This window comes from Vipera berus (genome assembly GCF_964194415.1).
Source record: "Vipera berus genome assembly, chromosome: 1".
NCBI lineage: Eukaryota > Metazoa > Chordata > Lepidosauria > Squamata > Viperidae > Vipera > Vipera berus.
Genome location: NC_138202.1, coordinates 355,739,888 through 355,884,066, shown reverse-complemented (window position 1 = coordinate 355,884,066; position 144,179 = coordinate 355,739,888). Strand labels below are relative to the sequence as shown.

At 44.7% G+C, this 144,179-nt stretch overlaps 1 protein-coding gene across 1 annotated transcript; it reads right to left on the bottom strand.

Annotated features, from left to right (window-relative positions):
* Positions 1–24,766: 24,766 nt before the first annotated feature.
* BRIP1 (BRCA1 interacting DNA helicase 1) lies at positions 24,767–143,125 on the bottom strand. Its single transcript, XM_081346670.1, has 23 exons — positions 143,062–143,125; positions 140,340–140,460; positions 137,953–138,064; positions 136,672–136,857; positions 135,471–135,607; positions 133,363–133,488; positions 104,535–104,828; positions 102,523–102,744; positions 98,824–99,023; positions 98,351–98,483; positions 96,127–96,272; positions 95,843–96,008; positions 93,643–93,783; positions 91,791–91,952; positions 60,829–60,988; positions 58,549–58,670; positions 42,573–42,685; positions 40,838–40,920; positions 32,594–32,881; positions 28,678–29,487; positions 26,711–26,782; positions 25,509–25,565; positions 24,767–25,399 (listed from the first exon to the last, which is right to left on the bottom strand). Exons 2-22 carry the CDS (start codon positions 140,430–140,432, stop codon positions 25,555–25,557), a joined length of 3,777 nt encoding a protein of 1,258 aa, XP_081202796.1. The 5' UTR covers positions 140,433–140,460; positions 143,062–143,125; the 3' UTR covers positions 24,767–25,399; positions 25,509–25,554.
* Positions 143,126–144,179: the final 1,054 nt, after the last annotated feature.

The following is a 144,179-nucleotide window of genomic DNA, read 5'->3' as shown; positions in this document are numbered from 1 at the left end:
AATACAAACACGCACAAAGGCGAGGGGTTCATCTTTCACCAAACGTTCCTGTTCTGATCCCAGCTGTAAAAAAAAAAGTCAATCATTAAAATAACAGGCTTTGGAACAAAGTGGGCATGTTTCACCACCTGAACCTCTCAAAATGGCGGCAGTGAGGAGCCGGTTTATTTTTGGGGAACAATGAAGCACCCACAATTTTGGATGCTGCCCTCCGGTCCATGCAGGAGGAGAGAAACGCGTCAGCAGTGCCCAATCTAAACATTTTCAACTGTTTATAGCAGGGGTCTTCAAACATGGCCCTTTTTATGACTTGTGGACTTCAACTCCCAGAATTCCTCAGGCCTGGCTGAGGAATTTTGGGAGTTGAAGTCCACAAGTCATAAAAAGGGCCAAGTTTGAAGACCCCTGCTATAAGGTCTCTTGCCCTTCTAGCCCAATGGTTACATGTTCTATGTCGGGAGGCTAAATCATATGATGAATGGCTAAGGGAACTAGGTATTCTAGCTTAACAAAAAAAAGGCTTGGGGTGACACGATAGCAGTCTTCCAATATTTGAGAGACTGTCCCAGAGAAGAGGGCCTTGATTTATTCTCCGAATCACCGAAGGGCAGGACAAGAAGCAATAGATGAAAGCTTGTTAAAGAGAGAGCCAACCTAATTGTAAGGAGAACTTTCCTGACAAGGAGACCAATTAATCCATGGAACGGCTTTGCTTCAGAAGTTGTGAGGGCTGGAGGTTTTCAATAAAAGACTGGACCAACGTTTGCCGAAGATGGAATAATGAGCCATTTCCAAGTGACGCATCAGCTCGTCTCCTTTGATCTTCTCTGCCCAGCTGTCCACGCTTATTCTCCCAGGCTTCCCGTTCAAGGCCCAGACACGCTTTGTGACTTTAGGGGGCGACACGTTTCCTTTGATTGGCTCCGGGGGTGACTCATCCTTGCAAGAAAGAAATCTGTCATCATCAGGTTTGGAGAAGCATTAACCCAGCTCTTTCATAGCCACCCTCTTCCCTTCTTTCCCATTCCCTGGCGTGCCTCTGTGTGGGGCTTTAATAAAAATAATTCCAACACGCCATTCATTCTGACCTTCCTCAAAAGGGGTCCGCACCTGTACCGAGCAATTGCTGGAGAAGTTTTTGATCTCTTCATTTGAACTTCGGATGCTCTTTTGACAAAGCAGCCGAGGTGTGCCAGGGTGGTGGATCTGCTCCGCTTTGGTTAACACTGAAGAGAGCTTAAGTCAGATATTGTGAAGCCTACCTGTAATCACACTTGGGTTTAAAACAACAACACGATTGTCCTCTGTTTGCTTTGGGCCTCTGAACTGCTATCGGCTCTAATCCTGCCTGCACACATGACATGCAAGCGTTAATGCAGGTAGATTTTATTAGCAGGTTTTTCCAGGTCTCAGCCCTTAAGGGGGCATAAGGAAGGGGTGGGAAGGGGCAGAGAACCGAAGGGAAGGGAAGAGACAAAGAGGAAAGAGGAAGGGAGGGAGGGATACTAGGGGAAGGAAAGATGAAGGAAGGAAGTTGTAGGTGCTTCATCACTGGAGGTTTTTAAGAAGAGACTGGACAGCTTCTTGTCTGAAATGGTGTAGGGCCTCCCGCTTGAGCAGGGGGTAGGACTAGAAGACCTCCAAGGTCCCTTACAGCTCTATTCTGATGGAAGGAAGGAAGGAAGGAAGGAAGGAAGGAAGGAAGGAAGGAAGGAAGGAAGGAAGGAAGGAAGGAAGGAAGGAAGGAAGGAAGGAAGGAAGGGGAAGGGAAGGGAAGGGAAGGGAAGGGAAGGGAAGGGAAGGGAAGGGAAGGGGAGGGAAGAGAGGAGGGAAGGGAAGGGACCCAACTACATAAACAACATCAGTGCTAGTAGGGAGTGAGGTTTTATAATAATAATAATAATAATAATAATGATAAGAAGAAGAAGAAGAAGAAGAAGAAGAAGAAGAAGAAGAAGAAGAAGAAGAAGAAGAAGAAGAAGAAGAAGAAGAAGAAGAAGAAGAAGAAGAAGAAGAAGAAGAAGAAGAAGAAGAAGAAGAAGAAGAAGAAGAAGAAGTTGGAAGGTACCTTGGAGGTCATCTAGTCCAACCCCCTGCTCAGGCAGGAAACCCTATACCATTTCAGACATTTCAGTTTTGCACTTATGAATTTACATAGTTGGGACATGAAACTTCTGCTAGAAAACCACCAAGCTCATTTCAACCCTGAGCTACAAATATTCTCCTTTATCGGTGTCCATTTTAAAATTTTTTAAAAAAGGGTCTTTGGTATCATAAAAACGCCTCCGACTTTCTTCTTTTACACTGTAATCTTTGGAAGGAAATGTGGGACCTTCAGCCTTGGCAAATGAAGTTGTTCGGTGTGTGCTATTCTATTTTAAAATCTGAGAAGGATCGAATTTTCATATTGATGATATAAAAACCGAAAGAAAACAAAAGGAAAAAAAAGCACGGGATTTTCAGCCAAACCAAGATGGGGGTGGTCTTGAACCACTGGGAAGAAAGGGTCAATATGCAGATATTTCAGTTTCAATCAGAATAGAGCTGGAAGGGTCCTTGGAGGTCAAGCAGGAGAACCTATACCAGGGGTAGGCAACCTCGGCTCTTTTATGACTCATGGACTTCAACTCCCAGAATTCCTGAGTCCCAGAATTCCTGAGTTATAGTGAGCATAGCTGACTCAGGAATTCTGGGAGTTGAAGTCCATGAGTCATAAAAGAGCCGAGGTTGCCTACCCCTGACCTATACCATCTCAGACAGATGGCTGTCCAGGCTCTTGTTAAAAACCTCCACCACAACCTCTGGTGGCAAGCTGTTCCACTGGTTAATTGTCCTCACTGTTGGGACGTTTCTCCTTAATTCCAGGTTGCTTCTCTCCTTGATTAGTTTCCATCCATTGTTTCTTGTCTTGCCTTCTGGTGCTTTGGAAAATAAGTTGAACCCCTCAAATGCTGGGATACTGCTATCATGTCCCCACAAGTCCTTCTTTTCTCTAGACTGGACATACCCAAATCCTGCAGCCGTTCTTCATATGTTGTAGTCTCCAGGCCTTTAATCATCTTAGTTGCTCTTCTCTGCACTTTTTCCAAAGTCTCAGCCTCTTTTTTGTAACGTGGTGACCAAAAAGCCTTGGTGGAGCAGTGGGCTAATGCCTCCTTAAGTAACACCAGCTGCCTGCAATTAGTGCAGGTTCGAGTCCCACCAGGCTCAAGGTTGACTCAGCCTTCCATCCTTCCCAGGTAGGTAAAATGAGGACCCAGATTGTTGGGGGCAATTAAGCTGACTTTGTAATAATGCCGCTTGGGGTGTGTGTGAAAGCCCTAATAAGCAGGCATATACATAGAATGAAGGCTAATGCTAAGCTTGTAAGCCGCCCTGAGTCTTCGGAGAAGGGCGGGATATAAATGGAATTTAAAAAAAAAACTGGATGCAGGACTCTAGGTGCGGCCTTACTAAGGCTTTATAAAGTGGTACTAATACTTTGGTTGATCTTGATTCTGTGCCTCTGTTTAAGCAACCATGGTAGTCCTCAACGTATGACTGTAATGGAGCCTAAACTGAGGCAGTTAAAGAATGCACAACATGCTTTCACCTGCCTGGGAGACGGTCATCTGGCTCTGGTGGTCAGTACCCCCTTGGTATTTATAACTTCGAACAACCACTAAGCCACTGGTCATAAGTCGGGGACTATCCGAACAGCTGCAAAGTGGCATCATATTAAATCAATCATTGAAAAATTCTCTCCTATTAGTCCTTTTATGGCAATGATGCACCAGATTTGGACAAGGTGAAAAAGTAAGGCTTGTGAAGAATATCGCCGTTAAGATCTTCAGCAGGAATGTGCCCACCAGGGGGTCAAAAAAGTCAAGATGGTGTGGCCACCACCATAGGTTCAAGACCTCGCCCCTTTGTAACATGCCTGTGGCCACAACTGACCCCAAAATCGATGTCACTAAGTGAGACATTTCTTAAAAACCCATTTTACCTTTCTTGCCACAGTTGTTAAGTGAATCACTGCGGTTGTTAAGTTAGTAACGTGGTTGTTAAGTGAAACTGGCTTCCCCCATTGACTTTGCTTGTCAGAAGGTTGGGAAAGGAGATCATGTCAGAGCATGCAGAGTCTTAAAGGGATACACACACCTGCTGAGTCATTCCTATTATTGCATCATCCACATTACATTACATCTTTACATAAACTGTTTAGCTGTTAAATCATTAAACCTTGACAGATCTTATGACTCGTCATAAATACAAGCCAGTTGCCAAGCGTCTGAATTTTGAATCACGTGACCTTGGGGGATGATGCTCCAATGGTCGTAAGTATGAAAAATGGTCATGAGCCACTTTTTCCAGTGCTGTTGTAACTTTGAACGGTCACTAAATGAAAGGCTGTAAGTCAAGGACCACCTGTATTTCTAGATAGCAGGATTAGGACCTCCTTTTTCCTGATGGCTGTCCCTCTAATGGTGCATCCTAGAATTATAGGGAAAATTTCATGAAAAGTTGCAAGAACTCCGTCGCATGGCACACGGACGAATTTTTCCTGTGAGGCTCAGTTGACGAACCCTGAGCAATTGTGTTCAGCGTGTCTCTAAATAAACTTTTCAGCTGAGTGATCCATCCATCAAACATGCAAGCCCGGGCACTGTTAATATTTACTGGATTACAGGGTGTCTTTCCAAAACCAAACACGTCGTTTCTTTATTAAGAAAATCCCCAGTGCATTTAAATATTTTCTAAAAAGCTTTTTAACAAAACAAACGGCTCGGTTTTAACACTTTTACATTACTCCAAGTAAGACCGTCACCGGTTGATCAAACAGCAAGCAGAAAAGAATGAAAGACAGCTAAGGGGATGCTTGCCAACTCCTCAAGGCATAAAATAAGAGGCCCAAAGGAACAGGAGAAGAAGGGTGCAAAAATAAGGGCATCCTTCACTATATTTACTGTATCCAAATTTTATGTTTTATCTATTAAGTTTATATCCCATCTTCATTATTTTTATAAATAACTGAAGATGGCAAACATACACAGCGCTCCTTCCTCCTCCCATTTTCCCCATAACAACAACCCTGTGAGGTGAGTTGGGCTGAGAGACTGGCCCAAGGTCACCCAGCTGGCTTTCAGGCCTAAGGTGGGACTAGAGATCTCCATCTCCTGGTGATTGGTCCAAGTCACCCAGCTGGCTTTCATGCCTAAGGCGGGACTAGAACTCACCGTCTCCTGGTGATTGGCCCAAAGTCACCCAGCCGTCTTTCATGCCTAAGGTAGGACTAGAACTCTCCATCTCCTGGTGACTGGCCCAAAGTCACCCAGATGGCTTTCATGCCTAAGGCGGGACTAGAACTCTCCGTCTCCTGGTGATTGGCCCAAAGTCACCCAGCCGGCTTTCCTGCCTAAGGCGGGACTAGAACTCACCGTCTCCTGGTGATTGGCCCAAAGTCATCCAGCCGGCTTTCATGCCTAAGGTGGGACTAGAACTCCCCATCTCCTGGTGACTGGCCCAAAGTCACCCAGCTGTCTTTCATGCCTAAGGCGGGACTAGAACTCACCGTCTCCTGGTGATTGGCCCAAAGTCACCTAGCCATCTTTCATGCCTAAGGCGGAACTGGTACTCTCTGTCTCCTGGTGATTGGCCCAAAGTCACCCAGCTGCTTTTCCTACCTAAGGTGGGACTAGAACTCTCAGCCTCCTGGTGATTATGCAACCTTAAATCCGTACAGTCGTAACTGGAAAGAGGAGGCTGGGTTACTTTGGGTCAGTCATTCTGTCTCAGCCCGACCTACCACACAGGGTTGTTATTGTGGAGAAAGGTGTGTTGTATACGTTCCCCGCTGTTTCTTTTTTCGCAATTCAACAATCCAAGCAGCCAGGATCAGCACTAAGAAAAGATATTTGGTGCCCCGCAGTGGTGAAAAGATGCTTCTGCATCTGCCCTTCAAACAAAGGACTGGAAAAAGGCATCAGGGACTGGAATAAAAGAAGTCAGCAAATATACCAGAGTTTTTGGAAAGCGTCATCAGTAAAAGAAAACTGTCATTCAGCAAAAATGTTTCCGTGTCCCGTACAAGAAAGCAAAGGGATTGATTTAAGAAGCAACGTAACTGCAACGGTGCAGCATTCTTTGCACATAGTAGGTCTGTGGGGTCCTTGCTGCTCTCTGAGCTTGCTTGTTTTCTTGCAGACCTTTCTTTATCCAACTAGGTAACATCATCAGTGCTAAAGGGGGAAGGAGTTTGCTCTGTATTGATATATTACTAGCTTGCCCTGCTGGGATGATGGGAGAGTCCTTGGTGGTTAGTTGATTAGATTGTGATTTACTGTTTGATTGTTTGTCCTAATTGGTAGTTCCTTGATTGGGGTATAGAATAGAAGAGAGCTGGAAGGGACCTTGGAGGTCTTCTAGTCCAGCCCGCTGCTCAAGCAGGAGACCTTATAGCATTCCAAACAAATGGTTGTCCAACATCTTCTTAAAAACCTCCAGTGTTGGAGCATCCACAAGTTCTGAAGGCAGGCTGTTCCACTGGTTAATTGTCCGCACTGTCAGGAAGTTTCTCCTTAATTCCAGGGTATTGCTTACTTCTTCACTGTTGGTCTGGTATTAATCTCTGCTTATCTGGGTGTTGGTCATGGACAAGGAGATGTTTTGTTCTGTTTGTTTCCTTTTCGATTGTCTCAATCAATCAGAATAGAGCTGTAAGGGACCTTGGAGGTCTTCTAGTCTCTTTTGAATGGTATGTAGTTGTTGTTTATCTCGGTGCGCCTGTTGATGGCTGATTTGTCTGAGTGCCGGACTTCCAGGAACACTCTAGCATTTTGAGGTTTGTCTTAGTCTAGGATTCCCACAGTTTCCCATTTGAAACTATGGTGAAGTCTACCCATGTGTTGTGCAATGTGACTCTTAGCAGTCCCTTCATGGCTGCCACTGATGACAAAAGGTTTGTGCGTTGGACGATAGAGAATAGCCTATAGAAGTGAACGCAGTAAGAAATCCATGAATTTATCCTTCTCCAACTGGGTGCCCTCCAGCCCATTATAGCTTGAAATTCTGCTTAGCAAGCACAGCTGGGGAAGTTCAAATTGGTCTAGAAAGCATTAAAGGTCATTTTAAGCCCTTCTGCTAAAATCAGGGGAATTTCAAAGTGAGATCAACCTGCCTGTTCCCTAATTTTCAGGGAAGGTACAAAAGGTAAACAACTCTCCTCTTTGGCCGAAGGAAACATTGGGTACCACTTTTTATCCATACTGGCAGTTTATATTCCCAATAAAAGAGAATATTTGTAGCTCAGGGGTGAACTGTGGGGACCTTGGTGTTTTCTGAACTTGGCTGTTTTCTTGCAGACATTTCATGACCCAGCTAGGTAACATAATCAGTGCTAGGAGTGTTTATATACAAGTGGCTTGCCCCGTAAGCCAAAGAACTACTAACTCAGACAGTCAAACAGTAAACAACAATATCCAAATCAAGGAACCACCAAGAACATTCCCACCAACACTGACAAGGCAAGCCACTTATAAATAAATGTTATAAATGTTTGATTGAGTTCCTTCTTCACAACAAAGGGTTGAGGAAAAAATATTTTGAGCTGATGTGTATGATCTATCCCTGGTAGGTTGATTTCCGCTATTTTTAAGTGTTGAATTATATGCTCAATACAGTTATAAAATTTCCCTGGATTAGCCTTATATAAACTAGTGATATTTGCAAATTTGGAAATTTTCTTTTTATTTAAAAAGTTTTACAATACATTTTGACTTTAATCCCCCCCTCCCCCACCCCCACCCAACCCTCCCTATCCCTCTCCCCCATTCCCTCCTCCCCCCCCCGACTTCCCAGAGCTAAATACAGGGTATAAAATCAAAAAACAAACATAAGCACCCCTATGTTATCAGCAATAAACTATTAATTCTATCTCCCTCTAGCTCATGTAAAATGAATACAAACAATATTAATATTACAAATAAAGTAAAAAAGAAAAAGAGGAAAACAGAAAAAGAGCTTTACTCAGAATAGATTTTCTTAATCCCAGTCCTTATTCATATTAATTTCAAAAAAAAAAGAAAAAGAAAAAAACTTTCACCTACTATTTACATTCTCCAACCTTTCTCTAATTTCTAAACAAATTCTCAGTTACGCACCAAAAGCGCCTATCTCTATTAACCTAATAATCTCCAACCAAACTAAACCATGATCAAGAATAATTCTTGCATGTATCACGCCAAATGTCTCGCAATTCCAAATCATCCTTAAGTTCAAATAAAAAGAGTAAAAAAAAAAGGTTTAAACAGTCTGTAAGACAACTTGTTGTTAATTAAGAGCTTGGATACCCATTCTTAGTTCAACACATACTTTTAGTCCATAACCCTAATATACTTTTCTAACAAGCAAATAACATCAATCTTAAATTATGTTAAATATTAAAAAAAAAACTTTCTTTCTCCTCTATGATAAATTTAATCCATTGACATTCTAATTTAAAAATTTAATCACCAATCTTAACGCCCCAAAGCTTTTGGAGCACGTCTGTCATGACCCCCAAAACTTCTTTGGACCGCGCCCCTCCCACAGCTTCACTGTAAGTACACTCTGGAGATTCCATAACTTTCTGCTGGTCTTGCTCTTGCTCTCGTCTCGCTCTTCTTAGGGCGGCACGCGTCTTCCTCTGGCCTCCTGCAACATCCAATGAAACTGTATCTTGATCCCCTCCAACACCATTGTCCTCTATCTGTCTGTCTGCAACATCTTGAAGCTTTCCCTCGCCGTATCCCTTTACAGCTTCCAAAAATGATAGGGGGGTTGCTTTTAACACATTGCTATAAAAATCACGTGCCTGGGCCACAGTAACCAGACGATGTCTTTTACCTTCATGCATCACCACCAGTCCAACTGGAATCTCCCATCTAAACTTAATATCACATTTCTTAAGTTCCTGTACAAGAAATGCAAAATCTTTCCTTCTCCTTAAAATCTTCGGAGGAATCTCTTTTAAAACCAAGACTTCTTGCTCAGCCACTACCAATTTAGTATCATAAGCAGCTTGAATAACTTCATCTCTAATTACTCTCTTTGTAAAATAGACCACCACATCTCTGGGTAACTTCCTCTGTCTTGCAATCCATGAATTTACATGAAAAATTTTGTCCATATTTCCCTCAATTTCAGATGCTGGCTGGCCCAATACCCCTTCCAGAGCCTCAGAAATCAGCTGCTTTAAATCTTCTTTACAATTCTCCTTTAAACCCCTGATTCTAATAGCATACTGCATCTGATGATACTGAACAAGGCTCAATTCTCCGTCCATTTTATCCCTTATATTTTCATTTTCTAATACCTTTGCTTCTAATATAGAGTTCTTTTGACTGAGATCCTTCACTTTTACATCCAGCTGTTGCACACATTCAGCTACAGATTCAATCATAGACAACATGTCCACCCTCATTGCTCTAAACTTCTCTTCCATCTTCTTCTCCAATTTCTCCATTTTCTCCTCCATTTTCTCCTCCAGCTTTTTCAACTTTTCATCCATCATGTCAGACATCAATTGTGAATGCTTTCCAAGAGCATCTTGTAAATCCTTAAGCGTCAATGCCGGAGGAGGTGCAGGAGGAAGCAAAGCTTGCAATGAGGTCTGTTGCACCAGGGAAGACCCCGCACTCCGAAGAGCTTTAGAAGTTTTAGCCGCCATCTTCCCCCACTTTCACTTATTGCGCACTTTCACTTTAAAGCTATAAAATCCATTGAGCTAGAGAGTAAAGATAAGAGTCCACATCACCTTGACCTCCTGTACCGCTCTGCCTGCATCTTAACAATCAAAAGTATTTCCTTTTGGCAGGGGTGGTTGCTAACGCCTGGCTCTGCTCCATAAATCCCGGAGCAGGGGCGCTGCGCAGCTCGGAGCAACCCAGGCTTCGGGGGGGCTCAATCCTTCAGCCGCCCAAACTCTCAGCTCAGGCGGCCCCGGAGAGCTCAACCCCTACCTGGGGCCTCACCCCCTCCTCTTCTCCCGAGGAGGGGGCTTCAAATCCATCTAAACAGCTGATCGGAAAAACACAGCTGCGGAGCGGGCAGCCCGAAAACGGCTGTCTTCGGCGTCGCGTCGCCACCGGAAGTCCTCCCCAAATTTGGAAATTTTAAGTTGGGTAAACTTCAACTCCCAGAATTCTCCAGCCAGCATGCTTAAGATGATGAACCAACTCCCAGAATTCCCCCGCCAGCATGCTTTAAGGCTGGAGGACTTCAACTCCCAGAATTCTTCAGCTAGTGTGCTTTAAAATGATGGACTTCAACTCCCAGAATTCCCCTGCCAGCATGCTTAAGATGTGTAGACTTCAATTCCCAGAATTCTTCAGCTGGTATGCTTTAAGTCTAGATGATGGATTTCAATTCCCAGAATTCCTCAGCCAACCTGCTTTAAGGTGGGAGGAGACTTCAACTCCCAGAATTCCCCAGCCAGCGTGCTTTAGGATGTGGATTGTGGACTAGAACAGAGCCCCCCCCAATCTTTTGGGCGCCAGGGACTGTTTCATGGAGGGACGTTTTTCCACAGACCGGCGGGGTGTGTGTGTGTGGTTTCATGTGCTGCCTGGATCCCACGCATGTGCGGATGGAGCCTCATTTGCTTATGCTGCCCGGTTCCTGTGCTGGTCTGCGGCCTTAGGGGTAGGGGACGTTTGGACTAGAAGACCTCCAAGGTCCCTCTCAAGCTTGTTATTCTATATTCTATGTCAGGGGGGTCTGCAAACCTGGCCACTTTTAAGACTTGTGGACTTCCACTGCCAGAATTCCCCAGTCAGCATGCATTTACCCCTCCCACCCACCCCATTGTGCACCGAAATAAATAGATTCATGCTTTTGTGCTGCAATTAACACGTGGAAGAGCATCTCCCAAAGAGACAACAGAGAAGCGTTTGTTAGTCAGGATGGGGGTGTGGGCAATGGCTGTTGCTGCCAGACTGCCCTTTTAATCAGCCTTAAAAAAAAAACAACCACAAGGGATGCTCATTAGAATGTAAAACAATGATTTCCGTGGCTAATCTCTGCATTGAACACTTGAGCCGAAATAGATTGGGGGGGGGGGGGGAAATGTAAACAATCACCACGAGTAGGATTGACACCAACCAATATGGCTCAAGATGGCATCAAAGACAACTTATATGGCAGGGAAGGACAACAGATTTGAGGGGCTTCCTCCCACCCACTGCCTCCCCCCCCAGCAAAACAGCCATCCATCATCACGGGCGGGGGGGGAAAAATACGCAGAGTAGTTTATCCTTCCAAAACAGCCTGCTTCGTGGAAATAATAATAATGATATTAAAAAAAACTTTATTAAAAAAATAAAAAGATGTCAGCACAGGCAATCCTCGACTTACAACGGTTCGTTTAGTGACCGTTCAAAGTTAAAATAGCACTGGAAAAAGCGACTTGACGACTGTGTTTCACATTTGTGACCCTTCCAGCATCCCCATGCGATCAAAATTCAGACGCTTGGAAACTGACTCATATTTATGACGGTTTCAAGTGTCCCGGGGGCATGTGTGTCACGTGATCCCCTTTTGTGACCTTCTGGCCATCCCAGTCAATGGGGCAAGTGGGATTCACTTAACCGGTTTACTAACTTATCAACTGCCATGATTCATTTAACAACTGGGGCAAGAAAAGTCATAAAATGGGGCAAAACTCACTTAACCATAGAAAGCTGGGGCTCCGTTGTGGTCGTAAGTTGAGGACTATCTGTAGCTACTATCTGTAGAGGTTGAAACATATTTAAATCTGAAATAAAAAGTGGCCCATGATAAAGACTGCTTTTTTGGTACATATTTATGGTGTTAGGTACAGGGGTAGGCAACCTTGGGTCTTTTATGACTCATGGACTTCAACTCCCAGAATTCCTGAGCCAGAATGGCTCAGCATGGAAACCTCTCCCTTTTTCCTCAGCATGGCTGGCTGAGGAATTCTGGGAGTTGAAGTCCACGAGTCATAAAAGAGCCAAGGTTTGCCTACTCCTGGCCTAGGCCGCTTTATGACTCATGGACTTCAACTCCCAGAATTCCTGAGCCAGCATGGCTCAGCATGGAAACCTCTCCCTTTCTCCTCAGCATGCCTGGCTGAGGAATTCTGGGAGTTGAAGTACACGAGTCATAAAAGAGCCAAGGTTGCCCTGTCTTAGGAGGAAGGCATAGAATTCATGGTTTGGCAAATTTAAATCCTCGAGTTTCCATTTTTATGAACTTAGCAAACTAACATTACTAATAGCTGTTAATAAGGGCCTTAGTTCTAGGTTGCTTCTCTCCTTGATGAGTTTCCATCCGTTGCTTCTTCTCCTGCCTTCAGGCGCTTTGGAAAATAGCTTGACTCCCTCTTCTCTGGGGCAGGCCCTCTGCTTTATCTACTTTTTATTTAAAGCCATCAATTCGGCTTTATTCCCACACACTTTCTAAGTATAGGTAGTCCTTCACGTACAGCAGTTCGTTTAGTGACGGTTCGAAGTTACAAAGGCACTGAAAAACGTGACTTACGACCGTTTTTCACATTTAGGACCATTGCAGCACCCCGTGGTCAGGTGATCAAAATTCAGACTCTTGGCAATTGACTTGATGCTTTACAACGGTTGCAGTATGTCGGGATTCCCTTTGGCGACCTTCTGACAAGGGGAATCAATGGCGGAAGCCCGATTCACTTAACAACAGTGTTACTAACATAACCACTGTGGTGATTCACTTAACAGCCATAGCAAGAAAGGTCGTAAAATGGGGCAAAACCCATTCAACAACTTTCTCAACAACAGACAACTGTGGTCTTTTAAGTCTCTGCGTTCTTCCTTGCTCTCTTTAATCTAAGTTCCACCTGAACCCACACATACATTTAAGCAGAACGCAACTGCAAGCTGGCCAACCTGGTTATTGCTGCCAACACTGCGCCTCTTGCCAACGTGAAAGAAAGACAACAGCGAAGAGGTGGAAATTGAGGTTATGGCTATCAACAAGCGTTTAGTCAGAAAGCCCCAATCCAATCTAATGTCTATTCAGAAAGGTTTAGTCCCCTCCTTTGATTCGCCTGCTTGTACAATTGGGTAAAACCAGATTATAAAGCTAAATCCTTAACGGATGGGGATTTCATTTCTGGGGCTGCAAAGACTGTGCTTTTAGCCAAGTCTTATCGGCTGTGCTGGCAGAGAGATTACTCAAGACGTCCTTGGATCAGAACGGAGCCTTACCTGGCTTAAATCAATTAGGCACTTAAGGGCGAAGCTGTCAAACCGCAAATGCCTGCCAAATCTGCACATCTTATTATTTCCTTGGCACGGCTGCCTTTCACGTGGCTTTAAAAAGAATGCTTTGGGAGGGACTGAGAAAGCCGCTGAAAACAGTACAAAAATCTTTATTCAGAAGCCACTTCAGGAAGGGACGGGATAGAAGACAAAAGGGGGGGAAAACAAAAGAGGTTTTAACGGAACAAAATTATCGCATGTATTAGGAACAAAAAATGAGTTTGCCATGAGATCAAGTTTCCGCCTTAGACACAATGCTTCAGCGTTGTACCGATAGTCCTTGACTTTCAACTATTTGTTTCATCATCGTCATCACCATCATCAAGTTGGAAGGGACCTTGGAGGTCATCTAGTCCAACCCCCTGCTCAGGCAGGAAACCTATACCATTTCAGACAAATGACTCTCCAGTCTCTTCTTAAAAACATCAAGTGTTGGAGCATTCACAGCTTCTGGAGACAGGTTGTTCCACTGGTTAATTGTTCTAACAGTCAAAAAATTTCTCCTTAGTTCTAGTAACCATTCAAAGTTCTAACGGCAAAGAAAAAAGTGACTTACAGCCGTTTTTCACACTCATGACCCCATGATCATGTGATCAACATTCAGACACTTGACAACTGGCTCATATTTATGACGGTTGCTGCATTCTGAGGGATTCCCCTTTTGCGACCTTCCGTCAATCAAAGTCAAGGGGGAAGCCAGGTTCAGTGAACAACCAAGTTCCTAACTTGACAACTGCAGTGATTCACTTAGCAATGATGGCCAGAAAGGTCGTAAAATGGGACAAAACTCACTTTACTGTCTCGCTTAGCAACAGAAATTTTGGGCACAACTGTAGTCGTAAGTCAAGGACTTTCACCTGTAAGTTGAAGTATACTTCTATTAAAAAATAGGGGAAACTGTGTTTGGGGCAAACGGATGTCAAATAATCACAATCTGTCCTCATTATGCTTTGTGGAAGATTGAAAAAAATGGGGGGGGGAAATGTACCCCAGTGTGTTTTAGTTATTCACTCAGTTAGCTGAACCATGAAATGGGCAGCAGATAAATTTGACAGATAGATAGATAGATAGATAGATAGATAGATAGATAGATAGATAGATAGATAGATAGATAGATAGATAGATAGACAGACAGACAGACAGACAGACAGACAGACAGACAGACAGACAGACAGACGATAAATAGAGATAGATTTGTAAGACAGGCAGACAGACAAATGATAAATAGAGATAGATTGGTAGACAGACAGACATAGACAGAGAGACAGACAGAGAGACAGATGATAAATAGAGATAGATTGGTAGATAGATAGATAGATAGATAGATAGATAGATAGATAGATAGATAGATAGATAGATAGATAGATAGATAGATAGATAGATATAGATATAGAGAGAGAGAGAAAGAGAGAGACAGACAGACAGACAAAGATAAATAAATTCTGTTGCTTCTTCTTTTCTATTAAAAGTTTTGTGATTTTCTGATTTGTCCTGAAATATAACTCAGAGCGTACAAAAAAAGAGGGGGGGGGGAAGGGCACATTGCACGATACAATTTAATTGTCAAATAATCCTGATCTATTCTCATTATACTTTGTGGAACCTTGAAAAAAATAGAAAGTAAAAATGTACCCCAGTATATTTTAGTTATTCGGTCAGAGCTGCCTAAACTGTGAGATGGTTTAAATAAATTACATAGATAGATAGATAGATAGATAGATAGATAGATAGATAGATAGATAGATAGATAGATAGATAGATCAGACAGATACATTCTGCTTCTGCTTCTTTCCTACTAAAAGTTTTGTGATATGGGGCTCTCATTTGCCCCCAAAACATAACTTAGACCATAACGAAAAGGGGAAAAAAAGACACATGGATGATACAATTTAACCTGCACGATTGTCAAGTAATTCCGATCTGTTCTCATTATACTTTGTGGGAGCTTGAAACAAAGATGCACTCAAGTGCATTTCAATTGTTCTGGGGTCTCATTCGCCCGTATTGTCCAAACATAATGCAAATCAACAAGGAAAAGAGAAGGGGGAAAAATAGGCACATGAACGATTCAATTTAACCGCCACGATTAGCACATCTCCTCGCAAAATCCCTATTGAAACATCCGTTGCAAATCAAAGGGGGGTGGAAAGAAAGCATTAATGAGACTTTGGCATTCTATTTTCCTCTCTGAAATGTGTTTGCATCATAAGGAGGACAAAGCTGCTGGAAACACACACACACACACACACACACACACACAGGCACAAAGAACAAATTAAAAACCACATCATTTTTTGTTTTGGCCGCTGCAAAGCTTCGTACAGTTTTCTACTTCACTTGCGCCAAAGGGAGGTTGCAAGGACGCCTCTGATTATGCAATGAAATCTTTTATTAAACCGAATCTCATTAATACACGATAATAAATAACGCCGCCTGGGATGGCTATGGCCACCTCCAGTGGACGTGCAAGGCTTTTCTCAGATTGAGGTCAGACTGGGATTCCCAAAAGACACATTAAGCTAAAAGTTGGCTCAATCTGGCGGCATAATGAAGAACACAATATCCTGTTACGGAAAACCCAACGCTGCTTAGCGGCTGAGGGGACTAAATCAGCAAGGGTGAGAAGCCCTTACTGTAAATAAATTGGGAGAGAGAGAGAGAGACGTTATTTTTTTCAAAATAAATAAATAAATAAAATAAACCATTGTTATAAAAAAAATAATTGCCTTTAAATGTAGGCCAGGCTTCAGCAGCTGTATTTTGTTGGTTTGTTTCGGAAACAGCCTTTGGATGAATGTTCATTTGTTCACTTCTATGGAAATATGGGTTTTGAGGGGATTCAAATAAAGGATGCAAGAATACCGTGCTCTAAGGCAGTGTTTTCTCACATCTGGCAATCTTTAATTCCCTTGGAGAATTCTGGAAGTCAAGGATCCACAGGACGTAAAGTTGCCTAATTTGAGAAAATGCTGTTCTGAGATGCCCTTGGAAGTAGCTCTCTCTCTCTCTCTCTCTCTCTCTATTTACTTACACACACACACACACACACACACACACACACACACACATATGCATATGCATATACACAGTGCTTTTTTTGTAAGAAAAAAGGTGCCGGAATTCAAATCTTGTTAATCTTTTATTTAAAAAATTATATTTTCAGTTCTTAGCATAAATTTAATTTATTGCATTGAAGGCAAATGTTCATAGTAAATTCCAAAATTTTGTCCAATTCTCGTCTGGCAAAACCTCTCAACTCCTCTCCTTGCTGTTAGTATCTATGGCTGAAGCAGCCCGCACACACCATTTTAATGATTTTGCCACCAACCTGCTACGCTTGATATTCAGGTCCACGTGGACCAAATGTCAAATTTTCAAAAGTGACTTTTAAAACTTGGAAAATCCGGCAAAAAACGGTGCCAGTGCGTTCCATGACAAAAAAAGCACTGCACATACATACATACATACATACATACATACATACATACATACATTCTATCATCTATCTCTGCCATTATCTATCAATCTGTCATCTTTTATCGATTATATTTTATTATCTATCATCTGTCATCTTTTATCGATTATATTTTATTATCTATCATCTATCATCTATCATCTCTCTCTCTCTCTCTCTCTCTCCTATCTGCTTCCCACCCATCTCACCTAGTTAAACAGTTCAAGAGGTGCAGAGGGAGCCATACCATTGTACATCAGCTTACTTAATTCTGATTTATCCTACTCAGCACCACTTTTCCCAAAAAACCCTACCCAGAAATCCTTCCAAATGAGAGGCCCCTGAAATTGGCACTTACTTGATCCCTGAGACAAAGCTGCTTGGGAACATTAGCAGCAGACTTGGGTTTCCTTCCAAACATTTTCAGGCAATTAAACCAGTTAAAACAAAATTTCCTGAATCTGTGTTGCCCTTGGTGCTCTTGGCTTTTTTTTTTTGCAAACATTTCATTACCCAACTGGGTAACATCATCAGTGCTAAGAGGCAGTGGAGTTTTCCCTGTTTATATACTAGTGGATCGCCTTGTCAGTGTTGGTAGAAGTGGTCTTCAAAACTTTTGGTGGACCAAAATACTTCTCCCCAGCAATCAATAAGTAGATGAGCAGAGAGTAACACAAAGATTAACACTAGATTAACAATCAAGGTGTACCCCAATCAAGGAACTACCAACTCAGATAAACATTCAAAGAGTAAACAAGAGCCTAATCAGGGAACGACCCAGAACTCTCCCACCAACACTGAAGGAACTAGTATAGCAACAGACAGCAATCCCCACTCCCTTCTGGCACTGATGATGTTGCCTAGTTGGGTCATGAAACGTCTGCAAGAAAACCACCAAGCTCAGAGAGCACCAAGGACCCCACAGTTGTCACGCTCCTCATCCTCCTTTTGCGATCTTCTGATGAGCAAAGTCAATGGCGAAGCCAGATTTGCTTAACAACCGGGCTACTAACTTAACAAGCGCAGTGATTCACTTAATAACGGTTGCAAGAAAGGTCGTAGAATGGGGACAAACCTGACTTAACAAATGTCTCACTGAGCAACAGAAATTTTGGGCTCAATTATGGTCCTACGTTGAGGACTACCGGAAAAAGCTGGCAAGGGTCAGCTTTGGTCTCTTTACATGGGACAGCTCCAAATTCAGTTCCCCAAATCTAGCCCCCCCCGCCCCCAACTACTTCCCAAATGCGTCTTGGACATTATTCCCAGTGTTCCTTTTCAACTTGCTAATCCATGGAACGATTTTGCCTCCAGAAGCAGTGAATGCTCCAACACGGGAAGTTTTTAAGAAGAGACTGGACAGCCATTTGTCTGAAATGGTATAGCGTTTCCTGCCTGAGCAGGGGGTTGGACTAGATGACCTCCAAGGTCCCTTCCAACTCTATATTCTATTCTAATGTGCCAAAATCACAAGGATCAGAGAGAAGAGGGTTACCTTTAAAACCTAATATAATTTTTAAGGAAAGCCTGAAGCCAATTTAGTATGCCCACAAGGTTGGAAATACCTGCTTGTAACCCTTCCTATTTCTTTTTACCACATCGTAAACCATATAATGTGGGTCGCAGTGGCTCTGACGTTGAGCTTGTCGATCAGAAGGTCGGCAGTTTGGCAGGTCGAATCCCGAGTGCCGCGTAGCAGAGTGAGCGCCTGTTACTCGTCCCAGCTTCTGCCAACCTAGCAGTTCGAAAGCACGTAAAAATGCAAGTAGAAAAATAGGGACCACTATGGTGGGAAGGTAACAGCGTTCCGTGCGCCTTTGGTCTCTAGTCATGCCGGCCACACGACCACGGAGACGTCCTCGGACAAGCGCTGGCTCTTCGGCTTTGAAACGGAGATGAGCACCGGCCCCTAGAGTTGGAAACGACTAGCACGCATGTGCAGGGGAACCTTTACCTTTACCTTTAAACCATATAATACCATAGAAATAAAGGGATCCCGGGTGCCACAGATTTGTTGGTTTTATTACAGATTACTGCAGGTGTCTGTCTAAATACAGTAAAGAGGTCCAATTTCATGTAGGCAGCCTAAAAAAAAAAAGAGACATTTTGTTTATTCCTAAAACATTTGACTGCCTGTTTGCTCAGTTCCTGCATTATAAGCAATATGTGGAAGACGTTTCCTAATTTACCTTTACGTGAAGAATGACAATAAGATGCCCCAAACATATTAAAATGGGACGGAGTTTAGGGATTTTTGCTAGGAATTTTTTTAAAAAAATGGTCTAGACGTTCTTGGAAGTGAGGGGACCACCTGGTTTTTTTTTTATTATTATTAAAATTTATGGATTTAAATAAAAGTGGCCAAAAACACTTGTAAACAGCACTTTGTGGATTCCTTTCTCAGCTGCAGCAGTCTCAAGTTCCCCGGCTTCCAAAATTCAGATTACGTGTTACACGTTAAAGTTTCTGCTGCAGGAAGAAAGGACAAAATTTGAGATAAGGGACAGCAGACTAACCCAGATCTGCTTTTAAATGACATATTTGGATGACTCAAACCTTCTCCCTCAGTAAATAGAAAAGGGCCGTAGAATCACACTCCACACTTAACAACCGTTGCAGCATCCCCACGGTCACGGGATCAAAATTCAGACGCTTGTCAACTGTCCCGTATTTATGACGGTGGCAGTGTCCTGGGATCATTTGATCACGTTTTTGCGACCTTTTGACAAGCAAAGTCGATGAGGCAGCCAGATTCACTTAACAACCGTGTTGCTCATTTAGCACCCGCAACGATTCACTTAACAACTGTGGCAAGAGAGTTCGTAAAATGGGGCAAAGCTGATTTAGCAACTGTCTCATTCAGCAACAGAAACTTTGGGCTCAATAGTGGTCGTGAAGTCGAGGACTCTCTGCGTGATGTGGGATTTACACTGGTCCAGCCATTCTCATCGTCAAAACAAGAGAACTTCAAACAGATTTATACTCTTCCAATTAATCAAACCTCATAAAGGGAGAATGCCGAATAACAGAGTTGGAAGGGACCTTGGAGGTCTTCTATTCTGGGGGGGGGGTGTGTCACCAAGCCCCCTCCTGGCTACAGCCTGTTTGGAACTGGGCCACGTGAGCGGCTGGCTGGTGCACAAATGCACACAGCTTGACCTGTGTCAGCAGAAGGCTGGTGGGCACACACATAGCTTGTCTTGCGCAAGTGGTTCCCCCATCCCCACTTGTCGGGCTGCCAAGCCATAAAGGTTGGGGACCATAGTTCTAGTCCAGCGCCCTGCTCAAGCAAGAGACCCTATACCAGGGGTAGGCAACCTTGGCTCTTTTATGACTCGTGGACTTCAACTCCCACAATTCCTGAGCCAGCACAGCTCAGTATGGAAACCTCTCCATTTCTCCTCAGCATGGCTGGCTCAGGAATTCTGGGAGTTGAAGTCCACAAGTCATAAAGCGGCCTAGGCCTAGGCCAGGGGTAGGCAACCTTGGCTCTCTTTATGACTCGTGGACTTCAACTCCCACAATTCCTGAGCCAGCACGGCTCAGTATGGAAACCTCTCCCTTTTTCCTCAGCATGGCTGGCTCAGGAATTCTGGGAGTTGGTCCACGAGCACAAAAAAGCCAAGGTTGCCTATCCTTGCCCTGTACCATGCCAGACAAGCGACTGTCCAGTCTCTTCTTGAAAACCCCCAGCAATGGAGCACCCACAACTTCTGAAGGCAAGCTGTTCTGCTATTTCATTGTTCTCACTGTCAGGGAATTTTTCCTTAGTTCCAGGTTCTTTCTCTCTTTAATGATCTTCCACCCCTTACCTCTTGTTCTGCCCTCAGGTTCTTTGGAGAACAGAATTAGAACAGAGTTGGAAGGGACCTTGTAGGTCATCTAGCCCAACCCATCGCCCAAGCAGGAGATCGTATACCATTTCTGACAGATGGGAGTCCAATCTCTTTCTTAAAAACCTCCAGTGATGGAGCGCCCACAACTTCTGGAGGCAAGCTGTTCCATTGGTTGATTGTACTCACTGTCAGGAAGTTTCTCCTTAGTTCCAGGTTGCTTCTCTCCTTGGTTAGTTTCCATCCGTTGCTTCTTGTCCTGCCTTCAGGCCCTTTGGAGGGGAGAATAGCTTGACTGCCTCTTCTTTGTGGCAACCCCTGAGATATTGGAAGGCTGCTATGATGTCTCTCCTGGTTCTTCTCTTCGTTAGACTAGTAAAGGTAAAGGTAAAGGTTCCCCCGCACATGCGTGCTAGTCGTTTCCGACTCTAGGGGCCGGTGCTCATCTCCGTTTCAAAGCCGAAGAGCCAGCGCTTGTCCGAGGACGTCTCCGTGGTCATGTGGCCGGCATGACTAAACGCCAAAGGCGCACGGAACGCTGTTACCTTCCCACCATAGTGGTCCCTATTTTTCTACTTGCATTTTTACGTGCTTTGGAACTGCTAGGTTGGCAGAAGCTGGGACGAGTAACAGGCGCTTGGGATTCGACCCGCCAAACTGCTGACCATCTGATAGACAAGCTCAGCATCCTAACCCACTGAGCCACCGCGTCCCTTGAGTATGTCTAGTCCCTTAGACTAGACATACTCAATGCCTGCAACCGTTCTTTATTTGTTTTAGCCTCCAGTCCCCTGATCCTCTTTGTTGCCCTTCTCTGCACTCTTTTTTTCTAGAGCCTCAACATCTTTTTTGCATCGCGACCTGCAGAACTGGATGCAGCGTGGCCATCAAATGTGTTTCTCGCAGAACGTACACTTTAACCAAACAATTGATCTATTTTTACAGGTGTAAGAATGCCAGCAAGAAAACACCGAACTAAATTGCCATTTTGCGCTCTGAGAAAAAATGCCCAGTTTATTTCTAATTCAGTCTGCGGTTTATCACAAAGCGTGATTGGGGAGGATGGAGCGATAAACGCTCTCTCTTAAAAATAACAGTTGCGTCTGCATTTAGACACGCGAGAGCATTTGGGAAGGTTACTCTGTTATTTGTTTACGGTCTAGATTTGGAAAATAGGATTGACTTGTATTCTCCATGGAGCTCAAAATCGCAGCTGGTAAGAACATAACCAGCCTAAAGTAGCTGGTAAGAGCTTCAGAATAATCCCTTTAATGTAATATTATAAACTGATTGGGGGCACCCATCATCCCCTTTCAGAAGTGGCTCACTATACAGGTGAGCTGCAATTTGAGAACAAGTTCAAGTCCGCTTACGCAAAAAATTGTTCTGCGGGGCATTGTGCAGTTCTGTTTTGAATTTGGAAGCTTGTCTGGAGAACTTCGCAGTGTTTGCAACTGCTACCAAATTTAATTTGTTTTTAGCCTAGAGCACAGGTAGTCCTCGACTTACAACCACACAACTGAGTTCAAAATTTCAGTTGCTAAGCAAGATGGCTGTTAAGTGGGTTTGGTCCCATTTTGCGACCTTTCATTCCACGGTAAGTGAATTGCTGCAGTGGTTGTTAAATAGCACAGTTGTTAAGTGAATCTGGCTTCCCCATTGATTTTGCTTGTCAGCTTTGTGCCAGCCATGTGCTGCAGCTGCATAAAAGGCCAACACAGTTCTAGGCTGCGTTAACCGAGGCATGGAGTCAAGATCACATGAAGTGTTAATACCACTTTATGTCTTGGTAAGGCCACACTTGGAATACGGCATCCAGTTTTGGTCACCACGATGTAAAAAAGATGTTGAGACTCTAGAAAAGGCTAGAAAAAATATAAAGAATGGTTGCTGGAAATGGGTATGTCTAGTTTAATGAAAAGAAAGAATGGGGTGACATGTTCCAATATCTCAGGGGCTGCCCCAGAGAAGTCAAGCTATTTCTCCAAAGCAACAGAAGGCAGAACAAGAAGCAATGGATGGAAACTAATCGAAAGAAGCAACCTAGGATTAAGGAGAGCTGGAACAATTAACCAGTGGAACAACCTGCCTCCAGAAGTGGTGAATGCTCCAACACTGGAGGTTTTTAAGAAGTGACTGGACAGCCATTTGTCTGAAATGGTATAGGGTTTCCTGCCTGAGCAGGGGGCTGGACTAGATGACCTCCAAGGTCCCTTCTAACTCTGCTATTCTATTCTATTCTATTCTATTCTATTCTATTCTATTCTATTCTATTCTATTCTATTCTATTCTATTCTATTATGTCGCAAAAGGTGATCACATGATCCTGGAACACTACAACCATCATAAATACATGCCGGTTACCGAGCAGCTGGATTTTGATCACGTGGTCATGCAGATGTTGTGATGGTTGTAAGAGCGAAGACCAATTGTTAGATAGATGAAATATAAATAGATAGCGATAATATAGTTGATAGATGATATAGATGGTACGTGATAGAGATAACTGACAGATGATAGATAGCTAGATATAGATGATAGATTGTGAGATGCTAGATGTTAAGATAACTGACAGGTGAAAGGTGGATAAATTTATATATATATGAGATAAATATTGATAAGATGATACATAACTGTCAGATGATAGATGATATAGATAATAGATAACATTGATGAGATAACTGACACATAGGTAAGATAGAGATATAGATTAGCAATAATACAGCTGATAGATGATATAGATCAGACATGTCAAACACACGACATCACGTGACATCGGGCAACATATCCGGAGAGATTCGCCATTGCCGGCAATGGGGTGGGCACAGCTTCTGGATAATTGTCCAGCCTGCGGGCCGGCAGTTTGACACCCCTGATATAGATAACTGACAGATGAAAGATAGCTAGATATAGATGACAAATTTATAATAGATGATATAGCTGATGGATAGATAGATAGATAGATAGATAGATAGATAGATAGATAGATAGATAGATAGATAGATAGATAGATAGATAGATGTGGCTAATAAATAGATGATAGACAGATAATCTAATGGAATTAGATGGGAAGAAGCTGAGGAGATAGTGGAAAAACTGATCAAATAAGGATAGGGCATCCTTATACAGAACCCAGCCTGCCAAATATTTGTTTTTAATTGAAAGCATTTCCCACAATGTTTAAGAGTAAAGCGCTGCAAAGTGATATGCAGAACAAGTGAAAAAAAGGATGAAAATACAGGTGATGGCATTAGAAATAGACATCTGGAAATGACAGGATGACTCTGCTTCTGTTCCGCCAGCACATGGAACCATCAAAGCTAACGCCAAAGAAAAACTCTTGGAAGCTAATTTAAGAGAAATAAAGTTGATTTGAGTCTACATTCCAGCTTGCCTGGTTTCTGTAGCCCGGCAACTGTTCATTTTAATGACCATAGTTCCAAAAAGAATCTAGAGATAATTCTTAAGACTGGGGGGATTACATCAAGCAATAAGTAGAACTGTTGAATTATATGCTCCAACACTGGAGGTTTTTAAGAAGAGACTGGACAGCCATTTGCCTGAAATGGTATAGGGTTTCCTGCCTGAGCAGGGGGCTGGACTAGGTGACCTCCAAGGTCCCTTCCAACATTATTATTATTATTGTTGTTGTTGTTATTATTATTATTATTATTAGGGACGCGGTGGCTCAGTGGGTTAGGACGCTGAGCCTGTTGATCAGAAGGTTGGCAGTTTGGCATGTTGAATCCCGAGTGCCGCGTAACAGTGAGCGCCTGTTACTCGTCCCAGCTTCTGCCAACCTAGCAGTTCGAAAGCACGTAAAAATGCAAGTAGAAAAATAGGGACCACTCCGGTGGGAAGGTAACAGCGTTCCGTGCGCCTTTGGCATCTAGTCATGCCGGCCACATGACCACGGAGACGTCCTCGGACAAGCGCTGGCTCTTCGGCTTTGAAACGGAGATGAGCACCGGCCCCTAGAGTTGGAAACGACTAGCACGCATGTGCCGGGGAACCTTTACCATTATTATTATTATTATTATTATTATTATTATTATTATTATTATTATTATTATTATTATTATTATTATTATTATTATTATTATTATTATTATTATTATATCCAGCAATAAGCAACATGTCAGGGCTGTATATTCTTTATGCTTAAGACTTCTGGGGAAAACCAACAAGATTTCTTTTTAAAAAAAATGCAGACTTTTTATTCCACCAACTTCCAAAGATCTTTACAGTAAAAGCATCAACCAAAGTAAAATACATAGGTGCATACGAATGTACAAAATTACCAGCAAATACAATCTTATTCAAACATCTGCTTGCTTTAAGGCTTTCACAAATGCTAAGAAGCTGGTAGTCTTCTCCACAAAGCAGGTGGTCCATGCTGAAGACTTGGGGTGAAGACAAGTATGACCACCGAAGGGTGAAAAAGTCAAGGTGGTGGCTGCAACTGTCTTGGTCTTGCTCCTTTTTAGGTGTGTTACACAAATGACATACGTTAAAAAAAACTTACTTGGTTCCATTTCCCATTCCTGATTTTTTAAGCCAGGGGGATCCCATCCTAGCAACTTTTAAGACTTGTGGACTTCAACTCCCAGAATTCCCCAGCCAGTATGGAATTCTGGGAGCTGAATTCCACAAGTCTTCAAGTGGCCGAGGTTGGACATCCCTGTGGATGCCCTTAGGAAGCTACAGAGACTGATCCCAGCTTGCTGCACAATGAATGTGGGTTGACTTTGGGAGCCACCTCAGTGCAATGGTAGTGAAGTCCAGGAAGAATCACAAAATTCCTACCTTTAATTACGTCCTCCAATGCCATTCTCTGCTTGCCTCTGTAATGTGAGAACCTCAATCCTTGCAGGAAAAGCCAGTGAGGAAATTCTTCCCTTCCCTGCCCTGCAAGGGCACCATTTTGAAACCAAGACTAGATGACTGTTTTACCTGACAGAATCCAGGGGGAAGTAGTCACCAGTGGGTGTAGCAACGGTTAGCCATATGCTGTTGTTGAAAGAGGAATTTGAAAATTGTCTCCAGCACTTAAATATTACTGGGACATTGTCACACGTTACACAACTCAGCATGACCTAAAGACTCGTTTCTTCTCAAGAGGTCTGGAAGTCAGTCACATGAGAAGATCTTGCATGATGGATCTACTAAGCTCACACCATCCCATCTCCGTGACTTCTTCTGTCTGGCCTTGAACGATGCAGAAGGAAGATGTTTCTAGCCAATGTTCAATCTTGAAACTCATGAACATCAGAAAGGGCCTTGTAATGGATGTCATCTTACATTATCTATTGAGATCTTTAATGGGACCTGAAGATTTCGTACAACATGGATCTCACTAGATCAGGGCTTTTCAACCTTTTCACCCACTGTACCACCTTTAGGATATGGCAACATCCGAGTACCACCAGTTGCCTAGCAAGGTGTCAAAAACTTGATGATACAAACAAACAAAAAAAAGGAAAAAAGTGATGAAGTACAGGTAGTCATCGACTTACAACAGTTAGCTTAGTGACTGTTTGAAGTTACAATGGCACTGAAAAAAGTGCCCCCCAAGCCACAGCCGAGCAAGACACCTGCCTGCCCGCACTCTTCCTCCTGTCCGAGGTTTTCATTGTTGTGAGCATTTCTGTTGAGGATTGGCAGCAGGGGTGGGGCAGGGGGGTGTCTGGTTTTTATTCCCCTCCGCCCACTGGGTGGTTGCAGCAGGTTGTGGTCACTTCACATGACCCTGGGAGACTGTGACCATCATAAATATGAATCAATTGCCAAGCATCTGAATCTAAATCACAAGACCCTGGAGATGCTGCAACGTTCCAGCTGATCGGCGCTTCTTCTGGGCTCAGCAGAAGCGCCAGGATCAGTGCCGAGCTCCAGCTGGAGCCTGGCGCTGAACCTGGCGCTTCCGCTGAGCCCTGACAGCCCTGCAGTTCCAGCCGTCTCTCGTTCAGGCTTGTCCGGTGCTGACACCAATTCAGCTCACTCCCCTCCCCCACTACTTTTCTAGGATGGTCGCGTACCACCTGCTAGGTGCCAACGTACCACAGGTGGTACCCGTACCACTGGTTGAAAAGCCCTGGGCTAGATAACCAATATGACCACTCATACTCTTCAATCTACACATTCTTTAAGGTTACCTGTTGTTGGTGTGCCTCTGTTATTAGATGGCCTCCTGGCTCTTCGTTTATACCTTCTCTGTACTTTCAGCCCTTCAATAGATTCAGGATTCAATTAATTTTTTCCCCTAATTATTACAACCCCCAAGCCCTCCCTTGCTTATATTCAAATGACAACATATTATTTAAGACAACTTTATTCTAATGCTTCAGAAGCTTTCCTTCAATTACTCCATCATTGTATTTTTTTCACAAAGAGGCAAATGAAAAATGATGAAGCTCGTGGGTCAATATCTAACACGCCATGATGATTTATTTGACAATGATTAAGAAAATGATTAATGATTAAGAAAAATGTTTGTCCCAGATTGAAAGAAAGGAAGATGAGTTTGGGAGAGAGAGAAAAAAAAAGGGAAGGAAAAAATTATACCACATAGTTAATAAGCTGTTCTAAAATTGCTACTAATGGGTTTATAAGTTCTTATGATATGTTCCTTACAAACTTGTTCTACTCAGAAGAAATGGACATTACAAGAGATCCAATGGATATGAATTGGCGTTCCCAATTATAAGATTAATTCCTAACAATCTCATCAGCCTTGATGTGACACAAATTTTGACCATCACTTATAAGGTCTCAGACTTACATCTTTAATTAAATGTACTCCGGTGCCTGAGACTTGATTTGATTCCCCAAAATATTTGAGGATGCATTTATATTTGACACAAATCAAGTCATTATGCAGAAAACTAAATAAAGTCCTGGTGAAGAAGCATAGCACTGATTCATTCTATATATTTTCCTAGCAAAATAATGCCTGCAGACCTCTTCATAATAAAAAAATATGTTGGTGATAGGCTCATGAAATATTTAATTCTTGCTACCCGCTTATGCCATAATATCTGTTTTGCCAGTTCTGATCGTGGATAATATTACATAAAAGTGCAGAATTGCTTATTTACTGTAAAAAAAGCTACTTGGTTTGGTCTAGCTTTCCCAGTTCATGGTAGGCACACTGTGATTGTTTAAAAAGGCCAAAGGATAGGGAATGGGAACACAGTCTCCAAAGTTTCAGCAAACCAACATGGTTTTGATCAATCTTCCTAAGCTGGTAGCCACTAATCTAATTCAATAATCAATCTTTTTGCAAGCGTTGCGTTTTGTTAATCAAATTACACTCATATAAACTCAACATCTCCTCCTTACCCCAAGGGAAAAAAGTAGTGAGTGAAGTAGGCCCTATTACATTTATCTGGAAATGATCTCATTGGCTTCTTCATATAAACCTGATTCTTTCCACAAACAGGCTGGTGAGACATAATAATAAAACGAAGATGGGACAATCAGTTTGCAGCAGAAGAACCCAAGACCCAAGTGGTTTCTCCTGCCTTTTTAACATCTCTAAAGTTTTCCCAAGATTACACTAATTGTTGTCCATCCTAGGTTGGATCTGTTCCTGAAAGGAATGGTTCAGCCTCTTTTAGGAGAAAGACAGGGAGTGGAGTCAAGAGAGGAATTAGCCTGGAGTCCTTACGTTCCCGCAAATGGCCTCCAGGCTAGTTCCTCTCTCGACTCTGCTTCTTCTCCTACATCTCCTCTGCTTTCTCTGCAATGTTCTGTAATAAGAAGGGGTCCAATCCGTGACTGGTTGGAAACGCCAGTCATCTTGATGGATGGATGCTCCCTTTCATTCCTCAACACTTGTAGAGACAGGGACGCGGATAAAGGTACCGCATCACATCTTCCTGTCTGTCATGTTGCAGAAGAGAACGGGAGGCGAGGCGGGACGTTTTTGGACATGGTTGCTGAATTTCCATTCCGAGTCAACTTTTTCCGTGAAGGCAGATGTCCCCGAAGTACGGATGTCCCTCCAGTTTCCCGAAAAACGGATTCTCTGAATCAGTTCCTGACCTTCACTAGAAACAGTTGACCCTGTTTTTCTCTAGCCTGATTTTTACCGCTTAAGTGAACCCAGGGCGAGACACACCTTTGATCTGTGATCCAGGAAGCTGGTTTTCCTTGTCCTTTGCCTCCTGCTGGCTTTCCTCAAGGCCAACAATATGCCCAGCTGCCTCAGTGGCCCTTCTGTTTTTCTGACTGTCCTCCAGGATCCCCCACCACTCTGCGTCCACTCCTGCTTCCCCTTTAAACCTGGAGGTGGCATCTCCCGGCTTCTGAGCGTTGGGCGGACAAAGTTCATCCACCAGAACGGTTTTTGCGGTTTCAAAAGAAGTGAAGGTACTGTTGTAATTGTGAATCGAGACTTCATCCTTCTCTTCCACCAACTCTTCGTCATCATACAGTTCGGGCGTAAAACAGAGCCTGTCTTCTCCGGCGTCAGTTTCGACACCTAGGCCTGACCTGGAAAGTTCGATGTTTGCTCTCCTTGGAGAAGACACGACTTCCTCCAAGTCTTCATGTCCAGTCTGCTGGCTTCCGTGGGGACATTTCTCAGTCATCAAGCTAATCTTTGTTCTCGGAGAACTGCCAATCATTTCCCCATCTGTCAATTGTCTTATTGGTTGGTCTTCTTCAACCCAGAATGCATTCCGCTGAGGTCCACGGGCAACGGATTGACTCTTTTCTTCTATTGCTCTTTCTATCCGTCCAGTAGCCTTGAAGACGTCATTCTTCTTTACCGCTGGTGTTGAATTTATCATTTTAGTGAAGTAACTTTTTATGCTGCCAGTAGAGAACTGACCGTTTGTTTTCCCCTTACTGTTTCCAACAGGTGAAGCCTTGGGGCTGGAGTCTGTAAATTTGTTTTGTTTTATGGTCTGGTAAGAGGATGGAGAATCTGGGGGAGGAAGAGCAGATAATAAGGAAGAGAGACAGAAGGAGAGTTGATTAATTCTTGTCATGAGCATACCCATCAGTGCTTGGGTTTCAGGATAATTGATTAAATAATAGATTTATATCCCATCCGTACTTATTTATTTTTCTAAACTTTCTATTTTATCAAAAAAAACAGTTGAAATACAAAAGTCCAACACATTTTTAAAAAACAACAAAAAAGTGAGTGCAACAGTTGTTATGTCAACGCAATCGTCGTTAAGCAAAGCCACTGTCTGCATGGGACGTCTTTTGCCAGAAACTGGAAGTAAACATCAGTTTCCAGCAAAAAAAAATGTAAATTGTGGTCACGTGTCCATGGAATACTGAAAGTAAGAGAAAAGGAGAAGGGAGGGAGGGAGGAAAGAAGAAGGAAGGAAAAAGGAAGGAGATGGAAGGGAGGGAAGAAGGAAGGAAGGAAAGAAAGAAGGAAGGAGGGACATGGAAGGGAGGGAGGAAGGAGGGAAGGAAAAAGGAGGGAGGTGGAAGGAAGGAAGGATGGAAGGAAGGAAGGAAGGAAGGAAAAAGGAGGGAGATGGAAGGAAGGGAGGGAGGAAGGAAAGAAGGAAGGAGGGCAGGAAAAAGGAGGGAGATGGAAGGGAAGGAAGGAAGGAAGGATGGAAAGGAAGGAAAGGAAGGAAGGAAGGAAGGAAGGAAGGAAGGAAGGAAGGAAGGAAGGAAGGAAGGAAGGAAGGAAGGAAGGAAGGAAGGAAACAACATTAAAAATGTTAATGTTGTAAAGGAATTCCACCCTGCGCCCGGCATTCCATCAACACTACACACAGCTTGTTCTTCTGTATTAGCAAAATCAACCAGCCCCGTCGATGGCTTTCCACCCTCCGGAACTGAACTCCGGTCTTTGTAGAGACTGTGACCAGTTTTCAAGCAAGCAGATTGACACGCCGTAAGGGAGCCTCCTGTCTTCGGTGTATATACAACTAAGTACGGGGAGGAACTGCCGTGGAACATTTTGTTAAGATGGGTTTAATCCTTCCTTTCCACTCGGGAACAAAGGGAGCCCTGTGTGTGGCCCAACACAGCCCTGCAGGCTTCGCGGGGGGGGGGGGGGGACTTTTTTTTTTTTTACAGCTGGCAGCTCTTGGCTCTCCACCCGCTCAAGACGATGCTTCAGAATCCAGCGGGCATTTCCCTGGAGTTGCAGGAAAAGCTACAGAAGGCGGCTGTACAATCCCAGGGAGAGACGCTGCTACTTTAAAGAGTTGCGGGGGGAGGGGGGGATGTGAATGCCTTCATAGGCTTCAGAACAAACACCTTCCTGCTCCTAAATCTGCCCAGCCAAGTTCAGGTGATGGAAGTCTCCTGAAAAACAAAAGAAACCCTTCCTTTCCTTATTTCCTTCCTTCCTTGTTTTCCTCCCTCCCTTCCTTTTTCTTCCTTCCACCCATATTTTCCTTTTCTTCTTTCTCCTTCCTTCCTTTCCTTCCTTATTTTCCTCCCTCCCTCCCTTTTTCTTCCTTCCATCTCTATTTTTTTCTTCCTTCCTTCCTTCTTCCTTCCGCCCACATTTCCCTTTTCTTCCTTCTCCTTCCTTCCTTCATTTCCTTTCCTTCCTTATTTTCCTCCCTCCCTCCCTTTTTCTTCCTTCCATCTCTATTTTTTTTCTTCCTTCCTTCCTTCCTTCCTTCTTCCTTCCGCCCATATTTTCCTTTTCTTCTTTCTCCTTCCTTCCTTTCCTTCCTTATTTTCCTCCCTCCCTTTCTTTTTCTTCCTTCCCTATTTTTTTTCTTGCTTCCTTCCTTCTTTCTTCCTTCCGCCCATATTTCCCTTTTCTTCTTTCTCCTTCCTTCCTTCATTTCCTTGCATCCTTATTTTCCTCCCTCCCTTCCTTTTTCTTCCTTCCATCTCTATTTTTTCCTCGCTTCCTTCCTTTTTCTTCCTTCCACCCATATTTCCCTTTTCTTCCTTCTCCTTCCTTCCTTCATTTCCTTTCCTTCCTTATTTTCCTCCCTCCCTCCCTTTTCCTTCCTTCCATCTCTATTTTTTTCCTTGCTTCCTTCCTTCCTTCTGCCCATATTTTCCTTTTCTTCTTTCTCCTTCCTTCCTTCATTTCCTTCCATCCTTATTTTCCTCCCTCCCTTCCTTTTTCTTCCTTCCATCTCTATTTTTTTCTTCCTTCCTTTTTCTTCCTTCCGCCCATATTTTCCTCTTCTTCCTTCTCCTTCCTTCCTTCCTTCCTTATTTTTCTTCCTTCCATCCTTCCTTTTTCTTCCTTCCATCCTCCTCCTCTCTAGTCTCCTGCCTTCCATTCTCATTTTTTCTTTCCTTCCCTCCTTCTTTCATTTTCCTTCTTTCCCTCTACCCATCCTTGGTTCGTTCGTTCCAACTTCCTCCCTCCCTGCCCCCCTTGAACTTACCAACTCACTCATCCACTCCTTCTTTCCTTCCTTCCCTTCCTTCCTTCTTTTCCTACCTACCTACCTACCATGTTGACAAAATCATCTCATGACATTTTCCGTTTTCTTGCAGGAGTCCTTAAATCACGGGTGTCAAACTCGCCGCGTCACATGACGCATCGCGACTTTTTTTGCATTGCCGGAGCTGGGGTGGGCGCGGCCCCCGCATGATGCAACTGGCTGGCGGACCAGCAGTTACGATAATCATCATCATCATCATCAAGTTGGAAGGGACCTTGGAGGTCATCTGGTCCAACCCTCTGCTCAGGCAGGAAACCCTAGACCGTTTCAGACAAAAGTTTGAGACACCTCTGCCTGAAATGATTTCTGACAAGGAGATTTCAGACAAAAAAAAGTTTCCAAAACCACCGTGCAAAAAGCACATGAGATGGCAAGCCTGCCCCAAGACCTCCGAGGTGAGACCACGGCAATCTGACAAGACTTGACCATCTCAAAACAGTTTTAGCCCCTTTTAAAAATTGGGTTTTCAGGTGCAAGGTTCCTGATGAAGGATGGCTTGGGATGAAAGCAAGCTCCTCGTATCATGCCCGTAAGGCCGTCCAGAAATAAGCAGAACTAAAGCATTTGTTGTTGTTGTTGTTTTAAAAAAATCTTAGCAAGATTAACTTTACTCTGACGAAAGGTCCCATGACTAACCGGATGTGATCGGGTGAGTTGTGGTGAGGCCTGCAGCACCTGTTTCTGGAGCTGAATCTCGTGCTTCCTTTTCACGAAGAGCTCCTGGGGACAAAGGAAGGGTTTCCTCTGGAGGAGAAAGGGGTGTCAGAGTCTTTGGACTTGTAGACTTGAGAAGCGAGCTGTTGTTATCCAGAAGTGCAGCTCCAGCGCCATTCTGGTTCATTTTAGCAAAGGCATCCAAAGAGCCGAGGGCGCAATCGAAGTCTTTGTAGTGCTGGATCTGCTGCCGAATCCATTTAGACAACCCTGGGGCAGTGATATAATGAATTAGAGATGAATCATTATTACATTACAATTACATTATAATTATACATTATAACAGGGGTCTTCAAAACTTGGCCCTTTTAGGACTCGTGGACTTCAACTCCCAGAATTCCTCAGCCAGGCCTGGCTGAGGAATTCTGGGAGTTGAAGTCCACGAGTCCTAAAAGGGTCACGTTTGAAGACCCACTGCATTATACACTAAAAGCCGCGGTGGCGCAGTGGTGAGAATGCAGTATTGCAGGCTAGCTCACTGCTCACTGCCAGGAGTTCGATGCTGACGGAGTCAAGCTTGATTCAGCCTTCCATCCTTCTGAAGTTGGTAAAATGAGGACTCAGATTGTTGGGGGGAGGAGAACAATTAGAACAATTAACCAGTGGAACAACCTGCCTCCAGAAGCGGTGAATGCTCCAACACTGGAGGTTTTTAAGAAAAGACTAGACAGCCATTTGTCCGAAATGGTATAGGGTTTCCTGCCTGAGCTAAATGACCTTCAAGGTCCCTTCCAACTTTATTATTATTATTACAAAGATGCTGACTCTGTAAACTGCTTAGACTGTAAAGCACTGTGAAGCAGTATATAAGTCTAAGTGCTATTGCTATTACATTCTTCCTTTCCTTCTTTCTCTCCCTCCATTTTTTCCTTCCTTCCTTTCCTTAATCCTTAGTAGAATAGAGCTGGAAGGGACCTTGGAGGTCTTCTAGTCCAACCCTCTGCTTAAGCAGGAGAACCTTTACCATCTCAGACAAGTGACTGTCCAGTCTCTTCTTAAAAATCTACAGTGAAGGAGTGCCCACGATTTCTGGAGGCAAGCTGTTCCACTGGTTAATTGTCTTCACTGTCAGGAAGTTTCTCCTTAATTCCAGGTTGCTTCCCTCTTTGATCAGTTTCGAACCGTAGTTTCTTGTCCTGCCTTCAGGCGCTTTGGAGAATAATGTGACCCCCCTCGTCTTTGTGGCAGCCCCTCAAATACCGGAATACTGCTATCATGTTACCCCTGTTTTTTCTTTTCTTTAGACTAGCCAAACCCAAGTCCAGCAGACGTTGCTTCATATGTTTTAGTCTGCAGGCCTTCCTTCCTTCTCACGGTGGCGCAATGGTTAGAATGCAGTATTGTAGGCTGACTCTGCCCACTGCCAGAAGTTCGATCCTGGACAGCTCAAGGTTGACTCAAGCCTTCTATCCTTCCGAGGTTGGTAAAATGAGGACCCAGATTGTTGGGGGCCATAGGCTGACTCTATAAACTGCTTAGAGAGGGCTGTAAAGCACTGGGAAGCGGTATATAAGTCTAAGTGCTATTGCTATCTCTTCTTGAACACCTCCAGTGTTGGAGCACTCAGAACTTCTGGAGACAAATCGTTCCACGGATTAAACTGTTCTCATTGTGTGTAAATTTCTCCTTAGTTCCAAGTTGCATCTCTCTTTGATTAGTTTCCATTCATTGCTTCTTGTTCTGCCTTCAGGTGCTTTGGAGAATAGCTTGCCTCCCCCTTCTTTGTGCCAGCTCCACAAAAAAAAGGGGGGGTTGCTGGTGTACTATAGTCCATGGGGTCACAAAGAGTCGGATGTGACTTAGCGACTGAACAGCAACAAATGAAACTGGAAACAGAAACCAGATCGGTTGGATCCAATTTGTGGTAACGATTATGCCTCTGAAACAAAACTTTTGCTGAATTTTCAATCCAAGTCGTACAATCTCAGAAAACAGAAGAAGGTTGAGAACTCCAGGATTCACGTTGTTGGTTTTTTTTTTAATGTATGATCTCGCAAAACAGCACAAGGCTGAAGATAACCCAAAGATTCAAGTTCTATTTTTTTTTAAAAAAAAGCACCATTATTATGTCCTCCTCGTGGCTCAAGGCTCAATTTTTTTTTTTAAATTTGCCACGTTCCCTTCCTTTCCCACTTCTCCAGGGTCAGGGAGAAGAGAAATTTTGGAAACGTTCCCGTGTCCTTAAGTCCTCAGCTGTTCACTCAAGGACACCTTGGGAAATTAAAGGACTCTGCTGATGCGCAACTGGGCTGCTTGTTTTCCTGCCAAGGCAAGACAGAGGCAGCTGGGAAGAAGTGTTTCAGAGATGTGACGGAAAAGAGCAGTCGTCCAAGGCTGCTTTTCGTAGATGTGGAGGGGAGACGACGTCTTTTGTCTGCTCAGCGAAGAGCAATGATAATCTTTCAGCCTTGGTTGAGTCCAAGAGCCGAACTTTAAGAGCAAATGTTTGAAGTAAGCGAAGAAGAAACCTCAACTGCTACGTAAGAGATTCACGATCTTTTTTTTTTTTTTTATTTTGCTGGTGTACAAGGAGTCCCCCGATGTACAGCCGCAACTGGGCCCCAAATTTTCACCGCTAAGCAAGAAGTGAACTTTGCCCCATTTTACCACCTTTTTTTTGGGGGGGGGGCACAATTGGTATGTGCAGGATCCTTGGCTATCCTCAGCCTTCCGCTGTTTTGTGAGATTCTACAACCTGGACTGAAAATTTGTTTTGGAGGAGGTATCATCATTACAATGAATTGGATCCAACTTGCTTGGGTTCTAATGGGTTTAGCTTTGCGATCCCAGTTTTGCTTGTTGTTGGTTGTTCAGACACGAAGTTGTTTCCGACTCTTGGTGACCCCATGGACTATAGCAGTGGTGGGGAACCTCTGGCACGCGTGCCAGAGGCGGCACTCAGAGCCCTCTTTGTGGGCACATGTGCCATGTCTCGGAGATGGCCACCATCCCTCTTCAACCAGTCACCCAAGGTCCCACATGGCCGGATGCATCCCGGCATGGCTGGTTTCCTCCCCCCCCGTCCCATCCCTCCTGGCCTTGCATGCTCTCCTTTTCCCGGGCACGACCCACTGCATCACCTCAGCTGTCATCCAGCTGTCCACCTCAGAGGCGGCTTCTCTGAACTGCTGGCGGTGGGCTGCGGAGCCCCAGAGTGCGCCGGTCAAGCAGCCAGCAGGCTGTGGCTGCTGATGGACACCGTCGGCCCCCATGACCTTGCTGGCCTCTGTGTGCGGGGGCTGATGGTGTCAGGCAGCAGCTGCCCCGGGCCCTGCCTCACCTTGCCCTGCGGCAATGGCACCCCCGCCCTGCCTCGCTTCACCCAAGACGAGCCTCCTGCCCACCGCCCCACCCGCCAGTGACCCCCTGGATCTCCCCCAACCTTGCCTGACCCCCACAGGCGTCCCTCCTCATGAGCAACATCAAGCTGACCATGCCCACTTTGGCCACACCCACCCAGTCTTCCATGACCACCCACCCAGCGGGTCACCTCCCACCTGGCGATAAATAGGAGGGTTTTGGGTTGCAGTTTGGGCACCCGGTCTCTAAAAGTTTCGCCATTTCTGGACTATAGCACACCAGCCCCCCCTCCCCCCGTGGGTTGCCACGGAAAAGAGAGGGTCAAGCTATTCTCCAAAGCGCCAGAGGGGAGGACAAGAAACAATGGATGGAAATTAATCAAGGAGAGAAGCAAGCTAGAATGAGGGAGAAATTTCCTGACAGTGAGAGCAATTAATCTATGGAAGGATTTGCCTCCAGATGTTGTGGTTGCAGTTGTTCAGCGAATCATGTAGTCATTAAACGAAGCTGGCTTCCCCCGTTGACTTGGCATGTCGGAAGCCAGCTGGGAAGTTTACACATGATGATCACATGAGCCCGGGACAGTGCAACTGTCACAAATACATGCCAATTGCCAAGTGCCCAAATTTTGATCATCTGACCACAAGGGTGCTGGTTGTAAGTGTGAAGTCACATTTTTCAGTGCTGTTGTAATTTCAAATGGTCCCTAAACGCTTGGTTTCTAAGTCAAGGACTACCTGTACGATGAGTCCTGCAGGTTTATTCTGGAAAACTAAAATTCCTCTTCTGACAACCTGCCAGGACAGCAGGGTAAAATACAAACAGAAATAATTACACAATAGAGAACGCTCCATCGGCCAAAAAAAATTCAGCGTGAAAATTACATGGGATCAATGTCCTTGTGTATATTACGTGTGTTGGTGTGTGTACAGACATGTAGGCACAAGGCAAAGGAGAGGGGAGGGGAACGCGAGACATTCCACATGTGGGATTATAATTCCCATCTTGTTTTTTTCCCCTGGCTGTTGGCCACACTGGATGAGTTAGTGGGAGTTGAAGATGAACAATACCGGAATGGCTACAGCTTCTCCACACCTGTGAAACCGGCGCCAGTAAGTGATACCTTTTAAAGCTTCTTAGATTTCCTTTTGAATATAATTAATTCATAAATATTTAGTGCCTTCTCTGATTTAATGGGTCTTGTTTCAACAAGAAAGAGGTTAAGGGGGGGAAAAACCATTATGGCAAATACTAAGTTGCAAAGGAAAAAACCAAAACAAAACGAAAAACCCCACCCACCACGGATTGCATCTAAAATTACTGTTGAAAGAGATTTTAATGAGAGTCACTGTCATCCTTTCATTTTACGCCCTTCGGTGACATGGCCCAAACGGTTCATGTCGTGGAAACGGAGCACCACCTACTGTCACGACGAGGGCAGTGTGGGCTTTTATCAAGTCTACAAAATTGCTGAGGGAGGCCAAATAAAGAATTAAGATTACAGAATAGAGAATAACAAAACTAGAAAGGTCTTCTAGTCCAGCCCCCTGTTCGAACAGGAGACCCTAGACCAGGGGTAGGCAACCTGGGCTCTTTTATGGCTCGTGGACTTCAACTCCCAGAATTCCTGAGCCAGCCATGCTGAGGAGAAATGGAGAGGTCTCCATAATGAGCCATGCTGGCTCAGGAATTCTGGGAGTTGAAGTCCACGAAGTCATAAAAGGGCCAAGGTTGCCTACCCCTGGCCTAGGCCTAGGCCGCTTTATGACTCGTGGACTTCAACTCCCAGAATTCCTGAGCCAGCCATGCTGAGGAGAAATGGAGAGGTTTCCATAATGAGCCATGCTGGCTCAGGAATTCTGGGAGTTGAAGTCCACGAGTCATAAAAGAGCTAAGGTGGCCTACCCCTGTCCTAGACCATTCCAGACAGATGGATGTCCAATCATTCCTTAAAAACCTCCACTGTTGGAGCATTCACCGCTTCTGGAGGCAAGTTGTTCCACTGGTTAATTGTCCTCACAGACAGGAAATTTCTCCTTAGTTCTAGGTTGCTTCTCTCCTTGATTAGTTTCCATCCGTTGCTTCCTGTCCTGCCTTTGGGTGCTTTGGAGAATAGCTTGACTCCCTCTTCTTTGGGGCAGCCCCTGAGAGATTGGAAGACTGCTATCCTGTCCCTCCCAGTCCTTCTCTTCATTAAACTAGACATGCCCAATTCCAGCAACCGATCCTTATATGTTTTAGCCTCCAGTCCCCTGATCCTCTTTGTCGCTCTTCTCTGCGCTCTTTCTAAAGTCTCAGCAGCTTTTTGATATCTTAGTGAGCAGAATTTGATGCAGCATTCCAAGTGTGGTCTCACCAGTTCAATACAGAGCAGTATACAGGTAGTCCTCGACTTACAGCCATTTGTTTAGTGACCGTTTGAAGTTACAACGGCACTGAAAGAAATAACTTTCAGTGAAAAAAAGATGTTGGGACCTTGGAAAAAGTTCAGAGAAGAGCAACTAAGATGATCCAAGGCCTGGAGACTAAAACATAGGAAGAATGGCTGTGGGACTTGGGTTTGGCTAAAGAAAAGAAGAAATAGGGGAGACATGATAGCAGTGTTCCAGTATCTGAGGGGCTGCCACAAAGAAGAGGGGGTCACGTTATTCACCAAAGCACCAGAGGGAAGGATGAGAAACAATGGTTGGAAACTGATCAAAGAGAGAAGCAACCTGGAATTAAGGAGAAACTTCCTGACAGTGAGGACAATTAACCAGTGGAACAGCTTGCCACCAGAAGTCCTGAGTGCTTCATTGTTGGAGGCTTTTAAGAAGAGATGGTATAGGTTCTCCTGCTTGAGCGGGGGGCTGGACTAGAAGACCTCCAAGGTCCCTTCCAACTATTCTATTCTATTCTATTCTATTCTATTCTATTCTATTCTATTCTATTCTATTCTATTCTATTCTATTCTATTCTATTCTATTCTATTCTATTCTATTCTATTCTATTCTATTCTATTCTATTCTAAACGTAGGACTGTTTTTCACACTTACAGCCATTCCAGGATCCCCACAGTCACCTGATCAAAATTTGGATGCTTGGCAACTGGCTCGTTTTTACGACTGTTGCAGTGTACCCGGGGGGTGGGGTGGGTGGGTGTCACGTGATCCCCTTTCGTGACCTGACAAGCAAAGTCAGTGGGCGAAGCTAGATTCACTGAACAACCATGTGACTAACTCAACAACTGCAGCGATTCACTTCACAATTGTGGCAAGAAAGGTCGTAAAATGGGGCAAAGCTCACTTAAGAGCTGTCTCACTCACCAGCGGAAATTTTGGGTTCAATTGTGGTCGTAAGCAGAGGACTACCTGTATAGTTTTCTTCACTTCCATATCTATTTTTTTTAAAAAAATAATTCTTTGAATAGCTAGTTGTGAGTGATTTATCAGCCAGGATTACCAAATGCATACAGGTAGTCCATGACGTACAACCGGTTGCTTAGCAAGTATGTTGTTGTTGTTGTTGTTGTTGTTGTTGTTGTTGTTAGCTGCGAAGTCGTGTCCGACCCATCGCGACCCTATGGACAACGTTCCTCCAGGCCTTCCTGTCCTCTGCCATCTTCTGGAGTCCATTTAAGCTCACGCCTCCTGCTTCAGTGACTCCATCCAGCCACCTCATTCTCTGTCGTCCCCTTCTTCTCTTGCCCTCAACCTTTCCCAGCATTAGGCTCTTCTCCAGTGAGTCCTTCCTTCTCATTAGGTGGCCAAAGGATTTGAGTTTTAGCTTCAGGATCTGGCCTTCTAAAGAGCAGTCAGGGTTGATCTCCTCTAGGACTGACCGGTTTGATCGCCTTGCAGTCCAAGGGACTCGCAGGAGTCTTCTCCAGCACCAGAGTTCAAAGGCCTCAATTCTTTGGCGCTCAGCCTTTCTTATGGTCCAGCTTTCACTGCCATACATTGCAACTGGGAAGACCATGGCCTTGACTATACGCACTTATGATGGACCCCCAAAATGGTACTTATGACCTAGATTTGAAGATCCAATGGCCGTCGCTCACCCCCCCGCCCCCCCATGGTCATCTGATCGCATTTTGGGCACTTGGCAACCAGCCTGCATTTACATCCATTTGCAGCATACAGTCACGTGACCGCAATATAATAATAATAATAATAATAATAATAATAATAATAATAATAATAATAATAATAATAATAATACAAAGACCTACAAATAGAAATAGAAAGACTGTGGCAAAGGCAAGCAAGGGTAATACCAATAGTAATAGGCGCCTTGGGTGCAATCCTAAAACAACTGCAGCACCACTTGAACACCATCATCGGCATTGACAAATTCGCCATGAGTCAATTGCAAAAGGCGGCCTTACTAGGAACTGCTTCCATCCTGCGACGAGATCTGTAATACCATCAAACATCCACATCTGCCTATCCCAGGTTCTTGGGAAGGACTCGATAGACAAAAATGCCAAATCCAGTCTGAACATCTGGCTGACTGTGCGATGATCAATAGTAATAATAATAAAAGTTGGAAGGGACCTTGGAGGTTATCTAGTCCAACCCCCTGCTCAGGCAGGAAACCCTATACCATTTCAGACAAATGGCTGTCCAGTCTCTTCTTAAAAACTTCCAGTGTTGGAGCATTCACAGGTGGATGGGAATGGGGATTAAACAAAAAGGCAAGACGGCCATGTAACTTAAAAAGGGGGGGGCAGGGTTTTTAATCACCTGGGTGTGATTGCCATCTTGACTTTTCTGACCCATTTTTGGGGAACATCCCTGCTGACACCCCTGAAAAATGAATTTGGGTGAGTGCATTTTACCCCGTGCCTTGCCGACATGTATCCCTCGAATAAGCATGATATCTTACCAGCTGTGTATTTACTGGGGTTCTTTCCAAAACGGTCATCAACTAAAATAAGTGCGCCCCAATCGTTTCGGTGACGGATGCATCTGGAACAGAAGACCACATCAGCAAAACAACAACAACAACAACAACAACAACAACTCCATGATCTGCTTTCTTAAAGTATTCAGGAAAGAGAGAGAATTGGAGACCAGTTTTAGGTCTGCTTTTAGATACAGATAGTCCTCAATTTACAACCTACAACTGAAGTTACAATGGCACTGAAAAACATGACTTAGGATTGTTTTTCACACAACCGTTGTAGCATCGCTGTGGTCGTCGGATCAAAATTTGGATGCTGAGCAACCGGCATGCATTTATGACGGTTGCAGTGCTCATGGGATCATTTGCAACTTTCTGACAAGCAAAGTCAACGTGGAAGCCAAATTTATTTAACAACGGTGTGACTAACTTGACAACTTTTGCCCTTTCTCAGCGTCCAACTTCCAAAGCCATACCTTAAAAAAAAATAAAGCCGCTTAGACTTTTTGGATCTTTATTGTCACAGAAATAGCCTCATTCTTTCTGAATTTTGGGGATAACTGAGAAACAGGTTGATCTAGTGGTTAGAGCACGAGGCTAGAAGGCAGGGCGGGGTGAGTTCTAGTCCTGACTTAGGCCTGGAAGCCAGATGGATGACTTTGGGCCAGTCAGTCTCTCTCAGCCCAACCCACCTCACAAGGCTGTTGTTGTGGGGAAAATAGGAGGAGGAAGGCGTATTGGACAGGTTCACTGCCTTGAGTTATTTGTTAAAAAAAATGAGTTATTTGTTAAAAAAAACCCAATAAAGGCAGGATACAAACAAATGAACAAATAAGCATCCAAGAGGCTTTGGATTTCAAACGTTAAAAGGGCCATGGTGGTGCAGTGGTTAGAATGCAGTATTGCAGGCTAACTCTGCCCACTGCCAGCAGTTTGATCCTGATTGGCTCAAGGTTGACTCAGCCTTCCATCCTTCCGAGGGCAGTAAAATGAGGACCCAGATTGTTGGGGGCAAGATGCTGACTCTGTAAATCGCTTAGAGAGTACTGTAAAAGCACTATGAAGCGGTATATAAGTCTTAAGTACTATTGCTATTACTATTGCAGGCTAATTCTGCCCACTGCCAGCAGTTCAATCCTGACTGGCTCAAGGTTGACGCAGCCTTCTATCCTTCCGAGGTCGGTAAAATGAGGACCCAGATTGTTGGGGGCAAATATGCTGACTCTGTAAACCACTTAGAGAGGGCTGTAAAAGCACTATGAAGCGGTATATAAGTCTAAGTGCTATTGCTATTCAGTTGTGGGCTCAGAAGAAGTCACCGATTCTTTGATTTCTGCTGAGAAACTTTTCACAAAGTGGAGTTTTCCATTTTAGTAGCAACTCCCCAATACCAAAAAAGAAAAAAAAAAGAAAAAAAGAGGAGGCTGGGGACAAGAGCGCAACAGATGGTTTCATCCTTCCAAGGTTGGTGCAATGGGGACCAAGATTGTTGGGGGCGATGCTGAGTCTGTAAAACACTATAGAGAGGGGCCGTAAAGCATCATGAAGCGGTATATAAGTCTACGCGCTATTGGTAAAATCCAAGTTGACAGCAGTGTTTGTTTTAAGGGTTGGTCAACAGCCCTCCCCCCAAAGACTTTGAGGACGGAGAGTTGAAGGAATAACCTTCACTCACCCATATCTGAAGGCCTAACCGTGACCAAATAGCTTCCCTCACCTGCCAAGGGCTTGGTTCAGGGCCCTGTAGGCCTGGATCTCGTACCACTGGCTTCCTGTCAGAAGACCCCTGGCTTTTGAGTGTTGATCGTTGTATTTCCTTTTCAGTTCCACCTGCAGAAATTACAACTACAGTAAAATTTTCTGCAAAAAGATCAATCGTAAGAGGATTCGATTTTTTTCAACAATACCAGGGGAGGGGGGGAAGGCACCTCCCCAATGAACATCCATCTTGGTTGGACTAAATCAGGGGTCCCCAACCCCCGGTCCATGGACTGGTACCGGGCTGTGGCATGCCAGCAACCGGGCCGCACAAACACGCAAAGCCCCATCCGCGGGATGTAGGCAGCACACAAAACCACGCACTGTCCGGTCCGCGGAAAAACCTCTCTCCGCGGAACCGGTCCCTGGTGCCCCAAAAGGTTGGGGAGCTCTGGACCAAATGACAGGTAGTCCTCGACTTACGACCATTTGTTTAACCACCATTCAAAGTTATGATGGCGCTGAAGAAAAAGGGACTCAAGACCAGTCCTGATGAGTATCGCGGCGTCGCCCGGTCACGTGATCAAAATTTGGCTGCTTAGCAACAGGCATGTATTTATTTTATTCATTAAAGAAATTGATCGAGGTGGTCCTCAACAGGCAACCACAAGCGAGCCCCAAATTTCGGTTGCTAAGCGAGACAGTTGTTAAGTGAACTTTGCTCCATTTTATGACCTTTCTTGCCTCAGTTGTATAGTGAATCACTGCAGTTGTTAAGGGAATCCAGCTTCCCTGTTGACTTTGCTTGTCAGAAGGTCGCAAAAGGGGATCACACATGTTCCTGGGACACTGTGACCGTCATAAATGTAAGTCAGTTGCCAAGCGTCTGTATTTCGATCATGTGACCGCTGTGATGGTTGTAAGTGTGAAAAATGGTCATAAGTCACTTTTTAAAAAGCTGTTGTAATTTTGAACAGTCACTAAGCGAACTATTGTAAGCTGAGGACTGTGTATTTTACTACAGATAGTCCTTGACTTGCAACCATTGGTTGCAGCGTCGCGGGGTCATGGGATCCCCTTTTGCAACCTTCTCACAAGCAAAGTCAATGGGGAAGCCAGATTCACTTAGCAACCGTGTGACTAACTTTAACACCTGCAGTGATTCACTTAACAACTGTGGCAAGAAAGGTCGTAAAACGGAGCAAATCTCACTTAACAGGTGTCCTGCTTAGCCACAGAAATTTTGGGTTCCATTGTGGCCATATATTGAGGAGTAACTGCACTACAAATGCCAGAAGGGATTGGAACATACCAAAATCTCTCCTCTTCGCTTAAATGAAAGTAACCCACTCTTTTACTATTGAGTTAGTTATTTGTTCTAAGCCCACAACTGAATACACCCTGTGTCCATTGTCCCGTGACCAATGACACGTGTGTATGTGTGTCAAGTGAGCAGGGCACATACAATTCAATAGCATTCTTCCTACCCTCATTTTGCATAGGGCAGGGGTAGGCAACCTTGGCTCTTTTATGACTCGTGGACTTCAACTCCCAGAATTCCTGAGCCAGCCACGCTGAAGAGAAAGGAAGAGGTTTCCATGCTGAGCCCTGCTGGTTCAGGAATTCTGGGAGTTGAAGTCCATGAGTCATAAAACAGCCAAGGTTGCCTACCCCTGGGTTAGTCGAAGTCAGTTTAATACTTCGGCATCCATTTCACTGAATCTGGCATAGGGCATTGAACTGTATGTGCAAGGGTGTATGCTGTGTTGGCGCAGTGTTCAGAATGCAGTATTGCAGGCTAACTCTGCCCACTGCCAGGAGTTCGATCCTGACTGGCTCAAAGTGGATTCAGCCTTCCATCCTTCTGAGGTTGGTAAAATGAGGACACAGATGGTTGGGGGACAAGATGCTGACTCTGTAAAACGCTTAGAGAGGGCTGTAAAAGCACTATGAAGCAGTATATAAGTCTTAAGTACTATTGCTATTACTATTGCAGGCAAACTCTGCCCACTGCCAGGAGTTCGATCTTGACAGGCTCAAGGTCGACTCAAGCCTTCCATCCTTCCAAAGTCACTAAAATGAGGACCTAGGTTGTTGGGGGGCAAGATGCTGACTCTGTAAACCCCTTAGAGAGGGCCGTAAACGCACTATGAAGCGGTACATAAGTCTAAGTGCTAGTGCTATTCAGTTGTGGGCTTAGAAGAAGTCACTTGTTCTTTGATTTCTGCCAAGAAATTTTTCACGAACTGGATTTTTCCATTTTAGTAGCAACTTTCCCAATAGCAAAAAAAAAAGAGGCTGGGGACAAGAGTGCAACAAACGGTAATTTAGAAAATCAGCTCTTTTATTCTGCAAACCTGTTGTTTTGAAAGGGAAGGCACACCAGCCACACAATGGAAGGTTAATTTCACTGATCTTTTATTCGGTATTAACCTTTTAAAACTGACAAGTGAAAGGACAAGCTTCAAGAGAGAACGCAGCCGACTCCTAACAGCTTCTGACAGGAAACCCTCAACTCTCGCTCAGGTAAAAGAATTCTATTCTTTTCATGTTATTTTATGTGCCCGTGCCCTTTAAAACAACCTGTCAAATTCACAAATTCAAACTTCACAGGCAGAAAATAAATTCAGTTTGATCTCATAGCTCTCGTATTTGCTTCTGTCACTCAGAATTTATGAACTTTGGGCCAAAGGTTTTTTCCCCAACGCTGTTTGAAGTTTGCGGAGGGAACCCTTTAATTTTATTTTATTTGATATTTATCAGGCTCTGCAATAGGCCCAGAATAGATGGTGAACAACTTCTAATTCGGAATCAAATACAATAATCTGCCAAACGCTCTTTTTGGCTACCAACAGTGCATTGTTGCCACAATATAGCTTGATATAGGCAGGTAAGTGAATCGCTTGAGTTACAGCCATTTGTTTAATGACCGTTGTAGCATGCCAGCAGTCTTGTGATCAACATTTGTGCATGTGGGGATAGGCATGTATTTACAATGGTTGCAGCCTCCTGAGGTCATGTGATCATTGCTTGCAACCTTCCGAGCTGGCTTCCGAGAAGCAAAGTCAATGGGGGAAGCCGGGTTTACTTGACCAAGTGATCCCCTTAACAACTATCAGGGGTAGGCAACCTTGGCTCTTTTTATGACTCGTGGACTTCAACTCCCAGAATTCCTGAGCCAGCATGGCTCAGTATGGAAGCCTCTCCATTTCTCCTCAGCTTGGCTGGCTCGGGAATTCTGGGAGTTGAAGTCCACGAGTCACAAAAGAGCCAAGGTTGCCTAGCCCTGTTAACTATACCAAAAAAGGCCATAAAATCGGTTGTACCTCATTTAACCTTGCTTAGCAATGGAAATTCTGTTCCCAGTTGTGGTTGTGTCAGGGACACAACATAGTCCTTGACTTACAACCACTCATGTAGTGACCGAAATGACAATGGCACTGAATAAAGTCACTTATGACTGTTTGCAGCATCCTCATGGTTTATAAAAAGAAATAATAATGATAATGATGATGATGATGATGATGATGATAATAATAATAATAATAATAATACAGTTGATTGATATTGCTGTACCAGGAGATGCCAGAGTCGAAGAAAAAGAACTGGGAAAAATTACGAAATACCACGACCTGGCCATGGAAACTGCGCGATTATGGATGAAACGCGTAACATTGATACCCATTGTCATCGGGGCACTGGGAACTAGGTCCAAAAACTTTGCAAAACACATCAAGAAATTGCAGCTTCCTGCAATAACTCCAGCAAAGCTACAAAAAACTGTGCTACTCGGAACATCTTACATTTTAAGGAGATACCTGGTTGATACCTAGGATGCTGGCAGCAACCTGTGTCAACCATTAGTGCCACCCTATCTGAGTGTTCAGTTGACTGAGTTTCATGTTTAATGAATTAGTTATATAGGTTGGAAGGGATCTTGGAGGTCATCTAGTCCAACCCCTTGCTCAGGCAGGAAACCCTAATGGGGAAGCCAGTTTCACTTAAAAAAAAAGTGTGACTAGCTTAACAACTGCGGTGATTCACTTAATCACCCGTGGCAAGAAAGGTCGTAAAATGGGGCAAAACTCACTTAACAACTGTCTCGCTTAGCAACGGAAATTTTGGGCTCAGTTGTGGTTATACGTTGAAGACTAGTAGCAATGAGAAAGATGACAGATAGTGAAAAGGGAAGATACTAACTAGAGGCAAGAAGATCTAATGAGACGAACAACAGCTCAAAGAGTTGTTAAAGTTTTCTCCAGCTTTGCTACTACAAAAAATGAGATGTCTTACTCAGAGACCTGTGTAACTTGCAAAATACGGTCTCACTTTGATTTGGGTTTACGTGTGTCTCCAAATAGCGAACCGAAATATATTTGTCTCTGGAGATTCTCAGTCCTCCAGATCATGGTTGTCCCAAAGGTGCTTTTTCAAAAGGCAACTGGACTTTCTTGGTTTTTTTCTTTGAAGACCTTTCGCTTCTCCTCCCAAGAAGCTTCTTCAGTTCATGGATGAGAAGTGAGGTGTCTTCAGGAGGAAAAAAAAACACAGGAAATCCAGTTGCCTTTTGAAAAACAACCTTCGGGACAAAATAGGTCCGCCTGTCTGCTTCTTGACAAGCGTTCGCCATTTCTTTAGGCTGCCATGTGTCAAACATGGCAGCTTTAAGATGGGTGGACTTCAACTCCCAGAATTCCCAAAGCCCAAAAATTAAAATGGAACAATTTTTTTCTGGGATGCTACAAGGTGAAAAGTGGAAGCCGTAATTTCCTTTTTTTCAAACATGTAGCTCTTCTGAACCAAGATATTATTCTTAAATTAACCAAAATGTAAGGTTTATGTATCCGTACAGCTTTGCAAGGGAGGACAGCGGGGATAAAACCAAAAGCGGCAGTCTCCTGCCAACCACCGGTATCTGCCTGCTTCTACCTACAGGTAGTCCTCAAGTTATGACTTTAGAAGTGGTGGCGAATGGTACGACTGTTAGGGAGCTGTGGTGGCGCAGTGCTTAGGATGTAGCATTGCAGGCTAACTCTGCCCACTGCCAGCAGTTTGATCCTGACTGGCCCAAGGTTGACTCAGCCTTCCGTTCTTTGGAGGTCGGCAAAATGAGGAACCAGATTGTTGGGGGCCATAGGCTGACTCTGTAAGCTGCTTAGAGAGGGCTGTATAGCACTGGGAAGCGGTATATAAGTTTAAAGTGCTATTGCTACTGTAATTGGGTCTGGCAATTACAGATGAAAGTCGTGATGGCCATTAAGTGGGCTCGGCAGTTGTAAACTGACTCGACTGCTCACTGTCAGCCAGTTTCAGGTGGAAAGCAGAAGTAAACACCAGTTTCCAGCAAAACCATAGTAAATCACAGTCACATGACTATGGTGTGCTGCAAATGGTTGTAAATGCAGGCCGGTTGTTGAGGACCCAAAATGCAGTCACATGACTGAGGGTGGAACAATGTCGAGCCATAAGTAACTTTTTTGGGGGGTGATCTGTTGTAACTTTGAACGATCACTAAGCAACTGGTCATAAGGCGAGAACTACCTTTATTAGAATCTCCCTCTGGCAAGATGAGTGGCATAAATAAATAAATAAATAAAATATAAGATGGATGGATGGATGGATGAATGAATGAATGAACGAACGGAAGAATGAATGACTGATCTTCACTACCTTCTGTCGCGTTGAGCATCTATAAACAGCCATGGTTGATGGTTTTAAGATTCAATAATAAAATAAGATTTTTCAGATACATATTATTAAGATGGTGCATCTGCGTGACAATTTCCCCACGGGCCTCAAAAGTAACCCTTAAGTTTTACCTTCTTATCTGATGGGGTGTCAAAAAAAAAGCCACATACATGTGACCAAAGCCCCTCCCCTTTTCTACCGGTGTGCAGCTTTGGCCTTTGGTCAAACGAATGCGACCAACATCCTGACATTTTCAATCGATCAGTCAAAACAGAGCTGGAAAGGGACCTTGGAGGTCTTCTAGTCCAGCCCCCTGCTCAAGCAGGAGACCCTGTATCGTTTTCAGACAAATGGTTGTCAAATCTCTTCTTGAAAACCTCCAGTTATGGAGCACCCACAACTTCTAGTGGCAAGTCGTTCCACTGGTTAATTGTTCTCACTGTCAGGAAATTTCTCCTTAATTCCAGGTTGCTCCTCTCCTGGATTAGTTTCCATCCATTGTTTCTTGTCCTGCCTTTAGGCGCTTTGGAGAATAAGCTGACTCCCTCTTCTTTGTGGCAGCCCCTTACATATTGGAATAGTGCTATCATGTCACCCCTAGTCCTTCTTTTCTGTAAACTAGCTATAACCAGTTCCATACCCGGTACCTAGTTTTCCGAGAGCCCATCCTGTAGACAGGCCTATCATGTAACCACGGTTCCTTCCATATGTGGGGGTTTTTTTGGTTTTCTCCGAGGGACGATCTATGTGGCTAGTGCTTTTAGTGTCTGCCCGCAGGCCACGTGAAGAGGAACGACTTTTGAGCCACTGATTCTGAGGGGGGAAAAAAGCCAACCTCCAAATCTCGGCCTGTTGTACAACAGGGACGGAGGTTTCCCTCAGCTCACTGGAGGGCGAGGCATTTCAATAGGTTAGTACCAGGGGTAGGCCACCTTGGCTCTTTTATGTCTGGTGGACTTCAACTCCCAGAATTCCTGAGCCAGCCATGCTGAGGAGAAAGGGAGAGGTTTCCATGCGGAGCCAGGAATTCTGGGAGTTGAAGTCCACGAGTCATAAAAGAGCCAAGGTTGCCTACCCCCTGGGTCAGTCGAAGTCAGTTTAATGCTTCGGCATCCATTTCACTGAACCTCGTTTCAAATTATCGGACGTCCTCTGGAACTGACAGGGTGCATATGTGGAGGAGGCAGGGTCTCTGCCGGCGAGCGCGCCCGGATCGCGCGGTTTAACCGCAGGCTTGACGGGATTAGCGAAAATGTCAAGAGACAGCCCTTTTCCTGGCTACCTGTTCAGCCTTGAAAATGTACTCGTCGCTATCGGGCGCAGTTGAAAGACAAAGAGGCTCAGTGGGAGCGGCAGAAAGCCTGTGGCAAGCCACGTCGTCGTCCTGTCCCTGTCAGAAAGATGAAGGCTTTGATCTATCTGGGAGGTCAGGGACGCCTCCAGATTAGATGGAGCCTCGCAGCGGAAGGCCCCGCTAACTGCCGCTTCCTGGAAGGCTGCTGCGCTGGGCAGACCTGGCCCGCTGCCTCACTCTCCTCCTCCTCTTCTTCCCGTCTCCATTCCCACAGAGCCCCTGCCTGCTCTTCTAGGCCTGGTGGCTTTTTTTGTTTTATGCAAAGGAAGGATAGGAGGAAGAGGAAGAAAGGGAAGATAAAAAGGAGGGACAAGAAGAAGAGGAAGAAAGGGAAGATAAAAAAATAGAACAGAGGGAGAAGAGGGGAAGGAAGGAAGGAAGGAAGGAAGGAAGGAAGGAAGGAAGGAAGGAAGGAAGGAAGGAAGGAAGGAAGGAAGGAAGGAAGGAAGGAAGGAAGGAAAGGAGGAAAGGAAGAGGAAGGAGGAAAGACCAAGGGAACACGAGAGGAAGGAAGGAAAAAATGAGAAAAGAGGGAGGGAGGGAGGGAGGGAGGGAGGAAGAAAGGAAGGGAAATGAAGGATGGAAGGAGGAAAGGCCAAGGAAGAAAAGAGAAAAGTGGGAGGGAGCAAAATAGGGAAGGAAAAAATGAGAAAAGGGGAGGGCGGAAGGAAGGCAGGAGGGAAAAAGAGGAAGGAAGGAAGAGGGGAAAGGAAGGATGGAAGGAGGAAAGGCCAAGGAAGGAAAGAAAAAAGTGGAAGGGAGGGAGGGAGGGAAAATGAGAAAAGGAAGAAAGGAAGGAGAAAAGAGGGTGGGAGGGTGGGAGAGAGGGGGAAGGAAGGAAAAAGAGGAAAGAAAAGGAGGAAAGACCAAGGAAGGAAAGAAAAAAGTGAAAGGGAGGGAGGGAGGGAGGAAGGAAGGAAGGGAAAAATGAGAAAAGGAAGAAAGCAAGGGGATACGAAAGGAAGTGGGGGATCAGGAAGTGATTGTCCCCCTTCTGAGGTCTTATAGCAAAACACGGGATTGACAACAAAGCATCAACCAGCAGATTTACTGGGCTAAAGACTGCATTCCCAACAAGAGACCACAAGTCGGGGAGGGTTGCCATGTGGCTTTATATAGCTAATGGGCATCAACTATGACTGAATACAATAGAATAACAGAGTTGGAAGGGACCTTGGAGTTCTTCTAGTCCAACCCCCTTGCTCAGGCAGGAAACCCTATACCATTTCAGACAAATGGCTGTCCAGTCTCTTCTTAAAAACTTCCAGTGTTGGAACATTCACAGCTTCTGGAGGGAGGTTGTTCCACTGGTTAATTGTTCTCACTGTCAGAAAATTCCTCCTTAGTTCTAGGTTGGTTCTCTCCTTGGTTAGTTTCCATCCGTTGCTTCTTGTCCTGCCTCCAGGGGCTTTGGAGAATAGCTTGACACCCTCTTCTTTGGGGCAGCCCCTGACCTACCCAATTCCAGCAACCATTCTTTATGTTTTACCCTCCAGGCCCCTTCTCTGCTCTTCTCTGCACTCTTTCTAGAGTCTCAACATCTTTTTTACATCGTGGTGACCAAAATTGCCCCCAAACCTGCAAGAATTTATTCAGGCTATACCCAAGAGTCAAGACTGACTCCAAGAAAACACACAAACACACACGCACATGCACACACACTAGATTTAATGGCTCAGTAATTGTGTGATTCCTTAGAGGCTGCCAGATAACAGCATTTATCAAATTGATCCAAAAGATCCTGGAATAATTCTCGGATTATAATCATTTATTTATTAGATATTTATCTCGCCTTTATTACTTGATAAGTAACTTGAGGCAGCAAACATACATACAAGCTCCTCCTATTTTCTGCACAACAACCCTGTGAGGTGGGTTGTGCTGAAAGAAAGGGATTGACCCTAAGTCACCCAGCCTGCTTTCATGCCTGAGGCAGGACTAGAACTCCCAGTTACCTGATGATTAGCCTAAAGCAGGGGTAGGCAACCTTGGCTCTTTTATGACTCGTGGATTTTAACTCCAATTGTCGTGAAAATGGTCATAAGTCTCTCTTTTTTTTTAACTGCCATTGTAACTTCAAATGGTCACTAAATGAATGATTGTAAGTTGAGAACTACTAGTTCAGATTGTAACAATGTAGTATGCTTTTGGTTTCAACTATGGGTAACAGTTCTGTGCATTCAGAAGGGAGATGTTTATTCATTCTCTTCCTACCACTTTCTCTGTCTATACTGGAAGATCTCCCAGGATTCTTCCAACTAGAATGGAATGGAACAGAATTACAGGATAGAATAGAATAGAATAGAATAGAATAGAATAGAATAGAATAGAATAGAATAGAATAGAATAGAATAGAATAGAATAGAATAGAATAGAATAGAATAGAATAGAATAGAATAGAATAGAATAGAATAGAATAGAATAGAACGGAACGGAACGGAACAGAATTACAGAATAGAATAGAATGTCAGAATAGTATATAACAGAACAGAAGAATAGAATAGAATAGAAAAAATAGAATAGAATAGAATAGAATAGAATAGAATAGAATAGAATAGAATAGAATAGAATAGAATAGAATAGAATGGAATGGAATGGAATGGAATGGAATGGAATGGAATGGAATGGAATGGAATGGAATGGAACGGAATAGAACAGAACAGAATTACAGAATAGAATAGAATGTCAGAATAGTATATAACAGAACAGAAGAATAGAATAGAATAGAAAAAATAGAATAGAATAGAATAGAATAGAATAGAATAGAATAGAATAGAATAGAATAGAATAGAATAGAATAGAATAGAATAGAATAGAATAGAATAGAATAGAATTGAATTGAATTACAGGATAGAATGGAATGGAATGGAATGGAATGGAATAGAATAAGAATTACAGAATAGAATAGAATTACAGAATTGTATATAACAGAACAGAATTACAGAATAGAATAGAATAGAATAGAATAGAATAGAATAGAATAGAATAGAATAGAATAGAATAGAATAGAATAGAATAGAATAGAATAGAATAGAATTGAATTGAATTGAATTACAGGATAGAATAGAATAGAATGAAACCTTGCAGATCTTCTAGTCTAACCTACTGCTCAGGCAGGAAACCCTATACCATTTCAGACAAATGGTTTTCCAGTCTCTTCTTGAAAAACCTCCAGTGATGGAGCACCCACAACCTCTGGAAGCAAGCAGTTCCATTGGTTAACTATTCTCACTGTCAGGAAATTTCTCCTTAGTTCTAGGTTGCTTCTCTCCTTAATTAGTTTCCATCCGTAGCTTCTTATCCTGGCTTCAGGTGCTTTGGAGAGTTACTCTTATATTAAGGTGTTACTCTTATTCTGTTATTATTTCAATACAGAAATGATGCACTTCTGAACGTCTATGATGCTGAGCACTCTAAAATGATTACAGTGCCCTCCTATAAACAAAATGTAAGATCAGCCTGGCACTGTTTCATTATCCAAGTGATAAGGCCTTTTAGGAGTAAAGGTTCAGTCCATTAAATAAATATCAGGGCTAAACCTGTTAAACAGCACAGATCCAAACCATTAAAAAAAAACCTTTGCCTCAGTAAAAATAAACACACCGTCTGCCAGACACTCGCGCATAAAAGTTTTATCTTTAGCCAAAGCAGCAAAGTTTCAACCCATTTAAAATAAAAACTGCAGAGGGGGTGGGGGGGAAATCATGCAAGAAACATTTTCCATCCAGTATTAACAGACTGTAAACCGAATTATCAGAACAAGATCATTTTTACTAGCAAAAGCCTAAGAGTGTACCTTTAAAATAAAAATTGTCCATTTTCACTGTTTAGAGGAGACTTTGCTTAATCTCAGTTAGCATACATATCTTTCTAAAAAAAATGAAAGAAAGAAAAGCATTCTAAAGTGGGCATTTGCAAGGGAAAACAATTCATCTTTCAGGAAAACTACCCCAAAAGCAAAATTGAGACAGAGGAATGCTAACAGGACACAGTTAAAAACAAACAACAACAACAAGAATAGTACAACAACGATAGGTGGTTTAAAAATGGCCCTAGATTTAACGGAATGGTAATTTAGGGATTCCTAGTGGAACCAAGGTATTTATCAAACTGGTCCAATAATGCGTGGATTATAATTCTTGCTATTGGTCATTTCAAAGAATTCAAGTCTCTTCCTTTGTTTTCAGCACCAGTTAAGGCTCTTAAGAGCTTTTTATTGAGCGCACCAAAGAATCTCATTCATCGCTGCACCACTTTATCAAAGTTTTTTTTTTTTTGGAGAGAACATCCATCCGTCCATTTGACAGGAATGGAACATCCTGCAGTTTGCAGGGGGTTGGATTTCATAACTGCTTCTGGTCTGCTGACTGGAGGTTGGGGATCTCTGCCCTACATATCCTATCCATCCATCCAGGCATCCATCCAGTGGTGGGATTCAAATACGTGAACAACCAGTTCTCTGCATGGATGCCGCTACCAGAAGCCTGTTCTGAGCCTGAGCATCCGAGGCCCAGAATGGACTTCCAGAAGCGGCATCCATGCACTTCCGGCGGGCCATTCTGGGCCTGGAAGGCCTCCTCCAGATCTTCAAGGCCCAAAGCGGACTTCTGGAAGCGGCGTCCAGACACTTCCGGAGGGCCGTTCTGGGCCTTGCGAAAAAGGGCTAGGGCTTCAATGGGCACCATCCGGTTCGCTGAACTCAACAAAAAATTAACTATTGGTTCTACCGAACCGGTGCGAACCGGCTAAACCCACCATGGCATCCATCCATCCATCCATTTGATAGGACTGATGTTTTAATGGCTGGCTATCTATCTATCTATCTATCTATCTGTCTGTCTGTCTGTCTGTCTATCCATCCATCCATCCGACAGTTGACATTTTACTGCCTGCCTGCCTGCCTGCCTACCTACCTACCTACCTATCTATCTACCTATCTATCTCTATCTCTCTATCACCTGTCCGTCCATCCATCCGACAGTTGACATTTTACTACCTGCCTGCCTGCCTGCCTGCCTATCTATCTATCTACCTACCTACCTACCTACCTACCTACCTACCTACCTATCTATTCTATCATCCATCCATCTATCCGACAGTTGACGTTTTACTGCCTGCCTGCCTGCCTGCCTGCCTGCCTATCTATCTATCTACCTACCTACCTACCTACCTATCTATTCTATCATCCATCCATCCATCCGACAGTTGACGTTTTACTGCCTGCCTGCCTACCTACCTACCTATCTATCACACCTTAAAGGCTCAATCCTTCCCATCCTGCACCCTTAATCCAAGTGGCAAGGGAAACAGACAGACTGTAACATTACAAGCAGGAGAGCACGTCAAGCCACCCTCCACAAGCAAAGCTCTAACACACAGCGCATCCCTGTATCTCTCATCAGTTCCCAACCACTCATCATCAGGGTTTGGGACACTTTGAAGGGCTGCAAACAAGCCACTTGATTAAAATCAGATGCAAGGCAAATTCTCCTTGGCAGAGCAAATCCTCTTCCACTGAACCAGAAGTGGAAGAGGAGGAGGAGGAGGAGGAGGAGAAGAGAAGAAAAATCAAGCCGCGTCCCCGGAGGAACAATGTGCACGCATCTGCACAGTCTCTGGAACAGCGTCTAAGTTGAAGTGGTAAGTGTCAGCCGTCCTTACAAGTCCCCCTGGTGATAGCTTTGCTTTTCAAGCCTTCAACCTACTTTGACAGTGAAGTATAAAAACGTGAAGGTCAGTGCTACTGGTTAAGGACAAGCTGAACAGGGGGGGGGGAGGAGGGAGAAACATCAATTTGGAGTTTCCTCCCCTTCCTCCGGAATCCAAAAAGTAATCTCCCTAAGGCAAAAGGAGAAGTTTGTTCCTGCACAAATAGTTTATCTAACGGTATCTTTGAAGGGCCTATGTAGGAGGAAGATCTTCACGAATCCAGGCAAAGGTCAGGAGATCAGATTCTTTAGTAAAACAATCTGGTGGCAGGCTTTTTTTTTGCCACAATGTAAAAAAGATGTTGAGACTCTGGAAAGAGTGCAGAGAAGAGCAACAGGGATGATTAGGGGATTGGAGGCTAAAACATATAAGGAACTATTGCAGGAATTGGGTATGTCTAAAGAAGAGAAGGAATAGGGGTGGCATGATAGCAGTCTTCCAATATTTGAGGGGCTGTCATAAAGAAGGGGGGGGGAGGGTTATCAACCTGTTCTCCAAAGCACCTGAAGGCAGAACAAGAAACAATGAACGGAAACTCAACAAGGAGAGAAGCAACCTGGAACTAAGGAGGAATTTCCTGACTGTGAGAACAATTCATCAGTGGAACAACCTGCCTCCAGAAGTTCTGGGTGCTGCATCACTGGAGGTTTTTAAGAAGAGACTAGACAACCATTTGTCTGAAATGCTATAGGGTTTCCTGCCTGAGCAGGGGGTTGGACTAGATGACCTCCAAGGTCCTGTCCAATTCTGTTATTCTACTTTCTTGCAAAGTAGTCTACATTGTGGCAGGCAGTTTTCAGCATCCCTGGCTGACAACATCCTTGAAAGATCTATGCACAAGTCCGGTTTTTACAAAATCAGCAGGGATGGAGTGGTTTTAGAGCCGGGTTCCCCCAACTCTGGGTCCGTGGACTGGTACCGGCCTGCAGCATGCCAGCAACCTTGGTGGAGCAGTGGGCTAATGCCTCCTTAAGTAACACCAGCTGCCTGCAATTAGTGCAGGTTCGCATCCCACCAGGCTCAAGGTTGACTCAGCCTTCCATCCTTCCGAGGTAGGTAAAATGAGGACCCAGATTGTTGGGGGCAATTAAGCTGACTTTGTAATAATGCCGCTTGGGGGGTGTATGAAAGCCCTAATAAGCAGGCATATACACAGAATGAAGGCTACTGCTAAGCTTGTAAGCCGCCCTGAGTCTTCGGAGAAGGGCAGGATATAAATGGAATTAAAATAAATAAAAAAAAACCAGTCCGCAGAAACAAGCAAAGCCCCATCCGTGCAATGCAGAGAGCACACAAAACCAGGCACTCTCCGGTCCGTGGAAAAACCTCTCTCCACGGAACCGGTCCCTGGTGCCGAAAAGGTTGGGGAGCTCTGTTCTAGAGCATAAAGACTATTTTAAGTGCAGGTCACATGATGAAAATGTGGGCGCTTGGCAACTGGCATGTATTTACGACGGTCGCGGTATCCCGAGCTCATGTGATTGCCATTTCAAAGACCACTCAACTTGTACTGTAAGTTGAGGACTTCAGGGAAGGAAGGAAAAATCATCTAGGATAATCTAGAACAGGGGTCTTCAAACTTGGCCCTTTTATGACTTGTGGACTTCAACTCCCAGAATTCCTCAGCCAGCTTTGCTGGCTGAGGAATTCTGGGAGTTGAAGTCCACAAGTCATAAAAGGGCCAAGTTTGAAGACCCCTGATCTAGAAACTCAGTTCTGAATCAAAGGCACAGGAAGAAATACTAAGATCCGTTAAACTCTACTTATTCTCAATAAGAAGACTATTCACAATAATCACAAGGATAACAATCGCAGAATCTTGGGTGGAATCATGTACAAGTATCCCTCTACTTATAACTATTCATTTACTGACCGTTCAAAGTTACAACAGCACTGAAAAAAGTGACTTATTTTTCACACTTCACAACCATTGCAACATCCCCATGGTCACTTGATCAAAATCCAGACTCGTGGCAAGTGACTCATATTTATGACGGTCGCAGTGTCCCGGGGTGATGTGATCCACTTTTTGTGACCTTCTGACAAGCAAAGTCAACAAGGAAGCCGGATTCACTTAACAACCGTGTTACTGCAGTGATTCACTTAACAACTGTGGCAAGAAAGGTCGCAAAATAGGTCAAAACTCACTTAAACAACTGTTAACAACAACAGCAATTTTGGGCTCTGTTGTGGGACCACCTGTACTTATTCTCACTAATAAGACTATTCACAATAATCACAGAGATAAACACGCACAGAACCTTGATGAATATCGGTTATTACAAATTGTTATTTTGCTCTCAAAAAAAAAAAAGAGCTTGGAAATCATAAATAACAAATGTTAATTTGAATATTGATGGGAAATTAAAGCTTGGGGAAAAAGCAATGACAGGACATTGATGGTATACAAGGATTGAATGGAAACACAATTAAGATATGTATAAGCTAAAAATTATTGATAAATGTAACAAGGGTGTTTTTACTTAGTTGAAGAGATAGCCTAGTATGAGATAGTAGATATTAAGGGGAAAAGAGAGGAAATATTTGATGCTGTAACTTGAGATTTATACTAAAGACTTATGTATGTTATTGAACTATTGATTAATCCAGTCAACATGTTGCTTTTTAAATAACTGTAAAATTAGAAATTAAATATTTTGTGGTGTTATTTTGTGCATATATATATATATATATATATATATATATATATATATATATATATGAATGAACTTCTGCCAACCTAGCAGTTCAAAAGCACGTAAAAATGCAAGTAGAAAAATAGGGACCACTACGGTGGGAAGGTAACAGCGTTCCGTGCGCCTTTGGTGTCTAGTAATGCCGGCCACATGACCACGGAGACGTCCTCGGACAAGCGCTGGCTCTTCGGCTTTGAAACGGAGATGAGCACCGGCCCCTAGAGTCGGAAACAACTAGCACGCATGTGCGGGGGAACCTTTACCTTTATATATGAATGAATGAATGAATGAATGAATGAATGAATGAACCTTTATTGTCAAAGTACAACCATGTATACATTGAGATTGGCTGAGCCTCCCTTCATGCCCCCACCCCCCAGCTTACAGTGACACAAACCCTCCATCTTTTGTGTGTGTGTGTGTGTGCGTGTGTGTGCGTGTGTGCGCGCAAAATAACACCACACTGCAAACATTTGACAATTTATCCATTCAGGACTTTACTCCCTTCTTGATAAAAGACGCCCCAAGTGATTTTAAGCATCCCCTACCTGAAGGTCCTTCAAGTTTGGAAATGGAATTCCAATGGTGAGAACCGCCCGGGCGTTGTCATCGGAAAAATCCAGGCCTTCGCTGACTTTGCCTCTGCACACAGCTATAAGCAGCGCTCCATCTGAAGCGATAGAACACAGCCCTCTAACATCATACAGGTAGCCCTTGATTTACAACCATTCATTTAGTGACCATTTGAAGTTACACCAACAGTGAAAAAGGTGACCTATGACCGTGGCAGCATCTCCGTGGTCACATGATCAAAATTCAGACGCTCAGCAACTGGCATGTACCGTGTTTTCCTGAAAATAAGAGCAGGTCTTAATTTTTTTTTTAATTTTGCCTCCAAAAGGTCTTATTTTTTGGGGGGTGTCTTTTATACTCACCTCCAGCACCGACAGCCCTGCCCACTTCTTCTGCAGCCAAAGGAGCAGCTTCATTCTGCAGCTGCATTAGGGCCTGCATTTCGCAGTCAGGCCTTTCCGGAAAGCCTCTGCAGCCGAGTACCGAGCTATGGATTCAATCCATAGCTCGGTTCTCAGCTGCAGTGGCCTTCCGGAAAGGCCTGTGACTGAGAAATGCAGGCCTCGCTGCAGAAGACGCCACAGAAGAAATGGGCCAGCAAACAGAGGCCTGGCTGTGAGGTAAGTGGGTGTGGGTCATGTGGGGCAGCTCCACCTCCCCACCCCTGCCCTAGCTTGATTTTTAGGTGTGTGCCTCACCCCAAAACTAGGTCTTATTTTCAGGGTATGCTTTACCTCACCTACGGCACTGACATCCCCACCCAGCCGGTCCACTTCTTCTGGGGCCAAAGTTCTGCAGCTGCATTCGGGCCTGCATTTTGCAGTCAGGCCTTTCCAGAAGGCCTCTGCAGCTGAATACCAAGCTTGTTTCTTGACTGCAATGGCCTTCTGGAAAGGCCTGTGACTGAGAAATGCAGGCCTCGCTGCAGAAGACGCCGCAGAAGAAATGGGCCAGCAAACAGAGGCCTGGCTGTGAGGTAAGTGGGTGTGGGTCATGTGGGGCAGCTCCACCTCCCCACCCCTGCCCTAGCTTGATTTTTAGGTGTGTGCCTCGCCCCAAAACTAGGTCTTATTTTCAGGGTATGCTTTACCTCACCTACGGCACTGACATCCCCACCCAGCCGGTCCACTTCTTCTGGGGCCAAAGTTCTGCAGCTGCATTCGGGCCTGCATTTTGCAGTCAGGCCTTTCCAGAAGGCCTCTGCAGCTGAATACCAAGCTTGTTTCTTGACTACAATGGCCTTCTGGAAAGGCCTGTGAATGAGAAATGCAGACCTGGCTGCAGAAAATGCCGCAGAAGAAGAAATGGGCTGGCAAGGAGAGGCCTAACTGCGAGGTAAGTGGGTGTAGGGCGTGTGGGGCAGCTCCACCTCCCAACCCCTGCTCTGGCTTGATTTTTAGGTGTGCCTCACCCCAAAACTAGGGCCTATTTTGGGGGTAGGGTTGGGGGTAGGGTTTATATTAGGCCCACTCTCCAAAATCAAGCTAGGGCTTATTTTCAGGGTAGTAGGCCTTATTTTTGGGGAAACAAGGTAAATAATAATAATAATAATAATAATAATAATAATAATAATAATAATAATAATAATAATAATAATAATAATAATAATAAGAAGAAGAAGAAGAAGAAGAAGAAGAAGAAGAAGAAGAAGAAGAAGAAGAAGGAGAAGGAGAAGGAGAAGGAGAAGGAGAAGGAGAAGGAGAAGGAGAAGGAGAAGGAGAAGGAGAAGAAGAAGAAGAAGAAGAAGAAGAAGAAGAAGAAGAAGAAGAAGAAGAAGAAGAAGAAGAAGAAGAAGAAGAAGAAGAAGAAGAAGAAGAAGAAGAAGCTGGAAGGGACCTTGGAGGTCATCTAGTCCAACCCCCTGCTCAGGCAGGAAACCCTATACCATTTCAGGCAAATGGCTGTCCAGTCTCCTCTTAAAAACTTCCAGTGTTTATGAAGGTTGCACTGTCCCAGGGTCATGTGGTCACATTTTGTGACTTTCCCATCAGTCTTCTGACAACAAAGTAAATGGGAAAAAGCGTAACAACCACATGATCTCCTTTACGACAGCAGTGACCCACTCAACAACAACCCTGGCAAAGAGGCTGTAAAATCGGGCGCAACTCACTTTCCAACCTTCTGGCTTAGCAATGGAACTTCCGGTTCCAATTGTGGTCATAAGGTGAGGATTACCTGTAATATGGTAGAATCTTGTTCCACTCAACCTAGGTTCCAGCTAGGTTTTTTCCCCCCCTTTCTGCATTTTTACTTACCTCTGCCATTCTGAGACTTGATGGCATCGGAGTATATTTGAAGCAGCTCATCAAAATCAGATTTGTCGCCTCCTTTGGGTTCCACAACGACCGTTTTAATCAGCTCCAGCTTCTCCCACAAGCCTGTGTGCAGCCAGCGGTCCTTCAATTTATCTAACATCTCCACAGAAGATCCAAAAAGAAAACGGGAGAATTATAAACCCAGCAAGCAAAGAAAACGGATACAGGCAGTTCTCCACTTACAGCCATTCATTTAGGGAACATTCAAACTTACGGCGGCACTGAAAAAGGTGAACTATGTCCGTTTTTCACACTTATGACCACAGCAGCACCCCTGTGGTCACGTGATCAAAATCCAGACGCTGGGCAATTGGTTCATATTTATGACAGTTGCAGTGTCTTGAGGTCAGGTGATCACCTTTTTGCCACCAAAATAAATAAATAAATAAATAAATAAATAAATAAATAAAAATAAATAAATAAATATGATGACATGATGTTGGAAGGGACCTTGGAGGTCATCTAGTCCAACCCCCTGCTCAGGTAGGAAACCCTGTATCATTTCGGACAAATGGCTGTCCAGTCTCTTCTTAAAAACTTCCAGTGTTGGAGCATTCACCACCTCTGGAGGCAGGTTGTTCCACTGGTTAGTTGTTCTAACTGTCAGGAAGTTTCTCCTTAGTTCTAGGTTGCTTCTCTCCTTGATCAGTTTCCATTCGTTGCTTCTTGTCCTGCCTTCGGGTGCTTTGGAGAATAGCTTGACTCCCTCTTCTTTGGGGCAGCCCCTGAGATATTGGAAGACTGCTATCCTGTCACCCCCAGTCCTTCTCTTCGTTAAACTACACATACCCAATTCCAGCAACCGTTCCTTATATGTTTTAGCCTCCAGTCCCCCAATCATCTTTGTTGCTCTTCCCTTCACTCTTCTGACAAAGTCAGTGGGGAAGCCAGATTCATTTAACAGCTGTGTTACTAACAGTGATTAACAGCTGTTGCAAGAAAAGTCATAAAGTGGGACAAAGCTCACTTAACAACTGTCTCCCTTAGAAACAGAAATTTTCGGCTCAGTTGTGTTCATAAGTTGAGGACTACCTCTAATAATTCCTGTATTCGCTGTAATAATTCACTGTAGCAAAAAAATCAACTAAAGCCCTCCGAAAGATTTCTAAGTAAACTGAAAGACCCAGAGGAGAAAAAACAAACTAACCAGGACTTATCTACAACAGTGTCCCCCAACCTTTTGAGTGCCAAGGATCAGTTACATGGCGAGCGGGTTTTTCATGGACCGGAGGGGTTGTGTGCGTGTGCTTTCGGAGTGGTTCGTGACCTGGGAGTTGGGGAGCCCTGATTTACAACGCACACCGTAAGTACTGCCACTATGTATGAAAAACAGGCAGAAGACTCAGCAGAGAGCAACTATGAACACCAACTAGCAGTCAGAAGACACGATGAAAACTTTAATTTCACAACATATGGACAGACTAAAACCATAGTTTCAACTGGGAAACTGTGAACGTCCTAGACCAAGCTAAATTTAAAAATATCTAAGAATTCCTGGATGCCCAGCACTCAGACAAATTGGTCATCGACAGGCACGTGGAGATAAACAACGTCTACGCATCGTTCAAAAGCAGACGATCGAAAGGGCTAAAAAGGAAAAAAAAGGATCACAATGTCTCAGCAGCAATCAACACTCAGATAAGCAGAGATTAAATACCAAGATTAACACTAGACCAACCATCAAGAAGTGTAAACAATACCCCAATCAAGGAAACCTACCCCCCAACTCAGACAAACTAAATCCTCCTATTTTCCCCACAACAATAATCCTGTCGGTGGGCTGGGCTGAGAGAAAGTGACTAGCCCAAGGTCACCCAGTCGGCTTTCATGCCTTTGGCGGAACTAGAACTCACCGTCTCCTGGTGACTGGCCAAAGGTCACCCAGCCAGCTTTCATGCCTTAGGCAGAACTAGAACTCGCCGTCTCCTGGTGACTGGCCAAAGATCACCCAGCCGGCTTTCATGTTTTAGGCGGAACTAGAACTCATTGTCTCCTGGTGACTGGCCAAAGGTCACCCATCTGGCTTTCATGCCTTAGGCAGAACTAGAACTCATTGTCTCTTGGTGACTGGCCAAAGGTCACCCATCTGGCTTTCATGCCTTAGGCGGAACTAGAACTCACCATCTCCTGGTGACTGGCCAAAGGTCACCCAGCCAGCTTTCATGCCTAAGGCAGAACTAGGACTCATGGTCTCCCACTTTGTAGCCTGGAGTCTTAACCACTAGACCAAGCTGGCTCTTAAACATAATACATAAAACAAGCAGGAGCATGATTGCTAAATTCTGATAAGTTCTACATGCCTAAATCCCATAGATTTTTTTTTTTTATTGAAAAGTTTTAAAATACAGTTTTCCTTTAAAAAAAAACCCCTTCCCCCTCCCTCCTCCCCTCCCTACCTCCCCCCTCTCCCCCCCTCCCCCTCTCCCTCCTCCCTCCCCTGCCTCCCCCCCTACTTCCCCTCCTCCCCCCCTCCCCCCCCACTTCCCAGAGCAAAATACAAGGTATATATCTAAAAAGCAATCATAAACAATCATATACTAACAATTATAAACTCTAAAATCCATCACTCTCTAGCTTATATAGAGTAAACCAATCCTTAATAATACTAAATATGTATAAAGAACTAAAATAAAAGAAAACTAGCGTCATTCCCATCTATGTTCTTCCACAATTCACTATTTCCTAAACATATTCTCATTTACACATCACAAACACCTATCCCTATTAACCTCTCTAGCCAAAATAGGCTATAATAGATAATTCTTACACAAATTAACCCACATTAACCCACAAAACTTTCTTCCTCTTCCTCTGTAGTAAATTGTCCATTAATTCCAAATTAAAGATTCTGTTACCATACATATCATCCCAAAACTCTTAAAAACACAACTACCCCTTGACTATCAGTATGTTGTGGAAGTTCCATAGATTTCTACTAGACCTATTTTCTTTTCTTTTTTGAGCGTTTTAAGGCAGCACGCGTCACCCTCTGTTCTCTAGGATCATCCAAAAGAGTTGCAGCTTGATCTCCTCCTGTACCATTCTCGTCTATCTGTCCATCTTCATCCTCTTGATGTTCTCCTTCTCCAGATCCCTCTGCAGCTTCCAAAAGTGTTGATGGGGTTGCTTTTAAGACATTGTTGTAAAAATCATGCGCTTGCTTCACAGTACCCAAACAGTACCTTTTGCCTTCATACATGAAGCTCAACCCAGCTGGGATCTCCCATCTGAACCTTATATCCCTTTGCTTGAGCTCTTGCACAAGAAATATAAAGTCCTTCCTTCTCTTTAAAATCTTTGGAGGAATTTCTTTTAGAACCAAAACTTCTTGACCAGCAATCACAACTTTAGTATCATAGGCAGCTTGTATAACTTCATCTCTAATTTCCCTTTTTACAAAATAAACCACCACATCTCTAGGCAACTTTCTCTGTTTAGCAATCCACGAGTTCACACGAAACACTTTGTCCATGCCTTGTTTTATTTCAGATGCTGGATGGTTCAATACCACCTCAAAAGCCTCAGAAACCAGCTGCTTTAAATCTTCCTTAATATTCTCTTTTAGGCCTCTAATTCTAACAGCAAACTGCATCTGATAAAATTGAGCCAAACTCAGTTCGCTATCCATTTTGTCTTTGAAATCTTCAATTTCCAATACTTTTGCTTCTAATATAGCATTCTTTTGAGTCAGTTCTTCCACTTTGTCATCCAGCACCTCCACACATTTAGCTATTTTATGCACTGAGGACAAAATGTCTACCTTCATCTCTCTAAGTTTCTGTTCCATCCTTTCTTCCATTCTCTGCTCCAATTTCTCCAATTTCTCCTCCATCTGTGCAAATTTAACACCCATTGACTCCAAAATTAACTGGGTATGTTTTTCAAGATCCTTCGATGTCACTACATCTGGAGAATGCAACGCCTGCAGTAATGATTGTTGTTGCACCGGAGAATTTCCAGCACTCCGAAAAGTTCTAGGGGGAGGTTTAGACGCCATCTTTTACTTACAATTGTGTCGCACTTTCACTTTAAGTTTTAAGCAAAGTCCATCAAGCTCGAGAGTAAAATAAAATAATCCTTTTCATCTCTTCATCTTTCCCTCTTGTACTGCTCTGCCTGCTCTTTTCCTTTCATAGTCTCTCCTTCAAGCAGGGATGGTCGCAGACGCCTGGCTCTGCTCCATGAAGTCCGGAGCAGAGACGCTAGCCAGCTGGGAGCAGCCCAGGCTGCGGGGGAGTTCGATCCTTCAGCCGCCCAAGCTCCAAGCTCAGGCGGCCCCGGAGAACTCAACCCCTACCTGGGGGCTCACCCCCTCCTCTTCTCCCGAGGAGGGGGCTTCAAATTCGCCCGAACAGCTGATCGGCGCTGTTTCGGGCGAAAAATCACACAGCTGGGCGGCGGGCAGCCTGGGAAGGCTGTCTCCGGCGCCGCGGAGCCACCGGAAGTCCTAAATCCCATAGATTTAATATATTTATAAATTTATAGACATAGCAATAGCTATAGCACTTAGACTTAAATACCACTTCACAGTGCTTTACAGCCCTCTCTAACCGGTTTACAGAGTCAGCACCTTGCCCAACAATCTGGGTCCTCATTTTACCGACCTCGGAAGATGGAAGTCTGAGTCGACCTTCAGCCGGTCAGTATCGAACTGCTGGCAGTCGGCAGAGTCAGCCTGCAATACTGCATTCTAACCACCACGGCAATATTTAGAATGACTGCCTATATCAGTATATCTATTTCTGTTGTGATGAAAGCTGGATCCAACCCACGTTTACCAGACACACATCTGAGCTAAAATCACTGTGTTAAGTCCACTTCCTGACTGGGCTGACTAAATTAATAGTTTTGGATGGACGATTTTGAGATCCTAGTGCGGGGTGTCCCAAAAAGACAGCTTGCTGCTCTTTTTCGATCAGGGCTTCCATGGAACACAAGCTGAGGTACCACAATCATTTTTCATTGGAAGGAATAAATAGCCTGCGTGAGCCAATATGCTGTTTATTCACAAGAAAGGAAGAAAAACAAGGAATCTTGATTTTTATCGTGAGTAAATGCAGTTCTTGGCAGTGTGACTATTTCCCCCCACATATTGCTCCATCGATATGTAAATGACGTGTTGCAACATAGCATAAGGAGAAAAGAAGAAATAGGGGAGACATGATAGCAGTGTTTCAGTATCTGAGCGGCTGCCACAAGGCAGAGGGGGTCACAAGGCACCAGAGGGAAGGACGAGAAACAACAGTTGGAAACTGATCAAAGAAAGAAGCAACCTGGAATTAAGGAGAAACTTCCTGACAGTGAGGACAATCAACCAGTGGAACAGCTTTCCTCCAGAAATCGTGGGTGCTCCATCACTGGAGGTTTTTAAGAAGAGACTAGACAGTCGCTTGTCTGAAATGGTATAGGTTCGCCTGCCGGAGCAGGGGGCTGGACTAGAAGACCTCTAAGGTCCCTTCCAGCTCCATTGTATATAAGCATGGTCCAATCTTATTTTCACTTACTACCTGGCATCCGTTAACAGTTGCCCACCCATCTACTGGAGGCCCTTGAAATGCAGGGGATATTGCCAATGAACCACTAAACTGATTTTGTACCTCCAAAAATGGTCATTTTCAAACATTTCCAAGAGCCTGCATCAGACCTTAGCTGATTTCTTGGCTTGCTCAATTTTGGATGTATGTTGAGGGGAAGAAACCTATTCCAGATCCAACCTGGGTTGGTCCCTGGGACCAAAGATATAATCTTCTGAGCTTCTGGGCTCGTGATGGGGCTCATATGGAGGGAACCTCTCTCTCACCTGGTATTGAACCCAAAGTCTGTGCTAGGCTTAATTTTGTAGTTTGCAATTGTACTTTACTTAATATGACTGGAAGCTAAAACATATAGGGAACGGTTGCTGGAATTGGGTATGTGTAGTTTAACGAAGAGAAGGGTGAGGGGGGACATGACAGCAGTGTTCCAATATCTCAGGGGCTGCCCCAAAGAAGAGGGAGTCAAGCTATTCTCCAAAGCGCCTGAAAGCAGGACAAGAAGCAATGGATGGAAACTCATCAAGGAGAGAAGCAACCTAGAACTAAGGAGAAACTTCCTGACAGTGAGAACAATTAACCAGTGGAACAACCTGTAGATAACACGCCACCTCCTCTCTGGGTATAATCTGCTCCCTCCCTCCCTCCCTTTCTATTCCGTTTAGTTTTATTTCAGTTGCATTGTAAATTTAAGATCTTTACTTACTGCTTTAATGTTTCACAAGGCATTTTAATCATCGTCTGTTAAGCCGTTGGCGAGATAGGTGGCATACCTAGTTGGGTAATAAAACGTCTGCAAGGAATCTACCAAGCTCAGAGAGCACCAAGGATCCCGCAATTGTCCTCCCCCCCCCCCCAATCTTTCTCCTCCTGCCCCATTCCCTTCTAGCACTGATGATGTTACCTAGTTAGGTAATGAAACATCTGGAAGAAAACCACCAAGCTCAGACAGTACCAACAACACTAGCAATAGCACTTAGACGTATATACGGCTTCGCAGTGCTTTACAGGCCCTCTCTAAGCAGTTTACAGAGTCAGCCTATTGCCCCACAACAATTTGGGTCCTCATTTTACTGACCTAGGAAGGACGGAAGGCTGAGTCAACCTTGAGCTGGTCAGGATCCAATTCTTGGCTTTGGGCAAAGTTAGCCTGCAATACTGCATTCTAACCACTGTGCCATCACGGATCCTAGACCAAAAACCCCATGGTCCTTCTCCTCTTCACATCCCATTCTCTACTAGCACTGATGATGTTACCTAGTTGGGTAGTGAAACATCTGCAAGAAAGCAACCAGGCTCAGAGAGCAACAAGAACCTCATAGTCCCCCCAACATCTCACATCCCATTCCCCAGTAGCACTGATGACGTTAAGGTAAGGTAAAGGTTCCCCCGCACATGCGTGCTAGTCGTTTCCGACTCTAGGGGCCGGTGCTCATCTCCTTTTCAAAGCCGAAGAGCCAGCGCTTGTCCGAGGATGTCTCCGTGGTCACGTGGCCGGCGTGACTAGACGCCAAAGGCGCACAGAACGCTGTTACCTTCCCACTGTAGTGGTCCCTATTTTTCTACTTGCATTTTTACGTGCTTTCGAACTGCTAGGTTGGCAGAAGCTGGGACGAGTAACAGGCGCTCACTCTGTCATGCGGCACTCGGGATTCAACCCGTCAAACTGCCGACCTTCTGATCAACAAGCTCAGCGCATCCCATTCTCTACTAGCACTGATGATGTTACCTAGTTGGGTAGTAAAACATCTGCAAGAAAGCAACCAGGCTCAGAGAGCAACAAGAACCTCATAGTCCCCCCAACATCTCACATCCCATTCCCCAGTAGCACTGATGACGTTACCTAGTTCAGTGTTTTTCAACCTTTTTTGGGCAAAGGCACACTTGTTTCATGAAAAAAATCACGAGGCACTCCACCATTAGAAAATGTTAAAAAATTTAACTCTGTGCCTATATTGACTATATATAAAGTAATTCTCTTGAATAGGAATCAAATAAACACAAAGAAAGTATTTTATAATTACTTTTCAATTTTTCCCACGGCACACCAGGGTGCCGCGGAACAGTGGTTGAAAAACACTGACCTAGTTTAATAATGAAACATCTGCAAGAAAGCAACCAAGCTCAGAGAGCAACAAGGACCCCTCATTTCAACCCTGAGCTACAAATATTCTCCTCCTTCTCTTCCCCCCTCCCTCCTCCCCCTCCCCTTCCTCCCTGCAAACTCCCCTCCCTTCTAGCACTGATGATGTTCCCTAGTTGGGTCATGAAATGTCTGCAGGAAAACCACCAAGCTCAGAGAGCACCAAGAACTCCACAATTCTCCTCCTCCTCCTCACACTCCACTCCCCACTAGCTCTGATCATATTACCTGGTTTGGTCATGAAACGTCTGAAAGAAAACCACCGTGCTCAGAAAGCACCAAGGACCCCACAGTTCAATCTTGAGCTACAAATATTCTCTTCTATCAAAAAACAAACCTCTTATATCTTTTTCTTTTTTAAAACATCACATGCCCCATTTGCATTCTATAATTAAACCAGGTCCGGGAACAGGGCGATAAAGCGCATATTGCAAGCAAGGTGATGATCAGCATTGTGCCCACACTTGCACCATCAATTGTGAATAATTCAGCGTCGGTTCTGAAGATCAGAGTATGCATGAGTCAACTTCGAAGGAACGCGAGGGATTTCATGGGAAGGGTTTTTCTTTAAGGATCACGATGAAGTGCCAGTTGCTAGCAGGACACAACATTGTGTGTCCCATGCACCGTAAACCCAACACAGCGAGCTACGAGATGTCTCAGGGTACCGAGACGGCATGAATTTTTCAATAAAGCTTTTAAATAATGGAAAACATGAACAGCGACATCGGTAATGAAAAATGAAATGTTTTTGCACACCAAAGGTTCCACAGCTAATATGCTGAACCTGCCAACATTGAGGTGGAAAAAGGTGATTTTTTAAAAAAAATGGAATTAAATCTTTGTTGTTAGCTGCGAAGTCGTGTCCGACCCATCGCGACCCCATGGACAACGTTCCTCCAGGCCTTCCTGTCCTCTACCATCTTCTGGAGTCCATTTAGGCTCACGCCTCCTGCTTCAGTGACTCCATCCAGCCACCTCATTCTCTGTCGTCCCCTTCTTCTCTTGCCCTCAACCTTTCCCAGCATTAGGCTCTTCTCCAGTGAGTCCTTCCTTCTCATTAGGTGGCCAAAGGATTTGAGTTTCAATTTCAGGATCTGGCCTTCTAAAAAGCGGTCAGGATTGATCTCCTCTAGGACTGACCAGTTTGTTCACCTTGCAGTCCAAGGGACTCGCAGGAGTCTTCTCCAGCACCAGAGTTCAAAGGCCTCAATTCTTTCTCGCTCGGCCTTTCTTATGGTCCAACTTTCACTGCCATACATTGCAACTGGGAAGACCATGGCCTTGACTATACGCACTATTGTTGACAGGGAGATGTCTCTGCTTTTTAGTGTGCTGTCTAGATTTGCCATGGTTTTCCTCCCCAGGAGCGTCTTTTAATTTCTTGGCTACAGTCCCCATCTGCAGTGATCTTGGAGCCCAGGAAAATAAAATCTGTCACTACCTCCATTTCTTCCCCATCTATTTGTCAGGAATTGAGAGGGCTGGATGCCATGATCTTGGTTTTCTTAATGTTAAGTTTCAACCCAACTTTTGCACTCTCCTTCTTCACCCACAACAATCTACCTCATGCATAATCGGACTTATCCCACGCTGGAAACCATTCCAACATTTAAGAATTACATTAAGGCCACACTTGGAATACTGCATCCAGTTTTGGTCACCACGATGTAAAAAAGATGTTGAGACTTTAGAAAGAGTGCAGAGAAGAGCAACAAAGATGATCAGGGGACTGGAAGCTAAAACATATAAAGAACGGTTGCTGGAATTGGGTAATGAAGAGAAGGACTAGGGGTGACACGATAGCAGCGTTCCAATACCTCAGGGGCTGCCCCAAAGAAGAGGGAGTCAAGCTATTCTCCAAAGTGCCTGAAGGCAGGACAAGAAGCAACGGATGGAAACTAATCAAGAAGAGAAGTAACCTAGAACTAAGGAGAAACTTCCTGACAGTGAGAACAATTAACCAGTGGAACAACCTGCCTCCAGGAGGTGTGAATGCTCCAACACTGGAGGTTTTGAAGAAGAGACTGGACAGCCATTTGTCTGAAATGGTATAGAGTTTCCTGCCTGAGCAGGGGGTTGGACTAGAAGACCTCCAAGGTCCCTTCCAACTTTATTATTATTATTATGGATTGGATTGGCTGAAATAATTTACAAGCCCTTTTGCGTATAGTATGGAGATTAAATACATTTAGCTCAAAGTACAAGTAGTCCTCGATTTACAACCATTTGTTTAGTGACCATCCAAAGTTACAGCAGCATTGAAAAAATGACTTATGACCATTTCTCATGCTTACGACCGTTGCAGCATTGCCCACAGTCACATGTTTGAAATTCAGACACTTGGCAACTGACTCATATTTATGACGGTTGCAGTGTCCCGGGGTCATGTGACCCTCTTTTGCCACCTTCTGACAAGCAAAGTCAATGGGGAAGCCAGATTCACTTAACAGCCGTGATACTAACTTAACAGTTGCAGTGCTCCACTTAACAACCATGGTAGGAAAGGTCGTAAAAGGAGGCAAACTCACTTAACAACTGTCTCGCTTATGAACAGAAATTTCGGGGTCAATCGTGGTCATAAGTCAAGGACTATCTGAAACCTGATTTCCCATCGCTAATTAAATTCCCCATCCAACCCTTTTGAGATAATTCATGTCAACCAAAACTGACAGTCCAGTTTTGCTTCCTGCTTGCCTATTTGTGATGGGAAAGAGCCCTCTGTAGCTGACTTGCTTAGCAACAGAAATTTGGGGCTCGGTTGTGGTCGTAAGTTGAGGACTGCCTATGCAGATAGCCCTGTTTGGTGACTGCGTGAAGTGGCAACTGCACTGAAAAAAAGAGACTTATGATCATTTTTCACACTTATGGCGGTCGCAGCCTCCCTGTGGTCACATGGTCAAAATTCGGATGCCTGGCAACTGACTCATACTGACAAGGATTTTTAACATCTCCTTGCAAACGGCCTGTGTACCATTGTGCTTGAAAGCAGCTACCATTGTCCCAGTCCCCAAGAAAACTGCAGTTGAGTGCCTGAATGACTACAGACCTATTGCATTAACGTCTGTAGTCATGAAATGCTTCGAAAGATTGGTTCTCCAACATCTTAGGACATGCCTCCCACCGGACTTTGATAAACATCAATTTGCCTACAGGGGAAATAGGTCGACAGACGATGCCATAGCTACTGCTTTACACTCTGTAGCAAGTCATCTCGAGAAGCCTGGAAGTTACGTCAGGATGCTTTTTGTTGACTACAGCTCGGCTTTCAACACCATTTTGCCAAGCATTCTCATCGAGAAGCTGACTGACTTGAAATTCTCCCCCGCCATCTGCGATTGGATTCAAGACTTTCTTAGGGACCGGTTACAAACAGTGAGGGTCGGCTCTGCTTTGTCCACCCCCCTGAAGCTTTGCACCGGCACGCCACAGGGCTGTGTGCTTAGCCCCTACCTGTACTCTTTATACACTTATGATTGTGTATCATCTGACCCATCCACTGCGATAATCAAGTTCGCAGATGATACAACTGTGGTGGGTCTTATTACAGGTGGGGATGAGACAGCATATAGGGCGGAGGTACAAAAACTATCCATATGGTGTAGTAACAACAACTTGCACCTAAACATCGGCAAGACGGAAGAGATGGTGTTAGACTTCCGGAGAAAAAAGGAGGAACCTGCCCCACTTTACATCGGAGAGAACTGTGTAGAGAGAGTTTCCTCCTTTAAATTTCTGGGAGTCTACCTCTGTGAAGATCTGACCTGGAAAGTTAACACAACTCAGGTGGCTAGAAAGGCCCAACAGAGGCTTCACTTTCTTAGGGTCTTGCGGAAGAACAGGGTAGAACTACGGCTAATGACCCTCTTTTACCAGTCTACTATAGAGAGCGTCCTCTCGTATGGTATTGTGGTTTGGTATGCTGGTCTGACAGCCGCGGATAGGAAAGTATTACAGAGGGTGGTGAGTACAGCACAAGACATTGTGGGCTGTTCCCTGACCCCACTGGATGACCTCGCCAGGGCTCGTTGCCTTGGAAGAGTGAGGAAGATTCTCAGGGATGACTCACACCCTGGACGGTATCTCTTTACTCTCCTACCATCCGGTAGGAGATATAGGAATATAGCCAGCCGTACCAACAGGCTGAAAAATAGCTTTTATCCGTGGGCTGTTAGGCTTTTAAATGGGACATAATCTTATGCAGAATTGACTTGGGAGGCCGGTTTGTGGTGTAGTTGGTTCACATAGTGTGGTGGGATGGAGGGTTTGTTGTCACTGTGTGTTGGGGGGAGAGAGCACGGGGGGAGGCTCAGCTAATCTCAATGTACACATGTTGTACTTTGACAATAAAGGTTTATTATTATTATTATTATAACGGTTGCAGTGTCCCGGGGTCACGCGATCCCCTTTTGCCACCTTCTGACAAGTAAAGTCAATGTTACTACTTAACAACTGCAATGATTCACTTAACAACTGTGGCAAGAAAAACCATAAAATGGGGCAAAATTTCTCACCTAGAGAGATAAATTGTGGTCGTTAAGTCGAGGAGTACCTATACATTTTAGTTTGCACATACTCTTTTCCCTTCCTGATCTAATGCAGGGCTTTTCAACCAGTGGTACGGGTACCACCTGTGGTACATTGGCACCTGGCAGGTGGTACGTGACCATCCTAGAAAAGTGGTAGTGGGGGAGGGGAATGAGCTGAACCGGTGGCAGCACCGCACAAGCCTGAGCAAGAGACGGCTGGAGCTGCAGGGCTGTCAGGGCTCAGCGGAAGCGCCACAATCAGCGCCAGGCTCCAGCTGGAGCTCGGCGCTGATCCTGACCCTTCTGAGCCCAGAAGAAGCACCGATCAGCTGGAACGTTGCAGCATCTCCAGGGTTTTGTGATTTACATTCAGATGCTTGGCAACTGATTCATATTTATGACGGTCACGGTGTCCCAGGGTCATGTGAAATGACCAAAACCTGATGCAACCACCCAACAGAGGGGGGGAAATAAAAACCAAACACCCCCCACCCCACCCCCGCTGCCAATCCTCAACAGAAATGCTCACAACAATGAAAACCTCGGACAGGAGGAAGAGCGCCACCGGGCGGGCAGGCAGGTGTCTTGCTCGGCTGTGTCTTGGGGGGCACTTTTTTCAGTGCCATGGTAACTTCGAACAGTCACTAAGCGAACTGTTGTAAGTCGAGGACTACCTGTACTTCTTCACTTTTTTCCTTTTTTTTTTTTGAGTCATCAAGTTTTTGACATCTTGCTAGGCGACTGGTAGTACTCGGATGTTGCCATATCCTAAAAGTGGCAGAATGGGTGAAAAAGTTGAAAAGCCCTGTTCTATATCTCTTTTATTGTTTTTCCCCTTTATTGCCCCATTTTGCGATTGCTACAAAATGCTCCAGAAGAGAAGAGAAAGTAAAAAAAATAAGATAAAACAAAATAAAACAGCAATGTTTGTGATGGAGGGCAGCAGTTATTTCACAGTTCTTGCTTAAATTGTGCGGCAAATCCGTACACCAAATGTAATAATTGAAGGGGGAAATTAGACTGCGTCTTCCAACGAGTTCTTTCCCACCATTTTACCAGGGTTCAAGAGAAAAGGAAACGGGGCGATTGCGAATTCTTCATTCGTCTTCCTGTTGCTATGCGTATGAGATAGTTAAACTAACGGCGCAATTAATTATTAAACGGAGCTGCCATGCCGGGTGGGAAACTGGACGGGGAAGAAAATCCCATCTGCCAGTTCAGCGTGTAATGTTTTTAGATATCGTGTCCGATCATCTGTCAGTGACTGCCACTAGGCGTGCTGATTTATGCGATGGGAAGTCACGGCTGGAAAATATCCTTCCGCGTGTAAAAAGCCAAGTGCCAGCGGTCATTCTAGACCAGACCTTTGTGGGTAAGCGGCTGAACACAGCTTTGGCTAAAGATGCAGTACATTTGGTCTCTGGAAATTCTAGCCACCATCGCCATAATACTTATTGACGGAATAACAAGAGTTGGAGGTCTTCTGCTCCAGGAGGTCCCCAACCTGTGGGCTGTGCGGACAGCCCCACTCACACGACCGTTGCGGACACTCAGCCCCCCCCCTCGCGCGAGCGTGGTGAGTGCTCACGGTCCCACTCGTGTGAGCATCAAAAAAGGCTCGCGGCCCCCACTTGCGCAAGCACCTGGAGCCTGACTCGTGCGAGTGTCACAGGCGCTAGCTGCCCCGCTCACGCGAGCGCTCGGGGTCTCACTCGTGCAGGCAAGGGGTGCTCGTGCGTGCACACGCGCACTTGCCTGCTCCTCCCACAAAATGGTCTCTCCTCCCCCTCACGAAAGCTTAGGGAACTCTGTTCAACCCCTTGCTCAGCCAGGGGACCCTTTACCAGTGGTGGCGAACCTATGGCACGCGTGCCAGAGGGGGGGGTATTCAGAGCCCTCTCTGTGGGCATGCGCGCCATCACCCCAGCGCCCCCCAAAGAGTTGCCCCTGGGTGCGGCCCACATGGAACAGCGCAGCTAAGGACATGGCAGCTGGGCAGTGGGGAAAAGACTCCGCCCTTGCTCTCTGTCGCGCGCAGATGATACGTGCGTGGAGGATGTGGCCGCCATGCCGCTGCTGCACCGCCTGGGCGATCTGCTGCGGCAGGCCGTGGAGGGGGTGGGTGGTCCTGCGGGCGGGCAGGGTGGGGTGTGGGTTTTTTTGGCACAGTCTCTAAAAGAGCTCTGGATGGCTCCCGACCTTTGCTCGTTTCACCACGACCTGAAGACTTGGCTATTTGAACTTGCCAGCCTGGACTGAGGGACCGGGATTTTAGATTTTTAAATTTTAAAAAATTTTAAATTTTAGAATGTGTTTATTGTTTAGGCCCCTTCATGGATTACTGCCTTGTTGTGGCGAAGGGGCTTGCGTAATTCAATGAAGCTATGAGCTATGCCGTGCAGGGCCACCCAAGACGGACAGGTCATAGCCGAGAGTTCTGACAAAACGTGATCCACTGGAGAAGGAAATGGCAACCCACTCCAGTATCTTTGCCATGAAAACCCTATGGACAGTACCAAAAGGCAAAACGATATGACGCTGGAAGATGAGCCCCTCAGGTCAGAAGGCGTCCAATATGCTACTGGGGAAGAGCAGAGGGCTAGTACTAGTAGCGCCAGAAAGAATGAAGCGACTGGGCCAAAGCCGAAAGGACGCTCAGCTGTGGATGTGTCTGGTGGTGAAAGGAAAGTCCGATGCTGTAAAGATTTTTTCGCCATAGGAACCTGGAATGTAAGATCCATGAATCAAGGAAAGCTGGACGTGGTCAAACAAGAGATGACAAGACTGAACATCGACATCTTAGGTATCAGCGAACTAAAATGGACAGGAATGGGTGAATTTAATTCAGATGACCATCAGGTATACTACTGCGGGCAAGAATCCCTCAGAAGAAATGGAGTAGCCTTCATAGTCAATAAAAGAGTAGGAAAAGCAATACTGGGATACAATCCTCAAAATGACAGAATGATCTCAGTTCGAATCCAAGGCAAACCATTCAATATCACAGTAGTCCAAGTCTATGCCCCAACCACCAGTGCTGAAGAGGATGAAATTGACCGGTTCTATGAAGCCCTACAGCACCTTATAGAACTAACACCAAAAAATGATGTCCTTATCATCATGGGGGATTGGAATGCTAAAGCAGGAAGCCAAAAGATAACCGGAATAACAGGCAAGTTTGGCCTTGGAGTACAAAATGAAGCAGGGCACAGGCTGATAGAATTTTGTCAAGAGAATACGATGGTCATAGCAAACACTCTTTTCCAACAACCCAAGAGACGGCTCTACACATGGACATCACCAGACGGTCAACACAGAAATCAGATTGACTATATGCTCTGCAGCCAAAGATGGAGAAGCTCTATACAGTCAGTAAAAACAAGACCAGGAGCTGACTGTGGCTCAGACCATGAGCTTCTCCTTGCAAAGTTTAAGCTTAAACTGAAGAAAGTAGGGAAAAGCACTAGGCCAGTCAGGTATGAATTAAATCATATCCCTGTTGAATATACAGTAGAGGTGACAAATAGATTTAAGGAATTAGATCTGATAGACAGAGTGCCTGAAGAACTATGGACAGAGGTTCGCGACATTGTACAAGAGGTAGCAACCAAAACCATCCCAAAGAAAAAGAAATGCAAGAAAGCAAAATGGCTGTCTGAGGAAGCTTTGCAAATAGCTGAGGAAAGGAGGGAAGCAAAAGGCAAGGGAGAAAAACATAGATATGCCCAATTGAATGCAGAATTCCAGAGAATAGCTAGAAGAGATAAGAATGCCTTCTTAAATGAACAATGCAAAGAAATAGAAGAAAACAATAGAATAGGGAGGACCAGAGATCTTTTCAAGAAAATTGGAGAGATGAAGGGAACGTTTAATGCAAAAATGGGCATGATAAAGGACCAAAATGGCAGGGACCTAACAGAGGCAGAAGAGATTAAGAAGAGGTGGCAAAATTACACAGAAGAACTATACAAGAATGAGCTTAATGTCCCAGATAATCACAATGAGTTGGTCACTGACCTCGAGCCAGACATCCTAGAATGTGAAGTGAAGTGGGCCTTAGAAAAGCTGAGCAACAACAAAGCTAGTGGAGGTGACAGTATTCCAGCTGAGCTATTCAAAATCTTAAAAGACAGTGCAGTAAATGTGCTACACTCAATTTGCCAGCAAATTTGGAAAACTCAACAGTGGCCACAGGATTGGAAAAGATCAGTTTACATTCCAATTCCAAAGAAAGGCAGTGCCAAAGAATGTTCAAACTATCGCACCATTGCACTCATTTCTCATGCTAGTAAAGTCATGCTTAAAATCCTACAAGCTAGACTTCAGCAGTATGTGGATCGAGAACTACCAGAAGTACAGGCAGGATTTCGAAGAGGCAGAGGAACTAGAGATCAAATTGCCAACATACGCTGGATCATGGAGAAAGCTAGGGAGTTCCAGAAAAACATCTACTTCTGCTTCATTGACTATGCTAAAGCCTTTGATTGTGTGGATCATAACAAACTGTGGCAAGTTCTTAAAGAGATGGGAGTACCAGACCATCTTATTTGTCTCTTGAGAAACCTATATGCGGGTCAAGAAGCAACAGTGAGAACTGGACACAGAACCACTGATTGGTTCAAAATTGGGAAAGGAGTCCGGCAAGGCTGTATACTGTCGCCCTGCCTATTTAACTTATATGCAGAGCACATCATGAGAAAGGCAGGGCTAGATGAATCAAAAGTTGGAATTAAGATTGCCGGAAGAAATATCAACAGCCTAAGATACGCAGATGATACCACTCTAATGGCAGAAAGTGAAGAAGAACTAAAGAGCCTCTTGTTGCGGGTGAAGAAGGAGAGTGCAAAACTTGGGTTGAAACTTAACATTAAGAAAACCAAGATCATGGCATCTGGCCCTCTCAATTCCTGGCAAATAGATGGGGAAGAAATGGAGGTAGTGACAGATTTTATTTTCCTGGGCTCCAAGATCACTGCAGATGGGGACTGTAGCCAAGAAATTAAAAGACGCTTGCTCCTGGGGAGGAAAGCCATGGCAAATCTAGACAGCACACTAAAAAGCAGAGACATCACCCTGTCAACAAAAGTGCGTATAGTCAAGGCTATGGTCTTCCCAGTTGCAATGTATGGCAGTGAAAGTTGGACCATAAGAAAGGCTGAGCGCCAAAGAATTGAGGCCTTTGAACTATGGTGCTGGAGAAGACTCCTGCGAGTCCCTTGGACTGCAAGGCGATCAAACCGGTCAGTCCTAGAGGAGATCAACCCTGACTGCTCTTTAGAAGGCCAGATCCTGAAGCTAAAACTCAAATACTTTGGCCACCTAATGAGAAGGAAGGACTCACTGGAGAAGAGCCTAATGCTGGGAAAGATCGAGGGCAATAGAAGAAGGGGACGACAGAGAATGAGGTGGCTGGATGGAGTCACTGAAGCAGTAGGCGTGAACTTAAATGGACTCCAGAAGATGGTAGAGGACAGGAAGGCCTGGAGGAATGTTGTCCATAGGGTCGCGATGGGTCGGACACGACTTCGCAGCTAACAACAACAATTGTTTAGGGCTATTTGATTTAATACTATTTTAATTTTTATATATTATGTGTTATTTATAGTGTTTTAATTGCCCTGTACACCGCCCCGAGTCCCTTCGGAGAGGGGCAGTATATAAATCCAAATAAATAAAATAAATAAATTTGCCGTCACTGTCCTATACCATTTCAGACAAATGGCTGTCCAGCCTCTTCTTAAAATCTTCCAGTGTTGGAGCATTCACCACTTCTGGAGGCAGGTTGTTCCACTGGTTAATTGTTCTAACTGTCAGGAAGTTTCTCCTTAGTTCTAGGTTGCTTCTCTCCTTGATTAGTTTCCACCCATTGATTCTTGTCCTGCTTTCAGGTGCTTTGGAGAATAGCTTGGCTCCCTCTTCTTTGTGGCAGCCCCTGAGATATTGGAACACTGCTATGATGTCACTCCTGGTCCTTCTCTTCATTAAACTAGACATTGGCCTGCGTCTAAACTGGCTGTTGGCTTTGCAAGACTTAATCAAGCCCACAACTGACCATCCCATTCAGAGCCCAACTCTCTCAAACGATGTAAGAAAAGGGATTTGGATGCTATCTTAAAAGAAAGTGACAAATTTCATCTTGGAAAATGCCAAAGGAACAATAAAGGTTGTAGGAGAAAGAAGAGAAGACGAAGAAACATTTATTTTTAAATGTTACTATTTTAAAAAATATGATTAGGGGAAGAAGGTAAAACCCCAAAAGGTGAAATCCATTGGTGGGATTCAGTCGGTTTGCACCGGTTCAGTAGAACCGGTAGCTAATTTTTTTTTTTACTTCAGCAAACCGGCTGAAGCCCTAGCCCTTTTTCGCAAGGCCCAGAACAGACCACCAGAATTACGTGGACGCCACTTCCGGAAGTCCGTTCTGAGCCTCGGAGGCCTGGGGGAGGTCTTCCAGGGCCAGATCGGCCCACTGGAAGTGAGTGGACGGCATGTCTGGAAGTCTGTTCTGAGCCTTCGAGGCCTGGGGGAGGTCTCCTGGGCCCAGAACGGCCCACCGGAAATGAATGGACGCCACGTCCAGAAGTCTGTTCTGAGCCTTAGAGGCCTGGGGAAGGTCTCCCAGGCCCAGAATGGCCCACCGGAAGTGAGTGGACGGCACGTCTGGAAGTCTGTTCTGAGCCTTCGAGGCCTGGGGGAGGTCTCCCAGGCCCAGAACGGCCCATCGGATGTGAATGGATGCCACTTCCGGAAGTCTGTTCTGAGCCTTGGAGGCCTGGGGGACGTCTCCCAGGCCCAGAACGGCCCACTGGCAGTGTGTGGACACCACTTCCGGAAGTCCATTCTGGGCCTTATAGGCCCAGGCCCAGAATGGGCTTCTGGAAGTGGCGTTCACACAGAGAACCAGTTATTCAGATATTTGAATCCCACCACTGGTGGTCTTAAGAAGTGACGAGATCCTTTCTAACTTTTTATCCTGAGAAAGGACTAGAGTTAGCAACTGCAGAATATTTTTAAATTTAACATCAGGTCACTGCATAGTTGAGGAGGACATACTGTCTCTCCCCATTCTGAGAAAAAGCTGGTCAGCAGAGGAAGATGTGTGCCTGTAGCTTGTTGACTAGGTTTAACGTTCTTTTTGTTCAACCATTACTTTAAATAAAAACTGAGGTAATGCTATCCAAAGCAATAAATGTGAGTTGGGCAGCCTTACAAATTCCATAAACACAGATGTTCTATTGTTTCCCGACAAGTTCCTATAGCCTCTTGATGCCACTTGCCAAAATTCAATCTAAAAATGGCATCATTTCAGTAGTAAAATTCTCTTAATAATGACTTTTTTAATATTAAAGATGGGAAAGTCTCCCATTACCATTCTTTCCCTTTAGCTCCTCTGAAATGTCCCAAAGCCAGATATTTCTGGTTTTCTCTTTCTTTTTTTCTTTCTTTCTTTCTTTCCTTCCTTCTCTCTTTTTTCTTCCATCCTCTCCTTTCTTTCTCTCTCTCTTCCTTCCTTTCCATCTCTCCTTCCTTTCTTCCTCCATCTTTCCTTCTCCTTGCCTGCACATCTTTCTTTCTTTCTTTCTTTCTTTCTTTCTTTCTTTCTTTCTTTCTTTCTTTCTTTCTTTCTTTCTTTCTTTTCTTTTTCTTTCTTTCTCTCCCTCTCCTTGCTTCGCCATCTCCCTTCCTTCTCCTTGTCTTACCATCTTTTCCTTCCTTCCTTCCTTCCTTCCTTCCTTCCTTCCTTCCTTCCTTCCTTCCTTCCTTCCTCCCTCTCTTCTTTCTTTCTGAACAGTTTGCTCCCAATGTTTTTCCATTCCCACCCCAATATTCCCCAAAAGACATTAAGCAAAAAAAAGAATCACAGGATTCTTGCATTCGAACACATCGTTTCTAAACTAAAGCATTTTCCACATAGGTCGCATATATAGACACATTCATTCCATTCCGGCACTATCTCCTCTCCATTAATAATAATAAATAATAATAATAATAATAATAATAATAATAATAATAATAATAATAATAATAATAATAATAATAATAATAAAAAACCTTTATTGTCAAAGTACAACATGTGTACATTGAGATTAGCTGAGCCTCCCTCCCCCCCCGTGCTCTCTCCCCCCAACACACAGTGACAACAAACCCTCCATCCCACCACACTATGTGAACCAACTACACCACACACCGGCCTCCAAAGTCAATTCTGCATAAGATTATGTCCCATTTAAAAGCCTAACAGCCCACGGATAAAAGCTATTTTTCAGCCTGTTGGTACGGCTGGCTATATTCCTATATCTCCTACCGGATGGTAGGAGAGTAAAGAGATACCGTCCAGGGTGTGAGTCATCCCTGAGAATCTTCCTCACTCTTCCATCGGAAGTGAATGGATATTTAAGGGATGCTCTACAAGGAGAGAGTAAACAAGAATTAAACCGCAGAGTAAACAAGTATTAAACTCCCCGCTCACAAATCTCCTGAAGGACTGGTGGGGAGGGAAAGAATGAAATACAGTAGAATCAAATTATTCTGAATGAGGGATTAACTGTTGGCGGGTTCTACCAACGAAGCATACGCTGCCCTCCATGTTGGATTCCTCTTTCTTATTCCATCAACGTCCATACTTTTCACAAACCAGGGTTGATGGGAAATGGCTCAGCTTAGAAGTGACCACTCCATTAAAGGTTTACAGTAGAAACGTTACCGAAAATATAAAACGGGTTGATCTGTATCTGCCCACATTAATCATTAGGAAACCCACCTCAACAGATCAAAAAAACAGGACGCCAAGCTCAAAGACACTCTTAAGGTATATCAACTTTAAAAATTTAAGAGCCATTATTTCTCCTGGCTCCCTACTTAATAGCATTGAAGCCAGGCCTTCCGATTCTTGTCTCGCAGCTTTTCTTGGCAATAAGATAGGGATGAAAACCATTTACAACGAGGGCAGGAATTGATCTCATGTTTTGTAGAAGCTAGCCGCTCCTTACGGCAACCTAAGATTATTATTATTATTATTTTGAGGGGAACGGGGAATTGGAAGTTGCAAGCATTGATGCAAGGGATGCAGTTATACAAATAAGATAGAAAAAAAATTAAATTAAATTAGATTAGATTAGATTAAATTAAATTAGTGGTTATAGTGATTTGGAAGTTAAGGAACCAGGCTAGAAGCAAGGAGGCGATGAGTTCTAGTCCTGCCTTAGGGATGACACCCAGCTGAGTGACTTTGGGCCAATCACCAGGAGACAGAGAGTCCTAGTTCTGCCTGAGGCATGAAAGCCAGTTGGGTGACTTTGAACCAATCAGCAGGAGATGGGGAATTCTAGTCCCATCTTAGCATGAAAGCCAGTTGGGTGACTTTGGACCAATCATCAGGAGACGCTGAGTTTTAGTCCCACCTTAGGAATAAAAACTGGCTGGGTGACTTTGGGCCAATCACCTGGAGATGGTGAGTTCTAGTCCTGCCTTAGGCATGACACCCAGCTGAGTGACTTTGGGCCAATCACCAGGAGATGGAGAGTTCTAGTCCTGCCTTGGGCATGAAAGCCAGTTGGGTGACTGAGTCAATCAGCGGGAGACGAGGGAATTCTAGTCCCATCTTGCATGAAAACCAGCTGGGTTTCCTGGGGCCAATCATCAGGAGACCCTGAGTTCTAGTCCCAGCTTAGTCATGAAAGCTGGCTGAGTGACTTTAGGCCAGTCGCTCATGCTCAGCCCAACCCACTGCACAAGATTTTTGGTCTAGGGCAGGAGTAGGCAACCTCGGCTCTTTTATGACTCATGGACTTCAACTCCCAGAATTCCTGAGCCAGCTGGCTCAGGAATTCTGGGAGTTGAAGTCCATGAGTCATAAAAGAGCCGAGGTTGCCTACCCCTGGTCTAGGGAAAATAGAAGAAGGAAGAAGTATTGTCTACGTTCATCACCTCGAGCAGCTTATAAAATAATAAAAGGAGGATAAAAATCTACTATTTTTTTTTTAAAAAAAGACATATAATCACAGATATTGCCAAAAGTCATTGTTCAACCCTAAGTCCAGTCTAACAGCCTTTGCCCTAGAACAGGGGTGTCAAACTGCCGGCCCGCGAGGCGGACGTGTCATGACAAAAGCACGCCCGCCCCATTGCCGCCAATGGGGAAAAAGCTCCGATATGTCGCACGACGTCACGTGACGTCGCAAGTTTGACATGTCTGCTCTAGAATGTTCTTTTTGCTATCGATGTTTTATCTGGCTGGCTGAGGAATTCTGGGAGTTGAAGTCCACAAGTCATAAAAGGGCCAAGTTTGAAGACCCCTGTTCTAGATTATCCTAGATGATTTTTCCTTCCTTCCCTGAAGTCCTCAACTTACAGTACAAGTTGAGTGGTCTTTGAAATGGCAATCACATGAGCTCGGGATACCGCGACCGTCGTAAATACATGCCAGTTGCCAAGCGCCCACATTTTCATCATGTGACCTGCACTTAAAATAGTCTTTATGCTCTAGAACAGAGCTCCCCAACCTTTTCGGCACCAGGGACCGGTTCTGTGGAGAGAGGTTTTTCCACGGACCGGAGAGTGCCTGGTTTTGTGTGCTCTCTGCATTGCACGGATGGGGCTTTGCTTGTTTTTGCGGACCGGTTTTTTATTTATTTATTTTAATTCCATTTATATCCCGCCCTTCTCCGAAGACTCAGGGCGGCTTACAAGCTTAGCAGTAGCCTTCATTCTATGTATATGCCTGCTTATTAGGGCTTTCACCCCCCCAAGCGGCATTATTACAAAGTCAGCTTAATTGCCCCCAACAATCTGGGTCCTCATTTTACCTACCTCGGAAGGATGGAAGGCTGAGTCAACCTTGAGCCTGGTGGGATGCGAACCTGCACTAATTGCAGGCAGCTGGTGTTACTTAAGGAGGCATTAGCCCACTGCTCCACCAAGGCTTGATTTTCTGGACCCAAATAATCTGTATTTCTGTTTCTTGTTTTTTAAGGAGAAGACATCCAGAGTCATTTGGACAATCTATAAATCATACCAACATGCTGAGACCCTAGAAAGAGTACAGAGAAGAGGAACAAAGATGATTAGGGGACTGGAGGCTAAAACATATGAAGAACAGTTGCTGGAATTGGGTACGTTTAGTCCAATGAAGAGAAGGACTAGGGGTGACATGAAAGCAGTGTTCCAATATTTGAGGGGCCGCCACAAAGAAGAGGGAGTCAAGCTATTCTCCAAAGCGCCCGAAGGCAGGACAAGAAGCAATGGATGGAAACTAATCAAGGAGAGAAGCAACCTAGAACTAAGGAGAAATTTCCTGACAGTGAGAACAACTAACCAGTGGAACAACCTGCCTCCAGAAGTTGTGAATGCTCCAACACTGGAAGTTTTTAAGAAGAGACTGGGCAGCCATTTGGGCAGGGGGTTGGACTAGATGACCTCCAAGGTCCCTTCCAACATTATTATTGTTGTTGTTGTTGTTGTTGTTGTTGTTATATTGATACTGTTCTGAGATGTGGAAGGGACAGTTTGCTCGAGTTTTGCAGCATAATATTCAAAGACTATCATTGAGTGACCAAGAGACCAAATCTCTCCCCACTGCCTATTTCTCCCTTCCCCACCCCATAATTGCTAGTCTCCCTCAAATAAAAGTTTTATGTGGGAAAAATCAGCACCCAGTGGATGGAGAAACAATTTGCACACCTCCGTCTAGGCCCAGCTAGACAACTCCTGCTTGATCACTGTGGTAGAAAACTTTCTCATGTGTTTTGAGGAGAAAAGACACCTATACATTTGTAACGTAAAGCCTACAAGACAATCATGTAGTCAGAAGAGACCTTAGCAATAATCTAATCCAGAGGTCTCCAAACCTGGCCACTTTAAGACTTGTGGACTTCAACTCCCAGAATTCCCCAGCCAGCATGGAATTCTGGGAGTTGAAGTCCACAAGTCTTAAAGTGGCAAGTTTGGAGACCCCTCATCTAATCCAACTGCCTCCACCATAGAAATTCTGCTAAAGCATCTCTGGCAGACAATCTTCTGGGTTCTGCCTAAAGAGTCGAGGAGAATGGAACCATGCCATGTTCTACTGATTGACAGCTGGCAGTCAGGAAGTTCCTCCCGATGTCTACATTGCACGTCCGTTCTTATAAATTTTTTCTCTCAGATGCTGGTTTTGCCCTCTGGGCCCAACTCTCTCTTCTGGATAACCACTGCACATTATCATTGGGTCAAGAGTTTTTAAAACCGAGGAAAAAACAACTCTCCAGATACTGAAAGAAGAGGGAAGGACCAGTGACGGGATTCAGCCGGTTCACACCGGTTTGGCAGAAAAATATTGTTGAGTTCGGAGAACCGGCTGAATGCACACCGCTTCCGGAAGTCCATTCTAAGCCTGGCAGGCCTGGAGGAGGCCTCCCAGGCCTAGAACGGCCCGCCGGAAGTGCGGGGATGCTGCTTCCGGAAGTCCGTTCTAGGCCTCAGAGGCCCAGGCCTGCATCCACGCAGAGAACCAGTTGTTCAGGGACTTGAATCCCACCACTGGGGAGGACCCTAACCCAAACCACTTCCACAAGTCCACAAAAGGAGGGCCTCTGACCCAAACCACTGAAGCCATCTCAGATGCAAAGAGCAGAACAGACTTACGCAACCTCTACAGAAGAGTGGATCGCCCCGAAGGGGGAATTCTAAGAGTTGTAAACTGGCATCAGTACCACCCCCACCCGAGATGAGGCAATTCACAATAAAGAGCTATAAGCTAGCAATATCAAAAACGATCAGGGATGGGGCTAACCTAGAACTAAGGAGAAATTTCCTGACAGTGAGAACAATTGATCAGTGGAACGGTTTGCCTCCAGAAGTTTTGGGTGGTGCTCTATCACTGGAGGTTTTTCAGAACAGATTGGACAACCGTTTGCCTGAAATGGTGTAGGGCCTTCTGTTTGAGCAGGGGGTTGGACTAGAAGACCTCCAAGGTCCCTTCCAACACTGTTATTCTAAGGTCAGCTCCATCCCTGTAAACTTTCCTTAAATCTCTCAAAACTTCATTGGGTCAACAGACCTGAAAGTCTCAAGGGAATGTTGAGCTGATGAAGTGGCTTCATTGCCTGTAACATAAGATAGTCTGTCCTTGCCTTTCGGTTATAGACTAATGGCTTAATTGTTGATTGTTTTCAATATTGCTAGTTTTCTAGCTCTTTATGGTGAATTGCCCAGAAGCACCTTTTGTGAGATGGACAGCTTTATAAAAATAGAATAGAATAGAATAGAATAGAATAGAATAGAATAGAATAGAATAGAATAGAATAGAATAGAATAGAATAGAATAGAATAGAATATTTATTTATTTATTTATTTAATTAAATTTTTATACCGCCCTTCTCCCGAAGGACTCAGGGCGGTGAACAGGGCATATCTTAAAACTACAAAAGTACAAAAGTTAAAAAGAATTAAATTATTGCCCACAATAAAAACAATAATATATATATAAAAATATTAAAACCCTAAGTAATTCCCCATCAGGCCAGGCCAGCTTGTTCAAATAAATGGGTCTTTAACCCGCGCCGGAAGGAGCGGAGATCCGGTGCCATCCGGAGCTCAACCGGCAGCTGATTCCACAAAGCCGGAGCGCCCACAGAGAAGGCCCTCCCCCTGGGGGCCACCAGTCGACATTCTCTGACTGGAGGCACCCTGAGGAGGCCCTCTCTGTGGGAACGCACGGGGCGGAGGGGAGTCGACGCCGGCAGCAGGTGGTATAGAATAGAATAGAATAGAATAGAATAGAATAGAATAGAATAGAATAGAATAGAATAGAATAGAATAGAATAGAATAGAAAATATGGAATAGAATAGAATAGAATAGAATAGAATAGAATAGAATAGAATAGAATAGAATAGAATAGAATAGAATAGAATAGAATAGAATAGAATAGAATAGAAGAATAGAATAGAATAGAATAGAATAGAATAGAATAGAATAGAATAGAATAGAATAGAATAGAATAGAATAGAATAGAATAGAAGAATAGAATAGAATAGAATAGAATAGAATAGAATAGAATAGAATAGAATAGAATAGAATAGAATAGAATAGAAGAATAGAATAGAATAGAATAGAATAGAATAGAATAGAATAGAATAGAATAGAATAGAATAGAATAGAATAGAATAGAATAGAATAGAATAGAATAGAAATGGAAGGGACCTTGGAGGTCTTCTAGTCCAGCCCCCTGCTCAAGCAGAAGAACCTATATGATAACTAGATAAATATCATGAGTACATCAAATCTCGGATAAGGCAGTACAAGGAGTCCTTCACAATTTGATCACAATTCAGCTCAAAATTTCCATTGCTAAGCAAGTCAGTTGTGAAGTGAATTTCACCCCATTTTGCGACCTTGCTTGCCACGGATGTTAAGTGAATCACAGCACTTGTTAAGTTAGTAACACGGTTGTTAAGTGATTCTGGCTTTCTCATTGACTTTGCTCATCAGAAGATTGCAATCACATGACCCCAGGACACTTCAACCATCATAAATATGAGTCAGTTGCCAAGCTTCCGAATTCTGATCACATGACCATGGGGATTCTGCAACGGTCATTTAAGTATGAAAACCAGCCATGTCATTTCTTCCAGCACCGTCGTAATTTCGAACAGTCACTAAATGAACTGTTGTTAGGTTGAGGACTTACTTGCACGTGCCAGTTCCCAGGCGTCCGAATTCTGATCATGTGACCGTGGGGATGCTGCAACAGTCGTTAAGTGTAAAAAACGGTCATAAATCTTTTTTTAAGTGCTGTTGTAACTTTGAACGGTCATTAAATGAACGGTTGTAAGTCGAGGACTATCTGCATACTTGAGCGCGAGTCCAAAAGTTAAGGACAATTCACGTGAAATTCCAAACTCTCGTTGCACGTGCCATCCCCTTCTTCCCAGCCCACGCAGTCTCTCTCACACACACATGTGCACACCGCAAAAAAACATCCCCCTCTTTATCTGGATATTGTCGTTTTATTGTTTCCAACTTTTAAAAAAAAGTTGGAAGGGAGGAAATGGGTCCCCGTCAGACCTAGTGGGGGGGGAAGGACTGCACTTGCTCAATGTCTGTGGCTTTTGCACAGTTCCAGATGTCTTGCGCATGAATCATGCGCGGCCTCAATCTCTCTTTTTGAAACTTGAGAACGTGCAAATTGCATTCAAGCTTCTCGTCCCTCATTAATGGTCCCGTCACAAGCCCAGCACTCTGGAAAAAGCTTTTTTTTTTGGCCTCTGTTTAAAGTTTGTGATGTTGCCATTGACTCACATTTAACAGCCAGTGCTCAAAGCCTCATGCTTTTAAAGCAGGGGAATTCAACAGGCTGCCTTCTTTAACTTGGGGGTGGGGGGTGGGGGAGGGAAGGGGGGGTAATTTATTGAACTTAATTCAGATCACTCTCCTTTCTTCCTGCAACCTGAAACATTCCTACTCAAGATCTAATAGGAGACATATTTGAATATTTCCCACATTATTTCGGATACCCTTAAGGTTATGAGTGTGTTCCTCCAACATAAATGAAAATCAATGACGAAACTGAGGGGGGTGGGATTTTTTTTTATTTTTCCAAATAAGGAGGAGAAAAATCTAAAAATGAAATTTAGTGTCCCATTAGACTGTGTTGTTTCTCTGGGTTATATATATACAGTATGTGTGTGTGTGTATGTGGTTATATGCATAATCTTTTGTCATGTTATATAGTGTATATTGGAGGTGGTTACCCTTTGAGAGCTGATTGCAATGAAATTTTATTTTAATGTACGCTGATTAGTCTACATTTAAAGTGACAATAAAGTTATTCTATTCTATTGTATTTATTTCAATTAAGATTGTATGCTATTACTATTTCAAATAAGATTCTATTCTATTATTATTTCAGTTAAGATTCTTTTCTATTCTATTTTTATTTCAATTAAGATTCTATTTTATTTTTATTTCAATTAAGATCCTATTCTATTCTGTTTTATTATTTCATTCTATTCTATTCTATTCTATTCTATTCTATTCTATTCTATTCTATTCTATTCTATTCTTTATTTCAATTAAGATTCTATTCTATGCTGTTGTGTTCTAATATTATTCTATTCTATTCTATTCTATTCTATTCTATTCTATTCTATTCTATTCTATTCTATTTTAATCTAATCTAATCTAATCTAATCTAATCTAATCTAATCTAATCTAATAATAATAAGAAGAAGTTGGAAGGGACCTGGGAGGTCATCTAGTAGTCCAACCCCCTGCTCAGGCAGGAAACCGTATACCAGTGATGGCAAACCTTTTAGAGACCAAGTGCCCAAACTGCAACCCAAAACCCACTTACGTATCATCGGGTGCCGGATGGGCATGGCCCTTTGGGTGGGTGTGGCCAATTTTGTGGGCATGGCCCATTGGGTGGGCGTGTCTGCAGTCGTAATGGCAGACTGGGTGGGACTAAAAAGTTCAAGCAATCAATTCTAACTTTGCGAGAACTTTTTTTTCCCCGCGAGAAGCTGAAATTGATTGATTGAACCTTTTTTGTGTGTACACGGCGGCGGAGGCCTAAAGCGAAAAGGTTTTATAAAACCCAGCTGAAGGCCTAGGACTGGGGCAACGGCGCGCGTGCCCACAGAGAGGGCTCTGAGTGCCACCCGTGGCACCCGTGCCATAGGTTTGCCACCACGGCCCTATACCATTTCAGACAAATGGCTGTCCAGTCTCTTCTTAAAAACTTCCAGTGTTGGAGCATTCACCACTTCTGGAGGCAGGTTGTTCCACTGGTTAATTGTTCTAACTGTCAGGAAGTTTCTCCTTACTTCTCTTAGTTATTCTATTCTATTCTATTCTATTCTATTCTATTCTATTCTATTCTATTCTATTCTATTCTATTCTATTCTATTCTATTCTATTCTATTCTATTCTATTCTATTCTATTCTATTCTATTCTATTCTATTCATCAATGTGTCCAGCAATTCAACAGTCATAAGTGTGAAAAATGGTCATAAGTCACTTTTTTCAGTGATGCAACTTTGAACGGTCGCTAAATGAACTGTTGTAACTTGAGGACCACCTGTAAACGGCTGGGTTCCTTTTCAAAGAACCAAGAAAAAAAGTTCACCAGTTGCCTAAGAGTGCTTTGTAAAACTTTCCTTTCTCCGATTTCAGATTTAATTTAAAATAACCGAGCGGGCTCATTCCCATGGTTTCGTGGGCCTGCTTTCCCAGGGCCCCAAGTGGACGCGGCCAGGATGAAAAATGGCCATTCACCATCTCCCTTGCACATAATTATTTTACAAGAAGTGTTTACCGTCATATACTTAGTGCTCTGGCCCTTGACCAAATCAATCTTCAAGAGGAAGACTCAACACTGAGAACGGTCAAAATTTCCCCAATAATAATAATAAAAAATGAATAATATTTCAGTGTCGGGGTCTATCGGTACCATGCAAAGTTCCCATCGCAGCATCCCTGCGATGTAAAACAATTAAGACTTTCACCACCATCCCTCTTGACCTGGGATAGCAGACATATTGAATGAATCACGGCCAAGATGCAGAGACACCAGGCAGGGTGTATTTAAAAGGAGACAGATTGGCGACAGGCACTTGAAGGACCCTTATCTTAATCTCGTTTAAAAGCACCTCGGGTTTTTCTGCGTCATCTTTTCACTTCATAATATTCTGCTTTATGGGAGGGTATGTGTGCTTCCCCGGATAGCTACCCATTTGACTAAAATGTTTTTATCGCTCGCGTTAATTTACCGCGGTGGCCGGCCCCCATCGGTAAGGCTTGCAAGACTTTGGGATCAGTCACGATTTGTTTTTTTGTTTTTTTTTGAAATGGCCACAACTAAAGCTCGCATCAATGGGCCGGCTTAAAACGGTAGACAGAATCAAATCTTTGGACGGCAACGGATATACAAAAAGCCACCATTTGATGGAGTAGTAAAAGTGAAGGGGATAAAATGGCCGATTTGGAGCAGACTTACCCCCCCCACCTCCTTTTTGGGAAAGAAAAGGAACTGATGTACGGGTAGACTTTGAACCGTCAGTAAATGAACTTACATTTACATTTGGATGCTTGACTTATGGCAGTTCATTTAGTGACGGTTCAAAGTTACGACGGCACTGGGGGAAAAACGGTGACTTATGACTGTTTTTTTTTTACACTTATCCCTGTGGGTCATATGATCAAAATTCAGACGCTTGGCAACTGACTCATGTTTACGACGGTCCCGGGCTCATGTGATCCTCTTTTGCGGCCTTCTGAAGAGCAAAGTCAATGGGCAAACCAGGTTCACTTAGCAACCGTGTTAGTAAATTAAGAACTGCGACGATTCACTTAACAAATGTGGCAAGGAAAGTCGTAAAATGGGCCAAGACTCACTTAACAAATGTCACACACACACACACACACACACACACACACACACACACACACATTTTTCCCCCCTCAACAATGGTAGCTTATCACCTCCTGGCTGATCTTCTGCTAACTTCCCCCAGGACAGGGGTAGGCAACCTTGGCTCTTTTGTGACTCCTGGACTTCAACTCCCAGAATTCCTGAGCCAGCCAGGTTGCCTACCCCTGCCCCAAAAGAAAGAATCTTTTAATTCACAAATGGCTCTTTCTAAACAAGAGTCAAAGCACAAAACACACACACACACACACACACACACACACCTCTCTGGAAAAAAGTGATGGGCTTTACCTTGTAAGAGGGCAAAAAGCACAAAACTCCACGTGGTACCGTCCGACAGACTGACAGCAAGAGCTCGCCAACTTCATCTTGAAACTCAAAAGTTTCCGTGTGCTGGAAAGTTGCCAGTAGCTGCCTGTGTTTTGGGCCGGCTCCAACGGTACCGACCCAGACCTGTTGGGATATGAATGGGGACATTGGTAAGCAAATTTTATTCAGGAATGAAATTCCAGGTTGAAGAAAACGGTAAAGCCAGGATTTAAAGGAGATTGTATAAATGGATTCTGACAGAGATGATCCACCTCATGCAATAAAGTGCTGGGAGGACTTAACAACGGTTCGTTAGCCACCATTTAAAATTACAACGGCACTGACTTATGACCGTTTTTCACACTTACGACCATTGCATTATCCCCACGGGGGGGCACATGATCAAAATTCAGACGCTTGGCAACTAACTCGTATCTGTGACGGTCGCAGTGTCCCGGGGGGGGGTCACTTGATCCCCTTTTGTGACCTTCCGACAGGCAAAGTCAAGGGGGAAGCCAGATTCACTTAACGACCGTGTTGGTAACTTAACAACCGTGGTGATTCGCTTACCAACGGTGGCAAGGACGGTCGCAAAATGGGGCAAGGCAGACTGAACAAACGTCTCACTTAACAACATAAATTTTGGGGCTCAACTGTGGTCGTAAGTCGAGGACCACTGTCATTGAGCCTGGAATTAGGATTGTAGTCATGCTGGTCATTAAGCGGGTCACTATGGGACGTTGGCCAACGTTACAACCTTTTTTTGAAACGGTCCTTAAGCAAGCACCGTGGTCCATAAGCCAATGCATTGTCTGTAGTGGGTATTTTTTGCTGGAAGTAAAGGCCAATTTCTGACAAAAACATGAGACCCTGTAAACGGCCTTAAATGCAGGCTGGTTGTTGAGTACCTTAAATGTGATCACGTGACCATCTGGGGGGGGGAGGAACTTTGAATCCAGATCATAAGCAGCCTGGGGGAGGTCCATATAACTTTGAGCAGCCACTAAACAACCTGTCGTAAACTGAGGACTACTTGTACGTTTAAAAAGATCTTAACATCCAAGTCTTCCTAAACACTAATAATAATAATAAATAGATAGATAGATAGATAGATAGATAGATAAATATAAAGATAATGATAACAACAGCAACAGCAACAACAACAACCACAATAAAGTTAGAAGGGACCTTGGAGGTCATCTAGTCCAACCCCCTGCTCAGGCAGAAAACCCTATACCATTTCAGACAAATGGCCGGCCAGTCTCTTCTTAAAAACTTCCAGTGTTGGAGCATTCACAGCTTCTGGAGGCAAGGAGTTCCACTGGTTAGTTGTTCTATCTGTCAGGAAGTTTCTCCTTTAGTTCCAGGTTGCTTCTCTCCTTGATGATGAGTTTCCATGCGTTGCTTCTCCTCTTGCCTTCAGGTGCTTTGGAGAATTGCTTGACTCCCTCTTCTCTGGGGCAGCCCCTGAGATACTGGTAGACTGCTATCATGTCCCCCCTCGTCCTTCTCTTCATTAAACTAGACATACCGAATTCCAGCAACCATTCCTTATATGTTTCAGCCTCCAGTCCCCCTGATCGACTTTGTTGCTCTTCTCTGTACTCTTTCTAGAGTCTCAACATCTTTTTTACATCGTGGTGACCAAAACTGGATGCCGTATTCCAAGTGTGGCCTTACCAAGGCATTGTAAAGTGGTATTAACCCTTCACGTGATCTTGATTCTAATCCCTCTGTTAATGCAGCCTAGCACTGTGTTGGCTTTGTTGGCAGCTGCAGCACACTGAATGAATGAACCTCAGAATGAATTGACTGCTGAATGAACAGAGCTTACCTGTGAATTTCTAATGACATGGTTCGCTTCGAGCTGAATGGAGAAGTTCACCCCGAGCTCGGATGAAAAGGAATCCATCGGAGAAAGCGTTCCCGAGGTTAAGACGATGGATCTGACCACGCTGCTTAAACTGGAGAAGGCCTACGGAGAATAAATAGACAAAACATTCCCGTGTTTGTGGCTTTCAAGTAGAGATCTGTAAATCCCCAAAACAGGCCTACAGTAGGCAGTCCTCAACTTGGAGAGCAGATTTTTTGTTGTTAAGCACGGCAGTTTTTCAGTGAGTCACACCCCATTTTACAACCTGTTTTGCCATAGTCAATAAGCAAATCATCTGCATTTGTTAGGTTCATAACGTAGGAGCGCGGTGCTTCGAGTGGTTGAAACGCTGGGCAGGGTCAGGGATCCCGCCCTGGACCTTCTCCGGAGGCGAGTTCAGAGGAGGAGGGTGAGTTTGAGTCGGCAAAGGAAAGCGCGCAGCCAAATACTGGTTAGGATCGGGGCTCAGAGAATGCTAACCTGATGGAGCAGCTGCCCCCGACCCTTTTCAATGAGGAGGAGGAGGAAGAGGTGGAGTTCACACCTCCTCCTGTTCCCAGGTCATGCAGAGCAGAAAGGAGGCAGGCACAACGCGGGTCAGCCAGACTATTCGTGAGGAGGCAGCCTCGCCTCGGATGAAGGGATGCACTGGCGTTACCTACTTAATCCCGTCCTGAGGACTCGAGCGTTGCTGGAACAACATGCCCAGTTCTGTGCCTTGTATCCTGACTGCTTTCCTGGATTTTGTGGGTCTCCATTTGACAAGGTTACCCAGTGACTCTTGCTACACTGAGGTTGAAATCTGGACCTGTGCAACAGGGGTGCTTTCCGAGAACTGTTTGGAGTGGGGGGGGGTTGACTAAGCACCCGTAGAACTCTTGCCATACGTGCATATGTGTGTGTGGGGGGGGGAGCAGGGCAGCACAGGCAGGAGGTTAGCAAGCCGGCGTTTGAGACCCGAGAGCTGCTAAGGGGTGGGGCTGAGCTCCCATCCTCCACTCTAGCTCCTGCCGGGGTCATGAAAGGAGTCCCCAAATGGGCGTCCCCGGGGCAACGGTGATGTTGTTGGCTACATCCTTTCAACCTGAAAGAGCCTCGGTGTTCTGTCCCAGCCTATGTGAGTCCTTGTTAACTCACAAGGACAAACCCCTCTTTTAACAAGTAGGCTGGAAATGCAGGAAAAACAAACCCCTTTTAATATTTACAGACCTGCAAAATGTCCCCAAAACAAAGGCAAACAAAACACGATTCAAACGGAGAATTGTTCACAGGCAAGGCAATCAGAACATGATGTCATGAAACTTGAGTCCTTTGCAAATGGTTGCCTTCAGCAACCAGCACCGCCCACACCTTCCCTTTTTATTATGCAGCCCCCAAGGGGTGGCTTCTCAATGCTTTCTCCTCCGCCCTTGGAGTTGCCCCATTGCCTCCCTCTGTCCTACTCTTGTTGCCTGTCGGCGTTTGTGAGTGTCTATGATGTCTTCCAGCTGTGAGTCCTCAGAGTCTGACTCAGCTTCCCAGCACAGCTGGGTCTCAGCCTGAGCACGAGTGGAAGGGCCAGGCTCTTTATCAGATTGTAAGTCCTGGAGCTCATCAGAGCCTTCCTCCGACTCTGATGGCTCTCCAGGGCCCTCCTCCTCCTCCTCTGATTCCCCAGACTCAGCTGCTGGGTCCACTGGCTGGCACGGAATCACAACACTTGGTGGTTCTGACTCGAGTGCAAAAAACCAACAACAGCAAAAGAACACCCATTTAATAATATGGTTGTTAAGCAAATTTGGCTTTCCCCACTAACTTTGTTTGTGAGAAGTCAGCTGGGAAGGTTACAAATGGTGATCGCATGACCCTGGCTGCAACTGCCACTGTCGCAAGTACATGGCAGTTGCCAAGCCTCCAGATTTTGATCATGTGACCAGGAGGATGGTGTAACAGTAGTAAGTGCGGGAAAAACAGTCATAAGTCACTTTTTCAGCACTGCTGTATCTCCAAATGGCCGCTAAACGAATGACTGTAAGTCAAGGACTGCAGTACCTCTATTCTTGTCTGACATTATGCTACCAAAGATTTCCATTCAGCCAATCCAGAAGCCAAGGGTTACTGTTAGGTTTGTCTGTTTGTCCCTAAAAGCACAAGACGTTATTACCACATCTAAACGGCTTACCACAGCTGGATTCAAGCACCAGAAGTTGAGGCTGTTCACGGCCATTTTACGTCGTGATCTTTTCTGAGGACGGGCCAAAAAGCCTTCTTTATCCAGAATCTCAGGTGGATTTTCGTTCATCCAGGTGAAAGTTTGCTGCAGGGCAATTCGGTAATCGTCAGCAAATCTGAGGAGAAGCAAACTGAACATGTAGATAAATCCCTGAAAGTATATTGAATTCGGAGGACCGCAGTTGGTACATTGGAGGAAAAAAGAAGAAGAAGGGCAGTGAGACCTTTACTGACCGGTGGTTTTCTTTGAAAAGATACTGGATGACCATAAATAGACCTTTTAGGACAACTTGAGTCGAAGGACTGACAACTGGAACGGAAACCGACTGGTCTAACCCAGGGAGATTTTCTTCCTTCTCAAGCACAGCGCGAAGATGTTTCTAGGAAAGAGCAAAACGGCTAAAGAGAGACTTTAAAGAACCCACATAATTATTCCACGAGGATGGGGTTCCTCTGTTTACACTGCATTCAAAATAACAAGAATCCCAACAATATGCATTAAGAAAAGCCTGCCAAACATTTTGAAGACCAACACTGACAGGGCTGGTTGCTAGTATATCGACAGAGAGTAAAACCCTACTCCTTTCTAGCATGGATGATGTTACCTAGTTGGGTAATAAAACATCCACAAGAAAATAGCCAAGCTCAGAGAGCACCAAGGACCCCATGGTCCTCCTCCTCCTCCTCCATTCTTCAAATCCTATTCCCTTCTAGCACTGATGATGTAACCTAGTTGGGTCATGAAACATCTGCAAGAAAACCACCAAACCTAGAGAGCACCAAGGACCCCATGGTCCTCCTCTTACTACTCTTCCTCCTCCTACACTCTTCAAATCCTATTCCCTTCTAGCACTGATGACGTAAGCTAGTTGGGTCATGAAACATCTGCAAGAAAACAACCAAGCTCAGAGAGCACCAAGGACCCCATGGTCCTCCTCCTCTTCCTCCTTCTACACTCTTCAAATCCTATTCCCTTCTAGCACTGATGATGTAACCTAGTTGGGTCATGAAACATCTGCAAGAAAACCACCAAACCTAGAGAGCACCAAGGACCCCATGGTCCTCCTCCTACTACTCTTCCTCCTCCTCCACTCTTCAAATCCGATTCCCTTCTAGCACTGATGATGTAAGCTAGTTGGGTCATGAAACATCTGCAAGAAAACCAGCAAACTCATAGAGCACCAAGGACCCCATGGTCCTCCTCCTCCTCCTCCACTCTTCAAATCCGATTCCCTTCTAGCACTGATGATGTAACCTAGTTGGGTCATGAAACATCTGCGAGAAAACCAGCAAACTCAGAGAGCACCAAGGACCCCATGGTCCTCCTCCTCCTCCTCTTCCTCCACTCTTCAAATCCTATTCCCTTCTAGCACTGATCATGTAACCTAGTTGGGTCATGAAACATCTGCAAGAAAACAACTGAGCTTGAAGAGCATCAAGGACCCCACAATTCAACCATACAACTAGGGCTGTGAATTCAAGTCCATCTCAGCCATGAATCCATCTTGGTGACTTTCGGCCAGTCCCCCCCCCCTCTCTCTCACCTCACCTCACCTCACAGGGTTGTTGTTGTGAGGAAAATAGAAGGAGGAAAGAGTATTAGTTATGTCAGCTGCCTTGAGTTACTTGTGGAAAAAAAAACAATAAAAGGCGGGACACACAGAAATAGGATACATGAATAAAATAAACCCTGAGCTACAAATATGCACTTCTATTAGTATTTAATTAATGAATTGATTACTAGGTTTCTACAAAGCAAAATCCAAACAATTTAAGAACATCGTGCAAATTTGTTTTAGCCAGATGAATGTTAATACAGGTAGTCCTCGACGTACGATCACAACTGAGCCCAAAATTTAATGTTGTTAAGTGAGACATTTGTTAAGTGAGTTTTGCCCCATTTTATGACTTTTCTTGCCACAGTTTATTTCATTTATTTATTTATTTATTATTTAAATTTATATACCGCCCTATTCTCGTAGGACTCAGGGCGGTTTACAGGGAAAATTAAAATACATAGCATACAAAATGAAAATCAGTTAAAACTATTAATTAAATTACAGTCCCTGAAGTTAAACTAAAACCCAATTAAGTTGTTAAGTGAATCACTGCAGTTCATAACCCAGTTGTTAAGTGAATCTGGCTTCCCCCATTGACTTTGCTTGTCAGGTCACAAAAGGGGATCACATGACCCTGGGACACAGCAACGGTCATAAATATGAACCAGCTGCTAGGCATCTGAATTTTGATCACGTGATCATGGGGATGCTGCAAAGGTCGTAACTATGAAAAATGTTCATAAGTCACATTTTTCAGTGCCGCTGTAACTTTGAACAGTCACTAAACGAAGTATTAAAAGTTGAGGACTACCTGTATGCTGTTTTCACCATTGAGTTCCAAAACAGTTTTGAAGATGGCATCTTCAAACTGATTTTCATGTATCGTTAAAAATTCCTACCTGTAAAATGGGAAATGTGGCATCTGTAATTCCCATTTCATGCAAAATGGCCACCATTTGACTTCCGCTCCAGACTTTGTTTGAGGTCTCATAACCGCTCTGGATCAGCTGACTGCAGGCAAGCCTTAACCAACTGCAAAACAGGCAAATTTTATAGAATAGAATAGAATAGAATAGAATAGAATAGAATAGAATAGAATAGAATAGAATAGAATAGAATGGAATGGAATGGAATGGAATGGAATGGAATGGAATGGAATGGAATGGAATGGATCGGAACGGATCGGAACAGAACAGAACAGAACAGATGGAACAGAATAGAGTGAAATAATAATAGAATAAAATAGAATGGAATGGAATGGAACTAATTCATTTACTAAACAAATTTAGATGACCACCAAGTAACACAATCATTTCCACCTCAAAGTCCCGAAGCTCATTTTCACTCCAATGCTTAAGTGCTCTTCACTTACTTGGTCAGACTGTAGCACACAGCACGCAAAGGCTGGTGGTCCTTCGGCCTAATGTGGTTGTTCACCATCGCATCCAGCTCCTCTTGCGCCAACCTGAGCTGTTCCTCCGTCACGTTATAGCTGGCCGACTCCCGTGCACAGTCCTCAATATTGTGAGCTTCGTCTAAAATCAGCACCTGACCTTTCAGCTCAATTTCCATCTGCACAAAATGGAAATCAATTAGTTTATCAATTACCAAAAGCAGCCTTCTTTTTATTTTGGAAATAATAATAATAATAATAATAATAATAATAATAAGAAGAAGAAGAAGAAGAAGAAGAAGAAGAAGAAGAAGAAGAAGAAGAAGAAGAAGAAGAAGAAGAAGAAGAAGAAGAAGAAGAAGAAGAAGAAGAAGAAGAAGAAGAAGAAGTTGTTGTAAGGGACATTGAAGGTCATCTAGCCCAACCCCCTGCTCAGGCAGGAATCCCTATACCATTTCAGACAAATGGCTGTCGTGTCTCTTCTTAAAAACTTCCAGTGTTGGAGCATTCACCACTTCTGGAGGCAGGCTGTTCCACTGGTTAATTGTTCTCACTGTCAGGAAATTTCTCCTTAGTTCTAGGTTGCTTCTCTCCTTGACTAGTTTCCATCTGTTGCTTCTTGTCCTGCCTTCGGGCGCTTTGAAGAATAGCTTGACTCCCTCTTCTTTGGGGCAACCCCTGAGATACTGGAAGACTGCTATCATGTCCACCGCTCACCCTTCTCTTTATTAAACTGGACATACCCAATTCCAGCAAATTTGATTGCTTGGCATCCAACATGTATTTACAACGGTTGCAATAGCCTGGGGTCGTGTGTCCGTCATTTACAACTAAGCTGTGGTGGCCCAGTGGTTAGAAAGCAGTACTGCAGGCTATTTCTTCCAAGGTCGGTAAAATGAGGACCCAGATTGTTCGAGGGGGGGGGACGCAACAGGCTGACTCTGTAAGCCGCTTAGAGAGGGCTGTAAAGCCCTGTGAAGCAGTATATAAGTTTAAGTTCTACTGCTTCCTTCCTTTCCTTCTTTCTCTCCCTCCCTTTCCTCCTTCCCTCCCTCCTTCTTTCTCTCCCTCCCTTTCCTCCTTCCCTCCCTCCTTCTTTCTCTCCCTCCCTTTTCTCTCCTTCCTTCCTTCTTTCCTTCCTTTCCTGTCACGGTGATGCAATGGTTATTAGAATGCATCATTGCAGCCTAACTCTGCCCACTGCCAGGAGTTCGATCCTGACTGGCTCATGGTGGACTCAGCCTTCCATCCTTCCAAGGTCAGTAAAATGAGGACCCAGATTGTTGGGGGCAAGAGGCTGACTCTGTAAACCGCTTAGAGAGGGCACTGTGAAGCGGTATATAATCTAGGTGCTATTGCTTCCTTCCTTTCCTTCTTTCTCTCCCTCTTTTCTCCTTCCCTCCCTCCTTTCTCTTCTTTTTCTCCTTCCCTCCCTCATTCTTTCTCTCCCTTTTTCTCTTTCCTTCCTTCCTTCCTTCCTTCCTTCCTTCCTTCCTTCCTTCCTTCCTTCCTTCCTTCCCTGTCATGGTGGTGCAATGGTTAGAATGCATCATTGCAGCCTAACTCTGCCCACTGCCAGGAGTTCGATCCTGACTGGCTCATGGTGGATTCAGCCTTCCGTCCTTCCAAGGTCAGTAAAATGAGGAGCCAGATTGTTGGGGGCGAGAGGCTGACTCTGTAAACTGCTTACAGAGGGCGTGCCTGGCTGAGGAATTCTGGGAGTTGAAGTCCACAAGTCATAAAAGGGCCAGGTTTGAAGACCCCTGTTTTAGGAAGTCGTTAAAGCCATTTGGAGGCTTACCTGTGTCCTCACGGACCCCAAGGTCACCAAGGAATATTCTGTTGCCTGCTCTCAAAAGTGTACAGACACATAATACAGACATAAACATGCTATATACCAGATGTCCCCAACCTTTTGGGCACCAGAGACCGGTTCTGTGGAGAGAGCTTTTTTTCGTGGACTGGAGGCTGTGTGGTTTTGTGTGCTGCCTGCATCCCACGGATGGAGCTTTGTTTGTTTGTGTGGACCGGTTGCTGGCATGCCTTGGCCCAGTACTGGTCCATGGACCGGGGGTTGGGGACCCCTGCTATATACAACATACATATAAACCCACACCTTTACATATAAATGCATATAAATATTAATCACTGTTCATCTTGAATACATAGCGGAAAGACGAAGCCTGAGAGTTCACAAGGTTGATGTTATTTGGAACACTGTGAATGCTCCAACACTGGAAGTTTTTAAGAAGAGACTGGGCAGCCATTTGTCTGAAATGGTAGGGTTTCCTGCCTGAGCAGGGGGTTGGACTAGGTGACCTCCAAGATCCCTTCCAACTCTATTATTATTATTGTTGTTGTTGTTGTTGTTGTTGTTGTTGTTGTTATTATTATTATTATTATTATTATTATTATTATTATTATTGCTGCTGCTGCTACTACTACTACTACTACTATTCATAAAACATGAAACTAAGTCAACTGAACACTCAAATTGACTGGCACTAATGGTTGACACGGGCTGCTGCCAGCATCCTATGTATCAACCAGGAATCTCCTTAAAATGTAAGATGTTCCAAGTAGCGCAGTATTTTGTAGCTTTGCTGGAGTTATTGCAGGAAGCTGCAATTTCTTGATGTGTTTTGCAAAGTTTTTGGACATAGTTCCCAGTGCCCCGATGACAATGGGTATCACTGTTACACGTTTCATCAATAATCGCGCAGATTCGATGGCCAGGTCACGGTATTTCGTATTTTTTTCCAGATTATTATTATTATTATTATTATCATTATTATTATTATTATTATTATTATTATTATTATTAGTAGTAGTAGTAGTAGTAGTAGTAGTATAGGGACGCGGTGGCTCAGTGGGTTAGGACGCTGAGCTTGTCGATCAGAAGGTCGGCAGTTTGGCGGGTCAAATCCCGAGTGCCGCGTAGCAGAGTGAGCGCCTGTTACTCATCCCAGCTTCTGCCAACCTAGCAGTTCGAAAGCACGTAAAAATGCAAGTAGAAAAATAGGGACTACTCCGGTGGGAAGGTAACAGCGTTCCGTGCGCCTTTGGCGTCTAGTTATGCTGGCCACATGACCACGGAGACGTCCTCGGACAAGCGCTGGCTCTTCGGCTTTGAAACGGAGATGAGCACCGGCCCCTAGAGTCGGAAATGACTAGCACGCATGTGCGGGGGAACCTTTACCTTTACCTTTAGTAGTAGTAGTAATAGTAGTAGTTTTTATTGAATTTTATAAGGTTGGGGAAAGGGTAGGACCAGGATAGGGTTTAAGGGGTAGGGTTAGGATCGGGATTGGGTTTGGGACAGGATTGGGAACAACATTGGGGTTGCCCCCCAGTAACATTTTCAAGGTTTAGCAAACAGACTATTGTCCGGGTACAGGTGTTCAGTGTAATGCTAATTAATATAATAGTAAAGAGCTGTAGTGAATATGCTAAGCAATAATCATAAACAGTATCAGTTGGTCAATACATATCATTCTTCTTACTAATATATATTCAAAATAACATATCACATGTCTTCTTGTTGTTATTATTATTATTATGGATGTTCTGCTTCGGATAGCATGGAGCCCCCTCCTCCCAGAAGGTAGCAAGGAAAACAAGTCGTGAAGAGGATGTGCAGCATCCCAGACAATCCTGGGCAAAGATATTCATACTTACGCTTTCTCTTATCTGAGAGTCCAAAAGGTAGTTGTATGGACAGAACACAATCTCAGCATACGCCATTAGCTCACGAGCTGCAAAGTAGGCACAGGATCGGAGTTTCTTTCCCAAGCTCACCAATTCTTCCAGATCCCAAGTCTGATGTTTTCTATCCACCGATGGCATCGAGAGACGCTCAGTCAGCCTATGGGCTCCGTGATAAAAAGAACAAGACACGCCCTGGAAGCAGACAATTGAGATTTTTTTTTTAAAAAAAAAACCAGCAACAACCACGAACCTTCACGTGCAGGTAGTCCTCAACTTACAGCCATTCATTTAGTGACCATCCTAAGTTAAGAAGAGACTGGACAGCCATTTGTCTGAAATGGTATAGGGCCTCTTAGTGGAGCAGAGGGTTGGACTAGATGACCTCCAAGTTCCCTTCCAATGTTGTTGTTGTTGTTATTGTTTATTATTATTATTATTATTATTATTATTATTATTATTATTATTATTATTATTACTACTACTACTACTACTACTACTACTACTACTACTACTACTACAATAAATGTAAGTGACATATAAACACCAGAGGGTAGGACACGAAGCAACGGATGGAAACTCATCAAGCAGAGAAGCAACCTAGAACTCAGGAGAAACTTCCTGGCAGTGAGAACAATTAACCAGTGGAACAACCTGCCTCCAGAAGCTGTGAATGCTGCAACACTGGAAGTTTTTAAGAAGAGACATGACAGCCATTTATCCGAAATGGATTCCTTATTGAGCAGGGTGTTGGATTAGAAGACCTCCAAGATCCCTTCCAACTCTATTACAAGTAGTCCTTGACTTACAACAGCTTGTTTAGTGACCGTTCATAGTTACAACTGCAGTGGAAAAAGTGACCTATGACCATTTTTCACACTTGTGACCACTGCAGCATCCCCATGGTCACATGATAAAAATTCAGACGCTTGGCGACTGACTCGTATTTATGACGGTTGCAGTGTCCTGCGGTCATGTGACCCCCTTTCGCCACCTCCTGACCGGGAAAGTCAATGGGGAAGCCAGATTCGCTTAACAACCGGGTTACTAATCGAATCACGGCGGTGATTTCCTTAACAATCAGGGCAAGAAAAGTCGTAAAATGGGGCAAAACTCACTTAACAAATTTCTCACTTAGCAGCCAAAAATCCTGGGCTCAGTTGTGGCCGTGGGGTCGAGACTAGTTGTGTAGGGGTCTCCTGCTCGAGCCAGGCGGGTTGGACTAGAACAGGGCTTTTCAACCTTTTCACCCATTGTACCACTTTTAGGATACGGCAACATCCGAGGACCACCAGTCGCCTAGCAAGGTGTCAAAAACCTGATGACCCCCCCCAAAAGGAAAAAAGTGATGAAGAGCAGGTAGTCCTCAACTTACAACAGTTTGCTTAGTGACTGTTCGAAGTTACCATGGCACTGAAAAAAGTGCCCCCCCAAGCCACAGCCGAGCAAGACACCTGCCTGCCCGCCCGGCGGCGCTCTTCCTCCTGTCCGAGGTTTTCATTGTCGTGAGCATTTCTGTTGAGGATTGGCAGCAGGGGTGTTTGATTTTTATTCCTGCCCCCTCATCTGCTGGGTGGTTGCATCAGGTTTTGGTCACTTCACATGACCCTGTGACCGTCATAAACATGAATCAGTTGCCAAGCATCTGAATGTAAATCACAAGACCCTGGAGATGCTGCAACATTCCAGCTGATTGGCGCTTCTTCTGGGCTCAGAAGCGCCAGGATCAGCGCCGAGCTCCAGCTAAAGCCTGGCGCTGATCCTGATGCTTCCGCTGAGCCCTGACAGCCCTGCAGCTCCAGCCGTCTCTCGCTCAGGCTTGTGCGGTGCTGCTACCGGTTCAGCTCATTCCCCTCCCCTGCTACCACTTTCCTAGGATGGTCGCGTACCACAAGTGCCAGGTGCCAATGTACCACGGGTTGAAAAGCCCTGGACTAGAAGACCTCCACGGTCCCTTCGAGCTCTGTTATTCTGAAACCACTCACCTCTTTTCCTTCCAGCAACTCTGAGCATCTTTCATTCTTGTTGCTCCCTCGGGAGATCCGTGGATGGACGCAGGAGTACTCCCTGCTCGACAGAATGGTCATGCGAACACTCGAGTAGCGAGTCCGGTGCAGCTCCTTCACAATCTGAGCTATTTGCTTGTGAGTTCGGGTGCCGAAAAATATTTTGGGGATCGGTGACTTCCCTCCGTTCTCCTTCTTGGCCTCAGCAGCACTTTTGGTGTTTTGCTCAATGTCGGAGCAAGAACACTTAGTGCAGGGACTGGAAGGCTGTAACTACGGGGGTAAAAAAAAAATCCCATTAAAGATATTAATTTGGCAATTTCCCCACCACCACCACCTTCTAACTAAGTTCCTTTTATCGCAAAGTTTCAAAGAGGTATTAAAATTTCAATTCAATTCGTTCAATTAATCTTTTTTTTTTGTTCAGTCAGGTCCGGTTCTTGAAGACTGCTTGGACAAGTCCCTGCAGCTTTTCTCACAAGGAATTTTTTTCAGAAGTGCTTTGCCATTGCCTCCATCCTAAGGCTGGGAGAAAGTGACTGGCCCTAGCTCATCCAGTTGGCTTTCATGCTTTAAGGCGGGGCCACAACTCACCATCTCCTGGTGATTGGCTCAAAGTTCTCCAGCTGGCTTTTCAAGGCTAAGGCGGGACTAGAACTCACCGTCTCCTGGTGATTGGTCCAAGTCACCCAGCTGGCTTTCATGCCTAAGGCGGGACTAGAACTCACTGTGTCCTGGTGATTGGCCCAAAAGGCACCCAGCTGTCTTTTATGCATGAAATGGGACTAGAACTCACAGTCTCCTGGTGATTGGCCCACAGTCACCCAGTCTGCTTTCCTACATAAGGCGGGACTGGAACTCACTGTTTTCTGGTGATTGGCTCAAAATTGTCCAGCTGGCTTTCATGCCTATGGTGGGACTAGAACTCACTGTCTCCTGGTGATTGGCTCAAAGTTGTCCAGCTGGCTTTCATGGCTAAGGAGGGGCTACATCTCACCGTCTCTTGGTGACTGGCTCAAAGTCGTCCAACTAGCTTTGATGGCTAAGGAGGGACTACAACTCACCGTCTCTTTGGGATTGGCTCAAAGTCGTCCAGCTGACTTTCATAGCTAAGGTAGGACTAGAACTCCCAGTCTCCTGGGGATTGACTCAAAGCTGTCCAGCTGGCTGTCATGGCTAAGGAGGGACTAGACCTCTCAGTCTCCTGGGGACTGGCTGAAAGTCGTCCAGCTGATTTTCATGGCTAAGGTGGAACTAGAACTCACTGTCTCCTGGTGACTGGCTCAAAGTCATCCAGCCAGTCTTCCTGCCTAAGGCAGGACTAGAACTCATTTTTTTCTAGCCTTATGCGTCAACCACCACACCAAACTGGTTCTGTGATCATTACAAAAATGATACCAATCAAATAAAGATACTGTGCCATCAGATAAAGACACTGTGCCATCTGTTCTCAGTTATAACCCCTCACTTTATTTCTTTTTAATTCTGGTAAATAAAACATCACTTGGGAAAATAAATGAGTTCTCTTTTCACTGCCTAATAACTGTTGTGATTCAGGGTCAGCCTGTGGGTTCGGCAGTTGGGTCGGACGACTCAGAGGAGGAGGAGGGGGGTGTTGAAGAGCTTGCTGAGAATAATATTGAGGCTCCACAGAGCCCTCAGCCAGGCCCCTCCCACCTGGTCACAACGCAGACCCAGCTGTGTGAGCCTGACAGCGTGGATGAAGATGACCCACAGCTGGCCCTGTTCAAGGACGCCCGACGCAGGAGGCAGTCAATCAGGAGTAAACAGAGGAAGGCAATGGGGCACCTCGGAAGGAGGCAGAGAGAAGCCACGCCCTGAACTGTATAAAAGGGGAATGCGTGGGAGGGCTGGTTTGCTGAAGGCAACCGCTTGAATAGCTCCTGTTTCATGGTTCGTTTCTTGTTCTGTTTGCTTTTGAATCCATAAATTTGGCAGGCTTAGTTCCAGCCTCTTGCCTTCTTGTAAAAGGGGTTGTCCCTGCCTTTTCTGCAGGACCGGTAGCAGGCTGGTACAGAACAATAACCCACATTTTTATTGAACTGAGTAGCTGTGGGAATACAAAAATTACTTTCCTTTATCTAGCATTGTCTATTAACCTACATTTCTGACTGTCAGTGCTACATTTTAGACAGCACAAAAACCTCCAAACAAAACAGCACAAAACAGCCAATGCATCGTAAGATGCTTTTATTGCAATTTCTCAAGTCATTCTACTTAGAATCAAAAAACAGGGACGACCGAGTAGGTAACACTGAAATAAATGCAGCTAAAAGTGAATGAATATAAGAAACAAAGTTCAGAATGCAGTGAAGTTACAAAACCAGAAAAGCATCAGTTTTCAGCAACAGTTGTTTGAGACCTTCACTTCATTTTTAACAAGCAAAATTAAACTACTATAGTAGAAATAGTCCAGAGAGTTATGGCTGAAGCAGCTCAGGAAATGTTGGATAATAATGCTGAATGTGTTGAAACTAATCTAAGCACATTTTCCTAGCTATAAAAACTACTGCATGCAGAGCCCTGAACGGAGGATTACAATATAAAATATAAATGACAGATTTAGGAAATGTTAACAGTAACTTCTTCAAGTGTTGAATTTTGATTTTTGTTTGGAGAAGTCGATTAAATGCTCAATAAATTGCATCAAACTAATGTCATCCACCATGTGAAAAACCTCTGCCAATTGGCATGTATAATATTCTAATTTCTCTGTACACTGTAATCTTTCCTTTCCTTTCCTTTCCTTTGTCCCTTCCCTTCCTCCATTTCCCTTCCCTTCCTTTTTCCCTTCCTCCATTTCCCTTCTTCCTTTCCTTTTCCCCTTCCCTTCCTCCATTTCCCTTCTTCCTTTCCTTTTCCCCTTCCCTTTTTCCATTTCCTTTCCCTTCCTCCATTTCCCTACTTCCTTTCCTTTCCCCCTTCCCTTTCTCCATTTCCCTTCCCTTCCTCCATTTCCCTACTTCCTTTCCTTTCCCCCTTCCCTTTCTCCATTTCCCTTCCCTTCCTCCATTTCCCTACTTCCTTTCCTTTTCCCCTTCCCTTTCTCCATTTCCCTACTTCCTTTCCTTTTCCCCTTCCCTTTCTCCATTTCCCTTCCCTTCCTCCATTTCCCTACTTCCTTTCCTTTCCCCCTTCCCTTTCTCCATTTCCCTTCCCTTCCTCCATTTCCCTACTTCCTTTCCTTTTCCCCTTCCCTTTCTCCATTTCCCTACTTCCTTTCCTTTTCCCCTTCCCTTTCTCCATTTCCCTTCCTTTCCTTTTTCTCTTCCCTTCCTCCATTTCCCTTCCCTTCCTTTCCCCCTTTCTCCATTTTCCTTCTTCCTTTCCTTTTCCCCTTCCCTTTCTTCCTTTCCTTTCCCCCTTCCCTTTCTCCATTTCCCTTCCCTTCCTTCCCTTCCCTTCCCTTCCCCCCCTCCTGTTCCCTATCATAGCATCTGCTGGCTGGTTTTGTTAAAATATGCCTTACAATTATGGGTCCCCTGGAGGACCATCTGATCACTGAGTAACTCTTGGCTGCCATCTAGCTGCTGTTCAGATTGAGACAAGCAAGATGCAGCCATTGCAGACCTATAAGAGAACCAATAGAAGACAGAGAGAGAGCATTGGTAGCTCAGGGTTGAACTTGGTGCCCATTTAAAAAAGAAGAAAAAAAACTAGGGCTGGTTTCCATCAGTGTTTGTGTGGGGGGGGCTAAATCTAGACACTGGATGGAAAGGGCAGTCACTGCAATCCTACTGGACCAATTGGGAGTGAGCAGTTTGTTTATTTAATTTATATTCCGCCATTATTATTTTTATAAACCACTCAAGACAGCAAACATATCAAATGCTTCTTCTTCCTCCTTTTTTCCTCACCACAGCCCTGTGAGGTGAGTTGGGCTGGCCCAAGGTGACCCAACTGGGTTTCATGCCCAAGGAGGGACTAGAACTCTCAGTCTCCTGGTGATTGACCCAAAGTCACTAAGCCAGCTTTCATGTCTAAGGCGGGTCTAGAACTCTCAGTCTCCTGCTGATTGGCCCAAAGTCACCCAACTGGCTTTCAAGCTTATGACGGGTCATGAACTCTCAGTCTCCTGGTGATTGGCCCAAAGTCACTCGGCCAGCTTTCAAGTCTAAGGCGGATCTAGAACTCTCAGTCTCCTGGTGATTGGCCCAAAGTCACTTGGGCAGCTTTCATGTCTCAGGCAGGTCTAGAACTCTGAGTCTCTTGCTGAGTGGCGCAAAGTCACTCGGCCAGCTTTCATCTCTAAGGCAAGTCTAGAACTTGGTCTCCTGGTCATTGGCCCAAAGTCACCGTCAAGCCTATGATGGGTCTAGAAATCTCAGTCTCCTGGTGATTGGCCCAAAGTCACCCAACTGGCTTTCAAGCCTATGACGGGTCTAGAAATCTCAGTCTCCTGGTGATTGGCCCAAAGTCACCCAACTGGCTTTCAAGCCTATGACGGGTCTAGAAATCTCAGGCTCCTGGTGATTGGCCCCAAGTCACTCAGCCAGCTTCATGTCTAAGGCGGGTCTAGAATTCACAGACTCCCGTTTTCTAGCCTGGTGCCTTAGCCACTAGACGAAATATGAGCTAGATCAGAGGCCCCCAACCTTTTGGGCAACAGGGACCAGTTCCGTGGAGAAAGGTTTTTTCATAGACCGGAGAGTGGGTGGTTTTGTGTGCTGCCTGCATCCTGTGGATGGGGCTTTCCTTGTTTATGTGGACCGGTTGCTGGCATGCCGCAGCCCGGTACTGGTCCACGGACCGAGGGTTGGGGACCCCTGAGCTAGATAATACATGAGCTAGATGGAGGACTGCACCCAAGGATATCCATAAACAGCTCTGTTCTGAGTTGCTATGAAACGTTTTTCTTACTGACCTAGATGAAAGAACCAAAGAGATGATTATCAAATTTGCAAGTGATACAAAATGAGGAGACATCGTTTGGAAGAGAAGCAGAAGATTCCAAAATCTAGACAGACTTGAAGAGTGTGCCAAAATGAACAGGATGAAATTGCAGAGAAAGAAAAAATAATAATCTGAACATGGAAATGAAAAGCACACGTACAGGATGGAGGGAGCTGTGCCATGGCAAGTGAACAAGTGAAAAGGGTCAGAGTGTTCTAATACAGCAGCCCCCAGCTTTTCGGGCACCAGGAACCGGTTCCGTGCAGAGAGGATTTGCCATGGACTGAAGGGAGCATGGTTCTGCATGATGCCTGGGTCCCATGTTTGCATGGCCTGGTTGTTCTCATGCCACGACCCGGTTGCTGGCATGCCACGGCCTGGCGTTTGGGGACCCCTGTTCTAATAGACTGCAAGTCGAATGTAAGCGAAGAGTGTGATGAAGCTGCTAATCAAGATCACGTGAAGCGTTAATACCACTTTGGTAAGTGGTATGGCCACACTGTGGTAAGGCCACACTTGGAATCCTGCATCCAGTTTTGGTCACCACGATGTAAAAAAGATGTTGAGACTCTAGAAAGAGTGCAGAAAAGAGCAACAAAGATGATCAGGGGACTGGAGGCTAAAACATACAAGGAACGGGTGCTGGAATTGGGTATGTCTAGTTTAATGAAGAGAAGGACGAGGGGGGACAGGACAGCAGTCTACCAGTATCTCAGGGGCTGTCACAAAGAAGAGGGAGTCAAGCTGTTCTCCAACGCGCCTGAAGGCAGGACAAGAAGCAACGGATGGAAACTAACCAAGGAGAGAAGCAACGAGGAATTAAGGAGAAACTTCCTGACTGTGAGAACAATTAACCAGTGGAACAACCTGCCTCCAGAAGCGGTGAATGCTCCAACACTAGAAGTCTTTAAGAAGAGACTGGACAGTCATTTGTCTGAAATGGTATAGAGTTTCCTGCCTGAGCAGGGGGTCGGACTAGATGACCTCCAAGGTCCCTTCCATCATCATCATCATCATCATCATCATCATCATCGACACAGTCCTTTCAGCAGTCCCAAGAAGACTCCACACCCATTTGCACCACTCAGGTGACCCTGAGGACACAGGTAAGCCTCCAGGTGACATCAAGGACTCTTTAAAAGAATGCAAATAACCAGCTATCTGCAAGGAGTATAAAAATCCTTCCATTCCTCAGCGTCCAGTCAGAGCTGAAGAAGCTTCTTGGATGAGAAGCGAAACATCTTCAAAGAAAAACAAGGAAGTCCAGTTGCCTCCTGAAAAAGCACCTTTGGGACAACCCTGACCTGGATGACCGAGACTCCCCACAAGACATTCAGTGACCCAAAGAGATGCTGGGTCCTTGGCTGAACGTCATAAAGCAGAAGACGGGACAGCCGTCAGTCAGACCTGCTTTCATTTCGATTCCTGCCCTGAGCCGCTGGTTGATCTCCAGGTCTAAAAGCTTCCTTCCGCCTCCGAGATTCTAGCGTTCACTCTGATCTGAGATCCTTCCATGGCCAATAATAATAATAATAATAATAACAGAGACAATGACAGCCAGGCCACATCACCTTCCCAGCATAAAAATAAAATAAAAATGTCACACTGACACGGAGAAGCAGACAGACACAGTACTCCTGTCCAAATCCCCCCTCCCTCCATCCTCTTGTGATCAGTAAGATTATCCTCCCCCACCCCACCCCTCCCCAACCCCCACCCCCAGGTAAGCAAATGCTAAGTCACCCGGCGCGTTACGCTACAGTAGTCGGGATCAACTATCTCCTCGCCTGGGCTCTATGGAGAAGAGGGCTCCAGTTACCCTTCGTCCCCACTCGAGCGTGTCTGGCGTTAAAAATTACAATGCAAGGGGAAAACGGCCGTCAATGCAACCCCTTCAGGAGCTGCCAGCCAGCGGGATAAAAGGCCGGCTGCCGTGCCAAAGAAACGGGGGCGTCCGCGTGGATCAAGTTACCGGCCGGGCTGGAATCGCTACATTCCTCTCTCGGGTCGCCAGGAACGGCGGGTTTCATTATGTCGCCCTGCCACATTAAACAGAGGCTTCCAAATAGCCGCTCTTTCTCGATATTGATATAATTACTTATTCACCCCCCCACACCCCCCAAGGATAAAAGGGAGACTGATGAATGGGGCCCTTGTCCGCCGGCGAGCAGGAAACAGCTGACGCGGGGTGTCTGTTACATACCTACCCTGCTCTCTTGGCCTCGGCTCGGTAGTCGGACAGAAAAACTGGAACTCAAACTGTGCCGCGTGATATTACAGTCGACACTTGCTGGTTTGGGTTTTGTTGTTGGTTGGGTTTTTTCGTTTTGTTTTTGTTTTTTCTTTTCTTTCAGAAAAGAGGGAGGAAAGATATCGCTAGGCGCGCGGGGGCCCCGAACACGAGCGCACAAAACTAGGGAAAAGCGCCTGCTGATGGAACGGTTGGTAGGGGGTGTTTGACCCAAACACCTAGAAAAAGGGGGACTGGTCAGGAACCCGGTCTATGGGGCAGACGGTTTCAGGAAATACGGGTAGTCCTCGACTTACAACAGTTCCTTTAGTGACGGTTCAGAGTTACAGAGGCACTGGGGAAAGTGACTTCACGGTGATGACCTTTGCAGCATCCCCCTGGTGCTGTCATCAAAATTCAGACGCTGGACCACTGCTTCGTAGGTCGCGGTTCCGATAGATGAGACCAGTAAAAAGCTTCCTTAAAGAAGATATTTATTTGGCTACATAATAGCGGCACGGTCAAAAGTGAACCCAAGACTGAAATACCCCACTACCACCACCACCAAGGTTACAAAGTTACAAGTGAAATTTCCCACCCCTGTCATAAATCACATTCCCCAATTAACTACTTGCACGGGCTGTCTGACGAAAGATGCAACCCGCCAGAATGTGGCTAGCAATGACCTTGGTTCCCACAGAACAATGTATTGTTATGGCTAAGATAAAACACTCATCTCCCTCCTCCCTAGTCTGTGGCAACAGAAAACGAAGGGAAGATGGCTTCAGCTAATTTCGTTGCAGAGTTGACATCATATTTATGACCCGTTGTGGTGTCCCAAGGCCATCTGATCCCCTTTTACGAAGTTCTGACAAGCAAAGTCAAGGGGGAAGTCAGATTCACTTAACAACCGGGTTACCAACTTTAGCAACTCCAGGGATTCACTTAACAACTGTGGCAAGAAAGGTCGTAGAATGGAGCAAAGCTCACTTAACAACAGAAATTTTGGGTCTGGACCGAGATGCCCTACGCACAGTCACCCATGCGCTCGTGACCTCCCGGCTAGACTACTGCAATGCTTTCTACATGGGGCTGCCCTTGTGGACCACTCGGAGGCTTCAACTGGTGCAGAATGCAGCCACGCGAGTTGTTATGGGAGTTTCCCGATACTCCCGTGTAACACCTCTTCTCCGTGAGCTGCATTGGCTTCTGGTTGCCCTCCGGGTGAAATTCAAGGTGCTGGTAATGACCTATAAAGCTCTAAATGGCTTGGGTCCGGATTATCTAAGGGAACACCTGCTGCCGGCATCAACCTCCCATTGTCCTGTGCGCTCCCACAGGGAGGGCCTTCTCAGGGTACCACCGGTTAAGGAATGCCGGCGGGTTATTCCCAGGGGAAGGGTGTTCTCTGTGGGCGCGCCGGCCCTATGGAACCAACTTCCCACGGAACTCAGGACTGCCCCCGACCTTCGCTCATTTCGCCGGGACTTGAAAACCTGGTTCTTCAAGCTGTTTGGCCCAGACTGAGGGGTTTTAACTAATTTAATTTAATTGGGTTTTAGTTAACTTCAGGGACTGTAATTTAATCATAGTTTTTAACTGTTTTAATTTTTGTATGCTATGTATTTTAATTCTCCCTGTAAACCGCCCTGAGTCCTATGGGAATAGGGCGGTATATAAATTTAAATAATAAATAAATAAATAATAAGTTGAGGACAACCTGGCATGGACGAATAGGGAAGCGGGAAGGACATCAGCCTGGCAACCAAATATAGGTTTGTTTGTTTGTTTATTCGCATCAGAAGCATCACAATTAAAATAAGGCATACTGTGTGATGTAAAATTTAAAATGTAAAATATAAGATTAAAATATAAAATATAAAATATAAGATTAAAATATGTACAAGTTAAACAGATCCTGCCCAGAAGCTAGCAATGTTAATTGTGTTCTATCGTGCTGTGATGAGGTTCTCGAGTGTACATTGATCGGGACACAAAAGGCAGGTATAGATAGGTGTTGTTGTTTGCATGTTACCACAATTAAGGATGAAACTTTGGCAGATATGGCCTCTGCATTTCAACTTGGCTTTAAATTAAGGGGGGGAGGTGTTACTTCCAAGTAGGAAAGATGGAGAAATGAAGCTTCTTTGATTCAGCTGCAGACTGTAGGAGCCTGAAGCCTTGTCAAGGACACCAGAACAGGTGTGGATTTGAAGGAGACGGTTCCCATAAAAAATGAACTTGTTTATATGGATTATGTAAGACATTGGGGTTTGGCTGGGAAAACTATTGTTTAAGCTTATGAACTGGTGTTGGAACCTCAGAGTTAGTTTTGTTTCAACATAACCAAGCAATGTATTCAATAAACAGTAAGATTTTTGGAAGCGGAACAAACCTGGAGTTTTATTTGGATTCTCGAGCTGGGTGTTGACACCCTGCCTAAAATCACAGAATAACCCTAAACCAGGGGTAGGCAACCTTGGCTCTTTTATGACTTGTTGACTTCAACTCGCAGAATCCCTGAGTCAGCATGGCTGGCTCAGGAATTCTGCGAGTTGAAGTCCATGAGTCATAAAAGAGCCAAGGTTGCCTAACCCCTGCCCTAAACGGATCAACTATCCCAATTTACCAGACGGATCAATTATCTATGTCTGGCAATTTCCTAAGGAAGAAGCCACAGTGTTACCTGAAAAAGATTTCATGTGTAATTACTGATATTATCTCGGGAAGCTGGGAAAGTTGCATGCCCCAAAACAGAGGAAGCCTATGTTAATGTTGTGATTTTTTTTCCTCCTAAACAGAAGAGTGCTTTATTACAAGATCGTTAGGTACTTGCTTTCCAAGAAAGAGACCCTGAACAAGGGACAAGCAAAAGGTTTTTTTTAGAGAGGTTGAGAGGAAGATAGGAAGAATATTGACTTGTCTGAGCTGTGGTGATGGAGAAGGCTCCTGCACATTCCTTGGAAAGCAAAGGGGACTAACAAGCAAGTCCTGGAGCGCCTAATATCAGATATTTTACTGGAAGGAAAAAAAATCACGCAGCTGTGTCTCACTTATTTTGACCATGTCATGTGGGGAAATTCACCGGAGAAAGCAATTATGTTGGGAAGAGTTTGTGGGAAAAGGAAACGAGGCCGCCAAACGACTGGATCTCGTGCGCCCCCGAGGCAAACACTCCAACAAGCACACTTGCACACTTCTAAAACAAAGGAGAGATCTCTCTGCCTGTCTGTCAATCATCTCCTGGATCTGTCTATCTATCAATTCGTCTGTCTGTCTGTCTCTGATTCATTCTATCTATCTATCTATCTATCTATCTATCTATCTATCTATCTATCTATCATCTCCTGGATCTATCTGTCTGTCTATGAATTCATCTGTCTGCCTATCCTATCCTATCCTATCTTATCCTATCCTATCCTATCCTATCCTATCCTATCCTATCCTATCCCATCCATCCATCCATCCATCCATCCATCCATCCATCCATCCGACAATTCACACCACACCTGATGATGTTAGCTAGTTGGGTAATGAAATGTCTCCAAGAAAACAATCAAGCTCAGACAGCACTAAAGATCCCTCCTCCTGAGCTACAAATATTCTCCTTTATTGAGACAATTTTTTCTCCAAGTCCCCAAGATACATATTATGGGGAAACAAAACTGGTTCGCCTAGAGTGCCAGGTGTGCGAAATCTCACACAAACACACATGGCTGAGATCCCGAAGTGGCCTGATTGAAAAATCTTCCTTTAAAAAAAAAAAAGAAAAAAAAAAAGACTTGGCTTCTTGATTAAGCAGCACAAAGCATCTGTTTATTATCCCCTGGCAGTAACCAGCAGATGAACCCAATTCAATATTTATCGAGAGCTTCACAGATCACGGCGAACCAAGCAAACATTTTAATTAAGCTGGGACTCCCTTCAAAGGCTTCATTCAGAACATCAATCAACAGCAGCCCAGCATCAGATGTGGGTCAGGTGGCAGAAGGTAATACAAACCCACAATTCCTTCATCGCGCCGGCGGTGAGCTTGCTCGCCTCGAAAGCCAGGGCTTTCGATTGTCGTAGGCTGCCATTCTCCGGGAATGTGTAACTGAAATCCCTCGGCTCTCTTTTGTGCTGTTGGTAAGCAATATGTTCAGCCACACACACAGGCGCATTAAGCTAGATGCTTGTCACAGCTGTTTCTTGATACCCCGAGTGTTTGTTTCACGCTTCTCCGTTTACTATTTACTTCCCTGCCTTGGGTACATCGGGATTCCTTCCTTCGTGCAACCGCCCCCTTGTTCCTTGGAGAGAAAAGATTACAAGCACATTCGCACTTGGGTGGGATTAATTAACAGGGGTTTGACCTGAATCTTTTGTTGCCTTCTGTTGACAGGGACAATTCTACCAGTAGCAGAGAATATTTGTAGCTCAGGGTTGGAACTGTGAGGTCCTTGGTGCTCTCTGGGCTTGGGGTTTTGTTTTGTTTTGTTTTGTTTTAAAAAAAGATGTTTCATGACCCAACTAGGTTACATCATCAGTGCTAGAAGGGAATAGGATTTGAAGAGTGGAGGAAGAGGAGGAGGAGGAGGACCGTGGGGTCCTTGGTGCTCTCTGAGTTTGCTGGTTTTCTTGCAGATGTTTCATGACCCAACTAGGTTACATCATCAGTGCTAGAAGGGAGGAGGAGGAGGAGGAGGAGGAGGAGGAGGAGGGAGGAGGACGACGACTGTGGGGTCCTTGGTGCTCTCTGAGCTTGGTTGTTTTTTTTGCAGACGTTTCATGACCCAACTAGGTAACATCATTGGTGCTAGAAGGGAGGAGGAGGAGGAGGAGGAGGAGGAGGAGGAGGAGGAAGAGGAGGACGACGACTGTGGGGTCCTTGGTGCTCTCTGAGCTTGGTTGTTTTCCTGCAGACGTTTCATGACCCAACTAGGTAACATCATCAGTGTTAGAAGGGGGTGGGTTTCCAGGGAGGAGGAGGAGGAGGAGGAGGAGGAGGAGGAATCCCTAAGTGTTGAAAAAGAGTTGTAAGTCACTTTTTTTCAGTGCAGCTGTAACTTTGAACGGTCACCAAACAAATGGTTGCAAGTCGAAAACTACCTGCATTTCCAATTCTCCTCTGCCAACTTCCCCAGAAATTCACTGGGGGAAACTGGCGGGGAAGATTGAAAGCTGGTGCCACCTGCTTAGAAGGCTCCCTCTTGTCCCTAGAGGCTGGTTGAAAGAGCTGCCTAATCAAAAGATTTCAGCTCCGTGTGAAGCTGAATCCCTCTGGTAGGCAGCCCCTTTTGCTCTCAAAGAGCTGCCTGCCAACCGGACAGACTCACCCACCTGTGAAGCTGAAATCCTTCAGCAGATAGCTCGTTCGCAATGCCCACTTAATGACCTGGGAGACTGCTCAATGACCACAATTGGGAGTGCCAGGAGGGTGGTCATGGAGCGAAGCTTTAACCGCTGGACTCAACAACCAGGATTCTGGTCCTAATTGTAGTCGTAAATCAAGGACAACCTGTACAAAGGTAGTCAACGAATAGGAGCCAGCTGTGTGCTGCAGCTGCCAAAAAAGCCAGCCCAGTGCTAGGCTGCATTAACAGAGAGACAGAATCAAGATCACGTGAAGTGTTAATACCACTTTACAATGCCTTGGTAAGGCCACACTTGGAGTACTGCATCCAGTTTTGGTCATCCAGTTTGTAAAAAAAGATGCTGAGACTCGTAGAAAGAGTGCAGAGAAGAGCAACAAAGATGATCAGGGGGCTGGAGGCTAAAACATATAAAGAACGGTTGCTGGAGATGGGTATGGAGTTGTACCCGAAGGCAAATCAAGAAGCAATGGATGGAAACTAAGTAAGGAGAGAACCGGGAGACATTTTCTGACAATAACAATAATTAAATCAGTGGAACGACCTGCCTCCAGAAGCTGTGGGTGCTCTATCACTGGAGGTTTTCAAGAAGAGATTGGACAACCATTTGTCTGAAATGATGTAGGATCTCCTGCTTGAGCAGGGGGTTGGGCTAGAAGACCTCCAAGGTCCCTTCCAACTCTACTATTCTGTTAAAGGTGAGCAGATGGGCTATCTTTACTGAATGCTATCAATTGTCTTTTGACTCTCTGAAATCATCTTCGGCTGCCAAGTCCCAGATGCATGCGAGGGTCAACTTTTACAAAACAGGCATTGTTTTCCGATGAAAGATCGCACCCAGCCCACAAGAGCGCAGCGCCCTTTTAACTGTGAACATACTTGTAGCTCAGCTCAAAACAACACAACCGCCAGTTTTTCTCTCTCTATTCTTCTTCCCTTCTCCCGAAACGGATGACAAGTCTTTTAACTGAATAAATATGCTCTTAATTGTTGCACTGGGGATACATGCTCTGTGAATTGAGGACAAAAGAGCATCTCCAAAACCAACATCTGCATATTTTCAAAAGGACCGGCTGTGCGCAGCCTTGCTTCAAGAAGTCATTGTTAGCACAAGAGCAGAAGAGAAAGAAAAACATCCATTAAAGGATGGATTGTCAACAAACACCAGGCTGGCACAATGCACATCCGCTGTGCGGGATCAAAAAGGGAATATAGAAGCAGAGGGTGGACCTGTGGCTTTAACCTCCTCCTCACTTTTGTCTCCTTTTCTCAGAAACATTAGAATCGCTACTAAATAAAGAGCTCATTTCAAGAGAAAGGATGAATGCCGCAGCTGAAGATCGGCAACTCAAAGCTAATTCCTTTGGACAATGTATTTCTACAATAGAAGATGGTCCTCAACCCACAAACACAACTCAGTCCAAACTTTCTGTGGCGAAGTGAGACGTGGGTTTAAGTGAGTTTGGCCCCACTTGACAACCTTTCTTGCCACAATCGTTAAGCGAATCACTGCAGTTGTCAAGTCAGTAACCCGGTTGTTAAGTCGATCTGGCTTCTCCATTTACTTTGCTCATCACGAAAACAGGGATCACGTGACCTCAGAAGTCTGCAACCGTCATAAATATGAGTCAGTTGTTGCCAAGTGTCTGAATTTTGGATGTGTAACCACAGGGATGCTGAAACGGTTGCAAGTGTGAAAAATAGACATGTCCCTTTTTCAGGGCTGCTGTAACTTTGTAAACTGTTTTATTAATAAAATGTTGTAAGGACTACCTGTACAGAATAGCAGAGACAGAAGGGACCTTGGAGGTCATCTAGTCCAACCCCCTGCTCAGGCAGGAAACCCTATACCATTTCAGACAAATGGCTGTCCAGTCTCTTCTTAAAAACTTCCAGTGTTGGAGCATTCACCACTTCTGGAGGCAGGTTGTTCCACTGACTAATTGTTCTAACTGTCAGGAAATTTCTCCTCAGTTCTAGGTTGCTTCTCTCCTTGACTAGTTTCCATCCGTTGCTTCTTCTCCTGCTCTCAGGTGCTCAGATACAAGTTTTACTCTAGGACAGGCAATCTTTAACTTAAAACTTTAGTAGCTGTTCGAAGCTGCAACTGCACTGAAAAAAGTGACTTAAGACCACTGTTCACACTTATGACCACTGCAGCATCGCCATGGTCATGTGATCAGAATTCAGACTCTTGGCAACTGGCTCATATTTATCATGGTTGCAAAGTGTCCCGGGATCATGTGATCACCTTTTACAATCTTCAGACAAGCAAAATCCATGGGGAAGTCAGATTCACTGAACAACTTGGATCTGATGGGATTAGATAAAGAAAGGAATTGAGCCTGACCTTGGTCATACCCTAAGGCAGGGGTGTCAAACTCAATTTCATTGAGGGCCGCATCAGCATTGCGGTTGCCCTCAGGGGGCCGGGTGGGTATGGCCAGGGTGGGTGTGGCCTACTGGGTGGGCGTGGCCAGCTCTACATCGTTCGCATCAAGGGTGCCTATGGGGGCCTGGGCAGGAGTGGGACAGATCTGAGGGTCTCTGGCAAAAGGAGGGTCTCTGGGCCAGGGCCAAGGCAGTGGGGGCCATTCCCTCACTGTTTCCAGGATGGCTTCGCGGGCCACATGAAACCACTTCGCGGGCCGGATCTGGCCCCCGGGCCTTGTGTTTGACATGTCTGCCCTAAGGGGTAGGGCACCTTGGCTCTTTTATGACTCGTGGACTTCAACCCCCAGTATTCCTGAGTCAGCATGGCTCAGCATGGAAACCTCTCCCTTTCTCCTCAGCGTGGCTGGCTCAGGAATTCTGGGAGTTGAAGTCCACAATGTTTCATGTAATTGAACATAGAACATAGACTAACAGAGTTGGAAGGGACCTTGGAGGTCTTCTAGTTCAGGGGTCTTCAAACTGGGCCCTTTTATGACTCGTGGACTTCAACTCCCAGAATTCCTGAGCCGGCATGGCTCAGCATGGAAACCTCTCCCTTTCTCCTCAGCGTGGCTGGCTCAGGAACCCTTACCCTAACCCTAAAAAATGGTAAAGGTAAAGGTTCCCCCGCACATGCGTGCTAGTCGTTTCCAACTCTAGGGGCCGGTGCTCATCTCCGTTTCAAAGCCGAAGAGCCAGCGCTTGTCCGAGGACGTCTCCGTGGTCATGTGGCCGGTGTGACTAGACGCCAAAGGCGCACGGAACGCTGTTACCTTCCCACCGTAGTGGTCCCTATTTTTCTACTTGCATTTTTACGTGCTTTCAAACTGCTAGGTTGGCAGAAGCTGGGACGAGTAACAGGCGCTCACTCTGCTACGCGGCACTCGCGATTCGACCCGCCAAACTGCCGACCTTCTGATCGACAAGCTCAGCGTCCTAACCCTAACCCTGCCCTAAAAGAAAGGGAAAAGGGTGCAGTTTCCAGTTTTTGGTTTATTTTTTTCCACTAAATCAGCTCCTTCCTTCCTTCCTTCCTTCCTTCCTTCCTTCCTTCCTTCCATCTCTCTCTCTCTCTCTCTCTTCCAATTCATATGGCCACCCAACTCGCACACAGGTGACTCCACCACATAAAAACAATTAAAAGCCCATTCCTCCATGATAGCACTACACGATCAAACCAACTCCTTGATCAGCTCCATCTCTATTTGGGGTTAGGAACCAATCGTTCCTCCAGGAGAAAGCTGTTACACAGAGAATGGGCCACGATCGACAAAAGCCCTTTTTCGTGATCCCAGCAAATGTAAATCCCTAATAGATAGGATGACGGACTAGATTTTCCTGGCGAACAAGGTCAAAGGTGGACATGGCTAGGAAAAACCCTTTCTTACTTCCTTTTTTTCTTCTTGGAGAAATAAAACAAGGAGACAAAGAACAGTAGAAGATTTGTAGGGAAAAACAGTAATGTAGAAATCTCAACTAATCCACTCTTCTTGATCGTAAGATACTTTGAGTCACTATGAACATTACAAAAGTAGCTTTTCTCATCCTTCAGTTGCTACTTAGAGCTTTCTGGATTTGGAAGTATACAAATGTAGGTAAATAAAACAAAAGTTGAAATAAGCTCAAGGCTCTGTTTTCTATTTGCAGTAACAAGAGTGTTGAACTATTGGGAAAACTTGCCAATAATCCACCAATTCACTTTGGATTTCAAATATCAGTAAGATTTGCGAATAGAAACTAAAACTATATTTTTTGCTCCTTGAAAGCAGAAATAGTCTTCTCTTGCCAGTGGGCAATATTATTAATTTTTAAGGAATGGTTTCTAATTCTGGAGCCCGTTCAGATAAAATATTGTGTATGTACAAATCTTCACACTGTGGTTTACCACTGCTATCTATATGTGCCCTAACCTGCCTTAACAATCATGGGCTTGTCTTACCATTTTTCAGGAAAATGAGCAGGTTAATGATTTTTTTTTAAAAAGGATTTGCATCTGAAAACCAACAGCAACCCCTGCTGGTCCTCAAAATTATTTGAAATGAAATTTCAAGTTTCATAAATTTGTTTCAGCCTACCAACACAATTCCTCTTCTGCAAGATATGCACAGCTTAATAAACAGCACAATTTATCTTTTTTATAGACTTCAAGATATAAAGCGTTAAGTTTGTAATGAAGTGAACATTCACCAAAAGAAGAAAAACGAAACAAAACACCAGATTATTGGTAGTCCTCGATTTATGGCGGCCACAATTGAACCCAGAATTTCCATTGCTAAGCAAGGCAGTGCCTAAGTATCTTTTGCCCCATTTCACGAACTTTCTTGCCACAGTTTTTAAGTGAATCGCTGCGGTTGTTCAGTTAGTAACACGAATGTTAAGTGAATCTGGCTTCTCTGTTGACTTGGCTTGTCAGAAGATCGCAAAAGGTCATCACATGACCTTAGGGCACCACAACCGTCATAAATACGAGTCAGTCGCTAAGCAAGACAGCTGTTAAGTGAATTTTGCCCCATTTTTCGACGTCGCTTGCCACAGTTCTTAAGTGAATCACTGCAATTGTTAGTCACACGGTTGTAAACTGAACCTGGCTTCCCCATGGACTTTGGTAGAGGACAGGAAGGCCTGGAGGAACGTTGTCCGTGGGGTCGCGATGGGTCGGACACGACTTCGCAACTAACAACAACAGGGAAGAGAGAAGGGAAGGGGAAAGTGTAAGGGAAAAGGGAACAAGAAAGGAAATGCGTTGACTTCCGAATGCCCTTGGTGCAGTAGAATAAGATAATAGCGTCAAACCTCCACTTTTCACTTTTACATTAGTAGTATAAATTAGCCACATAACTATAACAACAAGCCTCTCTAATCGGTAAAACCCAAAATCAAAATTTCATTTTCTTTTCCCACCTCAAGCACCAAGTCCAGAAGCGATTTCCAAGTAGAAACAAAAGCAATTGTGTCTTTGTTTGTTCGTTTTTGCTTTAATCAAAGCAGTCGATTTAGCCATCTCTGCTAACTCCACCAACTTTTGCAGCCATTCGTCCATTGTGGGAATCCAAGTGCCTTTCCTTTTTCATCCATAAAGTAAGCTTGCTGATGTCAACATAACATCACAGTACCATTCATTTCCCCACCCACCCACCCCAACTCTTTTTCCATTATATCCAAAAGAAAAGTTTCTGGTTTTATCTTTATATTCCCCCTTAGCTTCAGAACCCTTCCTCATATCCTACGACAGAGGTCTTCAACCTTTTCGTTTTGGTGGCCCGGAAAGGGAGGCAAACACCGCTACGTGCGCGCGTGATGAAATGGGCCGTGCATGTGTATGCGCAAAAATGACCCTTGCTCACGCATGCACAAATGGGCCGTGTGCGAGCGCATGTGCAGACGCAAAAGGCCACACGCGAGCACATGCACACGTGCAAACGGGGCTGTGCAGGCGCGAGTGCTGCAAATGAGGCAGCGCTAGCTAGCGCTGGTGGAACACTGTGGGCGCCACTAATGCCGGCGGGATGCTCGGGGCAGCGTTAGTGCCAGTGGGACGCTCGGGGGCGGGGCAGCGCTAGTGCTGGTGGGATGCTTGGGGGCAGGCCCAGTGGCCAAGCGGCCACAGGTTGGGGACCCCTGTCCAAGGAAGTAATCACGATGTCAACACTGCTAACATCGGATGTTCTTCCTTTGACACCATATGGAGATGCAGCCCTTTTTTCTTTCCCATGCTTTACTCTTAGAATTAGATGATACTGGGGGAGGAGGAGGAATGAGATGGGAGTTAGTTAGACATGACAACATGGTAATAGTGTGTGTGAATTCAGGAGCTTTTGGAATAAGAGATGATAAGAAATGGCGAGTTGGAGAACTGGAGGGGAGGTCTGCATTTCAAACTAATTGGAGAATGTGATTTTTGTTGTTGTTGTTAGCTGCGAAGTCGTGTCCGACCCATCGCGACCCCATGGACAACGTTCCTCCAGGCCTTCCTGTCCTCTACCATCTTCTGGAGTCCATTTAGGCTCACGCCTACTGCTTCAGTGACTCCATCCAGCCACCTCCTTCTCTGTCGTCCCCTTCTTCTCTCGCCCTCAACCTTTCCCAGCATTGGGCTCTTCTCCAGTGAGTCCTTCCTTCTCATTAGGTGGCCAAAGTATTTTTTTTTAATCCCATTTATATCCCGCCCTTCTCCGAAGACTCAGGGCGGCTTACAATTTTAAGCACAAACCAATGTGCTTAGCAATAGCCTTCATTCTATGTATATACCTGCTTATCAGGGCTTTCGCCCCCCCCCAAGCGGCATTATTACAAAGTCCACTTATTGCCCCCAACAATCTGGGTCCTCATTTTACCTACCTCGGAAGGATGGAAGGCTGAGTCAACCTTGAGCCTGGTGGGACTCGAACCTGCACTAATTGCAGGCAGCTGGTGTTACTTAAGGAGGCATTAGCCCACTGCTCCACCAAGGGTCTGACTTTCCACTTCAGGATCTGGCCTTCTAAAGAGCAGTCATGGTTGATCTCCTCTAGGACTGACCGGTTTGATCGCCTCGCAGTCCAAGGGACTTGCAGGAGTCTTTTTTTTTTTTTTTTTTTTTTTTTAAATTCCATTTATATCCCGCCCTTCTCCGAAGACTCAGGGCGGCTTACAAACTTAGCAGTAGCCTTCATTCTATGTATATGCCTGCTTATTAGGGCTTTCACACACACCCCAAGCGGCATTATTACAAAGTCAGCTTAATTGCCCCCAACAATCTGGGTCCTCATTTTACCTACCTCGGAAGGATGGAAGGCTGAGTCAACCTTGAGCCTGGTGGGATGCGAACCTGCACTAATTGCAGGCAGCTGGTGTTACTTAAGGAGGCATTAGCCCACTGCTCCACCAAGGCTCTGTACTTGCTATTGTCTACTCTGCTTTTATTTTTTGCCTTGTGTTCTGTAATTATTATTTTTTTAGCCTCTCTTCCTACTTGTTTTCGTCTGCCACCACCGGCTATTCAGCTCTCCCTGTTTTTCTCAGTGCTGCCCCCCCCCCAACTTTGGTCTGGCGCTCACTTGTGGTCGTATGTCAAGGACTATCTGTACCCAATGATTTCTCCTTTCAAAGGACCAAGCTTCCTGATTCAGCTGATTTTTTTTAAAAAAAAAATCGCTTTTAATTTTTTAAAAAAATGGGAAGACAGCATACTGCAAAACCAACCACTTGCCTTGGCTCTAATTTTAATTTCTAAGATTTCATGATTCCAGAAAAGGAGAATATTTGTAGCTCAGGGTTGAAATGAGGGGTCCTTGGTGCTCTCTGAGCTTGGGTGTTTTCCAGACGTTTCATGACCCAACTAGGTAACATCATCAGTGCTAGAAGGGAGTGGGGTTTGGAGGAAGAGGAGGAGGAGGAGGAGGACAACTATGGAGTCCTTGGTCTAATCTTAATTTCTAAGATTTCATAATTCCAATAAAGAATATTTGTAGCTCAGGGTTGAAATAAGGGGTCCTTGATGCAGTCCTGAGCTTGGTGGTTTTCTTGCAGACTTTTCATGACCCAACTAGGTAACGTCATCAGTGCTCAATCAGTCTGCAAGAAAACCACCAAGCTCAAAGAACACCAAGGACCTCTGAGTTCATGACTGTGAGAGCAGAGAGCCTCAAATAGATAATAAAACGCAGGAGGGGTGCTGAAAGGCACTACCTGCTTCGAAAGGGTGACCTAAAGATATAGGGATGGATGGGGAACAACAGGACTGAAATGTTCTTCCCTTTTGAGAACCACAGCAAGATGGAATGGCTCTGGGTGCGAGAGGGTGAACGGATTTCCAGAAGACATTGCAGACTCCAGGAACCATTTGTGCTTCAGTATGAGATGCAGACTACCCTAACCCATCCCCAACAGCCTGTCTGCCCGTCTCCAACAGGGAAGGGACCCAGGGCGGAAAACCACCTGCAGCCAAGAAGGCTCCCCACCCATTTGCACCACTCAGCTGACCCTGAGGACACAGACAAACCTCCAAGTGGCCTCAAGGACTCTCTAAAAGGAATGCAAATGACCAGCTGTCGGCAAGGAGTATAAATCCTTCCGTTCCCCACCGTCCAGTCAGAGCTGAAGAAGCCTCTCAAATGAGAAGAGAAACGTCTTCAAAGAAAAACAAGGAAGTCCAGTTGCTTCCTGGATGGAGAATTGGACCCAAACTGGTCCAAATTCAGTGACCTCTGGTCTTGGATGGGGTCCTAGATGCGCTGGTTGGAGAAAAAAAAAAGGTCACAAGGACTTAGATCTTCCAGTGGATGAATTAAACCACCATCCCAAAGGCCCAAGTCCTCGGGAGACACAATGTCAAGAAGATCTGGACCATTGAGGGGAGAGAGAGCTTCTGATCCCAGCCTGACCCTGAACAAAACCTCAAAAAGATTAAGATGGGATGGTTAAGTAGGTCTAGGGTCACCAAACGGCTGGAAAGGTTTACTAGGGGATCAATGGGCTTATTTGTGCACACAAACAGTCCCTTTTGGTTAATCTCCACGGATTAAAATGTTGAGTCTAGGAGCTTCTCAAAAAGCAAGAACATTAAAGAGCAGAGTCAATGAATGCCCAAAAAACCAACAACATTTGGGTCTGAATTAGCTACTCCGGGGTTCCAATCCGTGACCTTTGTAACCCCTGGAGTCTGATTCTCTTGAATTACGCTTTTTGCTCATTGTCGTTTTGTAATAAGTTTGTTGCTGATCTTCAGACTGTTTCTTAATGTTTCTGATGCTCTGTCGCTTGGTGGAATGGATTTCCACTGCTTCTGTAAAACAGCTCGTAAACTCTTATCCAAAATTGCCCAGGCATTTTGCCAGCCTGAAGTGCCTTAGGAAGAAAAAAAACCAAAAACACGCTTTTCAAACTTGGCAACTTTAAAACACGTGGACTTCAACTCCCAGAAATTACCCAGTCAGCTTTGCTGGGGGAGTTTGAAGTCTGTGTATCTTAAAATTGCCAAGTTTGAAAAACATTCCAATAAATCCTCAAGAAACGTATTTTCTAAGAAATTGCTACCTAATTTCTTCTAGGAGTGCCACTGTTAACTATGGCAAAAGAAATCTCAAAGATTTTTTTTAAAAAAAACCACATAAACAATAAGAGGGCTGATTTAATTCCGCAAGGAGTAACGTATCGCTACAATTGCTGTCCATTCCTTGAGCTTCAAAGATATTTTAATATCTTTCTTTTCTGCTTAGACCAGAGGTGTCAAAGTGCCGGCCCGCGGGCCGGATGCATCACATGGAATCCGCACCCACCCCATTGCCGGCAATGGCAAAACTGTCCCGATACGTTGCGCGACGTCATGTGACGTCGCGAGTTTGACATGTCTGGCTGAGATGGTAGCATTTTTGGGACATATTGTTATAATGTGTACAAAAATATGGAACCACAGCTGCCTGTTCTTCAGCTGGTGATGGCCTTCATACACATCAAGTTCTTTCCAAGAACCTCCTAGGACAGTGATGGCGAACCTTTTAGAGACCGAGTGCCCAAATTGCAACCCAAAATCCACTTATGTGTCGTCAGGTGCCGGGTGGGCGTGGTCCATTGGGTGGGCATGGTTTATTGGGTGGGCGGGGCTGCGGTGGTAACGGCAGACTGGGTGGGACTAAAAAGTTCAATCAATTCCAACTTTGCGAGTTCTTTTTTTTTCCCCACGAGAAGTTGAAATTGATTGATTGATTGAGCCTTTTTTTTTTCACACGGCGGCGGAGGCCTAAAGCAAAAAGGTTGTATAAAACCCAGCTGAAGGCCTAGGACTGGGGCGATGGTGAGCGTGCCCACAGAGAGGGCTCTGCGTGCCACCTGTGGCACGGGTGCCATAGGTTCGCCACCACGGTCCTAGGAAGATGTAATATATCAGCATAGTATATGTTCAGATCCAAGTTAAAAATTAGGTCACCTGACACCCAGGAACTCTGGATGGTTTTACAAGGAAAAGAATGGATGGGGATCAGAAACGGTGTGTGTGTGTGTCAGTCATCCATGCCAAAAGTCTGAGTGAAGAGCCACGTCTTCAGGGCCTTTTAAAATGGAGGTCCCCAACCTTTTGGGCACCAGGGACCGCTTCCGTGGAGAGAGGTTTTTCCGCGGACCGGAGGGGTTGTGGTTTTGTGTGCTCCCTGCATCTTGCAGATGTGGCTTTTTTTGTTTATGCAGACCGGTTTCTGGCATGCCGCGGCCCGGTACTAGTCCACAGACCGGGGGTTGGGGACCCCTGTTTTAAAATACAGGTAGTCCTTTTCAAATAAGTTGTAACGGTCGTAAAGGATCTTACGGCTCTTTTGCAGCGATGAATAAGCAAACATTACGGTCGTTTAAGTGAAAGCTGGAGTCATTAAGCAAATGTCAAGGTCATTAAGTGAACCAAAGGCCCAAAAGCAAAAATGCCAGTTTTCATCAAGACTGCGGGATGGCATACAGAACTGTAAATGCAGCCACCAAACCAAGCGCCTGAATTTCGGTCATGTCACCGCAGAGGGGGGGGCCTGACCTCTGGATCTTCAAATCCATGCAACGGGAACCCCAAAGGTAGGTCCGTTGTAACTTCAAACAGTTGCTAAGTGACCAGTCATAAGTCAAGGACTACGTGTACTGGTAGAGTCTGTCAGAGCGTGCACAGTCTTATTGCGCAAGATAACCCAGGAGTAAACACAGTAAAGAATGGTCTATATTAAACGGTGGTTTATCTTACACTATCTACAATATCGTACACCAGGAACAAATATACATACATGTGGTAATGCAGCAGGATCCAACAAACCACAGTTACAGCAGGAAACGAGAGAGAAAGAGTGAGAGAGAGAGAGAGGGAGGGAGAGAGATAGAGAGAGACTCCAGCAAAGTATCCCTTTTATACTCAGGCTCTTAAAGGGACACAGACCCTGCTGAGTCATTCCCATCATTGCATCATCTTACATTACATTACATCACATCAGCTGGTTACCTTTTAAATATTACCTTGACAGAGTCAGACCATTTGAATCTCAGAGCGCGCCCCCCCCCATCATTCTAGAGGTCAGGTGTACTTCTCAAATTCTGACAGGTGGCACTGAGCCAGTTTTTTTGGGGGGGAAGGAGGGCAAGGGGGGCGGGGGGAACAGAAGGACTGTATCTCTCCCATATGCTGCTTCAAGGTCACCCAGCATACCAGCTGCCTACTTTCCTGTGCCTGGACTGACCTTTATGAAAATAGCCTGCCTGACGGGAGATAGCTAAGGGAGAGAAGAGTTTGACTAGGGGATTTTCTCACTTCTGGCTATGCAATATTGCAATGCACTTGACGTCTAATAAAATTATACTTTTTCTCAGCAAATGGCGCCAAGGATCGTTCTCTACTTAGAGGTTGGTCTGACATAGTGATTTAGGCTAGAAAGTTGGAGACTTTAGACATGAAAGCCGGCTGGGTGACTCCAGGCCAGTCACTCTTTCTTAGCCCAACCCACCCTCACAGGGTTGTTGTTATGGGGAAAATAGGAGGACGAAGGTGTGATGGATACCCTGTTTCCCCCCAAATAAGACTTAACCGGAAAATAAGCCCTAACACAATTTTTCAGGATGAGGCCTAAATAAGCCCCAGTTAAGACTGTCAGCCAGACGGACACATTTAATACCGTATTTCCCTGAAAATAAGACCTAACTGGAAAATAAGCCCTAATATGTCTTTTGGAGCAAAAATTAATATAAGACCCAGTTTTATTTTCAGGGAAATACGGGTATGTTTGCTGCCTTGAGCTCTTTGTAAAAACAATAAAGGCGGGATACAAATGACAAAATAAATAAATAAAAACCCAGAATTGCTAGCCCCACAAAGAGCCTAAACTTGTCATCCTGCACAAATGCAGAGGCACAAATGTTCCAGGCATTCCATTTTTCATCTCAGCCTCCCACAAAGTAATGTCATCAATTCAGCAAATCTGATGCCCACTGTTAACGGGAGATGTGTCTAAAACTCCATCTTTTAAACAACCACGCACGTACATCCCTACAGCAATAGGAGCTGCTCCAGGCTCAGTTTGTGAAAACATTTCCATCCTTTCAAAAAGATAAAAGAGATGAAGGAAAGTACAAATATCTGACTCAGAGGAACAGGAGCAAGAGAGTAGGGAGAAGGAAACAAAAGTATGCCAGGCTGAACACAGCCAAAAGCTCATCTCGGTTTTAAAGCACTACAGATAGTCCTTGACTAAGGACCACAATACAGCCCAAATTTTCTGTTGCTAAGCGAGACAGTGGTTAAGTGAATTTTGCCCCACTTTACGACTCTTCTGGCCATAGTTGTGAATCATTCCAATTGTTAAGTTAGTAACCGGGATGTTAAGTGAACCTGGATTCCCCTTTGACTTTGCTTGCCATAAGGTCACAAAAAAAAACACGATCATATGACCCCCTGGGAGAGTGTGAACGTCATAAATCTGAGTCATTTGCCAAGCATCTGAATTTTGGTCACACACCATGGGGATGCTGCAACGGTTGTTAAGTGTGAAAAGTCACCTTTGGCAGCGTAACTTTGAACGGTCACTAAACAAACTGCTGTAAGTGGAGGACTATCTGTAGTCTTCAATTTACCACTGTACCGGAGCCTGCCCATTACCTTAGTAAGTCATGATGGCTATAAAGGGGTCATCCACATAAGCGACCTGATTTTATGATTATTTTTGCAGCAGTTGTGAAATGAATGCTACGGTCATTAAGCAGAGCCCTTGTTTGCTCTGGGGCGTTTTTGCCAAAAACCAGAAGCGAAGGTCACTTTGGATTAGCAAGATGGGCAGCATATAAATTTAATAAATAAATAAATAAAAATAAAAATCTGTCTGAGGGAGATGGGTAGTTGGTTACGCAACACACACAAAAATCAATCAATCCATCCATCACCCGAAATGTGATCATGTGATGGGAGAGGCATCGTAACTTTGGGGAATCCGTCATAACTTGAATAGTTGTAAGTCAAGAACAGTGCTGGGGCTTCCGGTGGCGAGGCGACGCCGAAGACAGCCGTTTTCGGGCTGCCCGCTCCGCAGCTGTGTTTTTCCATCGTAAACAGCGTCGATCAGCTGTTTAGATGGATTTGAAGCCCCCTCCTCGGGAGAAGAGGAGGGGGTGAGGCCCCAGGTAGGGGTTGAGCTCTCCGGGGCCGCCTGAGCTGAGAGTTTGGGCGGCTGAAGGATTGAGCCCCCCCGAAGCCTGGGTTGCTCTGAGCTGCGCAGCGCCCCTGCTCCGGGATTTATGGAGCAGAGCCAGGCGTTAGCAACCACCCCTGCCAAAAGGAAATACTTTTGATTGTCAAGATGCAGGCAGAGCGGTACAGGAGGTCAAGGTGATGTGGACTCTTATCTTTACTCTCTAGCTCAATGGATTTTATAGCTTTAAAGTGAAAGTGCGCAATAAGTGAAAGTGGGGGAAGATGGCGGCTAAAACTTCTAAAGCTCTTCGGAGTGCGGGGTCTTCCCTGGTGCAACAGACCTCATTGCAAGCTTTGCTTCCTCCTGCACCTCCTCCAGCATTGACGCTTAAGGATTTACAAGATGCTCTTGGAAAGCATTCACAATTGATGTCTGACATGATGGATGAAAAGCTGAAAAAGTTGGAGGAGAAACTGGAGAAGAAGATGGAAGAGAAGTTTAGAGCAATGAGGGTGGACATGTTGTCTATGATTGAATCTGTAGCTGAATGTGTGCAACAGCTGGATGAAAAAGTGAAGGATCTCAGTCAAAAGAACTCTATATTAGAAGCAAAGGTATCAGAAAATGAAAATATAAGGGATAAAATGGATGGAGAATTGAGCCTTGCTCAGTATCATCAGATGCAGTATGCTATTAGAATCAGGAGTTTAAAGGAGAACTGTAAAGAAGATTTAAAGCAGCTGATTTCTGAGGCTCTGGAAGGGGTATTGGGCCAGCCAGCATCTGAAATTGAGGGAAATATGGACAAAATTTTTCGTGTTAATTCATGGATTGCAAGACAAAGGAAGTTACCCAGAGATGTGGTGGTCTATTTTACAAAGAGAGTAATTAGAGATGAAGTTATTCAAGCTGCCTATGATACTAAACTGGTAGTGGCTGAGCAAGAAGTCTTGGTTTTAAAAGAGATTCCTCCGAAGATTTTAAGGAGAAGGAAAGATTTTGCATTTTTAGTACAGGAACTTAAGAAATGTGATATTACGTTTAGATGGGAGATTCCAGTTGGACTGGTGGTGACGCATGAAGGTAAAAGACATCGTCTGGTTACTGTGGCCCAGGCACGTGATTTTTATAGCAATGTGTTAAAAGCAACCCCCCTATCATTTTTGGAAGCTGTTAAGGGATACGGCGAGGGAAAGCTTCAAGATGTTGCAGACAGACAGATAGAGGACAATGGTGTTGGAGGGGATCAAGATACAGTTTCATTGGATGTTGCAGGAGGCCAGAGGAAGACGCGTGCCGCCCTAAGAAGAGCGAGACGAGAGCAAGAGCAAGACCAGCAGATAGTTATGGAATCTCCAAAGTGTATTTACAGTGAAGATGTGGGAGGGGCGCGGTCCAAAGAAGTTTTGGGGGTCATGACAGACGTGCTCCAAAAGTTTTGGGGCGTTAAGATTGCTGATTAAATTTTAAATTAGTATCTTAATGGATTAAATTTATCATAGAGGAGAAAGAAAGTTTTTTTTAATATTTAACACAATTTAAGATGGATGTTATTTGCTTGTTAGAAAAGTATATTAGGGTTATGGACTAAAAGTGTGTGTTGAACTAAGAATGGGTATGCAAGCTCCTAATTAACAACGTTGTCTTACAGACTGCTTAACCCTTTTTTTTTTTTACTCTTTTTATTTGAACTCAAGGATGACTTGGAACTGCGAGACATTTGGTGTGATACATGCAAGAATTATTTTTGATTATGGTTTAGTTTGGTTGGAGATTATTAAGGTTAATAGATAGGCGCTTTTGGCGCGTAACTGAGAATTTGTTTATTTTTTTTTCTTTGAAATTAATATGAATAAGGACTGGGATTAAGAAAATCTATTCTGAGTAAAGCTCTTTTTCTGTTTTTCTCTTTTTCTTTTTTACTTTATTTGTAATATTAGTATTGTTTGTATTCATTTTACATGAGCTAGAGGGAGATAGAACTAATAGTTTATTGCTGATAACATAGGGGTGCTTATGTTTGTTTTTTGATTTTATACCCTGTATTTAGCTCTGGGAAGTCGGGGGGGAGGAGGGAATGGGGGGAAGGGATAGGGAGGGTTGGGAGGGGGAGGGGGAGGGGGGGATTAAAGTCAAAATGTATTGTAAAACTTTTTAAATAAATAAATAAAAAAAAGAACAGTGGTGGGATTCAGCCGGTATGCACCGGTTCAGTAGAACTGGTAGCTAATTTTTTGTTGACTTTGTCACACCAGCTGATGCCCTAGCCCAGGGGTCGGCAACCTCGGCTCTTTTATGACTCGTGGACTTCAACTCCCAGAATTCCTGAGCCAGCTGAGTTGAAGTCCACGAGTCATAAAAGAGCCGAGGTTGCCGACCCCTGCCCTAGCCCTTTTTCACAAGGCCCAGAATGGACCGCTGGAACACCACTTCCAGAAGTCCGTTCTGATCCGGGGGGAGGCCTCCCAGGCCCAGAACAGCCCACCGGAAGTGGCATCCACACACTTCCGGTGGGCCGTTCTAGGCCTGGGAGGCCTCCCCGGCTCAGAATGGACTTCCGGAAGTGGCAGCCACGCAGAGAACAAGTTGTCCAGGTATTTGAATCCCACCACTACCTGTAACTAGAAGAGGAGGCAAAATCCAAGCAATCTTTTCACACAGCTGAACTCTGAGCTCTTCCAAACCAATCCAATCCATCTTTCTCTCTTTTTAAGTAAGAAAAGAAAAAAAAATCTTAGTATTACTGTACTTACGGTTTTAAGTGAGGAAGGATCCGTTTTTCCAGGAGTCACAGTCAATTCCCCATTTTTCCGCTGTTCGTGAACTTCCAAAGCATCCACCAGCTGGGTTCCTTTGGCCAGCCGATATCGTTTTCTCGCCTACAAGCCATGCAAACATGCCTTTGAATTCAGAAGGCTAAAAGTCTACAAATCAATGTGTTTTCCCCCCTCCCCAGATAAAGTGTCTTTTGTAATAAAAACAAGTTATTAGAAGGAGAAACAGCAACAGAGGGCTAGGAGAATTGAAGAGATGAAGTTGTTGTTGTTGTTATTAACCTATGGTGTTCTTACAGTAGCCAGGGGATCCCAATGCAATTGCAGAATAGTAGTTTGGCTGCCAATTAACCACAGCGAACACACTCAACGTGCCACGGGACGACGCGCCACGGAGCCAGATTTACCCTAATATCGAAGAAACGGTGGAACAGAATCGCTAAAGAAAGGACGCCAAAGGAGGGACGAAATGAAACGCGAATGACAAAAATGAAAACAATATAATTATTTAAAATAATTAAATTGAATTGTTGAACTGCCCCGCAGCGAGCTGTCCTGCAGCAAAGTTGACCGTGGTGACTTGACCGTTGAGTTGTCCCATTCTGGCCGTTCTAGGAAACTTTTGTGCTCTTCCCAAGGTGCGCCACAGGAGGGTGAACTGGCTTCACACCAGAAAGAGAGACAAGCAGATCTTCCTGCATCGGCACCCAAGGTCCCCTGCCTTCCCTGGAGCCAGCTTGTAAAACAGGCACCGCAACCGGGAAGGTTCCGAGCTGGCAAGAATCCGACTGCCTGCACAGAGCACCGAGCTGTCTCCCCACTGAAGTGGTGCCTATTTATCTACTCGCAGAGAACACGCTTTCAAACTGTTAGGTGGTACAGACGCTGAGGCAAGGGATGGGAGCTCACCCTGCCACACGGTGCTAGGACTCAAACCGCTGGAGCAGAAACCGTCTCCAACGTCATTCAGCCGCTGAGCCACCATGCAAGAGATGATGTCCTTGCAAAAAGCACAACGGCCACTGGGAAAAAGGTGTCTTTTTGCCCCAAATAGCACATTGCAGGCTGTGGCATGGAGAGAAAAATCTTCCCTGAAGAGGAAGAGGTTGAAAAGCTGGCACAATGGGAGATGTTCTTCACTGCAACGCACTCCAGAGTTGTTTAGTATTTATAACCAGCATTTGTAACCAGATTGGTAAACGAATCGTTGTGAATCAGTAACTGTGAGAGGGACCTTGGAGTCCTAGTGGACAATCACTTGACTATGAGCCAGCCGCGTTGCAGCAGCAGCCAAAAAAGCTAATACAATCCCGGGTTGTATAAACAGAGGCATAGAATCAAGATCACACGAGGTATTAGTACCGCTTTGTAAAGCCCTAGTAAGACCACACCTGGAATACTGCAGCCAGTTTTGGTCACCATATCACAAAAAAAGATGTTGAGAGTTTGGGAAAAATTCAGAGAAGAGCAACTAAGATGATCAAAGGCCTGGAGACCAAAATATAGGAAGAATGGCTGCAGGACTTGGATTTGGCTAGTCTAAAAAAAAGAAGAAATAGGGGAGACATGATAGCAGTATTCCAGTATTTGAGGGGCTGCCACAAAGAAGAGGGGGGTCACGTTATTCACCAGAGCACCAGAGGGAAGGACGAGAAACAATGGTTGGAAACTGATCAGAGAGAGAAGCAACCTGGAATTAAGGAGAAACTTCCTGACAGTGAGGACAATCAACCAGTGGAACAGCTTACCCCCAGAAATCGTAGGCACCCCATCACTGGAGATCTTTAAGAAAAGACTAGACAATGACCTGTCTGAGATGGTACAGGTTCTCTTGCTTAAGAAGGGGGCTGGACTAGAAGACCTCCAAGGTCCCTTCCAGCTCTATTCTTTATAAACACCCTGGGACACTGCATCATAAATATGAAACAGTTGCTAAGTGGCTACATTTTGATCACGTGACCACGGGCATGCTGCAACGGTCATGTGAAAAACACCAAGAGGCCACTTGCTTTAGTGGCACTGTAAGTCCGAACGCTCGCTAAACTAATGGTCGCAAGACGAGGACTGCCTGTATACATTTTGCCAACCTGGTGCTCTGTTTCGAGCGAACGAAGAATCCTCTTCCTTTCTACTTTGAAATCATTGCCACTGTCATCTTCTTCATGGAATGAGGCTTGCTGTTTGGCGGACAGTTTTGAAGCCAACGTAGTTCGTGAGAGGTTTTCTGCAATGACAATACATCAAAGGGAGCCAGTGAAACCGAAAACAATTTTTATAAACATCCTAATTCAACAGAAAAACATAACCCGGCAGATAAGAAGGAAATAAAAATGGAGAACTTGTTGAGACCCTAGGAAAAAGGGCAGTGCAGAGGAACAAAGACGATGAGGGGACTGGAGGCTAAAACGTATGAAGAACGTTTGCAGGAATTGGGGATGTCTAGTCTAAGGAAGGGACACGGTGGCTCAGTGGGTTAGGACGCTGAGCTTGTCGATCAGAAGGTCGGCAGTTTGGCGGGTTGAATCCCGAGTGCTTTCAACATGTACTGCCCTGTTCACCGCCCTGAGTCCTTCGGGAGAAGGGCGGTATACAAATAAAATTAATAAATAATAAATAAAAATTAATAATTAATAACAGAGTGAGCGCCTGTTACTCGTCCTAGCAGTTCGAAAGTACGTAAAAATGCAAGTAGAAAAATAGGGACCACTACAGTGGGAAGGTAACAGCGCTCTGTGCGCCTCTGGCATCTAGTCATGCCAGCCACATGACCACGGAGACATCCTCGGACAAGCGCTGGCTCTTCGGCTTTGAAACGGAGATGAGCACCGGCCCCTAGAGTCGGAAACGACTAGCACGCATGTGCGGGGGAACCTTTACCTTTTAGTCTAAGGAAGAAAAAGAAGAACTAGGGGTGACATAATAGCAGTGTTCCAATACTTCAGGGGCTACCACAAAGAGTGTGTGTGTGTGTGTGTCAACCTTTTCTCCAAAGCAGCTGAAGGCAGAACTAGAAGCAACGGATGAAACTAATCAAGGAGAGAAGCAACCTGGAACTAAGGAGAAACTTTCTGAACAATCAACCAGAAGAACAGCTTGCCTCCAGAAGTTGTGAAGCTACATCACTGGAGGCTTTTAAGAAGGGACTGAACAGGCACTTGTCTGAAACGGGGTAAGGTCTCCTGCCTGAGCAGAGGGTTGGACTAGAAGACCTCCAAGGTCCCTTCCAACTCTATTACTCTGTTATAAATGAGGGTGGTGCCCTTAAAAGCCCGTTAGATAAGACAATACCTTTTTGAGATGAGCTGCTTCCACTGCCTGGTGAGGCCTCTGTTGCACTGTTGGGGAAGAAAGATGTGCTTTGGCTGCCTCTTTGTGGATCCTGACCGGACGATTTAGCATGGCATGGGCAGTGGCACCGTTGCAAAACCTCTGTCTTCTTGCATTCTTTTGAGCATAAGTCATCCAGCGGTTTACCTAAAGAGCAGGCAAGTTTTTTAAAAAAAAAATAAATACAGGTAATTCTTGACTTACAAGCATTTGCTTAATGACCATTCAAATTACAACGGGCTTGAAAAATGTGGACTTGTGACAGTTTTTTCACACCTGCAACTGCTGTAGTGTCCCCAAGATCACATGATCAAAATTTGGGCACTTGGCCAATCAGCCTGTGTTTACGATGGTTGCAGCATCCAAGGAACACATGAGCCCCAACTGTAACGTTCCCAGCCAGCTTCCGACAAGCAAAGTCAATGGGGTAAGCAAGGTTTACTTAAGAACCGTGTGATTTACTTAACTGCAGTGATTCGCTTAACAGCTGCGGCAAAAAGAGGGCATAAAAACAGGCACAACTGCTGGCACGTTGAAAGCTCTTCCCCCCCACACCACCTTTTAATCAATTTTTAACAACCCTTGCCTCGTTTAAATTTTATATACTGTTTTTATGCTTTTAATATTTTATTCTGTGAGGGAGATAAAACAGTTCTTAAATAAGCTAGCTAGGATAGATAGATAATGAATATATGGATGGATAGATGATACAAAATGGATAGATAGATAGATAGATAGATAGATAGATAGATAGATAGATAGATATAGAGACAGACAGACAGAAAGATACATGGATGGATAGCTAGATAATAAATAATGAATAGATAGATGATAGATAGATGATAGATAGATAGATAGATAGATAGATAGATAGATAGATAGATAGATAGATAGATAGATAGACAGACAGACAGACAGACAGACAATGGATAGGGATGGATGGATAGATAATATATGGAGGGATAGATAATGAATATATAGATAAATGATAGAAAATGGATAGAGATAGAGATAGATAGATAGATAGATAGATAGATAGATAGATAGATAGATAGATAGATAGATAATGGATAGGGATGGATGGATAGATAATGGAGAGAGAGAGAGATAATGGATAGGGATGGATGGATACATATAGATGGATGGATGGATGTTTATGGATAAACAGAGACATATTAGCAGGGGAAATGAAGCCAACAGCAGAGTCTTGATGAGCTCAAGCTGGCCCACCCAAGGCCTCACCATAGAGGGACTGCTGCCAGGCCAGCGCAGAGCAGAGCAGCGCCAAGCTCTTTCCACTTCCGGTGGGACTCTCCAGCAGGCAGTGTTGCTCGGAGCTCAGCCCTTTCACAATCTGCAAAGGAGGATATGAATTTTTGCCAGCACGGAAAACAAGCTGCTGTCTTTTTTTTTTTTTTTTGGCGCGCTGTAAGACGGCAACTAACAAAACCCTGAAGATCTGATTTACCCGTTGCTTTCAAACTGTTTCCCTAATTTCATTCATTGCAGAACTGAATTTGAAGAATAACGTAGGTGGCCGTCCCATCTACTTTAAAACATGGAATTTCAGTGGAAAAAGCAATTTCTACTCAGGGAGAAATGTTGGATCCTGACTCCCCAATATCAAAAACTTTTTCATTTCTGATGTGAACAGCCTGCATCATCCTGGGATCATGGGCTCATCATTTGTAACTTTCCCAGCCAGCTTCCAACCAATAAAGTAATGAAGGAAGCCAGATTTGCTTAACAGTCACGTGATTCATTTAACAACTGCTGTGATTCACTTAACAACATTGATTGTGCTTAGATTGTAAGCCGCCCTGAGTCTTCGGAGAAGGGCGGGATATAAATGGGATTAAAAATTTAAAAAAAATAAACCATGGCAAAAAAGGTCACAAAATGGGGCTAGTAATTTTCACAGTCTTGAATTTAATCCTGCTGCTTTTTAAAAAAAACAAAACACCAAGCAAAGATTTTAAAAGTTGAAAGACAAAATAAGTTCAAGGAAGCTGGAGAAAATCCTGGTTTGCAACTAACTATAAAGCGGTGATTCTCAATCTTGGCCATTTTTAAAAGTGTGGACTGCAGCTCCTAGAATTCCCCATCCAGCAGGCTGGCTGGCTACCTGCATCTAACAATTCAATCAATTGGAATAGAGAGGGGACCTTGGAGGTCTTGTAGTCCAGGGTTTGGCAACCTGAAAAAGCAAAAGAGCCACTGGGAACCGGTTCCATCACACATAAAAAAAGTGGGAGCCGCGCGCGTGCATCCACGCACGCGCATGCACATAAAACAAAATGTTTTGTGCATGCGCAAAACGTTTTTTGCGCATGCACGTGCGTGGATAAACGCGCGTGGTTCCACTTTTTTTTATGTGGACGCACCTGCACGCCAGCAGCGACGGGTCTCCCTGGTGACGGGCACTGGGTTGCGGCGACGCCTTCAGCCCGGGTGCCGCCAAAGCCACCCCCGGGACCTCCAAACTGCCGCCCGAACACGCGTTTGGAGACCTGCTGTTGCCGGTTTAGAAAGCTGCTGCGGGCCACGGCAGCTTTCTAAGCCAGCAACAGCAGGTCTCCAAACCGCAGCTCCGCCAGAACACCAGCAGGTCTCCAAACGCGTGTTCGGGCGGAGGTGCGCTCGCACCTCTCCAAACCGCACTTCCGCCCGAATCTGTTCCGCCTGTTCCGAGAGGTGCGCGCGCAGCTCTCCAAACCTTTGGAGTGGTGCACGCGCACCTCCTCCCGTTCGGAGAGGTGCGCGCGCACCGGGCGACCGGGAGCCGCAGGAGATGGCTTAAAGAGCCGCATGCGGCTCCGGAGCTGCGGGTTGCCGACCTATGCTCTAGTCCAACCCCCTTCTCTAGCAGGAGACCCTATACTCTTTCAGATAGACGACAGTCCAGTTTTTTCTTCAAAACCTCCAGTGATGGAGAACCCACAAGTACCAACAGGCTGAAAAACAGCTTTCATCCATGGGCTGTTAGGCTTTTGAATGGGATATAATCTCTGTGAACTTATGCAGAATTGACTTGGGAGGCCGGTGTGTGGTGTAGTTGGTTCACATGGTGTGGTAGGATGGTTTGTTGTCACTGTGTTGGGGGGAGGGAGCACGGGGAGAGGCTCAGCTAATCTCAGTGTACACATGTTGTACTTTGACAATAAAGGTTTATTATTTATTATTATTATTAACCCACAACCTCTGGAGGCAAGCTGTTCCACTGGTTAACTGTTCTCACTGTTAGGAAGTTTCTCCTTAATTCCAGGTTGCTTCTCTCCTTGGATTAATTTCCATCTATGGCTTCTTTTTCCTGTCTTCTGGTGCTTTGGAAAATAAGTTGAACTCCTCTTCTTTGTAGCAGCCCTTCAAATACTGGAATATTGCTATCATGTCCCCCCTCCCCAGTCCTTCCTTTCTCTAGACTAGCCATACCCCATTCCTGCAACCGTTCTTCATATGCTTTAGTCTCCAGGCCTTTAATCGTCTTAGTTGCTCTTCTCTGCACTTTTTTTTTTAAATTCTGGGAGTTGAAGTCCACCTTAAAGTTACCAAGGTTAAGAAACATTGCTCCAGAGGCTTAAGCACAACCTTACAATTGCTCTTGTAAAATCACTGCTTTACAGACTTACTGCATTCATCATAGCAAGTTGTGATGGATAAGCCTTACACGGGAAGATAATTTTTACTCCACCAATGGTGTATTCTGATGTTCGTAATGCCATAATCACAATGACTTTTCAGGACATCCACCTTCAAGAAAAAAAGAAGCAGTGTTTTAAATTAGAAGCCTGTGAATTTCAATCCCACCTCAGAGTTGAAAGTCTGCCGGATGACTTTGGCCAATCACCAGGAGGCTGTGAGTTCTAGTCCTGCCTTAACCATGAGAGCTGTTTGGGTGACCTTGGGCCAATCACCAGGAGACTGAGATTTCTAGCCCCGCCTTAGACATGAAAACCTTGGTCCAATCACTGGGAGGCAGTGAGTTCTAGTCCTGTCTTAGTCATGACAGTTGGATGGGTGACCTTGGGCCAATCACCAGGAGATTGAGAGTTCTAGTCCTGTTTTAGCCATGAATCCAGCTGGGTGACTTTGGGCCAGTCCCTCTCTCTCAGTCCAACTCAGCAACTAGGGTTGTTGTTGTGATAAAAATAGGAGGAAGATGTGTTGGGTATGTTTGCCACCTGGAGTTACTTGAAGGCGTGATACAAACAAACAAATAAATATAAAATAAAATAATTTCTCAACTGAGAATTTGAAAATCCCTAATAGAAGAAAGGCTAGTTCAAACCATCTCTACTTCGCTAATAAGAAAACTCCCAGAGCTTTGATTTGTGAAGTCACAAGGAGTCAAGGCTATGGTCTTCCCAGTTGCAATGTATGGCAGTGAAAGCTGGACCATAAGAAAGGCTGAGCGCCAAAGAATTGAAGCCTTTGAACTATGGTGCTGGAGAAGACTCCTGCGAGTTCCTTGGACTGCAAGGCGATCAAACCGGTCAGTCCTAGAGGAGATCAACCCTGACTGCTCTTTAGAAGGCCAGATCCTGAAGCTAAAACTCAAATACTTTGGCCACCTAATGAGAAGGAAGGACTCACTGGAGAAGAGCCTAATGCTGGGAAAGATTGAGGGCACTAGAAGAAGGGGACGACAGAGAATGAGGTGGCTGGATGGAGTCACTGAAGCAGTAGGCGTGAGCTTAAATGGACTCCAGAAGATAGTAGAGGACAGGAAGGCCTGGAGGAACATTGTCCATAGGGTCGCGATGGGTCGGACACGACTTCGCAACTAACAACAAGGAGTCAAGCTATTATCTTCGTGCTGCAGGAATTTGTCCAGTGAAAAACTGTCCTAAGACTTTCTTCAGTGCCATTGTAACTTCAAATGGTCACGAAATGAATCGTTATAAGTCGAGGATTATCTGCATAGAAATGGTATTTCTTGCAGACCTTCCAATGCACTGTTGTTGCTAATTTGCCGTGCTGGTATTTGCAATCAGTCTATGCAATGTTTCTCACACACGCAGCCAGATGCTTAGACTGGATCTGGCATTTTTATCCATCTCTCCGAGTCCTTCCCAAGGACCCAGGATAGACAATGTGGATATTCAATGGCATTAAAAGTATCATTCCTACTATTATAATCTATCTATCTATCTATCTATCTATCTATCATCTATCTATCTATCTATCTATCTATTATCTATCTATCTATCTAAGGTATACTATCTATTGTATACTATATTTTATTTATCTAATGAGATAAATTTATACACACACACACATATATAACTAGATTTTATCTCATTTGATAAAACATAATAGTAATAGTATTCATAGTAATAATAGTTTTAATATTGTGTGTGTGTGTGTGTGTTTTCCTAGATTTTCATGGGTACAGGTATGTAGGTCTTGGCGTATTCGGGTCTTTTCCCATGTAAGATTGATAGCGTCTTGGCGACGTTTCGACGAGGTCTCACTCATCATCTTCAGGCTGGTGTCTTCGGCTTTGTGCTTTTGCACAAGCACGAAGCCGAAGACACCAGCCTGAAGATGACAAGTGGGACCTCATCGAAACGTCGCCGTGTGTGTGTGTGTGTGAGTGTTTTCGTAGATTTTCATGGGTACAGGTATGTAGGTCTTGGCGTATTCGGATCTTTTCCCATGTAAGATTGATAGTGTCTTGGCGACGTTTCGACGAGGTCTCACTCATCATCTTCAGGCTGGTGTCTTCGGCTTTGTGCTTTTGCACAAGCACGAAGCCAAAGACACCAGCCTGAAGATGACAAGTAGGACCTCATCGAAACGTCACCAAGACACTATCAATCTTACACGGGAAAAGACCCGAATACGCCAAGACCTACACACACACACACACACACACACACACACACAAGTGTATATATATCGATTTAAATATAATTGAACTGACTATGGAAAATTAAAATTAAATAACTAATGGAGGTTAGGAATAACTTTAGGAATTTTAGGAATAATTTTTTAAAAAAGGAATTGATGCACGAAAAAAGCAAGCTTTACTTGCGGGATGGGGGTTCTTTCCAAAAGCCCACCCCCCCCCCGAAAAAAAGACTTTTTGACTCACTAAAGGCTGGTGGGGGCATTTTATTTTCTCCGCTAAGCCCCACTTTTCGATCCTTCAAAAATCCTTTTATGTCAGAGAAACAGAAAGGCACAAAAACCGAACATGCTTTAAAAACAATTTCCCCCCTCTTCGGAATGGAAGAGTCGAAAAGTCCTGTACTCCTCCCCCGCCAACCACCCGCTTTTTGGACTCGTCTAAAACGCGCAGGAACCAATACGCGCCCTTCTCTTCCCAGCGCGCGCAAGAAGAGTTACCTCAGGATTTCAAGCGCTTCTTCACTCGCTTTTTCCGACTTCGAACCTTCCTTCCCGCTTCGGCTGCGCCCGCCGCCTTCCGGCCTTTCTGCCAATCAGCGGTGAGCTGGAAGCGCCAACGAGAGCCGTCCGATAGCGCGGCTTCCGGTGTCCTTCGGTTGCTTAGATACCTCGCGGCCTAATTCTCCCGGCCTTCCTTTCGGGGACAGATTGGTGGTCTTCTGTTGGAATGGCGTGAATTCCGCCGGCTGATCCAAGAATTTGAGGAATTCACATTCAGTTGGCTGCGAGGAAGACCCCTGACGCCATACCATGAAGGGTCTTTCGAACTGGTGGAGGCCTTGATCTCTTGACACTGACTCTATAGCGCCTCATGATTTTTGAGTGCGCAAGATGGGCAGTGGATTATGGGAAGAAGGTTAAAATGCGATTACAGTGTGGACTTCCATTCCCAGAATTCCCCAGCCAGCCTGCTTTAAGATGGACTTCCACTCCCAGAATTCCCCAGCCAGTTTGCTTTAAGATGGGTGGACTTCAACTCCCAGAATTCCCCAGCCAGCCATGGTTTAAGATGGCTGGATTTCAACTCCCAGATTCCCCAGCCAGCCATGGTTTAAGATGGCTGGATTTCAACTCCCAGAATTCCCCGGCCAGCCATGGTTTAAGATGGATAGACTTCAATTCCCAGAACTCCCCAGCCATCAATAAACATTGATTTATTCTACCGCCCTGGCTTGCTCTTTGTCTTAAAAGAGTGTAATCAGAGGTCCTTCTGCCTTTTTCCCCAAAACACCTTGTGCTCTCTGACTATCCATTGTAGGAAGAATCCAGAGAAATATTTTGGAGGATATTAAAAAGGCAGAATATATTTCCACAAAGGAATAATGGAGAAGATCTAAAAAAAGACAGAAACCAGCCCCAGCCCCTCTCCCCCAAGCAGAAAACGAGGTAGAGCCAGCTTTTAGAAATGCAAATTCAATAATCCATTCAGGAAGTTTGGAGCCAGGAAGCTAGAAATTAAGAAGACAAAGACCCCTAAAATCTACATGCTCCCACCCAAACTCTAAGGACAGGAAGCATAATAGGATTAACCCACCAATACCAAAAGGGCACACATA

What these genes read in the sequence shown, in the direction of transcription:
- BRIP1 (XM_081346670.1), bottom strand. Translation starts at nt 140,432, where the DNA reads ATGGCATTACGAACATCAGAATACACCATTGGTGGAGTAAAAATTATC. An exon ending in AACTTGCTATGATGAATGCA is followed by an intron (nt 138,065 to 140,339) that starts GTAAGTCTGTAA and finishes CCTCCTTTGCAG; the next exon opens with ATTGTGAAAGGGCTGAGCTC. An exon ending in ATCCTTCCTCACTTAAAACC is followed by an intron (nt 104,829 to 133,362) that starts GTAAGTACAGTA and finishes TTACCCCCGTAG; the next exon opens with TTACAGCCTTCCAGTCCCTG.